This window comes from Dermacentor albipictus, chromosome 2 (genome assembly GCF_038994185.2).
Source record: "Dermacentor albipictus isolate Rhodes 1998 colony chromosome 2, USDA_Dalb.pri_finalv2, whole genome shotgun sequence".
Taxonomy (NCBI): Eukaryota; Metazoa; Arthropoda; class Arachnida; order Ixodida; family Ixodidae; genus Dermacentor; species Dermacentor albipictus.
This window is the reverse complement of record NC_091822.1, coordinates 166,785,950-166,930,128: the sequence shown is the minus strand read 5'-3', so window position 1 is coordinate 166,930,128 and position 144,179 is coordinate 166,785,950. Positions and strand designations below refer to the sequence as shown.

The window sequence follows — 144,179 nt, the reverse complement described above, 5'->3', positions numbered from 1 at the left end:
GAGCCGGCCTTCTTCCCTTTGGCGCCGGCCTTCTTCCCCTTGGCTTCGGGCGTCGGGGTTGCCGGGGAGCCGCCCTCCTTCCCTTTGGTGTCGGCCTCGTTGGTCGCGTCCTTAGCCTCAGCTCGCTGGGCTTCCTCCTCCTCCTCGGTCAGAGGCGGGCCGACGCTCACCTCGAGGCGTCCGTTCGGGTGGAGCTTCCATTCCAGTCGCGTCCCCCGCAGCGGGGCTTGACCGCCGCTTTCGGCCGCCGCGATACTCCGATTCTCGGGCATGTGGCAGTAGACGTTCGTCACCGAGCATCGGCTCGCGCTGGACTTTGGAAAGCGGAAGCGGGAAGGAAGCCGCGGCAGCGATCGCCGGTGGGACGTACACGGTTCGGCGGGGAGCACCTCGACCTCGACGAGATCCGCTGCCCGAGCCGGCATGGATGGCTCCACAGATTCCTCGTCTGCGGATTCGTCGTCTGCGCAGACCACGCGAACTTCGCGTACCTTTGTCAAGTCGGCACCCATTCTGCTTGCGGGCACGTTTCGCGTCGACTGGCGCCTGCTCACGTGCGTCAATTGGTCTCACCGCCCGGAGAGATGTTGCGGGCCGTCGGTTCTCGCTGCCGCGGCTGCGCTGGAAGCAAGCCGCCATGTTGGGAACATGCTGACGCGCGTGCCGAGGCAAGCATTTCTGGTTAACACCGAGGAAGGTGCACGCTTTGCTAACAACATTACGGTGTAGAAACACTTACGACACCATGTTAAGTAAGCATTGGTGGAAATAATTCCCACTTAGTGTAGCGTATTTTAGATTCCAGAACGAGATTCTTTAAAAATTGAAAGCCAGAGGGCGCCTTCGTCGAGGCCACCCTTTCCGTCATTTCTGCTAACAAGACGAGCCGAGCACAGATCGGGTACAGTAAAATCACAGAAACAACGGTACGCATACAGTACTTTTGTATGGTGAAATGGCATATCACTATCAAGAACATCAAACTAGGCTCGAACTGGTTGTACATTGCCACCAGAAGGCACACAAAGTGCAGCTGTTCCTAGTACATGGCGCCTGTAGGGGACCATATATTGGCACTCTTGTCCTGCTCTCCAGGGACCAGGCAACAGGAAGAGGGCACAAAGAAAATTGCCTGCATCTCATTAAGGATTTCAGAGAACTAGGAAGATTACCAAATTAAAAAGCCCGAGACGGGGTCTACACAACTCTGCACATGAAATGTTGGTGCTACCTTCCGATTAGCCAGGAGCTCTATAATGAAATTGCTCAAGCGCACTGCTAAGATGAAGTGTGCAGGGATAACATTTTGCCAGATTTAGTCTATGAAACAAAGGCACCTAAAATGACAACAGCACTGCCTCTGAACAAAGTGATGAGGTGCAGAAACCGTTTACTAATCTAAGTGCTCAAAAACTTTATCCGCTTGGCCACGCTCATCTGTGCAATGCTTGAACGGTACTGTGTTTGCCTATGCTTAATCCACAAATGCACACATGCAAAAAGAGAAGAAAAAGAAAGCTTTGCTTGCAAGCTTTATTTCAAAGCCATTTTTAATTGCACTGCAGCATTTAAATCACAAATCCAGTCCATAATACTATACCTTTTTTCTGTCTTTTCTTCAACGCATCTGACTGAAAATACAGTTGTTAAATGTGCATGAGCTAAAAACAAGGTGTGAATCTTTGACAAATGCTCTGCTTGGATCTGCCTATGTACATGGGCCATGGACACCACCCGCATCCCTGCTGTCCAGGTTGAAACTAGCCTTAATAATCACTTGAGCCACCACAGGTCAGATTCTTACCTCTGCAAAACGTATGCTCACAAAAGTTTTGCATCAGCCAACTGAACCCATTTATTCAACAAACAAGATAAAAATTACGCCATATCTTCAACTTTAAAACGTCAGCAGCAGACGGTCAGTCAGCATGCACAAACACACATTATATAAAAAAAATGTGGGAAAACAAAACAAAACAAAAAGAACCCTGCCAGCAAGGGCCCTTTCTCTCTCTCTCTCTCTGCTGGTATGTAAATATAGGTTAAGTATGAGCGTTTCAATTGCAACAAAACTCATTGTGTGATGATGATGCATACATATCTCTCATGCCTACACAACTGCCTCGTGCAGCAAACAAAAGAAAGAACATCAGAAAGAGGGGCTAGCTGTTAAAATAAACTGCACAATAATCACAAATGTACAGGAAAAGAAGACACACCAACAGTGTGTAAAAGAAAACTGGAAAAACAGACAGAATGAATGTTACTTGGGCCCAGACTACTTGTGCTCAACATTATCCTTGTACACTTGCAGTGCAACCAACAGATTTTCTACAGCTCTTCGAATTGGCACTTTGACAAATGAACAATAATACTAGATCACAGGCCTGGCAAAGTACACCTAAGCCTCTTTTTGTCACACTACTTATCTAATCAAGTATAAAGAATGGAGAGAGAGAGACAGAAAAACAAAATGAATGGGAAAAATGGCAGGGTTGAGCCAGAACACTGCTCTTCAGGTTGTTGGTGCATCAGGAAGGTCTCTGCGAGACCTGTGACATATTTCACACCTATGTACAAAGTCGAACTTTTAAATACAGCTGTAGAGAAGTGAGTGAGCATTCAAAAGTGACCCACACAAGCATAGCAAAAACTGTCCGTCCAACAAGTAAACCAGCTTGTTCCTTTCAAGACGTCAACTGTACACTAGCTTAGCCTAGCTGTATGCTTCGAACCCACGGGAAAAAAAAAGAGGAGGCTAAGGACAGAGGTGGCTTGTTCTGCTGCTCAGCGTTCGAGACACAGGAAGTCTCTATATTAATAAATAACAGTCCTAATTGGCAAAAAATATTACAGCAAAGGAGGAATTCATTTTTGAAGTTACACAAGACAAAGCAGGGGAGTGTGGGCCAGTGCTACAACGGCAATGAGAACGCAGGGGACATGGCACACAAATGCTGACTCTCTCCGCAGATGTGCCTTGGCAAACACATAGAACAACAAACACAGACTATACCAACCAACAAAACAAGAGTGTATCCACAGCTGCACTTAATGTACATAACAGCCCCGTGTTTCCATGCAGCAGAGGGCACCAGAGCTGACCAGCATCACAGTGGGACCCAGTGCCCCTCGCACAAACTTTGCTTGTGAGTGGGGGCCAGGCCCTGGCAGTTCATTCTATGCCCTTGTTTCAATGCCGCCCGCCTTCCGACACTGGAAATGCCATCCTCGGGTGCTTGGCAACGTGCTTCAGAGTTTACACTAACAATCCTGCTGATGGCAGGAGAGTGCTTCGCGAACGTTCCACACAGGCCGGGAACAAACAGAACACAGCAGGTGCTCCAAAAACGAACATTCAGCACAGTAGCCAGCACACCAAAGGACTTTGGTTCTTCCACCCTATCTGCGGTACCCTGATGGCGGCGAAGGCCTCGAGAGAGCCGCAAGCTCTTACAAACACTCCGCCTGCGCACACGACTACGGCAGGCAACGCGAGACTAACACCCAGCCGGCTAGACCGAAATCTCATAGTTCATGTCGTACACCGAGCGACGCTCGCCCGACGCGGGCACCGTGCCGTCGGCGTTGCGCTGCGGCCGCGCCCCCGACGAGCCCTTCTCCAGAGAGTCCGTCATCTCCAACGCCTTCACGAACGACATGGGCCGCCGCGGTGCGGCCCGCCCCGGGTAGTGGGTTCCTTCGAGGCCCGAGCCCTTGCTGCCCGGCCCCTGAGGCGGGGTCCCCCCGCCGGGAACGCCGCCGCCTCCGCTCAACCGCCGCGCCGACACACTACTGCCTCCGGGAGTCGGCGTCGCCCTGACGTCGCCGCGCGATCCGGGCCGCGGTGGCGGTTGCCGCGCCTCCCATCCCAGCAGCGTCCGATTCGCGGAGAGGTCCGACGGCGCCGTCGGTGCGCACGGCGGGTAGTTGCCGTTCGCCTGGTCGAGCTCGCTCTCGGAGGCGAAGCGCCGGCCCGACGGGCTCGCGCCGCCGCCGCCCACCAGCCGGCGCGGTGCCGCCCCGGGCGACGGCAGCGGCGGACGGCGCAGCGGCGAGCCGACCGTCGGACTAGTCAGGCTGCGCGGCGGCGTGCGGCACGGGCTCTGCGGCCAGCGCAGGGGCTGCAGCGGGATGCTGTTGGAAGGGGCGCCGCCCAGGCTACTGGGGGGCACCGGGTGCTGCCGGGCCGCGGCGTCACCCGGCAGGAAGCCGCTGCCCGTCGGGCTGAAGAAGTTGGTCTTGGAGCCGTGGTGCGGCGGCTGCGGTGGCGAGGGTTCGCAGTCCCGCGACTGCGTCGCCTCGAACGCGTCGATGTCGGACGGCTCGACCAAGCCCTGCGACATCTGCAAACCACAAAGCCCCAGAGAGAAAGTACATTACGGATCACCCTAATTGCACCGCCTCAACTTTATTGGGAAAGTAAATGGATGGGATGGAGAGAGAGAAAGATCTAATCAAACAAACAAACAAGAACAGTACGCAGGTGTTCATGCTGTACCTCAGGCAGTGATAAATCTCGGAATACTAACTCGTGTTCCCTTCAAGAGGAAGCCTTAGCTTGAGGGCTCTTATCTAAATACATGGGAACGGAGAAATCGCTTTTCTCAGCAACGACTGCACCAAATTTGATGAGGCTTGTTGCATAAAAAGAAAATAAATCTAGTGACTGCTGGAAGCGAATTTCTTTTATTTAGGCCAATTACATTTTCATAAAAGCAATTAAAATTACACAATTTTAGAAAACCGCCCTACTAAGTTCTCAGCTTAATAGTGTCAACTCGGCAATGAACAAGATCATCGCCGACTGCCACACTCCCTAATGCGAAGTTCGGCCGTCGCTGTTTAGGTGTTTTGAATCCCCGATGATATATTGTGGCAAATCATTTTATTCTGAACGACAGGGTCCTCTGGGCCGCGGCGCTTAGCCTCTGCTCGGGCAGCTCGTTTAGCAGCAGCGGCAGACGAAGCATTTCCAATCGCTCATTGTTCAGAGAGAAGGCGTGAACACGGGAGCGCATGGACCGCGTAGAGCGCATTCTCTAGCAGCAGCGGTGCTGGCGAAGTGGCGCATGCGCAGAGGGTCCGAAGCCCACGGTAGTGCTTTTTCATATGTGGTATCAGTTGATGCGGTTGCCGCATGCCTGGTCGCCGCCGTCGTCTGGTGCAGCACTTCGCTTTCCTCCTCACCATTTCGCCATACTCTCCTTCGTTGTCCTCCTCGCTCTCTTTTCGCTATCAGTCTTTCATCCCCGCTGCGCTTCGCGTTCGCTCTTTCATCCTTCGCTATGCTCGTTCGCTCGGTTACGCCGAAGGACGTCAATGCTCAACGCAGGTACGGGTGCATAAGAGCTGCGATCTAAAACGATATCACAATTCTGTAAACCCCACCTAATAGTACATTTAAAGTCGCCAAATCTGTCACGATAATTTATATCCTACATGAATTAGTTATGTTTGTCAGACTTGCATGTTGGTGGTGTGCTTGAAAGCAACAGCAATACATAATGTAGGTAAATTTTGACTGCTTTTGATGCTCCTACTGGTGCAGTTTACAGAACTGTGATATCTGTTTTTGGCACAGAGCTGCAGATTTGTAAACTTTGTGCTTCTATATTTTTAAAACATACAATGTAAAAAATTAAATTTAGGGCCTAGATCGAAATTCTGCTTTTTACAGTCACTAGACTAAGTTTTTATCTCAAATACAACAAATTTCATCTAAGCTAGTGAAGAAATTGCCTCATAAAAGCATTTCTGCAATTTACATGTATTTGAATAGGCGGCATCAGAGTTGGCCGAGAGCTAAAGCTTCCTCTTAAGAGTCCTGCACATGCCCTGGACAAAACAGCAGCTTTGCTGTTTATGAGACTAACAGGCCCGGCAATGTCTGGACACTACCAATTCCCCTACACTGGAATGAAAAGACCACCATCCCCAGAAGAACCGCTAAGTCTGTTTTGTTGACCATCCGTGTATCATTCCTATCAGGGTTGCTGTTCTTGATTCTGACTTCCCTCCACTTTGCTACATCTATTGGCCATTCCTTCGTTAGCTCCTTTATTTGCATTTTAAGATCATTTTACTCTCAGTTACAACAGCATTGAGTAGGCAGAATCAAACCATAACTAAGGTGACAAGATATCCCGATTTAGGCAGGGCAAGTCCTGCTTTTAGCGCAGTGGTCGCACTGTCCCACGGTTTACGTCCGGTATGGTGTTGTGTCTCGCTTTGGCCTCTCCAGGCCCCGAGTTATCCCGAAATGCCTGCCCTGTGGTGCTGAATTGGCTAGTCACTATCTTGTATGTGGTGTCACAGCCGAAAGTGAGACAGCAGCACCTGCAATCTTATAACTGTTTGGAAAGTGAAACCATGCACTCGCCCTCGCATGATTGGTCTGAATGGCATTTTTGCTGATAAGAGCGATTCTGATCAATCATGTGAGGGTAAGTGAATGGTACATTTTGTGAACCGTTGGAAGATCGCAAGCCTCCTACAACACATGACCACAAACGGCTTGTATGTTATCTTGATCCAACTACCATGCAATTCTCAGTCCGTTGGCTAATGATCCGTAGCCAAGCCAAAGCACACTGACCATGCCATCTTCATGTCATGCCATTTTGCTTATCATGCGTGTAGTGCTTGGAGCACATGAAATAATGAAAAAAAATGCAAGTGTAAGCTTACGTAATAGCTAGAAAAAGATTTTCCCTTCACATAACCAAACTTCAAAAAATATTCAAGCTCACTTCTATCTCAGACCCCGCACCCCTCTTGTCCCACCTTAGTGCCTGGGGAATATGGCTACATCTCATACCCCGCACCCCTCTTGTCCCACCTTAGTGCCTGGGGAATATGGCTACATTAACCATAACTAACTCATGCCTGCCTGTAGATGCAATCTTTCACATGATGACTGCAACAAGGACACAGGGATCATTGATCAATACACACCTTGCACTAAACAACACTACAGTATAACACCAGGCTCAAGAAATTATGAAGGTCACAATCTGAAGTATTGACCTAAGAAAGCAAAAAAAAAAGAAAGGATAATCTAGTGGTAACCTTCGACAGAATGCATCACTGGCCATGCAGCCACCAGCCATGCACATAAACAAGTGTTTATTTTTTCATGAACAATTAATGTTGCTAATATGCAGATCTGCAGCAGCAATTTTTTAGCAATGCTCACATTTCTAAGTATGCAATACAATGCATGCTACAAGAAACCACTAGAAGTGTATCAGTGCAAGCAAGGCCAGATAACTTAGGCACCAAGATCTCCACCTCAAACTTCCAAGATTCTAGCTCTTCAGCTAAAGCTGCACAGTTAGCCTTTATAAGGGGCATACAAAAAGTCTGTTTTGGTGGCAGAGGGCTGGAATAAGGACAAATAACAGGCATTAATGCAAACAGGCATCTCTATGGCTTCAGGGCACTACAGATATACAAAAGCCACAAAGCTTCCCTAAACTGTAATGCTAACAGTGCGCGTGGTCAGAGATGAATCGCAGCCCTATAAGAAATACCCATGTGCCTCATAACCACTACATGCTACAATCAAGTATGAAACATACAGGAATCTACATAAAATCTTGTAAATTTCCCATATGTCATGCAGGATTATTCAATATGGGAGTTATGGGACATACGTGCTTTTTAGCCAGAGAGGCAGTGAATTGTTATCTGTGTTTGAAAGAAAAAGATGCACAAGAGGTTCAAATTAAGCTCTTGAGAGTGTACTAAGTGGCCCTGGAACGTGAATCTAGTGGCAACACAGCTCAGCAGAATAAGTGGATACTCAGTCATACCTATCCTCCAATATTTTCACAGGCTACACGCTCACTCACACTCATGTGCCCTCATACTTAGCGGCGCTCACTCACTAACACTCGCGCACATTCATAGTCACATTCACACTTACCTGCACCCACTTACGCTGAAGCTCATGCACGCTCCCACCTACCGGCATTCACACACATACATGCAAACCCATGCCCACTCTCACTCACCAACAGTCTAGCCATGTTCATATAGTGCCCCCACAAAATCAGTCAATTATTTTTGTACGTACTCACATCAACTGGCACACACTCTCATTCACACACATGTCCACTCACATCTTTTGTCACTCACTAACGCTTGTATCTCGCGCCTGTGAGATGAGTGCGAAATGAGTACGCGAACCTATGAGTGGCAAACTGTCTCTCAGCGAGACCAGTAGTTGCAGTGCATGCGAAAGCACTGATGCAGTGGGCGGCTGTCAAAACAATAGCAATGAGCCTGTGCCAGCCATCGGTCAGTACACAAAACAACACACAACTGCCTGAACATTATGAACACTGCCAACCACTAGGGCTCCAGAGGTCCATTTATGCTCGTGCAAAGGACTTATGGAAGCCAGCAACATACAAAATGCTGTGGCCACATTCTCAAAGACTTCATCAGCCGCCTCAGTGCTACAATCAGGTGTTGGGTGCAACACTGTTGCCTACATTAGAAATTATGAGAGAACCAGCGGCAGCATGTGAATTTTGTTGCTCTAAGAAAGCAGTGCTGTCATGAGGGAAGGTCATGACAAGCACATTCCATAATTGAAGTGTACTCCCACAGAGTATGCGTGCAAGGGTAAAATTTTACAGGGAAATATCTTCATTTTCCAATAAAGTTACGAAAACTTATCGAAGTGAAGTGTTGAGAGAAGTTCCCAACAAAAAGTGCATGCATGGCTCATGACAATGCACTGGTTCATTTCACGCAGGTGATGGTGATGTACACTGCCTCTATGTGTTGTTAAAACTTACTTTATCCTTCACATTCAGTTGAAGCTGCACCTAGCCACCTCTTTCCCTTTCCTCTCAAGACAAGAATTTCCACTGAAATTGTCTCCACAGTAACTACAAAGTAATTCCTGAAATAAGTTACTCCCAGTCGTTTGAAATAAGATATAACTGCTTTTGGGCATGCTGATGAGAAGGAGGTGGCCTAAAGTGCTGAGCAGAGACAGAAGAATACATGATCCAACTCTTATGCATGAATCTTTGCTCATTCTTGACAGTAATACAAACTTCATGCATACCTTTCACACCATGCAGTCTCCTATGGCAACCTAAAGTGCTAAGAGCGTAAAATAACAAAGCATGATTCTATATGCTACTTACAGTTTCAGTTTACTACACTACTGACTGTTATGTCAATGCCAAGAAACTTCGCATGAAAATCAATTTAAGCCAACCTGGCTTCATTGAGAGCAAGCCGTTAAAACTTGAATATCCAACACAATTTGAACTAAATTACTATAGCTGTCCCTAACTGAAGCAAAGAAGTTTGGAAGCCTTTGATTAGATCTAGTGGCTCACACAGGCATGGTTGCCAGCACATCACACATCTGTCTGCTCTGTAATCAAGAATTGCAAAGGCAATCTTTGTAGTGCAATAAGCAAATGCATGAATCGGCGACTAATGTGAAAGGTATTTTCAGAAATTTTAATAATGACCAGCCATTTTAAAGGATGGATATGCAAATAACTTAAAACTTGCAATTACTGCACATATTTAACAAGTGCCAGCTTTTCCTTTCCCCACTGCAAGATGCTTGGCCCCATAATGAGGTACTTCAATACTTCTTATCAAAGTTGTAATATGCACATAATGTACATTGTACATAATGCAACCATAACCACCACTGACAGCCCCACAACTAGTAGTAGTAGTACCAAATTTAGTGTCTGAAGAAACCTAAAGCAGCAAGCACATGGAACACATTTTCAATGAATTTAGAATGTGGGGTTGCCTGGCATCAATGAATCCATTTCCCATTGACTGATAGCCATGCTTTCATTGTGGCTGAACTGCATCCCACAAGTTGCCTGCATTAATGGGGTGACCTTCTAAAACCTATTTTGACAGAGGGTTGCAGCATGGTCATTGAACAGCTGAAACAAACACACTGACTGCAGGCAACACTATGACAAAAACATGTTGAAACTACACATCATGTGGCTTCAGCTTAACAGACACACAATGTGTAAAGGGTAACATAAACAAAGGAATATCTTCAACGTTAGTTGCAGCCTTGTAGCATGACAAGGACAAAAGCCAAGCACATCCAAGCATGGCACAAAAATCACAGCCTACGCGTCAGGTTAGAAGCCAGGCAAAAAAAGAAATAAGCTTTGAACTAACATCGCCAGCAACAATGCATTAAAAAAAAAGAAGTATGTGCTAAGTGAAATGCCATACACTGTTAATAAGAAAGACTAACAGAAAGATAAGCAATGGCATCTACAGTGAGTTCTGACCTGGGAAAAAGTGTCCAATCAGACAGGAGTGACATTATATATCTTAAAGAGAAGAGAGAGAGAGAGGAAAGAGAAGAAAATGTCAGCAGGCTGTAGCTGAAGCTCACATAAAACAAAGACAAAAAAAAGGAGTGCTGCAAGAGTGGCATTCCCTGCTTCTTTTGTCTCACATTCTGTGTTAGTAAAGAGAAAAAGATCCTTTCCAGATATATATATATATATATATAAGTACTGCAGTTCTATTTGCTGGCTGTAATTACCGACGCCCTGGTCTTAAGCCACTTTGGGGCTCCCACACAAGGCTGCATTACTGGAATATGCTGTCTCTACAAACTCCTAGTTGACAACCAAAGTGGAGCCAGTAAAATGCGACATAAGCAGCAAAAATTATGGATTACCAGGTAAAAACCATGCAAAGAAGTTGTTGCCTATTTGAGGTATACACAAACTAGCCTTTATTTTACAATTACACATAATAACATCTCAAAGAGAAAATTTAAGTCTCTGACACTGATTTTGTTGCTGGGTGTTTGACACCAAGCATGCAGCTGCACGCCAGCTTTCACCACTGTGCAAAAGCAGTTGCGAAACTCCCATCAACAGTACAATTACATTATATAATAAGCTTTTGCTACTAGCTGAACAATGTTTTGATTTTTGCCACTTGTTAGAACAAAGAACTCCACCTACTGTTGAATCCCATGTAACATATGTGCAATAAACAAACGTTTCAGTTCTTGAATCAATAGAAAACTGCAAAAACTGCTTAGTATCCTCAAGCTACAGCATACTTCCACATATGGAGGTTATGCATGATGCTCTCTGGTTTTCCGCTTCCTAGACAAGCCTAATATCATAATTGGGGCCTAATGACTCACAGCATTACAAGCTTCACATTCAGGATTAACAGTCACACTTCTAGAGCTTTCCATTTCCCCCCCCAGGACATTTATGGGGTTAACTGTTTAATTTGTTTCTTTTTTTTAAACCCAAGCAGCGAAATATGTCAATGGGAGCAGGTGACCTACTTTTCATTACATACATACACATGTGCAGCAAGCCAGACTTGACCGTCACACTTCAAGGGAAATTTTATCTACATTTATATAATAGAGGTCTTGCCCGGGACCACGTGGCAGTGGGTACAAAAACAAAGGGAAGCTAGTGCAATATCAAATCATGATCACTTGTAATGACTTGCATGATGTGTACAATTAAAATGCTACCATGTTTAGGTGTTAATATAAGTAGACTCTCGCAGGTATACTACCATAAGAACATAAAAACATTCCATATAGTACAACTGTGAAGAAAGCTCAAAATTTTCAATGTACTGTTGAAACAATTTTATAGACGAGTTTGCAGTGCTAATGTGCATCCTATTCCCAATACTATAGAAGAAAAGACTGTAGACGAATTATGTAGTAGACTGGGTGCTGAATTGCTCCCCTGTGATTTGCTCAAGCAAACATTCTTTAGAGTCCCTTGATAGAACATTCACAAGACAATGAAAGAATGTTCATTATAAGGGGCACAGAGAAGTTTTTGTGTCAACATTATTCTGCACCGCACCGATGCTTGCTAATCTGACCTGTAAGAATAACTAGGCAAGTTTGAGAAAGGCAAATAAGAGGAGGGGGGGGGGAGAAAAAAAAAGCAAATGTTTCAGCTGAACAATTTCCTTTGCTTAGACTGAAGAGAGCCCCACAATTCAGGGCCAATGCTGGTCTTTAAATCAATGCTTCCCTATCTTTACCCCTTGACGCAGTATTCTGGATAGATTGTTTTCGATGTCTATCAATGTTAGCACGCACTGGCTGGCTCAAAGCCAGTAGAGGAAGGTGCTAAAGAAGAATGACACACCTCTTTGACTAGCTTTATTTTCACTAATGGAGGGCAAATACTCAAAACTTCAAATATTCTATTCGAAAGGCACATTTAGTATTCAAGATATTCGAACCCGCAAAAATTGCTGTTGTCGGTGCTTTAAGCAAGCTTCGCCGCAGTACAGACAAGTTAAGCGGCGAAGCATATTTTCTGTGCAGTGAAGCATATCAAAAGTAAGAAGTGAGCACTGTCACAGAGGCCCCTGCTGGGGCTTATGTCTACCCAACACTATCAGCTCAAGTACTCGCACACTATGCTGCCTCTTCATGCATCTGCATAACACCTGCCTTCAGGTGGAAACCCACATGTCTGCTACTAATCTGGCTAAATGGCTAAAAACAGTTTCCAAACTACAAATTTGAGTGAGTAGCAATAACGTGTGACACGCATTTAGGAAACACAGATCAACAGAAATAGCCCTACTGTCAATAAAGGAAAATGTAATAAATAACACGGAACGGAATATCCATACTCTTGCGCTATTTATAGACTTTAGTGAGGCATTTGACTGCCTCAGCCATAACATCGTTTTATATAAACTGGAGTGTTACAGAATATGTGGTAGCTGTTTATCTTCATTTAAATCTTATCTAATTGAGAGATTCCAAAGTGTGTACGCGAACAGTTGCATGTCTTTCGTAATGAACAGATTTGGCGTATCACAAGAAAGCGCACTAGGATCGCTTTTATTTAATGTCTACATCAATGATATTGTAAAACTTGTTACTAAAGCTCAATTCACTACATATATGCTGATGGCAGCACTGTCATGATATATGGAAACGATATGCACAATTTAACAGTAGAATGTAATGAACTGCTAGAAAGATTGCCTATCTGGTCTCAGCTAAATCAAATTAAAATTAATGTGACTAATAATTACTTTTTGTTCCAAGAATAAGCTGCTCCAGTTAAACAACATCACATTTGAAGGTAAAAAAATAGATACAGTTGAAAGTCATAATATTCTTGGAGTTTATTTCTCTTTGCACTCATCTTGCGACATGCACATAAATTATCTGTGTAAAAAGCTTCTGTGACGGGTCGTATCACAATGTCGCAATACACTTATTATAAGAGCCAAAGTGCTGATTTATAATGCATTATTTAATGCACAGTTATATTACTGAGCTTTAGTGTGGTGTACAATGACCAAAACTAACATACACACAGTTCTTATGTTACAGAAGATAATTTGATATGTTGGAAATATAAGTTACTATTCAAGCATCACAAAGGCGTTCCCCTAGGTAGTATAACATATTCGAATTGATAACCTATACACTTTTTGTTTATTACATACTGCACAATATTCTTCAGGATGTGCTAGGAGCTATATAAAACAATAAGCCTCCTTAGAGCATTGTCGCATTAATGCGAACACGAGGAATCCTGAGATATGGTCAATTTCATACTTCAGAACACTATAAACATCAGTCGCTAATATATAACCTACCATTCACTTTTAACAAATACAAGCGTATTGAGAATTTTAGTAGGAAAAAACTCCGTTCATACTTTGTTCACTTGTAATGTATCCAATGTGACTATTATTTTGCCTTTGTCTATTTTTATGAGTGTATACTATACAACTTGTTCAGTTTTCTCAGCAAATGTTAACCTTCTAAAATCATTCTCTGCATTGTCTAGCTGGTGTTAGATTCTCTGGTATATATAGAATTGCTACGGTAGTGTTGTGTGAAATTCATTGTGCTAAGGCTATTTCAAATGCTGGTAACTCACCATGATGGAAATAATGTTTCAGCATTTCCGTTCATGAAGAATTCCAGCCGTCGCTGGAATTATATGTTAATTATTGTATATGCACACACACTGTTTGCCTTGTCTGGTCTTTTGGGTCACGTCAAGATACCTATGTAGCGTTTAGCCCAAAATGACCATCTAGTATGTAAACTGGAGAAAAAAATTGATTTGATTTGTTGTTCTGTGTGACATATGGGTGATTTCAGTTAATGTACGCCCTGTTCGCTTCACTTTGCTGAGCGCTTGTAGCCTCAGCTTTACGGGGGTATGAACCATCGCTTATGGAGGTATGACTAGACGGCACGTTTCTGTGCGTTGTATGTGATTCCAATGAATGCATGCACTGTACGCTTCACTTTGATGAGTGCTTGTAGATTCCGCATTATGAGGGATGAGCCATTGCACATTTTGCTTGCTTAGGTTAGGTTATTTTGCTTGCATGAACCATTGCTGATGATGTTAGTTTTTGTACCATTGGACCTGATGACACGTCTTTTTCAAGGCCATCGGGGTATGAGCGATTCCGCCTTAAAATTAGAAATTGTTTGCTTTTATTTGCGATAATGGAGAGTACATTCATACAGAGAATGCAATAAAATGTAGAGTAAAAACTTAATTGGTAAATGTTTGCAGAAGCATCCACAATTGAAATCTCGGCCCAGCGTATCGCAATGCTAATACAGTCGATCCCGGATATATTGAACCCGGATATATCGAATTATTGCCTATATCGAACACTTGAAGAATACCCTTGAGAACCCCATGCAAAAGTATAGCGCTATTGTTCGCGTATATAGAACTCCCATGCAGCGGCATATCGATGTATCGAACTCCGTGCTGAGCTGCGCCCCGGCAAGTGCGCTTCTCCCACCATACCTCACCCCTGCAAGTGCGCTTCTCCCATCACATCACACCCCCGCAAGTGCGCTTCTTCCATCGCATCCCATCCCCGCAAGTGCGCCTCTCCTCACGAAGCTCTCGCGATGTTCCCACGATCTCACGCGCGCCACCCCGCACACTGTTAAAGGGGCGTGTGGGTAAAAGGCACGTGACGAGGAGCACTTGGAGTGCGATTGGGTGTGGAAGGAAAGCGGGAGGAAGAAACCACGCTGACCACACGCACCCGTTTCCTGTGTTTTGTGGCTGACACCGCTGGCACAGCGAGAGCAACGATGTCAGTGCAGCTTGGCTTTGTGGTAGTGCAGAGACGCAGAGCAGTGCATCTTTCAATTCGCTTTGTTCGTTTTATTCATGAGGCTAACGCGAAGGCTTGAGACTCGTGTGGAGCAGCGCATTTTTCTTTCAGCTTTTGACCCGTGTTCTGGAGCCATGGCCGCGAAAAAACGCAAGAATTTGGATTTTTCAACAAAGGCGAACATCATTTGACGGGCGGAGGCTGGAGAGAAAAAGGCGTTGGTCGCCGCGGCGTTCGGAATTCCTCGCAACACCCCGAGTACGATCCTCAAGAACAAAGCCGATGTTAAGCTGAAGGCAGTGCAGTGCAGTCGCCCAGGAGCATGTCGTGTGCGCGTCCCAACCTTCGACAATGTCGAGAAGGGATTGTACGCCTGGTTTTTGGAGATGATGATGCTGGATACCTGGACAGCGAATTTCACGAGCTATCGGCATTCCCAGGCGGCGTCACAGCACGCGATTTCGTCAGCGCTGACGACAGCGTGCAAGCTGTAGCGGATCGCGCTGATATGGAGATTGCGGCTGACATCATGGGTGATGAGGACGCAGACTCGAGCAGCGGCGAAGGTTCCGACGAAGAGGACCAACCACCAAGCACTACAGCTGAACTTGCATCAGCTTTAAGCGTCATTCGCCGCTGTTGTGGCACAATGGAAGGAGCTGGCCTTTCTCGTTTGGACACTGTCAAGAAGCTTGAGGACAGCTTAATGAACTTGATGGTGCAAAAGAAAAAGCAGGCAAAGGTCACAAATTTTTTCCGCCGAAATAAAGTGCTCTAGTCATCGTGCTGTGTTCTTGTGCACAATTCGGATGTTCCTACTATCCGTTGGTCAAGCTGGTGCAGGAAAAAGTCAGTCCACACCACATAGCATGCGGTGTAAAGGGCAATCTTTGATCGCTAATAACTCCACTTCTGCTGAACACATTGAAGTACTTACTGCTGCAAAGTACTTCTGAAATAGTATATTCAACTTGCATTTCTCAACCTCGATAAAAAGCGGTTCAGGACTCTTTTAAGGAACGCTGCAACCATGTTTGTTCAAATATGAGAGCCCTCTGATAGTATGTCCTACAGATTCCAAATGTTTTTTCAGCGTGTTAAGAAAGTGCTGCAGCAATCCTTTAAAGGATAATTAGGACATAAGCGCTTAGCAGCGAAGACAACATTTGCCAGAGGAGAGTTAGATAGGTAAAACGTTACAAAGATAAAGAAAGCATGCTTTCTTCCAATATAAGTCAAACAGTAGCTCCTGCCATGGTATGCTATTTAGTCCTCGACACAACTGACAATTATTCAGATTTGTAAGGCATGTTGGTACATGTCAGGACGCGCGGTAGCACATAGGTGCCACAGCATGAACGGCACTTTAGTAAAGGCCAATGGCAACAAAATTTGGGAGCTTGTAGAAAAGGCTGCGTACGGACATGGAGTAGCCTTTATACCAAATTTAATGTTTGTAGTACGAGAGGACATGTTGTGAAAAGCTTGCAAAATTGAGACGTTTAGACAAGACAAGACAATGAGACAAGTAAACAATGCTGCTACCACATGCCAGAAATTACTGAGAATCCAGAAAGCTGTGAATCCGTATGGCGTGTGGGCATAACCTCCTACATTATGTGAAGCTTGTAGCAATCTGAAAATCTAGGGAGCCATGTTCTGGTATTTGCATCATATCTCTAACCATCAGGTGCCCGCGTCATCTGCTTGGGTTAGTAATAAAACTACACAATTATCAGCCCTGTAGCTTTTGCCAAGATTTCTTCAATAGTATATACTGCTCATTTACAGCCGATTTAGCAAAAGTGAAATTTTGTTGCAGTTGGCCCTTAAACTTTGGCTTCTGCACAGATGGCTGAAAATGAGAAAAACTATAAAGACACCGAGAAAAAGGCTAATGTTCTTAGCAATTTTTCTGAATAAGAACAAGTTGAACGACGATGCTTGCACTGGCTGAAAAATGTTCATTGCAGCTAGCTTGGCAGCGCTGCAGTGAAGTTTTCACTTCTGCTTACGTCACAGCCAAGCTGGAAAACAAGAACATGACATGTTTGTAATGCTACTTTGTTACGAGTTAAGATTTGTAAATTCATAAAGCTGAGCTTACGAGGCTGACAATTTCATAAGCATTGACAAATTCCGAGCATACGTCCATAAGTTCCCAGAAATTGTTTTTAAGATGGAACATGTGTTTTTAATGTGCATGTTAAAGAGCTCCATATAGTAGAGGCTATAGCAAAGGCCCCCATCACAGTGGCACTCAACCCACAAGTTGCATCTGGGTATTAAACCTCATCACTAAATTCTCGATCTCTACTCCCGACATGCTGTACCCCATAATTAAACTTTCAATAACTAGCCTTCATGTGCTGCTAATAGCATGTTTTATTTTCCAGGTCATTGGTTGAGTGCAACTGTTCGAGAACAGATGACTGTTAGGAAAGCCAAGAGGCATAAATAAGCAATGCACACCGACTAGCATCATACTTATTCTAGGAGCTATCAATGTGACACACCCATTCACAACAGTCTGTTGTTTCACCTAGAAGTTCTCCAGAAATCAACACTGTATGCAGGTAGCAGCATGATGGGAACATGCCCTCACTGAGTACATAGGTGCGGTAGCCAAGGGTAGCCCAATGACAAACAGCAACGTCATAAGAAGACCAGCTAGTCACGAATTCTCTATAGCAAGGCAGTTTTAAAAAGTCACCAATAAAACAATATGAGGCATAGCCTAAACTGCACCAATACCACATAATAGAGATGATGGAGCTTGCCTCATGGTCCAAATGCGCTGCAAACCATGCTAAACGTGCAACCAAAACTACCAAGATTCCTTACAATATAAGCCATATTTTCTCCAATAAAGAGAGTTGGCCGAACTGCTACTAGTGTCAATAAATCTACTAACAAATGAACGCACAGCTTCCCCATGAAGTCACATCCAGTTCAGAAACCTTAAAAACAGTAACTACAAAGAACAAACTTTAGCAGGAATTTCCACGTAGACACTGCCCTGTGTGAGCGCATATTTCTGGCCTCACTAAGAAAAAAAGAAAGCCACACTGGATCACGGCTGCCTGATGGCATCTCTTCATGTGTGGTTCTAGCTCCAAAACAAAACACCATAAGGATTGAGGTAATCAGTTCTGCTCATCCTCTCCACTACAACCAGAAAAATAGATGGTGTTCTTTTGCTAAATAGCAAGGGTTAGGAGTACTTGAGATAATAAGGCAAGCACTTAAGGCAAATAAGTACCTCTCATGTTGTACAAGGTGAACAAAAGAGAAAAGCGACAGCTTACAGAATATTCAGTCAAGCATGAATGCTGTAAGTGGGATAAAAAAAAAACTGAATTTTGTCTTACATGGACAGGACTTGACTCAAACAGTGCTCGTGCATGCTTCCAGATTGGAAAGTGCAGCAACTGCCAATTCACATAGTGGTGGGTCTGTTGCCTGTTTGGTGTGAGGTGTCCATGCCAAAGGGCCAACCAAAATACTTTCTGTGTACCAGTTATTAGACAAAAAACAAACACACAAACCAGATAGAATGAGACCAATGGACACAGTGGGTGGCCCACCACTGACCTTGTTGTATGCATTGCCCATGGGGCTACGCATGTTGGCAGCGTTGTTGTCCGTGTATATTTTCACCTGGTTGTCATTCTTCTTGAGGAGGTTGGAACAGGGAGGAGTGGCTGCTGTCTTTTTGGCCTTCTTGCGGTGGCTGGCATAACTGAAACATGGAAAACGAGGTGCCAATTGTTAGGAATGACGTACCGACAACCTTAGCAACACAGATGGCCTTGCAGTGTTATCTTTAAGGACATCTTGCAAAGCCTTTTATAAGAAGTGTGGAATGTGCCTGGCGTGGATGGCAAAACCTCACAAATCTGTGTGCAAAAAGTATTGTAATGCTCCTTGTATAGGTGGAGTCAATGCTAATTACATTTTGCAGCCTTCCGCTTCTTTTCAGTGCTCCCAGTGTGCTTGAACCAGTGCAGTTGTGTTAAAGAAAAGCAATGCCCGTGTTGCTCTGTGCTTTGGTACATGCGTGGCCTTCAAATAACTAATGCATAATTAGGACAGTCTTGCTAACCAATGAGTGGAAACAATACCACTGTGCTGATACTTCAGCCTTCAAGATCAGTCATTCCAGTGTTCTTGGAGGCCAGAGTACTGGCACAATGGTATTGTTCCCCACCATCAGCCAGTGCCTTATTATTAGTAAATTACTCAACCACTTTTGCTTCCTTTTCAAAGTGAAGATAGCAGACAAGATGAAAAGCTGGAACCGCTTGACAAAGGTCCTGCCCACAAGAATTATTGATGTTTAGTTGGGTGGGAGGCAATGCTTGGCAGTGATATGTGATTAAATCCTGTCGATAGTATATGCATGCATTAATGTATCACACAGTTACAAATGCAAACACAGTTGAAGATGGCAGAGAATTGGGTAGTGTGATTGTGAAATTTGGGAACTTGCAGTTGTCAGGCAAGACAGGAGGAACTGAATATTGCTTGGAGGGGCCTTCATGAATAAGGCTGCTGCTGCTGATGCTACTATTGCACAACAAAAGCGTAAAAAGTGATGAGAATTTCAAGACATCGAAGGAAAGAGTACACATACAGCCTTATGAGTGCAATTAAAGGTCCCCTGCTCAATGTATAGGACTAATACTTGGCTCAGGCGTGTGCGGGAGCACTGCCTAGCTAGGCAGGTTTGTCTGCCATGCTCAAAAGTGTTGCGAGGCCTCTTTTGATTTGAATTTCTTTATATGAAAATAAAATTTGGACAGCACTTCAATGTGTTTGCCACAATGCCATAGAATGACACCTGTAGGCTTGTTGCGAAAAACCAGCAGATGATGAAGAAAAAAAAAAAAATCCTTACTCTCTAATTTCGTCCAACTTGGAAAGCAGAACATTTCATGCATTGCGGAAAATTGCGACTTATGTTAAATTTACACACATGAACTATATTCTCAAGACCCAACTCCCCTCTTGCTTAAGCGTTCCAGTTCTATCTATGAGCAATACGTCTGTATGTCACTAATTCATGAAGAGCAACCAGGAAAAATTGTATGGACAGTAGCAAGACATGGATAGAGAAGAAACAAGAAGTTCACCAATCACTGGATCACTGCAGCTTCAGCACTATTGAAGCGGTATGAGCCTTCGAATAGAAGATGAAGAAGCGCGAGAACCGGGAGACAGGAGAAGAGAAGAATGAAGTGGGAATAAAAATGTAGACAAGATGGACGCCAGTTCCACAGCAATGCTTTACGTCTACTGTGTCATTTAAATAGGAACGCTACATTATTTTGGCGCAGCCGACAGCGAACTCCAACATGTGGGTGAGATTTTTCCTTGAGGAGACCTCCGCGGACAAGATCATCTTTTCGAGATACCAAGCTGAAGATGAACCAGCGGTGGAACTACCTCGCGAACTCAACTCGGCAGAACTCATGAACCTGGTTTTAGAGAAGGCTTCCATGGACCCTGATGAACTACGTCGGAAGGGTGCTGTGAACGTGAACTTGCCTCTGGTGATCTTCGACGAATTAGTTCTTCAACCGATGCGTCGACAGGACTCTGGATCACAGTCGTCGACGGAAGAGGTGAGCCTCGTTTTGAAAGCACTTCGGCTACAACAAGAACAGATTTCGCAACAAAACCAGCTGGTGACATCGCTTATAAGCTCTTTAAACGCTGAGAAGTCAGTGACTAAATTTGTAGAACCCGATGCATTCGACGGCATGTCATCAAGTCCAGAAGGCTGGCTTGAATTCTATGACTACGCTGCTGGGAAGAACAACTGGCACTCTAATGAGGACAAGATTACTAACATGCGTAGTTACTTAAGCGGTGTTGCACGGAAGTGGTATGATTTGCACATTATTGAAGAGGCTGGCAACTCTTGGAATCAGTGGAAAGAAAAATTCTTGACGACATTCCGAAGCAACCCAGTGCAAAGGTGGGACGCCGCGCTTAATTTCAAATTCAAGCAAGGCTCCCTCGTCGAGTATTTCTTTGACAAATGCCGCCTTTTAAAGCTGGCCGAGCCTCTGCTTCCTCCGTCTGCCGTAGTAGCACTAATAATGCACGGTCTGCACGCGCAAGTCCTGAAGCAAGTGCAAATACGGTCACCTAAAACTATGGACGGGCTCCTGGAGTGCCTTCACGACATATCATTTACTTCAGAAGAAAATATAAACGCTAGCTCAAGCGGTCGCTTCACACGGTCCGGCGCGGATTGGTCAAGCCGTAATCAGCGAGAACCGCGCCGCCTTGCAGGCGGCACAGAGAACTTGGGTTGGCGCGCTCCCAGAGGTCGGGTGCATAACGTCGACAGCGACCCCGTTCCCCTTCTTTCGGACGCTGAAGAGGCTCCGACGACAACAAAACTGATAAACAAGGGTGATCAGTCCGACCCGATGACCACAACTGAGACTGTTTATTTAACTTGCTCTAGCCTACTTCACATCCCTGTCAAAGTGGGAAACAGACATATGATGGCTTTGGTTGACAGCGGTGCCTCTGTGTCTATAATTAATGCCAAGCTGGTAGATGCAAGTCACCTGCATAGTGGAAGAGTACTACGGGTGCAAGGCTACGACGGAAAAGTGACAATGCATAATCAATGGGCCTCAGTAAACATCGAGTTCCAAGGTCATCAAATAGAGAGTGAAGTACTGGTGATTGAGGGGGTGACGTATGACTTTCTGCTATCCAGACCAGATATAAAGAAACTAAAAATCAACGTTTACTGGGACGATGCTGTTTTAGTGGAAGGACTATCAAGGCAAGAGACACAGCCTGATAGAAAAGATAACCTGCGAGTTGTCAAGTGCGCGAGGGATATTGCAACGACCTATCCTGAACTGGTATGCATAGGAAGCTACCCACCAGCGATGACGTCACACAAGGTGCCTTTCGAACTAACCGACAAGACTGTCATCCGAAAATCGCCTTATAACATGTCAAGAGAGCGCAAGATATGGTTGAAGAAGGAATTGCAGGAGATGCTAGACGCGAATATAATCCGGCCTTCGGTGTCACCCTTCGCCTCTCCCATAACTATTGCGCCGAAAGAAGATGGAACTTTCAGACTGTGCACAGATTACAGGGTTCTCAACCGCCAGACAGAGCTTATACCATTTCCCATGCCGAAGATAGACACGATTATAGATGAGACAGGTGGTTGCCGATGTTTTTCACGTATTGACTTGTGCAAAGGTTTCTGGCAGATCCCGCTAACCGAAGAAACAAAAATGTACACTGCTTTTATCACGCCCTTCGACCTGTACGAGTATAACCGGCTTCCTTTCGGCTGGAAAAACTCACCAGCATGGTTCCAGAAGATAATGAACGAAGTCCTGAAGCCTTTCCTAGGTGTCTTTTGTAACGTGTACATCGACGATATTATCGTCTTCTCCAAAACAGAGGCAGAGCATCAGGAACACCTGTCCCAGGTATTAAATGCCTTGAGCTTGGCACACCTCAAGGTTAATTTTAAGAAAAGTGCGTTCTTTCAAAAAAAAGTTGTGTTTCTTGGAAGAGTCTTTGATGGGACTACCAAAAGCACGAAACAAGAGTCCGTTGAGAGGATATCCCAACTGGTAAAACCATATGACGTCCACTCATTGCGTGTGTTTTTGGGATTAGCAGGACATTTCAGACCTTTCATAAAAGACTTTGCCATAAAAACAAGATGCCTCACGCGCCTAACGCAGAAAGCAGTTCCATTTGTGTGGGATGAGGAATGTGAGAGAGTCTATCGTGATCTGGTGCACAGAATCTCTGCTGACCCTATTCTACGCATACCAGATTTCACTTTACCCTTTGAACTGAATACCGACGCCTCACATTATGGAACAGGTGCAGTCTTGTACCAGAAATGTCCAGAAGCATCCGGCCGAGAAAAGCGACACGTAGTAGGCTACTACAGCTACACCCTCAAGCCACCTGAAGTCAACTACACCACTACTGAAAAGGAAGCGCTTGCAGTCCTTAAAGCAATTCAGTACTTCCGTACGTACCTAGAAGGTGCGAAGTTTACTTTGTTCACCGATCACCAGGCCCTCACTCATCTCTTGAATATGACCCAACCTAAGGGACGTATCGCCAGATGGGTGAACTATTTGCAGCAATTTGATTTCACCATCTCCCACAGACCTGGACCCCTTTTGACTGATGCAGATGCATTGTCTAGACTGATGATACAGGCCGAACAATCTGAAGAAATCAATGAAGTAAAATTGTGGGAAGGCACTGAACAATTGATGTTTATGGAAGGTCGCTATCAAGTCCCGCCAACGCTGATTTCAAAGGTTCTTTATTTGTACCACGATAGCCCAGAATCTGGAGGACACGACGGATTTTGGCGCACCTACAACAAGCTAGTCAAGAGATTTACGTGGCCTCACATGAAAGAAGACGTCAAGCAATACGTTCGTTCATGCCACCTTTGTCAAGTCAACAAAGTGAAATATAAGCAGCCTACGGACGCCATGATAATACCTTGCCACTCGAACGTGCCTTTTGAAGTTATACACCTTGATTTTGCCGAGCTGAATAAGAAACGAGAAGGAGTCCGAAAAACGCAAGCTTTTCTTCTGGCCATAGATGAATGCACCAGGATGGTCGCGGCACGGGCAGGAAAAGAAGATGCGAATAGTGTCATCGCCCTTCTCGAACGGGATATGTTTAGGACAACCAGGACGATTGTATGTGACAACGGTCCAGCGTTCAAGAGTGAAAAGCTAGCAAGATGGGCTCGAGACCATAATATATCAATCAAATTCTGTGCGCCATACCATCCCGCAGCGAATGGGCTTGCAGAGCGTGCTATACGAGATGTAAAACAATACATCAGGATGTACGATAGTTTCCCTGGTGGTTGGAAATGCTCTTTAGAAGCAGCTGTACGACATCACAATCGCTCCTACACCAGTGGCTTGGGATGTAGCCCGCAGTTCGCTTCTTCAGGAGAGACCCCTATTCTTCAGGCGGACCGTGAATTGGGGCTGTTAGAAAATCTCAAGATCGTCGAGGAGAGGAAACAAAAATCGCAGGAGGAGAGGTACCGTAAACGAATGAAACAAAATTTTGACAAGAGACATTGCTTAGATATCCCAGACATTCAAGTCACCGACCTCATTCTAGTTAGGAAAGGAGTAAGAGGATCCAGTGCCAAATTTTATGGTCCTTACTCTGTGACAAAGACAGCCACTCAGAAAGGAATATTGAAGACAGTGTGGTACATTGGTGAACGGGGCGCAGTTGAATGTGCTTCGATTGGAAACGTTTTCAAGTATTACCCCAGGAGGGGTTAGCAAAAGAAACCTGGAAGGGTGAAGCGGTATGAGCCTTCGAATAGAAGATGAAGAAGCGCGAGAACCGGGAGACAGGAGAAGAGAAGAATGAAGTGGGAATAAAAATGTAGACAAGATGGACGCCAGTTCCACAGCAATGCTTTACGTCTACTGTGTCATTTAAATAGGAACGCTACATGTTAAATTCACACACATGAACTATATTCTCAAGACCCAACTCCCCTCTTGCTTAAGCGTTCCAGTTCTATCTATGAGCAATACGTCTGTATGTCACTAATTCATGAAGAGCAACCAGGAAAAATTGTATGGACAGTAGCAAGACATGGATAGAGAAGAAACAAGAAGTTCACCAATCACTGGATCACTGCAGCTTCAGCACTATTAAACAACTTATCTAATGAACTCACCTAGGATACTGAGGCCCGCATATGGTGTAGCAAATATTGTTCCAGCAACCCCTTGAGAATGGATTGTAGCCACCCCGGAACTTTCCTGTGACCTAGTGGGAGAGATGACCACAGGAGTGAAATTCGGTTACACTGATCTCACTATGTCACTATACATGTAACCAAGTCACTCCGCAGATCATACTTAAACTACATAAGCATAAAAAAACAAGAGAAAAAGGAAAAGAAAAAAAAAATGTTGAGTGAACAGCTGGAGGTAATTTTTGCAGTGCCAAATGACAGCGGGGCACGAACATATCTGCCAACTCTCACGACTTTACAGTAAAATACCTGATTTTTAGACATTAGTGTCATACAATAGTTGTATGACACTAATGATTTTACAATTTTATCATTTGTGACTAGTTTAATGAAAAACTTATTCTCAAAAATACAAACACAGCTGCTGATCAATTTTTCACAGCGTAATTTTTCAACCCGTCCATTAATACGGGCCTACCCACAAAGCAGCAAAGCCAACTTATGGAACCAGTGCATAATGCAACCAATATATCGGACACAGTTAAATTAATATTTCACAAGTACTATCGGCATCAAATAAAACACGAACAGTGGAGCGCATGGCTGAAGCATAACTGAACTAAAGATATTATGCATGCTGTTCAGTGGCCAACACTGACCGGTGTGCACATCTGGTGTGACAACACTGTGCGATGGTGCTCCCCCTAAACTGTGATATTTTTCTTTCTTTTTTGGTCTTGTTTTATGTTAAAGCAAAAAACGAAAAACCAAAGAAAACAGAAGTTAATATATTGCAGTTTAGGGTCAGTATTATCGCACAGTGCGGTGAGCCCGTATCTGCCATCGGCGTCAAATGAAAAGCGAGAAGCAGTGATGGTACAGTTTGCGCCATCATCTTTTCTCAGTTTCAAATGAAATCGAACCACAACAGAAACTAAAATATTGCAGTACAGGGGAAGTACCATCGTGGCAGCGCAGTCAAACCAGATGCGTGCGCCTGTCAATTAAAATTTAAAATTAAATTATGAAGTTTTAGGTGTGAAAACCACCATTTGATTGTTAGGCACGCCGTAGTGGGGTACCTCAGATTAATTTTGACCACCCGGGATTCTCTAACGTGCACCTAAATCTAAGCACACGGGTGTTTTTGCATTTCGCCCCCATCATAATACGGCCACCATGGCCGGGATTTGATTCCGTGACCTTGTGCTTAGCAGTGCAACAACAAAGCCACTAAGCAACCGCGGCAAGTGCGCCTGTCAGTGGTGATGACTGAATGACGCGCACCATACATTCAATCAGGCTTTGCCCGGACACTTTGCTGTTTGCATTTTATTTGATGCTGACAGTACATTTCATGAACACTTGTGGCTCCTGTCATTCGAGCTGCAAATATACAGTGTAGTGTGCCTGCCGATGGCGTCCCTTCAGGGCAAGGCCTGCGAATATTTAATGAACAGTCAGCATATTGTATTGAGTGGCGAAATAACTTTTAGTACTTTTCGACTCACGGCAGTCACGCAGTGGTTACTGTGTTCTGCTGCCGGGTGTGAGGTCATGGGTCTGAGTCCCAGCCAAGGCATCCGCATTTTGAGGGGGGAAGAAAGTAATAACGCTTGTGTACTTAGACTAGGCTACACATTAAAGAACCCTGGGTGGTCAAAATTAATCCGGAACCCTACACTATGGCATCTCTCAGAGTTGAAGTGTTGCTTTCAGATGATAAACACCATGAATTAATGAATGAATCAATCAATATATGTAGCACTATATATATATATTTACATAACAGTACAATTTTAAAAAATACCTTTGTATTTTTGGCTAAGACTGTTCCATGTTCTAGGGATGGCAGGCCTGCGCAGCCTGCAGGATCATTAATGATGTACCCTTTCCATTCTTCCTTTCACCCTACTGAGGCTTCGGGCCATACTGTACGATTAAAGATGTATTCCTTCCTTCCTTCAATAACTCTATAAATAAACAAGAGGCAGCTCTTGTCTTTGAAATTTGCGCACGACAAACTAAGTTTTTCAGACAAGTTAAACCAAACACGAATGGACAAACGCTCACCTGCTCATTTGTGGTCCGGCCTCGAGAGACTAGAACTATGTGAAACCCCGTGAGGCCCAAGATGGGGATGAAGAGTACAGTGCAGATCACTATAATGGCCATTCTGGTGGTGCAGAGAGTGTTGAGTCAAGGCCAGTTCATACGCGAGTGTTCACTTGGCACAAAACTTTGCACCTCGCAAAAACCAGGGTATCGCTCTGATCAGGCAAAATTTCTTCACAATGATTGTACATAACCAAAGAGCAACTTCAGAACAAAAGACATTTTTGACAGCTAAAATAAATACAATTTGAAATCAGATTATTTGAACAGCAAAATAGCTAAATGGAGCAACAGCCCACAAGACAAACAAAATGAACGGTCAATGCACATTGACTCATTCTCTTTGTCCTGTCCTATGCACTTACTCCATTTACCAACCTCCTTTACTCCTTACCAACCAGCCCAAATTAGCAGCCATTTGAAAAAGCAAAGCTCAGTGATTATTTGGGCACTGCTATTAAATCAGCATACATACAGCCTTTTTCCGAGGCATACAATTCCACTCAAGTAGCCAGTGTTAGTAATATGCATTTCCTCCTACATTGTAAAGCTTGAAGCTATTCAGCGAAAAGCACACCCCGACCTCAAAAAATACATTTTTTTATGTTGACTGGCTGGATAATAAGAAGACAATAAAGAGAAATACATTAGACTCCGGCTAATTCAATCCTGAGTGAAGGTCTTGGCACCACTCATAAATTTCTTAAGGGCCAAAACTTCTGTTAAACAAATTTGGAAATTTGCCATCATGAGATAATTTGAAATTTGCTGGTCGGCACAAGAATTGTGAAGAATGTTGTTTCTGCCCGTAATTTATCACGCTTCACCAATGAAGGCGGCTACAGAGCACACGACGGAGAGGGACACAGTGCAGCACGCAGTGGTGTACACGTCAAGGATACGTGATGATGCTGTGGTGACTGTTGAGGCGATGGCGGTTATCCAGGATGTACACGAGGCACATGGCAAAGATGGAAATCATGTGGGTGCTGAGAAAGATCAGGAAGAGGAAGAAGTAGCGGTAGTTGCGCCGCCCTATGCAGTTGTTCACCCACGGGCAATGGTGGTCAAACGTCTGCACGACAAGAAGCAAAAGGGAGATTGAGAATTGCGTATATACTGCTGGAGTGGTTCGATAAAGAAATAAATGGCTTAAAAGAAAACACACACACACTTTGTCACTTAAAAGAAAACACACACACACTTTGTCACTTCCCTGCATTAGCAATAGCCTACCAGGTACATCAAAGGGACAGTAAAGGCAAAGTATTACTCCTCACAAGAATGATAGATTAAGGTAAAGAAAACCTCTGAGCCCTTGTTTTGCATAAAAGGTGACGTAGCAACTGAGGAAATTGCGGGTGGAGGCAGCATGTCTATTGAACAACAGACCACCAGGAAAAAAGGGGGTGAAGATACAATATGCACATTTAACCTCACACAGAATGCCAACACTACATTGGCAACACTGAAACCATGCTCAGCCAGGCAACATACCACTGTGGTCAGTCAGGGCACTGCACACTCGTGCAAACATTGCCGACAAGTTAATGCAGAAAGGTAATATCAGTGAGTGGTTCTGCGCAAAAATATAAGCTTCACTCAGCTGTGCTTTCTACTGTCTTTATTACATCAATTAACTAATGTTTACCTGCTTTGAAGGGGGCACAAGAAGTGCCACTGGGAGCTGGTTCCACACTTCCCCGATGGTGGCACCGAAAGATTATAATATGCAAGGTCCTCCAAGTACGCTTCTTCAGGCACACCTTGCTTGGCCTAACCAAGATCGTAGACCTCAAACTAGAGTCATAAATAATGCATTGGCATGCAGACTGGTACAGCCATGCCTGCTGCTCTTCGATCTTTGCACCATGCAAGCTTTCAAAACGCATCTCTCATATTCAACAGCAATATTAGTGGGAAGCTGGCCAGCCTAGCAAGTTGGATGCATTGAAAAGGCTCCTTAACGTTATTTCACGTATTGTCTATGCGGTCTCACATTTGCATCACGTTACCACTTACATAAACTGCACACAGAATGGCGTCTCTGGCATTTTGTAGACCTAAAAATGACACTTTAGCTCAACTTGTCAAGAAACGAGTTTTCTTTACACTGTCGCTCGAATGCCTTTGAGATTTCAATAGAGTACTGCACAACTTCGTCGACTCGATAAGACTATTGACTCGACGGCCGTTGAAGCTGCCTGTAGAGCAGCGCCTACTACACAGTTTAGATGAAAGACTATCAGTTCAAATGCCTTTAAAATGCCCACTTGCACCGGCATTAGTGTTATTTTAAAGATGATGAATGTGCCTCACGTTCTCTACTACGAATCCCCACAGCAAACAAGGAATAATAGGCAGCCATTTTCCCATTCCTATTATGACAAATGATTCAGCAGGCAAGGAAGCCAATCCAAGCCAAAGCCTGACCTCTATGCAGCTGTTGCACACACTGCAGTGGGAGCAGCGCGGAGGACGGTAGAACTGGCATGTTGTGCACCACTTCATGCGAACCGTGATGCCGTTGATTTCCACATTCTTGTACAGTGGAAACCGGAAGTCGTCGTCCTTCTCGTGATACGGCTTGTCTGAAAAGGCAAGGAAACGGCAGACGCGCAAGCCCCAATGTTTTGTTACTCACTAGACAAAAGACTGCACTTCTGTGATGATTCCTCAGAAGGTTCTATATGCAAGCAATATCACAGAGCAGAGAACGGCTTTGTAGCCTGGTGCAGTGAAAAAGCGCACATAAAGAATGTATCAACACATCAAGTAGGCTGTGATCTCTGCCAACAGTGGAGTAATGATATTTACTTGCACACACACCAAGTGCCTGCGCACACATGTCGCTTTTCTTCTCATTCTGGTTTGAATAAATATGAATTGCAAGAATTTTACAAGTGACTATAAATAAACAGCATTTTCTAGAATCACTTGGACCATGGCACCATTTCTCCAAGATTAAGTTCGGGTGGAATGATCTATAATAATAACAATTTAAAAAAAAGTGGGGGACTACAGTACAGGGCAAAGACAGGACACAGAGAAAAAGAATGCATGCGTGCAGTACTACACTCTTCTGCTCTGTGTCATGTCTTCGAGCTGCTTTCTCATAGCTCATTCCACTTTTACAATGAACCACTAATATCAGTTGGCACAGCAGTGAGTTTAAAGAGAGCAACAAAGAAACACATTGCACATAAACCACAAGTCACAGCAAGTAAGGTGAACCACAAACAAGATCACAAAAGCACACAAAGAGCACAGAACTGACACCCAAATAAGCAGTGGCACAAAAGCTAGAAAATGTGTCGATATTAGCAGGCATAGCCTGCGTTACTGGCTCAGTATGAGCACAACCAATTTGCTGGCTGTGAGCTAACATGCACATATATCCACAACTGTGAACCAGAAGATGCGTCAAGACTTCCTCAGGTGTTCCGCACTTCCACCAAGATAGTGTAATTTTGTTCAGCATAGTTCCAAGTAGTAGTTAATTAAATTAGGGTAATTATAGTGTAGCAATTCCTATCACCCTATTCTCTTCTTTTCTCATATGCCACTCACAACCATCCAATCTCGGTGAATGCGTAGGCACAGCACCGTTGAGATCACTGACAAAGCCCAAAAAGGAAAAGAATCCGAATAGTATTGTTACATTATCTCGCCTGAGCATCAACTAGGATGGCTTTGTGAAAATTCATTCTAAGCATATCAATTATGAGTAGGGAGGAGGAGTACAGTTCTAGACACTTATCGGAAACTGTCAAAAATGATAACTTAGGCATTCTGCAGTATATACAGTTAGGCACTAGTAAGTGGCTATCCTTCCGCAAACGAGCAAAACATCACCACCACCACCAGAGACACGACGGAGAGAGACGTGACACGAGCTACGAACGAATCCAAAGTAAAGAAAAACCCACATTCACGAGCAATATCCTCGATCACTTTCACAGCATATGAGGGCTGACGTGTGCCTCTCTTTTCTATGTCAGAAAAAAAAGAAACAAACAACAGGAAACAGGCAATCAAAAGCAGAATAGTGTGAATGGGCAAGTTCAACAACATAACTCAGGACAAGAAATTAGAGTTCCTTTCATAGTGGCCGTGGTCAGCGTGGTAATAAAAACATTGCGAAATCAGCCTGTGAAAACTTCTGAATTGAGAAAACAGGTTTTGTCTGTCATTGACTAATTGCCGCTTTCTTGTCTCTAGCTAATCTTTCTTCACAAAATTCTGACAAAAGAAATTCTACATTTTCTATCTGCTAATAGCACCCATTTTGCAGCTCTTAACCAAATTCACTTGATCACGCATGTAGCTTGATGAAGTTGTGCGCGTTACTGATCAATACTAAATGCTATGTAAGAATGGAAAACTCAGCTGACTTTTTTTTTTCATTTCTTTTTTTGCCAGCAAATATCAGTGACAGTTGAAAGTAACATAAAGCATGTATCCTTTTTTTTTTTTTGCGTAGCTGCAGCAGCAACTGGCCTGTGAGACTTTTGAGAAGACGATTGTGAATTGATGTCCCACAACGAAATTTCCAAGCATCACTCAAATCACTAATAAAAAATCTAAACAAAACTCAACTAACTTGCAACGCCAGCAACAAAAGGAAAAAAGAGTTGAGTAAAAAAAGCAGAGTTGCTTGCGCATAAGCTAAAAAAAGAAAAAAAGTAAGTTCTACGTGCGAGTGCAGGCTAATCACAAGTTTTGCCTCGAAGTGTGGCTTCATGGCGCACTGCTGTGAAGCCACACCGAAAACAAGGATTGTGTACTTATTGCCATGCAGCCTCGCCGACTTTCAGCAGCAAGCAGAAGTGAAAGCACACGATATCCGAGCACAAATAATTAAGGAAAATTTTTTCTTCATTCTTTTACCCTACAGCACAAAAAAGCAAAGAAAACAAAACTGGCTTTCCTGAAATGCAGAATTGCCCGAAATACGGCAGCCAGCATGTTTTAATATTGCCATAGCTGAGCAGCTGGTGTGCTGTTATTGTTTTGGTTTGTTAAATGTGACGATAACCAGTGCACAAAAGTATGAACAATATACTAGCTATGCAATAATTACCTTCCAGCTATGCCTGCACCGTCATATTATGGAAAATGCGTGCTGCATAAAAGCCATCTTAGGAGTTTCCTAAGGGGTCAGCAGTGCCAGATTGCTCTTATAACATTGGGGTGCTGTCGTGCACAGTTATGTGCATGCATTAAACAAGCAGATTGCCCTTCCCATTTCTACGAGGGCCTGCAATTGGCGATGTGGGGTGATGTCAAGTCGAGCAAGTGTCTGACAATTTGTAGGCTAACCTTTTTAAGTTGCTTCGTTTTTGACTTCCACTACTTTGGGACATAGCTAGTGACAAGCAGCCATGAGTTCGGTGCGAGACACGCAGCCTCAATGAATGACTCAAGCAGGGAGTGCAGCAACGCTAGTACGCCATTGACTGCTTGGCAGAGAGCCAGACAGTCGCAGCTAGCTGTTACAGTTTTGGTTCTGGGAACTTGTATTGGGTGTCTCCAGCTTCGGCGTCTCTGCTCTCAACACGTACCTCACTGCACACATCTTTCTCCGGTCTTTACTGCTGTCCTCTGTGGTACAACTTCTCCTAGCACTTCAGCACACTTCCCACTATTTCGTAACGAATTAGAAATTATGAGATCTACATTACAAGCTTTCCTTCATATTACAGGCTTTTTTTCCCCCTCTCTTTTCTTTCAAAGTAGGTCTGTTAAGAAACAATGAAGTACTCTCAACAAGGAACATTGAGTAGTTATGATCAAGTGATAAAGCCAAGGACTCATAAAATTAACAGACAAATAAATGTTCACATGTGTTACAATTCACAAAGGCCGCAAAGGGCTTTCCGGCAGTTAAATTCATTTGGTTAAAGACAAATGTGGTTCAATGTTCTATCAAAATTCAATAAGAAAAAAGATAGAGAGAAAGTTGTGACAAATGAAATGAAAGTGCAAATGACAAAAGTGACAATGATTTCTTTTTGTTCTTGGATTGTAGCGCCAAGTGACATACACACAGACTAGAAGAAGACAGGACAAGCGCTAACTAGCAACTAAATTTTTATTGAAACTATCAACATGCATATAAATGATTGCAAGTACCACAGCATACGAACATGACAAGGTTTAAAGACTATCGGTTAATCATATCAAGCCAAAAAAACAACAACAAAAAAGGCACTACTTGAGATTGACACACATGCTGAGAAGATATTGAAATTCACTTTCTAACAGAGATATAGATGCGTGGCTAACACAAATCTCTCCAGGCACTAAAGGGGACATATGCCTAACCCCGCAATCATTTTTTCTTTTACTATAATAGTGCCTTGTTACACTGGTGTAGTTTATAAAATTCCACTCAAGTGCGGGAAAGCCTACATTGGACAAAGCAGCAGGTGTATCAATATCAGACTAAAAGAACACAGACAATCACTTAACAACCCTAATGCTTCACATTTAACGTCGCATTGTTTCAGTTGTGGTTGCAAACTTTTGTTTGAAGACACAAAAGTCATTTCACATGGAAAGATTGGGGGAGACTTGTGTTAGCCAGACATCAATATCTCTGTTAGAAAGCGAATTTCAATATCTGCTAAGCACATGTGTCAATCTCAAGTAGTGCCTTTCGTTGTTTTTTTTCCTTCCCTAGCTTTTGATACGTTCAAAGGATAGTCTTTAGACCTTGTCATGTTTGTATGCTGCGGTATTTGCAATCACTTATATATATGGTGATAGTTTCAATAAAGATTTAGTTGAGTTAGCGCTCACTCTGTCTTTATCTCGTTTGCGAGTTTGTCCCTTCACACTACAATCCGAGAATATGTTATTGTACCAACTAGCCCTTTTCTATCCTTTTGCATTATATTTCTTTATGTCATATAGCCCGAAAATATGGTAATACTATATATGGGCACCCACCAGCATTTAGTACATAGCCACAATTTTATTCAGAGATCACATTAAAACTTCTTTCGAGTAAAAACAAAATCACACAAATAAATAATTCAATGACAGGCCAAAGTTTCAAGAAAGTCCCATAACATCAAAAGGAGAAGGTAAACCTACTTCTTCTCGTCCACATGAACTTGTGTTCTCGATAATTCGTGTCCCAATTCTCTAGAACGACATTTTCCCTGTTTCGAAACACTTGGCAACTATTGCATTGGCACCATCATGGTAAGCACTTATCACACTAGGAAGCTTCTGCCACACAATGAAAAGATAACAAATGGACACAACACGGAGCTGTTAATCACCTTTTGGGATGATGCCAGGATCCATAAATGTGGCCAGAGAGAAATTCACAAGCACGAAAAACGTCACAAAACCCTGCACAATGGGGATGCTGTAGTGGTACCGACCAGTCAACTCTGGGCAGCTGCAAACGTAGGAGAGGATGCCACAACTATTAACATGAGCATTAAACACAACATGCTGTCATTTAAAATAAAAATGGTGTCATCTGTACACGGTGAGGTACTTTACATGTTACATTAAAAGAGAGAGAGAGGTTCACAGGAATGTGGAGGCTTGGAAGCGATTAACCGTGGTAAAACAAGGATTGTCGAAATGCTGGCCTCAGCGACATTCTTTCTTTGATCAATGTTGATGCCTTTATTGTTATCAGAATTTTTAAATGTTGCCTGTGGCACATATTCCAACTCTACTCATTGGGCTGGATTACTCAAAGACGTAGAGACCCCTTGAACATGAAATTGAAATGCATTATTGACTAATAAATAAAATTTTGCTAACTGACTTTCGGGCACATATTGCAATTTAAGAATTGGGGCAAGGCATATCCACTTGGAATGACATACGAGGATAACCCCGCTTAGACATATGCAATCCTAGATAAAGTGACGAAATGCATTACTGTGCTTTTACTGAATGTATGGCGGCAATGATCTTAAAGAAAAAGAAACTGGTGCTAACATCAAATTTGTTAGAAGTGGATGTACCTTGAGAACTCACTGGCTTCAATTCATAAATTGCAATGTTGCACAACCTAATTATTTTTTAAAAGTTCATTAGTGAAACTGTTATTTAGTCACTTAACACATTTTAATTCCATCTGGTAGTAATCTCCACCTCTTTGAGTAATCTAAATTAAGGATTAGAATTGTGCTATATGGCCACAGGCAACTTTCATAATTTCTAGACCTGGTATAACAAACACAACCAAAGATACACCTTGTTTTTGTGCTAATATGCATTAAAATTACCATTTCGCCTGCAAATTATATTCACAACATAAACATCAGAATGCAAATGACAAGTAAGTGCTTCCACCAAAATTTTCAGTGCAACTAGCAATGCATAATTAATCCCTGTAATGCCCAAATGCTACACTAAGTTTAATAGCACAAAATTCTGATTTACGCTTAGGAAACAATACATAGCCTATAGCTGCGTTGTTGATGTGCCAGAGTGAGCCTTCAGTTGTAGCTAGTTAAGCAAACAAATTACTATAACAATGAAGCTTCACTCAGGTAATAATATATCACTTATTTTTTACACGAAAGTACTCTCCATGGCCACAAATAGACGTGAGCAAGTTTTACTATTTTCCCTGATGCGTAACTCAGTTTGGACATTACAGGGTTCATGTGCGTCTTGATGATAAGGACATCGCCATTAATCCTTTTAAGGTCAGATTAGCAAGCTAAAGTGAGACGGAAAGTGCCATTTCAAACTTGAGGCGGGAATAGTGTACAGGTAGAAATGTCATCCGCAGCATCCCGGCACAACAGGGAGGACGTGCAGCAGGCAGATAGCACCTGTTCCTGGATAGCCAAACGACTAACGCAAACATATGCTCTCTAGCAGGTCAGCCAACAATGCACGCAACATTTCTCTGTGAATGCGACCTGGCAAACTTTAATGCCGGGCAAAATGGCTATTATTGCTATTTGAAATGGCATTTGCAAGTGCTCTGGATCATGAACCTCGTTCTGCAGTTTCTGTGGGTGAGAGGGCACCGCTAGACATTTCCACTGAAGCTGCTGGGCCATTTATTCCATCTTTCAGAACTTGATAGACATCCAACTATTATTAGCGGATTTTGTCGTGTAGTCGTTCAATGTGTCCTTCTGAAGTTCTTTCGCAACTTGTCATGGGTTTATGATGTTTAAAGCTTTCGATTCAACTGGTTATACTAAAAATGGCAATTTCGTTGACATTTCTTTCATGTGTTCAAATTGACACATGGCTTGGGCTGGATCATTCATTTACAAACTGTAATTCTTGCTCTAAGTGAGAATTGGAACTGAATGCTAACATGGAATAGCTGAATGCATTGTTGTGGTACATAATGATAAACAGCTTTTAACTGTTTTCTCTAGTAAAACTTGCCATTTCGTAAAATGCAATTTAAGATATATTAATATACAAAACGCATTTTCAGTTCGCTCAATGTGGTTTTGTATGCAGACTCGCTGTATAGCGAGACATTCAATTTTTTTTTTCCAAGTATTTTTTTAACAAACCTATCCACCTGTTGGGTCAAGATTGTGAGAAAGGCTTGGGAGCATAACAGAATGCACCATTGAATAAACGTCAAAGCACAATGCTGTGACGAACAGCCAGAATAATGGAACCTGCTGTCACTGAGCTCCGTTCACAACAGCAGATCAATAACACCTGACATTTCATTCATTTGTTTATTTGTTTTGCAATTCCGATTTCCCAAGAGACCCTATAGAACTGCGTGTTATTCAAGCAGGCGTTCTTTGTGAACAATGGTGAAAACATGTGTCGTTCATAGCCTGATGCTGTTGACAGACACTCTCAAACGGCCAATGCAACAGTTTTGAGGGTGCAACGTTCCAGCTGGCCGTGCTGCTGGCTGAAACACCATCACGGCAGAAATGTTGTCTAGCAAGTACTGCGAGCGGCTTATCTTGGAGAATAATGGCGCGTACAATAGCCGCTGCTAACGGTCCAAGCTGCCACAAACAGCATTCCTCAGGCATTTCGCCTGTTATCAGTGGTCAGGCGTGTGCGCGCTGTGGCCACCGCAACCGTGCCCGTCTGCAAATAGTCTACGTGAAAAGAGAAACGTCTGGTAACTCTCTTTCATACGAAGGAAACGCATGAAATGAACACGTGCGTCAATCTTCATTACACTGCCATCGTTTTTCCACATAGTGAGCACGGGAAGGCGCCTCGGAGTTGTATTAAATGAAAACGAGACGCAAATCGGTTAACACCGCCGCTCACGAATTCCCACCAGCGAAGCTGAGCAGACCGAGGAGGCATGACGAACGATCACTCATTCGACACCACTTGAACAGCGGGAGGAGCAAACCGATCCGCAGCGCACACGGCCCCCAGCGTGCGAGCTGTCAAAATTGCTCATGCGTGCCAGGTCAAAAGAGCAGTGAACCTAGATCACCCGGTGATCCAGCCGACGAAGCATAGCGTAAGCAACCAACGGAACAAACAGCAGATCAGCGAAGGCGAGCGGCAAATTTCAAACTTTCTTCGGCTATGCCATTGCGGGTAACCCCGGGCTGTGGCGCAGACCACAAAGAATGACCGGGCCCGTCTTGCAACGCCACATGAACACGTGGGGAGGCTCACGCACGCGCCCCGCGAATTCTAACGAGCCCGTCCCTGATGTATCCTTGCCGGGCGTTTCTTACTCGCCTGACACACTTATTATTGCGACAAACATCAAAATTAGGCTTAATGAGCCTACACGCAGGGGTGAGAAGCCGTACTCACGGAAACACGAAAAACAACGTTGTCGCTGTGATCAACAGCGTCCAAGCACACGTCGCCGGTAGAAACCTCGTCTTCGACTTGCATTTGGGCATTTTTGTCGACAGTTTAGCCGCCCGATCGGAGTTTTTACGAGTCAATCATGGGTTAAACGCTTGTCACTGAGCAGCTTCAGGTTAACATGGCTGATGACCCTTCGCGTCCACTTGGAGTTGGAGCTCCTCGATGTTCCGTCGGAGAGCGACCATGATAGTCTCCTCAGGATCGGACACATTGAGTATGGCTAGAGATGGACGAAGTCGCCGTACACGAAACCATCCAACCCGACCGTACTTCTGCTACCCCACAAATTTGTCGCATCCACTCCCATCTCGATACATCTCCGGCAGAAATCTCGCGTCACTGTGGCCAGGCTGGTTCTGCGTAACCAGCTTATTCCGCTACCTTCTTGCACGGCAGCGGTGCCGGTCACCTCTCATAAGTATCCTTCATCAAAAACACAATTATATTAATTTCTGAGTGGTAAACGATCAAGTACCTAATCATTTTGCTATCAACAAATGGATTTTTTGATCACATATGCTACCCCACATCACCCGCATTACGCATTACTAATTAAACAAAACGAACAAAACTAAAAGTAATAAGGTTCAGTTAAGTCATGTAACAACATACTTTTTATAAGAGAATTAAAATAAATTCTTAGAGCTCCAAAACACGTTTTTTAATCTATTTTTTTGCAGCTCTGGAGGCTTGTTATTGTCCATCGGCGTTAAATAGAGCCAATCCAATCCTGCAATCGTCAAATGCGAACAGTGGCGGTGCGTCGACCGCTCTTCTCGCCGTACCCTCCCAGTTTCTGATTCGCGATCCCCTGATGTCTTCTCCCTCGGCGCCTTCAGTTAGCTCACTGAAACATGCTGAAAATAAAGGTAAGAACTGTGTTAAAGTAGTGGGCGTAACAACTAAAAGCTAGCTCACGTTCTTCTTGCTGCCGGGAAATTAGTCGCCGGTGCTCGACGGGCAACTTGAATTGAACATTGTGTGTATTTGATTTGCGATCTGTAGAATTGAGAGTCGTTTTGCTACGACAACCGGTATTGCAGTTGTTCAGTAATGAGTGTCATTGATAAATAGAAGTTTTCCTCTTAGAAACTACGTGCGAAAGCGCAACGATCTCGAAGGAGTAACATAAACATGCAGCTGCAGCTAGGTGTGCATACGGGTAACTCTCTTGCCGACTTTGTTTCTCAGGGCTGGCACATGTCAGCGCGAGTTTATCTTTCATCCTCATCTTTGTCTTCGTGGGCTTGCCCGTGTGGTGGAAAACGACAACAGTCTACCGGGTGAACCTGCCGTACGATGAAATTGAGGCACTGAGCACCGTGACGGTACGTGTTGCTGTGTTATCCAAGCATCCCGAATACAGTACTGCTGCATGCGAGAAGCGAAAGAAAATAGAGAGCAGGGTCGATCTCATTGACATAACGTTTGCCTCACCGACTATCTGAAAAACGTTTCATCAATGAGGCAAGCTGCAAGCTGTGTTGAATGATACATGTGAAACATGCGTCTGACGTACAAAAAAAAAAAAAGAAAAACTTGAGTAGTCACACACACACGCTTTGTCTCAGTTTGTGTACATTGCGCAATTTCACATTTGATCAGCACGCATTATGAAAAGCAATCTGAAAACATTGCATGTATTAGTTTTCTTTTTATTTGCTACAGGTTTTGTTATATCTGCGAGCAAGTATTAAAGGCCCACCTTTGTTGTTGGCATGCTTGCATACATAGATTATAATTGGGCACAGGAATGTTTTATACAAGCTGCAAATGATGAAGCTGTGCAATGCTAGCTGTGAATAGTGCAAAGCTTTGAGGTGCTGCAGAATCCACTGCACACATGAAAAAAAAAAGGTAGGTGTACGTATTTGTCATATGGCAGATGCTTAATACTGTGCATGATGCTTACTGTCATTAATTTTTCAATTCCCGTAATCGCACACAGCATGGAATTGCGCTAGACTGTCATGTTCGTACTTGGATAGTCGTAGGTACTGTATTCGTGGACCATGTGTATTTCAACTCTTAGCAAGTACATTATAAAAAGAAATGTCTGACATATGAGTGTGTTCAATGTTTTGGCAGTTGGTATCCATTTCAGTGGGAATTCTACTTCTGTAACGAAGTACATCTTCTGCATTCAACTCTGACAAGCTGGTCGCACTCTCTCTATTGTGCAGGCCGTACACCGTATAAGGGTGGAAGTGGTGTCATGTGACGCTAGTGTGCCAGTTCGCAAAGGATTTATTCAACGTCTCGAGGAGGCCAGCAGACGAGATGCAGCAAACATTGCTGAGGTTAGCTTTGCCTACGAATGGACCGTGCGAGAAGCCCATCAGAATGAAACGACACTTTTTACAAAACAGCTGTCCGGTAAGCCTTGTGATTACCCCTTGCTGGTATTTAATTTTTCTTGAAAATAATTCCTAAAGCCTGGTGTGGTGGCAATGGCAGCAGGCGCTAGAAGTTTTGTACCTCAAACTCTGTACTGTGGCTGCGCAGCCGATATGATGGGGAGGCGCACATAAGTGAAGCCGTTCGTGCATTACTTTTTCGTGCCAATTTTGTTACTCTCTGTCAGAATACACCTGCACTCTGCATATTTCCCACATTTCTTCTTTATTTGGTTGCCACGTTAGTTTTCTGATTTGCCATGTAAACCATGTGTCAACATGTAAAACAGAGTCGGGACCTTAGCGAAGCTGCTACAGCTTTTAGTACCGGCCTCTCCTGTCAAAGAAGAAAATTATCATTTCAGAGGTGTACTCATTTGATGAGATATTAATTTAATATGAAACCAAATGTGGAACAATGATTGTTTGGGTTAAGTGAATGAGTTGTAGGTTTCAGATCTGCAGTGGCCTGTGAGACATTCGGTAGTGTAGGGCTCCAGAATAAATTTGACTAGCTGGGGTTCTTTAATGTGTGCTTTAGTCGGAGCTCTCGTGTGTTTTCTGCATTCTGCCCCTATCTCAGTGTAGCCGTTGCCATCAGGAATCGAACCTGCAACCTCAGCAGCAGAATGCCGTAGCCACGGGGCTATCAATGTGGGTGCAAATGCAAAAAAGACTGTCAAGTAGGCTAGTTTATATAGTCTATATAGGTTATACATAGTTATATAGGCTAATTTTATAGCAATCTTGTAGCACAACTCTGATGCAGGTAAAATACTCTGAGACAAGCTTTATTACAGTGAACAATTGTCCACTAAAACACTGTTAACTTAGCCACTCTTATGGCTTAAACGTCTTCAAAAGTCCCAAAAAGCACCTATTCTTTTTAAGCATGTCTTTTAATTTAAACATCAGACAATTTAGGTCGGTTCTAGGTCTCCTGTTAGATTCAAGTTATAGACGTTAAGTGTAACGTAGTGTATATTGCGGTGCAAATGTTAATGCTAGCAATTTTAAAGAGTATGTACTGACATGATATTTTCAACATTTCATTTTATTTATTTTTTTATTTTTTGCATTAAGTGAAGGCTCTGTACCTCTAAACTCTAGGGAAGAAAATTGTGAAAAGCCTAGGAGCACTGTAAATAATTTAGTGTAATAGCTTGTACATAGCCATTTTTGGTTTTGTTTCCCAGAAGGATACTGTACTGTGACGTCATGACACAGTATGTAATTACGTGGTAACAAGACATTGCAGTGTTCTGTCGCTTGGTCACCTCGTGCACTGCTACTCATCGGGAGAGCTGATGTAGCAGCATAGCAGACGACTGAGCAAGCCGGACCAAGTGTCAAAACATCGCAATGTCTTGATTTCATGTGACCACATGCTGTATCGTGATGTCACTACACAGTGTGCTACTGGGAAGTTAAACCGAAACTGGCTGCAGAAAAGCCATACACTAAATTATTTAGGGCGCTCTGAGGCTTGCGAGTATTTTTTTTCCTTGTGTTTTGAGGTCTTGGACCTTCAAATAACGGAAAAAAAGGAACACTAAAAAATATTGTGTCTGTACTCCTTTAAGGATAACATGAGAAAAAGAGAAACATATGAATCCGATATCACCAGCTAGCTTAATTTTATCAGTGCATTCGGTTTCTAGAAGTATGGCTTGTAAATTAGGACTGACTGCATGACGACATTTCTTAACATTTGTTTTGATGATGACTTATCCGCATAAAAATTAAAGCAGGTATGGTGTACCTGAAAGCAAAAAATAATAATAGTTTTTGACTTGCAGATGTTGATGAAGTTCTCCACAAGACAGACCTCTTCAAATCTCGGAACCAGCTGTATGTTGTTATAGCTCCAGAAGGAAGCACTGATGAGTCTGTGACTGTTGGACTACACCAGATTGTATATGTGAAGGTCAATAATGGTGAGTTATTCAAGTAATGTCAGTGAGCAAAAGTATAATATAGTATTTCTTGTTTTGTTTGTAAGGTTTGTAGGAGGGCTAGTTGGCCTATCCATGTTTACATGAAAGTTAGGTATTGTTCCATATTTTGCCTCTGTTGTATGCTTGCTTGTTTGTACTGTAAGCCCTCAATAAAGGGCCATTACAAGAGCAGAAATTGAGGTCATATAAGGTAGCAGAAATAATTTCGTGTGCACCATTCTGTGACATCCAACAAATGGTTGCACTGGTCCCATTACACACATCGCTGTCTACTATAGGTAGAAGTTTAATGGAAAATAATTGTTGCAAGCATCGTGCAGCCTAACAGAGTAATTAAATCAAAGCACTGCTTTATCAGATTAAGTAAATGTAGCCCATTAAAATATGTATTAAGATTGGCGGAACTAACCAAAGAATCTGGAAGCATGTTCCATTCTACAATTGCACTAGGAAAACAGCGGTATACTTATAAGCATAATTTTGTGTTAGTTGTGGAAAAATACACATCCTTGTATATTGCGAAGTACAGTTTAATCTTGTAACCTTCGTAGTGTAACTTTCACTCGAACTTGTTTTGTTAGTCATTGGTCATTGCAGTTTCGCTCAGTGTAGTGGCACAAGTAGCGTGCAAACCAAGACCAGCTGTGCGCTGCCTCTAAAGCCTGGCCACCATCTTCATTTCCAGATGTTGGCATCCTGTGCAACAACATTGTCAGTGCTGTGAGGCAGTATGCCATCAGAGAGAGCACACTGAAGAGATTGCACACTTCGCACAAGGCCACAGAGCGAGCAAAGGCAAGCATGTATTGACTCTTGAAATCTTAAGGGACACAGATATTGCAGCAGAGCAGCTTGTCATTACTTAGCATTGCATTTCTGCACTTTGTGATAATGGTACAAGCATCAGGATTGTATCACTTTTTATATTCTTTCAAGTGCTTTTCATGCTTTTATCTATTCCAGTCGGGCAAGTTGTTTCAAGTTCATCATTATGGCTAAGCAAGAGGGACAGTGTGAAACCACGAAAGCTCTCCATATAAAGAAAAACCATGGATTTTACATCTCGGATACTTCTATCAATCCGCTTGAACTCGAAATCAGTCTTAGAAAGATTTGGTCTGGGCTAGTAGTATGAGGGTGCACATACAGGTGGACTTTTTGTATTTCTCCCTCACAGTTTGCAATAAACTGTCAGGTGTTAGTTCAGCGCTTCTCCTGTCTACTTATTTTTATGTGTCACCCTCCATTTTGCAATGTCGTAATAATGAATGTATGCATGATGTAAAAAAAAACAGTCACTGCCAGTGCACTTGTGGAGTCTCTAATTATGATATTGACTTGGACAAGGCTTCGGTGATCACTGAAGAAAGAAACTGGATTGCATGGGATTATCTCGAGTCCCTTGCAATCCAGACTACAAGATAAACACTGAATTGCAATGATTGCAATCTTCTGGCCGCATATGTAAAATGCTTAGGTTCAGTACTGTGATGTCCTCATTGTTTCAAGCAGTTGGTGTCCGTGGACGAGGCTTCTGTGTGTCTGTTTGTCTTATAGCTATCAACACATGCTTGGTCGGTGTCTTTCCAATATTTTTATCATGAATTTACTACCCAACCGGGCAAGATGTCGTGTAACCATCTAGTATTTCAGCCCAAACGCAGTAGCTACAGAGTAACTGTAGCTACTGTAAACATGAAAGCACCCACTGCTAAGCACATCATTTGGGAATGCTACTTTTGTTCTTGCTGTACTCTGACATTACTACTATGAGCACTCCTGCCATGAGTCGCTCATGGTTGCAGAAGATAACAACAACATTGAGACTAGTGGAAGACGGAGGCACAGTCTAACTGGGGTTATTCAGACTTGCTGGTTGAAGTTTGAAGTTTCAGGGCTATAACATGCCCACACTACAAAGTTAAACATTACTGCTATTGGAAGAGCCCATCTACAACAAAACTTTCACACCATTTTTCTGAGAGAACGGATAGTTGTCATCTTGTGGACTTTGTGCAGGTTTCCCCATGAGCATGTTGAGGCTTGCCTAGATAGAATTGAATTGGGAATGCATCCTGGGGTAAGTGTGACAGTGCAGGAAAGGCATATTTTTGTATGAAGGAAAAAAGCTATCATCCACCCTTACTACTTATCTTTTTCATAATGCCTCCTCTACTTTGCAGATTTTCGCAGAACTCACTTGCTGTAAGCCTGTTTTTCACAGCATAGATGCATATAATTTGTTGCATCTGCTTATTTGCGCAGCTTGACAAGGAACGCATGAGACCCTTGAGCGCAGCCACAGAGTTTGACGTGACATTCACGCTTGTTGTTCCCGAACCGCAAACCCTGGACGTCTCATGGCGAATAGAGGATGCAGTTGAAGGTGAGCAAACCCTTTTTTCTTTTCTTTCTTTTCCTTTTTTTCCCCCACATTTACCGACAGGTTGTCAGTTGTTTAAACAGAAACTGAATTTTGTCATAAACCGCATTGTCTTGTTCGTTTGTTTTAAGGCAGGCTGGTTTTTATGACTGGAAATGTAAACTCTATTGTGCAGTGTATTTGAAGCCGTTTCTGGAGAAGATCTCACTGGTTGCCAAGGTGCACGTCAAGAGCCAGGTATTTGTAACCATTTGGAGGTGTGCTTCTTATGAAGCAGTTGTGTAATTGTTGAACTGGTGAGTTTATTCCGCTCTGCCAGAAACTGCTTTCCACTGCTAGTTTTACATAACGTAACGAAACCACAGTAGTGATACTTCATAAGAAGCCAACAAGCACTGGCACCAAGGACAACATAGGGGAAATTACTTGTGTTTAATAAATGAAATAAAGAATAAATTAATGGAAATGAAAGTGGACGAAAAAACAACTTGTTGCAAGTAGGGAACGATCCCACAGCCTTCGCATTACGTGTGCAATGCTCTACCAATTGAGCTACCGTGGTGCCATTTCCCCATCCGCTTTCTCGGTTATTTGTGTTTCCTAGTAGAAACCTGGGAGTGTTAGCCAGCACCACCACTCACAAACCATGGTGGCGGATGTGGAACATCCTTTCTACCGCAGGCATCACGAGAATGTGTTCTTTTTGGGTGAAGGCAACCGGTCCATAAACCCACACATGCTACCTGAAGGCATCAGTGTTGCTGGATTGCACATGTCCTATGTTGTCCTTGATGTCAGTGTTTCTTGGCTTCTTATGATATGACTAATAAAAATCGGGTACCTCGATTAACCCCTTTTCTTCTCGTTTAGTTGTAATACTTGTACTTTGTGCAAATCCGTTCTTCCCACAGAAATAGTTTCTATAGTGTTTGTCTACTAGGTTCTTTAACTAGAGCTTAGTAGCTAATTGTTTATATTTGTATGTTTCAGCCACAGTATGACAAGGCAACAAGAAACGTTGGCTACGTTTGCAATGAATATCGCTCAGATAATGGGTGTCATAGGAAAAACAATAGTAATTTTTAATGGGGATAGCACTATGTCAGTTGCACTATCCAGTGTCAGTAACTGCGACAATTCCAAAAGCAAGCTCATTCGTGTGTGGGAAATTGTTTTGCGCATGCTGCATTAATTTCTTTCAGTCGAGGGTCATGTACTTGCATGCCTAGCATGGCGTGGCACGCTTTTCTGATTGCTTCACGCTGCGTGTCACCACGATTTGCGCTGTATTTTCATGCACATATCCTGCCCCTGTATATTATCTGAACCCTGAATTACAACAGTTGGAATAAGAAGATTAGAGGGGGTGAATCTGCGTCTGTAACCCGGCACAAAGGAAAGCCCATAAAACATAGCACCTTGTATGTCCAATCATCATACTGAAAAGTGCAGAGCGGTTTCACTGCAATGAGCAATGCATTGCTGTGAAGCCACACTCGAAGGTAAAATTGGTGGATAATATGGACCATGCTTTCTACTTGGGCTTCTTGCATTCTTGGCATGGATTGTATGAATGAAATATAATTTACAGAATGCAGCAAGAGACAGTAATAATAAAAATGTAACCCACTTATGCTTGCTATGCAGTTTGCAAAGTAACATGTGGAGTTAATCACTATTCTTTTGCCGTTTCTATGTCTGTGGTAAACGAGAAGAAAGGGGGCTAACTGAGGGGCCCGATTTTTTATTAGGATGAGCAGTTAAAGTAACAGTTTGATACAAGTTCCAACTTTCTATGCCTTTATGTTGTGTGCTTTTGCTGTATGCCATGTGGGATTACTGATTGCAGAACAAAATTATTAACCTTAACACCTTATCAAGTTTAGGTAATAAATATCTGCCTGATATGCTCTTAGCAGCTTGAAGACCTGCTTGCAGCTTACCGGATAAACTTCCATTAATCAAGGTGTCATATACACACTGGAAAAAATCCCAAGAAAGTGCCAGCCCGTTGCGGTTGATTTCAGAGAGAGCTATACACTTCAAGCCCTTGCAAAGTTAATGATTGAGCCACATGGTACCCTTAAATGAGTTCTGATGTGCATGCCTGTTTCCAGTCGAAATGTTAATTCAAGGCACATTTTCATCATCTGAATGATTTAAACCAGAGCTGAATGGAGGCAGATAATTTAACATTAGACACGATGCTGATCTTTCCTAATCTTTGTTCGGTCTTTGTAATGGCTGGCAAATACTCTTTCTGCAAAAATGCAGGTGTTATTTCTCACTCCACTGAAATTAAGGCGGCGCTTCAACCAAACCCGCGGTGCATACATAGCAACGGCTGACCAACTTTCGTTGATCATAAACCCAATCGAAGGAAGCACTGGTGAGTGAATCTCTCTTGTGTTATTCTTTGAAACTGTCATCACAGAATTAAAAAAAACATGTTTCGCTCGAAGCGTGAAGCAATGACAGTGATTGCAAGTGCAACTTTGGAGACTGCTGCTTCTGTTTCCTCCTTGTTCTTATTTTTTGCTTTTCTTTCTTTCTGTCTTCTTCATTGATTTCACTTCGGGTGTTGAGAGGCATTGTTTGAATAGTGCATGGCGTCCTGTCTGATTCTTGTTTAGTTATTTTTTTCTTTAAGTCTTGTTTCTCTTGCAGTTATATTTATGTAGCAAGCCCTGCGTACCAGTGTCGGTAACTTTTCTTGGACAAAGCTGCCGGGACACGGCCCAAAACACTCAACTTTTAGAAAAAAATCACTATGATGATGATAATGAATCACACGAATTTTTTCATTTCTGTTGCTCTAGGCATCTTGTTCATTACTTTTTAAAACTACAACTTTAAGTTATCTCCTGCGGTGTGCAAGTCAATAATGGGAATGTGAAAAGGGGAAAACACTCCCCAATTTTGATACTATGCTTTGCCCAGGAAAATAGCTTTAAAGCATGCAAGTGGCCCTCTAGTAAGCCCTTCAGTCTGTTTCAAGGAGCAGCAACAATTAGATGTGCACATATCTTCCTTGAAGTGAAATAGGGGTGATGCTCAAGTTCCTTGCGGAATTCTATAGGGGCAAAGTCACTGACTATAATTGACATCATTAAACTATTGTCAAGTCTTCAAAAAGACAATTCTACCAAGGGGCCTAAAAACTCATTAAATTTAGTGACTTTCTCACTAAGTTAATAACATTGCTTTGCTCTAGATCATCCCAAAATGAAGGTACATCTGATGCGTGGACATACGTCATGCAATAAGTTTAGTGAAGAAACTATCACGGCTGTTGACATCATAAGAAAGAAGGCATAGAACTCACACGTAGGCCCGTAGTTGGCAGAAAGTTACGCGAACGCTTGGTTCCAAGTAGGCTATGCCATCTTGTTGACAGGAATGAAAAGTTTGTCAATGAGAAGAAGGAGTGCCATCCACCCGAAGGTAGTTTTGGTGCATGAATGCCTGAAATTTCGAATCGGGATCGAATACTTTTTTCTTCATTTATTTATTTCCTGTTAGCATAAACTGTGTGATTTGCACATCTCACTGTTCATGCTTTTTGCTCCTCTCTCCACCAGGATTTCAAGCGTCAATTCGTCCCGTTCTCAACTTTGTTGTCTACGTGGTGCCGCAAACTCATTATCCGCTCTACATATATGACGACCAAGGTATGCATGAGTGCTCTGCACAACGAACCCAATATTCCTGCCGGAAGTTATTTCGAGGCTTGTAAAAAGGCTAGCACAATGTACTTTGTTTTATGGTTGTTGTAGCATGAAGCATATTTTATTTTGTTTATATTTACTTCAGGTTCATACAGGATAAGAGGAGGGAGTGGTTACGAAGCAGCAGAATAATAGCAAAATGTACTGTGAGTTGTGCTAATACCATGAAGATCTCCAGTGATGCTGGAAGAGCGGGTTAACGGTGTCGCGGCCACGTGCCCTCCATGCTGGCTTCTCCGCCAGGGTCTCAATAAGTAATATGCCTGTGATAAAGTTTACTTCTCTCTCTCCGGATAGTACAATGTCAGCTAGCATTTCACAAAAGAGCTTGTTATTGGTGATGGCTGCTACACTTGGGAGAAGCACTGGGGAGTGAATACCTTTTGTGCTGCTGTCTGAAACTGTGAAACTGTTACATATTGGCTGCTAGTGATCGGCAGTGCTATACCACAAACACTGTTCGAATTGTTCACTGCTCATATACCTAGACTTTTCCAGCTTGCTAGCTGGTGGTTACAGCCATACTTACCCAAGTCTAATGTACTGTGGTAGCTCATTATATGGCACCTCGCTGTTTAGCGCTAGTTTAAACATTTCTGTACTGCAGACAAGCTATATGCATCTTGCTGATTCATACGATAACACTGCTAGTGATGAGCCCAGCTGTTCATTAATACATACTGTATGAAAGCTCCCACTAATAAATGAGAACCGTATATGTTTAATCTCGTGTGACTGCAGAAAGACTCGATGGCATGAGTGCTCCATTTAAGGTAATTGTGTGTTTCATTCCATTAAAGAATATTTAAATAAAATGCAAGGATGGCCCCGGTAGGGGACCATGTGTGGTAGTGTAGTAACTTGGATTAGCATTAAATTCTCACATATTGCTCATCACGGGCAAGAACACTGTCAGGAATATGGCCCATTATATTGGTATTTCTTGTTTTGTTTTGTCATTCCTCATGGTGGAGAAGGGTCAGAACCAGTGAATGACTAATAGTAATTATGACAATAATATTTCTTAGCTATACTGTTGAGTCCAGAAGTGATTGCAATAGTGATAAGCCTGCCCAATAGAAGCTAACTGGGTGCTGCATAGGTTCTTTCTTGCAGAAGGCAAAGGAACATGAAGTCTGTTGATGTGTTGATTGAGCAGTGGCATGCAAGCATATTGCACCAATAATTTGGCAGACATAATATGTGTTCCAAAAATTTTGGAACTTTAGTGATAAAGTAGAGGTGCAGACTATACGCTTATGCACAATCACACCCCTTGGTGTAGCTTCACAGCATAGCATTCTCATTTCTGTGAAGCCATGGCATGCTTTGCGAGCCATGAGAGCAATGATGAGAGTAGTGATAACTGAACATATGCAACAAGACTGTTTATGGAGCTACCCTATATGTGCAGGATTGTTTCTATAAAGAATTGAGCTTTAGCATGGCCACAATATTTCTCCCCCTTTTTAATTAAGGTCTGTAATTGGGCATTCAGGAGGAGGAGGAGGAGTAGATTTTAATGAAGAGAAAGGAGGAGAGGTCGGCCTGGAGAGCGTGTCTCTAGCCTGCTACTCCTCATTGGGGAATGGGGAAATGGGAAATACAGGGAAAGGTAGGTGGCGGATGATTATGATATGGTACAATGAGATACTATATAGACGTTGTCCAATATGCGGATGCGCGCTGGAGATGCAATACACTAAGAGTAATCTTGTCCATACAAAAAGTAATCTTGCCACAAAAAGTTTTTGCGCAAACACATTTCGCATTGACTACATGTCTCACAGCTTCTAGAGGCAATCGTCTAAACCAGTCTCACTTAAAAAGTTCAAAAGTGCTTTTATGGCACGTTGGGCACAGTCAACACTCCTCCACACGCCCAAAAGTTTTTATTCTGAAAAGGGGCAGGAGTCCAAGCTGTCAACAGTAGATTTGAGTTTTCTTCGTTCGGCCGCATATTGAGGGCACACGCAAAGTAGGTGAGCTTCAGGATTTCTGTCTGTATGTGGGGGGTGGCGAGGGTGCACATGGCTACACTCACAAAAGCCTGGCAATCCTCTTTTAGGCGAGGTTTGCGAGTCTGCCTTTATTGTGGAGGCAGCCGTTCACGCTACGTGACCATACGACAGGGCCAGCGTATGTTCATCTCTGCCTGCTATCGCAAAAGCACTCTTAATTTGCATTAATGCTGCCTTGAAAGTTCAGAACTGATGGGGGTGTAAAAATGTATGAGCTGCACAAGCTTGTTGACAAGGTCTAGTTTTACACTTGTCATGGTAACTTTTGATCTTTGCTGATCTAACAACGGAAAAAAAATTGAAAGCTTCATTTCACTCGACCCCTGGTCAGTCACACAGTGCTCTTCTTCCACCAGGCAACCAGCTGCAGACCAACTCATTTCTATCACCCAAGTGGGGTGGCGTCCTGTTCTACAATGTCGCCAAGTTTCCAGGTCCTGGTGAAACTTTGCCACAGCCCGTAGAGATTGACATGCGCTCTGTATTTCAAGTGTTCCTGGCCCAGCTCCGTCTTCTGGTTGGTCTGCCTGATAAGAGCTATGATCGTGCAGTGCACTACTTGGAGAGCCCAATGCCTTCATATTTGGTGAGCAGCTGTTGTATTTTATTTCTGATGATAGACGTTTGCCATAAATTTGCCCTTTCTGAAACAAATGTAATTCTATGTGCTGAAAATAATGTTTTATGAATTCTTTTGTGTCTTTAGCATCAGGCAGAATTAACAAGTAGCACCAAAATAAGTTGAAAATTTTGAAGTTTTCAGTGAGTTTTACGGTCTCCACAAGTGAACGCCACACCTCAACTCCAAACACTATTTCAGTTACACAAGCAAAATAGAATGTTTCATGTGCAGTGCTACATCTTAAGAAAAAATACAGCAAGCCCAGAAGTTTGCCTGATGTAAATTATGCTGCTGGCAAGCACTGAGAACCAGATCTTTCATTGCCCTTTTTCAAACACACTTGATGCATAATAACCAATATTGCAGCACAGGTCTGATTAGTAATGTCCTGAGATGTGTGCAGTTCATTTCAAATGTCATTCTTTTGGTTAGTTATTGTGGTATATATGTGATATACATTACCTTGGCGTGTACAATTAGACACATTTCCACAGAGTGATAGCCTGTTGGAAGGCTGATGTTGTGTGCAATATGAAATATGCACTTTGTACATTTTCAGAAGCAGAAGCATTTGAGTACAATCGAATCCTGGCCACAGCAGCCACATTTAGATGGAGGCGAAATGCGAAAACACCTGTGTACTTAGATTTAGGTGCACATTAAAAAACCCCAAGTGGCCCAAATTTCCCGAGTGCCCTGCTACGGCGTGCCTTAATCAGATTGTGGTTTTGGTGCATAAAGCCCCATTGTTTAACTTTAATTTTTTTAAGCATTTGAGTTGTGATCTTGTGGCTTGTGACAATATGAATGGAAGCAAAATAAATACACTGTCTTTCAATTTGTATTGGTCATCTGTTCCTTTTGTCATTTGCAATCGGAGGTAGAAAATTCTTTCAGGTCATTCAAAACAGATTATAAGGCTAGGTACTTCCACGTCACAAATGATATCTGTGTAGTGTTCGCCCATGCACCAAGCACTCCATTTCTTCACAATAGAATCCTGTCATAAGCCTTCATCCTGATTGCATTATAATGCTTTGTCTCGGTAGAAAGCCTAGCATATTAACATAACCTGACAAAATCGTTAATATTCAAACGCCAGCAATCTTGCATATTAAATTGGACATGCACAACTTCAGAGTGGCGAAGCTCTTGGCTTTAGTCCCAGACGTACTACAACATATTGTGATGCATATTTAGGGAGAATCTTTAGTTCAGACCTCCCTGCGTCTTGGAAGTTATCGGATGAACTAATTTATGGCATATTCAGTTGGTCGTTTCAGAGTGTTCTAGCAGCACTACAACGGTGTATAAGAGCAACTAAGTGTTATTGCTAGCATAAGCGGTCTCCAGCAATGAAGCTAGATTATCACTACCATACCTGCTTACGCTTGCAATACAGCTTTAAAGCAATTTTTCACAACCTGTGTAGCAGTAACAGAGTGCTCTCAAACAACCAGCCAAATATGCCATTAGTCTTGTTTAAATGTTGAGAAATACAGTTCCCATTCAATCTTGTTGGCTGCAAGTCTATCTCAGCTAGCTTGCTCTGACAGTTTTATTGTGGCTGTTTGTTTGATTTTGCTTAACTTTATGCGTATTGTCTTTCCTTGCAACCGCAAACAGCCCTCAACTCCAATCTCATTGCCATTTCCACTGTGTGGAGTGTAATGCTGCCCCCCAACAGAACTGAAGTAGTCACTGCAATTCAGTGGTGTTCCTTGGCAATTCCTGAAGTAAGCAGTTGCTTGAGAAACATGCCCCCTTCTGCCACTTCAGTGCCTTCAACTAGATTCTCATAGTGCTTGATATGAAAATGATAGCTTAGGAATTGTAAAGCTGCAGTACTGATGTGCAGTGACTCATTCAGTAGAGGAGGTATAGCGCAACATTCCACACAGCAAAGTCAAGAAAGAAATTGGTGTCGAATCGCATTTGGGAGCTGGCGCTTAGTCTTGAATAGACATCATTGTAGCACTTCTTTGGTTGCACTCAGTGCAGCACTTATGTGGAGGCACCTGTGCTCACCTGAGACAGTTGTTACTAGTACTGGAGCTTAAATGTCAAATCTTGTCTTTTCCTTGCTGTATTGCTGAACCCTAGATTACAGTGCCCATTTTTTTTTTTTTTTCCTTTCAGGATGTTGCATTCCTCCTTAGGCGTAGGACTCAGGACTATTTGTCCACGTCTAGCTCTTCACTGAGCTCTCTCTCGGAATTGCTTAGCAAGATCTCCAATATCGTAGTCAAGGATGAAATCGGGGAACTTGTAAGTGTTCTTTTGCTGGATGTCAGGGCAAGTTTTTTTTTTGTGGTAGCATTCAGCGCAACAAAGACAAAGATGACAATGACGAGCCAACTGTGTTGTCGTCTTTGTTGCGCTGAAAGCTAACGTGTACAACTCACCCAGAAATGTGTACTAGCTGTCAAGCGGTGTTTTTCTTACAATAGCTGTTAGCCACGTCATGCTGAATGTGCCGTTATTGTCGCACCAGCAAAGCTAAGCAGCATTAAGCTCAATCACTCATAAGAAACGGGAGCCCTGGGAATGCCAAGTGCTGGTGGCTCCCCTGCTGCTGTGGTATCTGCATTGAGCGGTACACTTATGGCACCTCTGACAGGAGGCGCCCCTTCCTTCTCGCCAATACCGAATGAGCACCAGCTATCATCTGCAGGGCAGAGTGCAACATTTATTTTTAATGCCAATAGCGTATCAGCACAAAATCGATGTGGCTCTTTTCAGCTCAGGAGTGCACTCGACGCGTTAGATGAACAACTGTGCTGTGAGTATTATAATGGGGCATCTTTCTGCACATGCACCAGTCCCAATGTGAGCGTACACCTTAGTTACGGATTGGCCATCATGCTACGGTGGAACATTGCACCGAGGGGCAAAGCGTGTGTGTGCCAGGGCAGCCATGTTTGCACAGCGATGCAGTGCATATGCACGTCACTGTAGTGTATCGAAATGTTGGACCTAAAGCCCCAACACAGAGCATTCTAAATGCATCGACACTTCCCTGTCGCCTCCATTGCACTGCAATGCGTGGAGTTAACACTCACTATTCGCAGACCCCCGCCTCCCATCATTGAAGGAGGTTGGCTTTTCCATTAAGTGTAATCGCCCGATGGCCGAGCTCCCTGCATTTTTCGAACTCCAAATATAATGAGCCCCCTTGATACATTCAAAGCGTCGTTACATTCGTAGGCTGGCAATCCTGGAAAAAATGGATCTCATTATGATCATGCGGACGCAGTATCTTATTGTAAGCAGGCTTCCCCACACTCATAGGGGTGCAAAGTGGTAGAACTTGGCACCTTCCTGGAAGGCAACTATTAATCTTTCATCATTTAGAACTGCTTAGGGGCATCTCTGTACAGTCACCTAAAAGGCGACTGTACACCTTTTAGGCGACTGTACACCGTTTAGGTGAGTGTACAGAGATGACAGATGGATTGAATCAGCACCTCAAAGGTGCCTGTTTTACACGTTTTCTCATCTTTTTCTTGACCCCGATACCTTGGTCATTGCTGCTGCATGTAGCGTCATTTTGCACTTGTGCTAATTTATCGTACCACCTTTGCGACCTAAGAAAAAGTAAGCTCTGGCACCCTTTTTCTGGCGTTATGTACTGATGCAGCTATGGTAATCTTCAGGTTGTGTTCGCTGAATTAGTACATATGTTTGAAACATGGTGTGCAGAGGTAGCTAAAAAAAAAGGGGTACCTATCACCTGTGTAATATCCAGGCTGCTATATTGCCTTTGTAGACTGCTGTCTGAGGCATAGCGTATTTGTGACAGTGATTTATGTTCCTTGATCACTGCAATTTTTTTGAAGGCTTGATTTTCCTTATAGATTTACTCGTCTGTATCATACGCAAAACAAAGCTTCGATCTTTTGAACAGAGGAGATTTGGAGAACGCTTTCCGAAATGCCGAGGCTGCATTTTTGGCCTCTGGTAAGCCTTCTTTTTTTCTTTAGTGTTTAATGTTCGTACGCCTGATTTAACATTGTTCCTAGGTCTCGTTGACTTTATTTCCTTCTTGCAGAGAAAGCCTTCTTCGATCCCTCATTGCTGGCGCTTCTATATTTTCCCGATGATCAAAAGTAAGTTGCTACTTAGCACTTAACACATCTTCCTAATTAATGCAATGGGTACTGGCCAAAAGACCTGCCTTAAAGACTGTTTAAAGTCATTGGCTTTTGAAGGTTATCCGAGAAGGGTGCTGTCTTGTTGATTTTTTAGAAGGTGTTAGCTGCAGTGCTTCTGAGTTAAACAATTGTCATTGTTCAGACATAATGAATTTATGCCAGTGCTATGCTCCCACTGTTTCTTTAGTATTATTTCTTTTGTCGTCCGAGCTCTGGTCATTATATCTTGTATATTAAATTTTCTCTTTATTTTATTTTCCTCTTCTTATCATTTCAAACATCTTATATGAATGCAAACTTCGCTTATAGCAAGGCTGGCCCACCTTCAGCTTTCATTAAACTCTTTCTCTTGCTTTCTTTCACTGTTTTTACAGATACATTGTAAAATAACTGTTGTTAATGTTGTTGTTTTTTTGTTCTTGAGGAGATTCAGCAAAACAAAATTGTCAAGAAGTCTGCTAGAATCTGATAGTAACTTTAGTGAATCTGCTAAGAACATTTTCATCAAGGAGGATTATATAACAAACATACATATTGGACTATTATCACACACACACAAAAAAAACAAAGGCACAGAAAATTAAATGTTGCCATCTATTCTTTACCATTTGTAACCTCATCAGTTGGTACTTGCAGCAAGTTCGTGTATTGTGGCCAGCCAGTCGAAAATGTTTTTGCACATGATAGAAAAAAAGAAAATGTCTAAACCATGACTTTCTCAAGCCCCAGAGTAGTATGAATCTTGTAAAGAAGCTCTAGCTTGGCTCTGTTATTAATTCCATCGGAACAAGTGGAGTAATTTTGTTCAGCACCCACTGCACCAGCTTGGGTGAGGTTTGTTGTATTAGTTAGTCTGCCAGCCGTTGAGAGTATTTTTTTTTTGACAATTGGGGCAAGTAAAAAAAAATTAAGAATGAGCATAACATTTACTACTTCCCGAGCAAAAGAAGGGACATTGCAATTCTGTAAACTGTGTCTAGTATTAGGACATACAATGTGGACAAAATTGATGCAGTGTACTGATGACTTGACTGGGACTTTTGCATAAGTTGTAACTAATACTGACAGCATATTTGCTTGCCTTTAGATGATCTGACAGGTGTAGTGAACAGAGCTGCTGTATCTATTTTCAGGTTTAAATTTCGTGCTTTCTTTCATTTGCGATTTCTTTTTGTAAACATCGTAAAAAAAAAAATTTGAGGTCCTAGATTTTGCTTACAACTGTTGATAGAATAAAACTTTCTCTACAAGTGCCACAAATTTAATTGAAATCATGTCAGTTGCCAAATGAAAGCATTTCTGTATTTCACCTTTATTCAAATAGGGGAATCAAAGTTGGCCCTAAGTTAAAGCTTCTTTTTTAACAGGGTGCCAACCTTTTCCCCAGCACTAATAGCTAGCAAAAGCTCAGTTACCAAGCACGTTGGTCCTGTTGTCATTGTCATAATAGTCCAACATTCAACACTGCATTGGTTTGACTTGCAGTAAGCTGGTCTTGTCCCGTAGTGTGGAAAGTGCCAAACTTCATGTTACATAGTTTAAATGTTGTAAAAAAAAATTGCATGCTCTCATTAAAGCTCCCGCTTTTTCAATTGCAGATACGCCATCTACATTCCTCTATTCCTGCCCATCAGTCTGCCTGTCGTGCTGTCGATACGTGGCCTTTGGTGTTACTACAAGAACAGAAAAACGCCAAAAACACACAAGCAAGACTAAGCAGTATTGTTTCAGAGCACATAGCTTAAGTTATATTGACAACTGTAAAATAATGTAAAATATATATACGACCAACGCTTTTGTATAGATCGTGGTTTCATGTGAATGCTTGCAGGTTTTCCTGCCGATTTGGTGTACGTTTTAATTTCTGCCAAAATGTGAAAACTTGGCCGAGCTTTCAAGGACTTCAGCTTTCAAAGACAAGTCCAACATTGCTATGGCAGCCCGGTCAAGCCGCAGGTGAAATTGTTAGGACACATTAGATTATGTGTCAACAGTCGTTGCTTGCAGTGTGGCAGGGTCAAGAAGTGAACCCCACTGCAATGATACTGCATAACAAGACCGTAACATTGTCTGGCAGGCACTTTCCTTTATTTTTTCCGTGCTTCTGTTATTTGCATTATTGTTTATACAGTGATATGCTTAAGTGCCACTAACAGCCAGTGAAAGGCAGAACAAGCATTGAAGTTCGGATTGTTTTGTCAGTGCACTGATATATCTTGTCTGGCCTGGGACATGGGAAACAAGGCATGGCTGACACCACTCACTCTTCAGCCATGTGTAATCTTGCACTGTGTGTAGGGGCCAAGGGGAACTCTAAGTGAATGCCCTCCACTTATTGTGAAAGTTGCCGCACTGGAAAAGACAAAAGCAAGCTGCACAGCATAGGCTTATGTTCATGCCATTTTACCCAGCACAGTAACCATGTTTAGAAATGCCAGTAGCCAGCCAGCCCAGCTTTCAACATTGGTAACAGCACTTTTGCCCCCATCCTAGGCGTGTTCCACTTGGCGCCTAAGGCAGCGCGATTAACCCATAGCAACTAGCTCGAATGTCGGTTAATTCACCGTAAGTGTCCCATTCTTTGACCTGCGCGTGCTGCAACAGTGTAATCAGTCTCAAAGTTGCAAGAAGTCAGAACAGCCGGCTAATGTTAGCCACCAATACTTCAATGTGTTTTATTTTTATTTTTTTTTTTTACAGTCAACTTCCACACTTTCGCTCGTCTTTTCATAACACCTGGCAAAGGCCAACAACTGAATGTGCTGCATAACTGTCACGACGCAGTTAGAAACGTGAAAAATGAACCAACGTCAACCGGGCTCTTCTTAGTTTTCTGAACATGAGTAACATCCGGCTTCGTTCTCTTACACAGTAATCACACAAACGTATCGCCACAAAATGAAAAAATTATTCACAAGGGTGTTCCACAGACTAAACTACACGTGCACGCACATGCCAATGCATTCTGCGCTTCACGACAGCATTGCGACATGTTCATGCACATATATATATATATATATATTTCTTTTTTTTTTCCTCGAAGTAAAAGCTTAGCATAAAAGTACAACCACTGTTACAGCAGTAGAAACAAAAACTTGCTTACAGTTTATACAGTTTTGAGGAAATGGAAATAGGGTTAGCTTTTTTCTTTTGTTTCACTGTTGGTGTCATCGTAAGACCCGACAAAGTAAACTCACTACTTCAAACAGCATTTTCACCGTGACACACTTTGTACAAAATAAACTACGCAATCTTAAATTTTGCTGCATGCTGCAGGCGTGTTTCTCGCACGGTGAAATTGGGGCACTCGCAACATCCTTAACGGTATGGTGCCAAGTAAAAAAAAATACATATGAATGACAATGCTTGAAACAGCTGAATGTTTTCACATGCCCATAACTAAGACACCAAAGTGCAACACGGTAAGTCCGAGCATTTTGGCAGGTGTAGCTCGTTGGGTTTAGCTCTCAGTACAGTCAAGTACTCGTTGGCGGTCGTAGAAAGCGGCCTGCTTCGACGACTCATCCTCGTTTCCAGACATTCTCATTTCAACAGCCTTTGCTCGGCAAAGAGACATCCCCCAGTTGACAACACTTGAAGAGGCTTAACAAGAAGTTCGTCCACAATGAAAAGCACTATGTCAAAAAAGTCTAGGAAAGACCCAAGTCCCGCAAACCTCTCCTCGTCTCTGACAGTTTAGACGGCAAACGCATCTACACACCTACTAGCATCATGCCAGCTGCGCACAGTTGTGCTTACATATATCCGCTAAAGGCGCTTGCATTGTTGTCACACAAAATGTAGATTGGCCCCCTTATTCACAAACGGGCTTTGACTCAATGCACTTTCCTAGACTTGTCTTCGTAGGAAGGCGTTGTCCATCAAATAAACTCTACTGATCCAACAGTTCCCCAGTTGATTTCTGCAGCGAGGGCTTCCAGAGAAAAAATGCACTTCCACTAGTGTTCTTAAAACTACATCGCGTGCCTGGTTACAAAATTTTAGCTTGGGAATCGCAGAGGAGAGTTACTGAAGGTGTGTCCACCATTTAAGTTGAGGTCGGCACCACTGTCCACTTTTGTAGCCAAGGCAGCATTGAGTCGAGGAACATTTAAGAATGTGGGGGGCAAAGCTCCATTAGCGTGGTTGACACCGCAGTTCCGGCTTTGAACCACCATGAATCTACTGAATTCGAGCGGCAGCTTTAGAAATGTGTTGTATCGTGTTAACAAAAGAAATGGCACAAAAAACTAATTTCTGTGTTATCACTAGTATGACAAACAACCATTCTTTTCTTGCTCTGTGCCAGGATTTCGCAAAGCGGCATTACATTCTTTTTGTTTTTGCTCTTAGTGGAGATTGCACCCATGCCAAGTGGTTTTTAAGTGGCTATGCCTTCGGCCTCAAAGCATGGTGCGCGACTCCTCGACAGATGGGCAAAATGCGACGAAAGACTTGGCAACAAAAATAAATGTCCGACTACAGAGCTCGTGATGCACACCTTTTACTAGCTAATAAACACATAGGGCTTTGATGCTTCGCTTGCTCTTCCAACACAAAACATTCATATTCACACACATCCAATCGAAGATGAGCTGAAGAAAAGCCTAAGACGTTTTTGATAGTGGAAGAATAAAATATAAAGAGCAATGCAGCAGCCAGTGAGTAAAGAAGGGCCTTTAAGTTTCAACTATACACTACGATCCAAAGTGACGGTTGGGTCGGGAATGTCCAGTACACGAAATGAAGAGACAAACTTACAAAAAAAATTTTGACAGCTCTACACGCGAATCAGATGCCAACCAAGCACGCTAAGTCTGCAGTCCTTTCACACAGACGCAGTGACATAACTTAGGAATGTTGCACTTATGCTTTGCATACATGCCACAAAAGAAAAAAAAAAGGCAGGTCAGAGACAACTGCATCAAGAAAAAAAAGGGGGGGGGGGGGCATTGAGAAACATTCCCGTTCAGTCTTCTCAGCTGTGTAGGATGATTTCATATATCTGATGCACCCCTTGTGCCACTTCCAGCGCTCTCGTCTTCAAGGACAACTGCAATGAAGAAAACCCACAATGTGAAACTGTAAACAGCAGTTCCCAATGGCAAAAATCAAAACTAATGGCCATATTCACGGTACTGCCTTAGCTTGACGCTCCTCCCCAACCCCAACAAAACGGGGCGCAGTGGCTGCCCTCAAACAAAGCAGCCATTTCAGTAACGAATGTCTACTATCTATGTAAAGAGTAGTTGCCGAAGAAACGTTTCTGCATTTTAGCAGCTTTACTATTTAGACAATACTGTATTCGCTCGAATAATGATTCAATTTTTTTTTTGTCAAAAAATGTAACGCAAATTCAGAGGTGCGATCAGTACGCGGGTTCGATTTTCCACGAAAAGAAAAAATTTTTTTTTTCATCCCACGTTTGCTGCGGGATGACAACACAATTACAACACTGCCGCTGTAACAGTGCAAGACAAAAACAAAAATGGCAGCCGGCGGAGCAAGCCCAATGCATTTTTTTTCTCTTCTAGTGAGTACATTACGAGCATTGAAACAGTTTGTTCCGTATCAATAACGAACAATACCGTTAATATCGGCAAGTTTTCGGCAATGACGTAGCCATGTCCACTTTGAGGGGACAGAAACAGATCGGGGCACTTAGCTGCCAGTGACATGGAAACACATGGTGGGCATGCTGCGGAAACTGCGGCATTTGTCTTCACTACTATCCTAATACGGCACGTCTCCGCTAAGGGCGGGCGAATATCTTAGCTGTGTTACAAGCGTCGGCGTATGAATAGAGTACACTTCTAACGTATCAGTGCAAACGTGGCTACTATTGTTTCCGCTCGCGATTTGTTGCATGCCCATGAGTGCAGGCGAGAAGAATCGAAAGGTGCCTTTTTTGTCGTTGTTGACCACAACCATTATAAAACCTACAAATAATAAAGCTAAGGCAAGTTTGGTTGTAGCTTTTGTTTCATAGAAGTGCGGGAAGTGATGAAAGGATGAAATGGGGCATCTGCTTAAGAATCTGGTGCATGCAGACCGCTTGGTATGTCTTGAGTCGTTCGCGCAGCATTCGACAGACGGTAAGCGCGATCATTAGGTAGACTTGGCACAGGACATATCAATGCGGCAAGTCCGGAGTGCTATCATTATGCGGAAAAGAAAAATCTAATTTGGACGACAAAATTCAGGGGCGTGATCATTATGCAAGTGCAATCATTATGCAAGTAAATACGGTAAATGTAAATCCACCTAATTACAAAACTATCTCGAGAATTGCTGAGGAATGCCAGAGAATCAACGGGCAGCACTGTCATTGATTGTCCACAATGGTTTAAGGAAGAGCGAACCACAAAAAGCAACTAGCAGGAGCCATGTCAAGGTAAGCAGGCACACTCGACCCTTGTATTACCATCATACTGGCTATCTCGTGTTGACAATACAAATTGGCCCTCTCTTTCAGCTGCATTTTCTGATTGCCAAAGACAAGCAGGCAATGGCGCCGCAATCTCTGTCACAGAAGGTGCACCTTGTACAGGGATGGCATAGTGAACTAGTTTTGAAATAGCTGCACTGCACACTTCAACATTTTATTAGTTACAATGTGTGTGCCCCTTCTGCACTTGTTCCACTGAACAAAAATAAATGCCACTCACAGTGATCCTGGGGTTCCCCGGTTGAACCTTCAGCTCGGCCAGCACCCAGATGCCGTTGGTGAGTTTCAGCGACTGGTACAGCATGTCCTGGCCGTCAACGTTGCGCTTGGCGATGGTGAAGATGTTGTTCTGCTGCAGCCGCTGGGCCAGTTGGTCAGCGGACAGGGACCCCGCATCCAGCGAGAACTGAAGCTCGTTCTGGGCTGGAATATCCTTCCAGGTGGCTAGGAACACGCGTTTGTCCATCAGTCCGTCTTCCACAAACAACACGTGCAATGGAACCACACAACTGAAATAGAAGACGTCCACGTTGTTCTTGACGGCCACCTGCAACGACAGCACAAGCCAGACGCAATCTGACACACTGGAATTTTGTTCTTTGAAGCAGTGCCTCGGCCACATGAGGTGACGTCACAGGCTTCCAGATTACAGCGCTGGCGCACAAATGTACTGCTACGTCCTTTTACCCTCAAATATTCAACGGGGTCAACGACCAGACACTTGTGCTGGGCATTAGGGCATATATGAAGGCATTTTACTTTTTAACTTAGTACTTCGTCGGCAGAAGTGACAGCGAAGGCGGCACATGGCTGCTCTGGGGCATGCTCAGTGGAAAGTAAGTGAATAACCCGAGATGCAAGCGAGCAAGTGGGTTGGAAGGTGAACACTCGGAAAGCCACAAAAGAACGCTCTGTGGGCGACATGCTGGATACACCTGTTGTAGGAAAGAATGCAGATACGTGTGCACATAGCAGCACATGTCTTCAAGGAAGTATGCGGAACAAGGACATACACAAAGGTGCACATCAGTGTGAAGGCTAGAGTACACTTTACCACAACAGCAACGTGTGTGAGGCCTCAATGCACAGCTAGGGCATTTTTGCGCATATAACCTGCACAAAAAATTCAAAAGAAAAATTGAACAGTAAAGACGGGGTGTGGGTTATATGCACATTTTGCCTTTTAGGGAGAGGGGAGCATGTGGGTCGTAGACAAAAATTTGAAAAATATATTCTTCAAGGTATAGTGCTGAAAGCTTATACATAGTTGTAATGTTATATGCTTATTTTCGAATACTATAAGGTCCGTTTTTCGTATACCTCCTTTGGTTCAAACATTATGCAAGCTTTCTTTAATTATCTTCCACAAGGATTTGCAAAATATCTGTTCATTAGATTTCACTAAATAGGGTGTCAATGGCTTCTGTATAATTCAAGGAATGCAATAAGATCAACCTTATTGCTCTGCCTTACCTAAAGTACAAGTTGCGAGATATTGAATTTTAAACTTGAAAAAGCTTTTTCTGGTGACTAAATTTGAAATCTCGTAACTCTTGTTCTAGGTAAGGCAAGAGCAATAAGGTTGGTCTTACTGCATTCTTTGAATCATACTGAAGTCATTTAATACCGTTCACGAGTGACCAATCTAGTGTATGTTATCGTGCATTTTTGCCATGTTGTACATCATTTTCATAAACGGTATTCCTTTGCTCTGTTAACAGTAACAAGTGTTCGTGTGCCTTCAGATATTGCTTTGTATTCCTAGTGCCTTCAATATTGTGTAACATGGTAATCTTTTTATAGCTTTGTTCCTATTAGAAATTTGTACTTTTTATACCTTTTACTGTTTAATGTGCCCCCCTTACTTTATGCCCTTCCATAGGGCCTGTAAGGTTCTTTTGAATAAATAAATAAATAAATACCCTGTTCAGAAAAATTTCAAGGAGTGATTTTTTTTTAAGTCTTTGCACAAAATTATTTAACGGAAGCTCACATATTAGAACCAGAAGTCAAACAAAAATGGACTGCGCATTCAAAATAAAAACATAACATTACACGTAAGTAGAAGTTTTCAGCACCGTATCTCAAAGAAAATGATTTTTTCTAAGACCCACCTCCCTATTAAGTGTAGCTTCACAGCAGGATGCTGTCGTGAAGCCAGAACTCAAGGTAAGGTTCTCCACCATTCAGTTTCGTTACCTCCTAGGGTACCGCACTCTCTTCACCCCTGTGTGCTGAAGCACTTCTTGCCTCTTTCATACTCGCTCATTCTCCTCCTCTTTACAGTCTGCCATCTTGCATTCATTAGTTAGTGAATCTTTATTCTACGAGTGCACCCAGTGCTGGCAAACTCATACGTCACCCATTCCCACGGCACTCCCTCGGTCCACGTGAAGCACTTCGTGGTACGGTGGTGAGCTAAATCACCGTAGGCATTTTCGGCTTGGTCATGTTTGCTCCATCACCGGTGCCCATGCAAGAACTGCTCCTGATTTGCGACCAATTTGCCCACAATAACGTCCGGCGTGTGAATCCAGCTTTGTCAGCATCGCCATAGGATGGGGAACTGGCTGAAGATACGGCATGAACGAGTTGTGCATCCGAAAATGGAGACTGTCTTTTGCAAATATATGCGTGTTGTATGCAGTTATTTACGTGGATGACACAAGCAGATATTTTTTTTTCTTTCCAGGCTGTTGTAATTGGGGGTGCATGTTATATGTGGTGGCAGGTTATATGCAGAAAAACACGGTAAGCGTTAGACAGTCGAATGCACATCTCCCACGCAAGGCTGGTGGCAATTATGCCTTCTCTTATTGGACAGTGGTACCTAACCTGCAAGTTCGTGAGGGGGTCCATCTTCTGGACAGGGCCAGTAGTGGAAAGTGGTAGGCTTGCGTCCGCTGGGAAGTTTGGCTGCAAGGGAGCCTGCACCTGTAGCGGCTGCGCGGGGGCCAGCCCAAAGCTGCACAGATAAGGGGCACATTCTGTCTCAGCACCGTGCAAAGATTGAAAAAAAAAAAAAAAAAACACACACACACACACATTGTGAAGAAAGCAGCATGAAAGATGAAAACCAACTAGCAAAGTTATCTTTCCTTTCGCTTCAAAAACCCACATGACTGCTTCTAGCAGCATGCACACATTCCACAGAGGAAGGTGCACCAAGTATGGCTACTATACAGGCCTATACCACCACCATGAAAATTGCCCATTTAAGTGGTTGTAAGAGGTGCCGAACTGTGTGCGCCTCCCCTCCCAATCCCATTCTAAGATCAATCTAGCACAGAGCCATGACCTCTCATTTTGCACCCAGCCCTTGTGACGAATGGCCACTGCAGCCGCACAGCAGGGACTGCAATATTGCTGACTGCAAGCAAGAATGTCAGGACTTCTTGCAATAATGTGAGAAGCAGCAACTGGTGTTCACTCACCTGTTTTTGTTGAACTGGATAGCAAAGGCAGTCATAGCCTGCATTGCTTTATTGCTGAAGGTCATGTCCATGAAGATTTGGCCATTTCTTCGTGTGAAGGAGCCTGCAATCTCCAAACCTTTTCCTCGTGCTGCAGGCAGCCAGATCTGCAAGATGGATTTCGCAAGTTGAGTTGTGGGACTCTGAAGACATTTATGAATGTGCACGCAGGAGGGTGCCCACTGCTTTCAATACAGTTGAACCCACTTATAACGATTTATCGGTTATGACGACCACATTTCCCTCCATTTATGATCTTCCGACTCTGCCTACTGAAACTGCATCTGCAAATAATGAAAATTTTAAAAAGAGCCGTACTATTACAACGAACACTTCAAACGCGGTCATGGTAAAATGGGGTACCGCTCGCGATGTTACGAAGCATGGAAGTGAGATTGAACTGGACGCAGAGCAGCGCGGCTCCCACTACAGTTTAAGCCCGATGAAGATACAACTGCTGCAGCGAACGAGCACCGCACACGGATTTCAGAAGCCACGAGGAAAGTCACTCGCTTTCGACCATGCTAGGGCATCCAATGCTTCCAAAGCATGTCTCCAGCATGCTTCAGGGCGAAGCAGTACAGTGGCTATGACTTCTGAGATAGCACTGGCGTGCGTGACAGTGGCACTGTGCTGCGAAAATGCGGCACAACGTGCCACTCTCATGCAAAGTTACAGAGAGTTGGCAGTTACTATGCCGTTACCTTGAGATTATGGCACGTTGACGTTCTGTTGACATTGTTGCTGTTAACGGTTTGCGATGGAATCTAACCTTTCGAACTTAGTACTCTTTCGGCCAAAGTGACAGAGAAAGTAACTTTACAGATCTCAGCGCACATGTGGCTAATGATGCATTCGTAAGGGCAGGACCTTAGCAAAATGCTGGCATGTCACTATAGTTTCCACTCCCAGCAAACTATAACGCTTTGCTATTGTATGCAGAATCCACTCGTGGCCCGCCAATAGTAAAGCTTATTGCAAGCTTGATGTAATAGTTCTGCGGAAACCTGCAAGGTGGAGAGAAGCAATTAATAAAGGGAAAATGAAACATCCACCCAAAGGTAACTAAGTGCTACAAAGGAAACTCATACGGGTTCCTCAAAAGAAAAGCTTCGCAGTTGAAGAAAAACTCGTCTGGTCCGGGACTTCGCGGTGGTCCCGGGTTCGAGTCCCGGAAAGCTAGCAACAAAGGAAGCCATAAGGTTAAAGAACTCCAAAGGTCGAGGGGACATTTGTTGCCAACATAAGAGCGGGGGTCTATTTAAAACTCTGAAGGCCTGCCAGTAAACTTATTAGGTGTCTCAGTGCTCGTACTGTGACTGGAGATGGCACATGTGGTTGTCTTAATTAAGGAACACGTGTTATGCCTACCAACAGTGGCACCTCCCCCCCCTTGGTATACTTCACTGCATAATTCGGATGGATTATGCTGAAGCTAAATTTAAAGGCAAATACTGCAGTGCCAAGTCAATCGACAGCAAGTTTCGGCATTATTTCTGTCTTGTTAATTCGACTTGCTGGATAATTCGACCAGTTTCGTCGGTCCCGTAGGGTCAAATTAACGAAGTCGACTGTACTACTAGTTTGCCAAATTTTATGGCTGAATGTTACACCTATGCCTCAAGATTCCTAGATGAGGATGGGACGTGAGGCAGCTCTGGAATCATTCTAGCCACCAGAGGTCTTCTAGCATGTGAAGTCTAGATAAACAGTCATTTCAGCATCCATTTCACCCCCACTGGTATGTCAAATTGCCATATCATTCACATAGAACGAAAAGCACGGACAGATAACAGCAAATACAATAATCTTTGTTCAACTAACTGATTTAGTTTGCCATTCCAAAGCAACATACTATGAAACACCCAGTATTAGAGTCTTCATACTTTGATCAAACTGTGTTCTGGTACCTAGGGCTTATCACAAATCGTAGCTATATGGTGGAAGTTGTGAAGCCCCATCCAGGAAGCGTTCTGGTGCAGCAACTTTCACGAACGGTTTAGTAACAGCTTAGATAGAGGCAAATAAGATGTCGCGAGGAAATGGAATGAAGAGGCAAGCTATCTTTGCCTGCCCTCTCCCGTATGGCGAGTCAAATTCACTTGCCTGCTTTGGTGGCGTGTAGAAGGTGCTAGTGGAGCCCAGGCCGAATATGTCACCCAGCAGGCCTGTCGTGTTGGTGGATGCCAATGGCGCCGGTGCTGCTGCTGGGATAGGAGCAGCTCCAGCGCCACCAAGGGTGTCACCCAACTGCAGGAAGCAGTTCATTCATAAATGTGCGAGTCCTTATAATTTGCAAGTCAGCTGCCCAATAGCACTTTGTAGCATGCTGCAGGAGTGAGAGTTCGGACACGGCCATATAACAAGGGCAACAGTAATGAATCGCTAAGAATTGCCAGCAAACGAACCTCTAGTGCTTTCAACGAAGGGTGTGCGAAGGCGCATATACAGCTTCACTGTCTTTGATGTATCAGTTGGTTAGATTGGCATACATCTGCGAAGAACTTTAACCAAGTGACTAGGGAGAAGGCATTAAGCTGCATATGTGTTTGCGTATTGGGCATTAAATACCAACAGATGTGAAATCAGAGTGTCAACAAGCTAGTGGCTCAGTCACAAGAGCCCTTTATACCTGGCTCCCTTACACAGGCACCGTTATGCACTAAATACTTGCAATTTTGTAGCTAGAGCAGTGCACCTTACCAAGCTGTCCAGACCGCCACCAAAGATGTCCATGGCTGCCGATGGAGGGGCAGCCGGTGGCACCGGCACGGCCGCAGCGGGTGGCACAGGGGGCGGGGCTCCAATGTCCATGCTCAGGAGGTCTCCAATCAGCGTGTCAGCACTCGGGATGACCGTCGACTGGTCTCCAGCTCCCGATGCTCCAGCTTCGTCTGCCGAGCCCACGCTATCAAAAGAACCGAAAAATGCCAGCTATACAGAGTATCTTGGACCAGCGGCCACAAAAAAAAAAAAAAAACCTTTTTAATGCAGTGTCCCAGTAAAGTATGGTACAACTTCGTGGCAACACAGTATTGCAAAAAGCTGAATCACAGAAGAATGCTTCACAACCACGCATTACATTGCAGTGAAGAGTCACGAACAGGCAAAAGTTGTGGATGACCCAGATGCACACACACACTTCGCAATTCTGTTTCCCAGACTTGTGCAAATAATTTGTGCAGAAATGATGCAGTGTGCACTTTTACCTTCCCTTCCACCTGCCACTTCCACTAGTGGTCAAGGGACGTCCAACATATTTAAGATAGTCTAGGCAACCACGCCACAACTACCCTTAAACATTCTCTCCCATTTACCGAAAACAAGAAACACGATTAAAAATGTTATGCAAGAATCATGCCCTAACGAAACACTATCACTCCAAGAACTTTTAAAAAAAGGTAAAAAGACAAGGGGGCAGTATAAGCAAATTGGTCGCAGCTGATGAGCCGTCTCATACAGAGAGTGGGAGAGTACAACAACCAGTAATCTATCTACACCATCCCCACTTGAAGGCAGCCTGCTTACGAGTTGTGCCTGAGGGGTAGGGCACGGCGGAGACCAACGCGCGATCCCTCGACGAAGGCTGACGGTGGCTTGTGGTAGACAGACGCAAGGCTGCCAATGTGGCAAATGAGCTCATCGAGTAGGCTGGGCTCAAGCAGGTCTGTCTCTTCGGAGATGAGTGGCTTCTCAGCCAGCACCACCTCCTTGGCAGCCGCAGGATCCGTCGAGAGCAGCCGCCAGTAGATGAAACCCCGGTCTCTGAGGTCGGGATTGTCGCTATCTTGGGTGGCCAAACTCAAAACCTGCAAGGTAAAGGTCGCATAACTATAAGGCACAGTCATTAACCAAAGGCCACAGCGGAGGTCAGCCTGCCACTGACATCAGCCGAGTTCATGACCCCACATGTCCTTTCAAAACAGGAAATGGCTGGTAACAACCGCTGCTGTAAAATGAGACAGTTTAACTCAGCAAGTATGTCGGTATTAAACTGGGATGCAACTCGGAAATGATGGTGATGGTGATACAGACCATTAAAAAAAAAAAAAAAACCTTGACGGACATTAGTCAAGCGGTGTAGCTAAGCAATAAACCACGGCCATCATTGCGCATTTTAGATCAGGTGGCAGTAACTGCAAGAATCTGAGAATGTGGCATGCATTGTGGGCGATCCGACAATGACAGGCTTGCCACTGTAGAAGGAACTACAATAATTGAGTTTAAAGAGTTGGCACATCCAATGTCGAAGCATGGCGCAACAGGAAACTGGACGAAATCAGAATGTCCCATGTCTAAAGAAGCAAGAAAAACACAATTTGTGTCAAAATAAGTTCCAATTATTACCTGCTGTACAAGCTCTTGGGTCTCTGTGGGTCGTTTCAAAAACAACTTGACTATGGCTGTAAGCAATTGAAGTTGAACCTGTCGGAGAAAGAAGGAAAAGGTAAAGGTTTGAAACTTGCGATACTGTTGAAACAGGCTGGGCACATCAATGCTGCTATTGCACATTATGTGTATTGTGTCAAAATATGACAGGAACATGGGCTTACCTGAGTATTCTCATCATGAAATCCTTCCAGAAAGCTTTCCAGCAGCTCATCCGCATTGTCAATGCGTTCTGCATACTCTCCAATGATCCAGATCATTGAGGCTCTAAGCAAGGCAAAATGTAAAATACTGTACCGGCACTGCCGAAGGACTATCACGGTCAAAGCACTGGGAGCTCTTACAAGTACAAAGAAAACGAGAGAACACAAGCTGCAACAACAAGGCGCGACTTCTCGCTTGATAAATGCACGGCGGCGAGGCACGGTCATCGTTTTTGATACCCAAATCTGCAGAAATTGCATTGCCACCACTTTCAGTCTAACCAGAAAAAAATGCCTCATGTTGCACCGCCATGTGTTTCCACCAATTATGGTGGAAAGCTCCATCATGTGACGCAAAGCACAGTTCCTTTACAAAACCACCAGATGTTAGCCCATCATGGATGCGGGAACCCACCAATGGCATCTAGTCTTGTGCACACCACAAACATGTTTTATTGCCACGGCGCAGACATACCGTGCCACTTCCTTACATTTGCAGCAGCACGGGCATATGCCACTAAGTCGCACAATTCACGAGGCATTTTTCCTCGTGAAATATAAAGCATGCAGCTGCAGCCTTAGAAGTCATGGACGGCATACCAACTATGTGGGCTGCATACATGGACCTGCAAAGTTTTGCGTTGTGTGTGACTGCTTGAAATTTAAGCATCTCTCTGCAGTTAAAGTTAATTCTTTTTTACTGTGCAAGATTAGAGAATGATAGCGCGTTCACTCTTACACAACACAAGTCCCTTACTTGTGGAATCCCACACTAGAACACAGTGGGCTATAAAATGATTAAACATCAGTATTTTGATAGTCAGGTGCATAATGAAATTAGTGGTTCAATGAGAATCGGCTAGAATAAGTTGAAGCAAGCATGCAACACAGTTGGGATGTGGTGCACTCACAAGGAAAGCTTTTCCTCCTATTCTTTCGTATTAACAATGATGCAGTTATGGTTAGCTGTAGATTAAGAATAAGTGCAAGCTAAAATTAAGCATTTATGTAGTCACTTTACTTGTAAAAATAAGGCACGCAACTTGCCTTGCTTCTGGTTCATCCAGCGTGTCCAGGTTTTCACACAGAGTGGATATAATGCTTTCGTACTTGTTTGGGTACTTCCTAAAGATGTCCTGCATTAAAAGTCACGACAAACAAAGTCGTGAGAACTTCTTCCAGAAAAAAAAAATATAACACTGGATGAAAATGTTTGAAGGCTGCTGTTACAATACAGTGAACAGCGCGGCAAAAAACTTTGACACAAGCAGTAATTCGATAAAAGTAGATACGCTATAAGACCTGCGACAATAACATCTCAGCTGTTTGGCAACACCGCAGAAGTAAAGGGAAAAATTACCAAGTACAGCTGCCAAGGGAATTTTGGGACTCCGAAAATTCGGACTTGATGGATATTCCAGATTTTATAAATGCATCATCCGGGTTAATACATGCAGAGCTAATGGATTTTCACAGCCGATTTGTCACCCAACGTTCAATTTTCCGGACTAAATTGCTCATTCTGAGCAAAGCTACTAATGCTACCTTATCTAGGGGGCCCGCATGTTGAATTTCCGTTTGCTTGGCTTCCAGTGGCCCACCCTGTAGCCTCCAAGATTGAGAGAGCGCGCAACATCTTGTCTCGGAGGCCATGCCGCTCTTCCTTGGCTGACAATGCTCCAGGGGACGGCACTCTTTCTTGTTTCTTTGTTTTTGCTCAGCACTTAATGCAGGATTCATTGTTTTCTTTCTTTGTTTCGATTTCTATTTTGTATGTGTTGTGTCTACAGAACAGTTGTATCTCGGAGACATTGTCGCATCTCTGTGTGTGTTTGTGCGGCTTCGCATTTGTGTGATTGGCTCCATATCATGTGCCTTCGTGAGAGCGAAGTGGTGCGAAGAAACGTGGCTTGTTACTTTAACCTCCGCTTATGGAGATAACGAAAGCGGTGACGCTTTCAGACTGTATACAGAGAGGACGTCACTCTTGTGCAAATTCAAGCAAATCTGATCACCTCCAAGCATATCATGAGGCAGGGCATTATTATAGTTTTTTTTAAGCTGCTCTAAGCTTAATAAATTGCAGTTTTCTCAATTAAGTTTTTTGGACAGATTTTTCTTACTATTTCTCAGTCCCCAAGAGGTCTGAAAAATCGCTCGACGACTGTAATTCCACCTCATTGATGGCCATCCTTGCCTCATTATGTTGCAGAGAAAAAGGAGGTCAGCTTAGTCTGACGCAAGTTTCTGCGTGCATCTTTTTGGTCAGGATTGCATGACACTTGGGTTAAAGCGATAATTCGAATAAGCCGACTTCGTTGTAATGAGGGTTTACTGTACTCTTTCGGTAGCTTATTCAAGCACCTAAGTTCCTGTGAGCTGTTAGCACATGGTCTTCAGAAGCGAAGTCCCTTTGGCCGACTCAATTTATGTCCTCTACAGTCAAATCTCGATATCACGAATCACGCGGGACCGCCGAAAATCTTTCGTTCTTTTGAAATATTGTAATGAAAAACTTGCGGTTATGAGCCAGTGGACAAACCTAGTAATGAAAACGACGTACCTTGGCAGAAAACACATGTGCAGACAAGCATACTCTCAAATGAAAATGTCTCACTCACTTCAAAGCTACTTTATTGGAAGAAAGTGATTTTCTTCTGGCACATACAGCACGCACGACCAATTAGGAATGTGTCTACATCTTCCACTTTGCGCAACACCTCATCGAATACATCATTGCACAGAGCGATGAAAGTGCGGACTTTGTTCATGTGCACTAAAACATCAATGTTCGACACAATCTCATCTTTTGCATTCAGTGACCCACAGTCGTCTTCCTTTGGGTTGTTATCACTGGAGACGTTGCGAATGGAGTTAACAATTTCTTTGGTTGTCAGGTGCGCTGCCACTAGTGCTACGCTGTCACTCTCCATGTAGTCGTCGAAGGAAGAGACGGCAGGCAGTAGTTCTGCAACCTCGGTCCACAGGTCTCCTGGGTTGTTGTCGGTCACCTCCAGGTTATCTTCAAGCTACACAGGCACTTTGATAAGCCCTGCTTTTTGCCAGCAGTTGCTAAAGGTGAACACTTTCAAGTTCCACCATGCTCCTGTGGGCATTTCTGCTGCCTGACGAATATTGATTGCAGTCTGCTGCTTTAGGCGGAGGTTGATAATGAACTGCTACACCAGGCGCTTACGAAATCCTGCTTTCACACTCTTTAATGCCCTGGTATAGGAGTTGCAGCAAGGACGTGTTTTTTGTGGCTGAATCTCCAAGCAAACGTGCATCAAGCGAACATTCACAATGTGAGCAGAGCAGTTGTCGACAACCAGTAGAATTCTTCGGTCAACCCTCCCCATTCGGTCGTTGAGTTTGATGAGCCACTCAGAAAAGAGTTCTCTGGTCATCCAGACTCGTTTGTTGGTGCGGTAGTTGTACGGTAATGACATGACATTTTTCATGCAGCGAGGCTTCGCATACTTGCCAATGATGAGTGGTTTAATTTTCTTCGTGCCTGTTGCATTGCAGCAGAGCAGGACTGTCATGCGATGTGACTGCTTCCCTTCTTTGCACTGCTGCCCTTTGAAGTGCATTGTCTGATCTGGCAAGAGCTGATAAAAACATGCGGTCTCCTCCGCGCTGAAAATATAGTCTTCAGAGTATGATCCAGCCACCTCTAGCAAACGATTATTGCACCACGAATCCATGCCTTCTCTGTCAGCAGCCTTTTCCTCGCCCGAGACTACCTGCCAAGTTATTCCGTTCCTTTGGCGGAAACGAAAAAGCAAACCCGCACTGGCGCCGAACCCAGTTATTTCAAGTGGATCGGCAAATTCGCGGGCTTTTCCTTAGAGCATTGGGCCAGACAGGGGAAGTTTTTACAGTCTGGCATCTTTGAAACACGTGAGAACAGCTCGGTCCACATTTTGAAAGTTTCCTAGTTGCAACCTGCAACCTGAGCGAGTTCCTGCAATACGTCCAATTTGTCCTGCAGCGAAAACTACTTTCGCTTCTTGGCGCAGTCTCTGGCTTCATTCATCGTTGAATCTCGTGTGAACAACCTTTGTCAAACCTTTGTCGTGAAGTTCCTGAAGTTTGTGGTGAAGCAGTTGGCACTCGACGCGGTGATGATGATAGCTGCTGCACTTGCAGTATGTCTCACGCGAGAATTGCAGCGCTGTTACTTTTAGCCGAATTCGTAATACCGATGTTCCTCCATTATAAAGTGGAAAATAAACTATGCACGTTATTCTGAAATACGCGCTGTATTGAAATTCGTAGTTCTGAAATATATTTACATTGAAAATATAGGCAATCTGGCGGGAATTTTAAAATATTCATAAATTTGAGAAATTCATTAATGTTCGTTCGTAGTAACGAGATTTGATTGTATATCCGGCATGCTCTGTCGTCTCGTGGAAGCCGTAGGAAGTGCACCATGGGGAACTCACCTTGATGACAACAATAGCTTCTTGGACAACATAGTTGACCTTGGTCTGGATGAGGTCTAACAGGGTGCTGACACACCGCTCGGCTGACGGCTCCACCTTGATGGCACAGCGACCAATGGCACGCACAGCCTTGCGCACAAAGTCCACGTCCACTTCTGTTGCGTACCTTCGCGGGAGAACGTGCGGAAGGTTGAACCTCAGCATGAACATGTAAACGACACTTGCGACATCTAAATGGTAAGTAAATGCAACCATTATCAACTAAAATTAATTAAATTCTGGGATTTGACGTTCCAAAACCACAACATGACTATGAGGCACACCGTAGTGGAGGACCCCGGATTAATTCCAACCACCTGGGATTCTTTAACTCGCACTGAATGCATGGTACGAGGGCATTTTTGCCTTTCGTCCCCACCGAAATGCGGCAGCCGTCGCCAGGATTTGATCCCGTGCACTCGGGCTTGGCAGCACAGCAGCAAGGCCACTACACCAACGGGTTATCAACCGAGTCAAGATATAGATGAGAAGCAAATAATCACAACTCATATTGCAATACCAGCTCTAGAAAAAAAAAATTGATGGATTTCACTTACTGCTCATAATGATGAATCATGCATTCATAAAGCGTATTTGCTCAGGAGTGCACAGCCCAACAAGAATTAACCTCAAAAATGAACTTCTATGGGGATATTAAATAGCACATCCCACTTTGTAAAACTACTAGACAAGCAAGCCATAATTGAGCATTGCTTCTGTCCCTCACTCTTACCCATGACATTAACCCTTTGAGGGTCAATGACGCAAATATACGGCGCTACGAACGAACTCCAAAATGGTCGATGCCGCAAATTTACGGCGCCATCCGTACGTTTAAAAACCGCACCAATTTTCTAACTTTATTTTCTGTCATGTGCTGCCACTATGTGGGAATACAGGGAATTTTTTTCGCACACCTCCCTCTCTCACTTTTCGTTGCATGGTTTGTTTTAGCGCTAGTTCACTCCCCTGCATCTATATACTACAGCTCACGCATTGGCGCGCGCGAGGGCGGATGGCGGTTTGGGCTTTGTTCCACGGGCGGTTTCGGCTTCCTGTGCTTGAAAAACTGATGGCTATCTCATTACTAATCGCTCAAAGGGCAACCGCTTGTTTCTCGCTCGTTTAGAGCTATCGGGGGTGCGCATAGGTACAATGCCGCCGTGCATGCTATTTCTGTTGCCTTTTTCTTGAGACTCGCGAAAACTAATAGCCTCTGGTTGGCTATAAGATTATTATAGGAAGTTTGTCGCATGTTTTGCTTTTTGACGGGCACACAACCACACAGTTTTCTAGAGTGCGCGCACCTATGCAGTTCAATTACGCTATGGATGTAGATATCAGTGTAAGAGCAGGAACATTTGAGTCTTGCGAATTATTCTCGTGTGCACATTTTCAAAGTCTTGAACGCATGAAATATTCAATTCATATAAGTTTATTTCCCTTTTTACTCTTGTTATTCATGAATGAAGAGTACATATATACCAACGGAAAATATTTTTTTCACTTTACAGTCACCGTAGAAAAATTACGGTAAATTTTTTTCGATATAACTCCCTAAGAAGAATTGGAATCTGCAATTTAAAAAATCGACCCTGGGCGGTCGCATACGGCAAAAAAAAAAAATCTACCCTCAAAGGGTTAACTGTTCCGGGCCTTCTCACTCAACAATACATAGCAAACTGATAGTTTCCAAGGGAACGAATAACTACACGACCTGGTCAGATCGCAACTATCGTATTTACTCTAACTTAAGTCGACCTTTATTCCTTTCTTTTGAAAATATTACCCAAATCAAGCCATCAGCCTATCCATATTTAGTCGAATATAACGTGCACTTTTTTCCCAATAAAACGGGTCCAAAAATAGCCAGCGCGTTAGAATCGAGTATGACCCTAAATCTGCATTACCATATCGCCTTCGCCATTTCAATATGGCCGCCTCGCACGCGCTTCGAGCCTAGCTGCCGTAGCTTTCTCCATGTGCTGTAGTAAGGGTGCTTAGGTACAGTGTAGCTTAGGTTAGTGCACCGTCCGTCTTCCCGGTCTTCACGTTTTCTGCATTTGCTCTACAGCATGGAAGTGCCGACTGCAAAGACATGCAGAGTTCATCATGATGCTGCAATTAAAAAGAAAGTGATCACGTGTGCGGAGACTAACGGAAATCAGGCCGCATCACGGGCGTTCAAAATTCCCGAAACTTGCGTGTGGGACTGGGGCAAAGAGGAGAAGTTTTCTACTCTGGCGGCTGCTACATACGGCGCGGCCGCGCGGCACCTATCTTGAAAGCAATCTGCGATGGAGACAAGAGTCTATGCATCTAGGCACACCACGCTCTGTTCTCACTTAGTGCGCATTGAAGCGAGAGACCGCACAAAGGTCAATTCTCTCGCTCCTGCTACTGCACTTTCCCACTCCAGCATTTTGATAAAGAGTTTCCGCGGTCACTGCGTGATACATGTTCATGCTTGCTTGCACGCGCGTGACACCATGCTTGTTAATTTATTTTATTTTATTTATTTCAAAGTACCTTACAGGCCCCAAGGGGAGCATTGAGTAAGGGGGGCGTCATTGAACAAATGACAAGAGAAAACATATATATGAGCGCTAAAAAATGTGAGCTAAAAATGTTTGTAATGATCACATGCTTCCAAACAGTGTTAAAAAAAACGCTAAATCAATACAAAGCGTTATCGGAAAAGGAATGAAAAGGGCAATTCACTCAAACATAAAAGGCAATGTAACACTTGCGCGAAATAACGTACATTGCGCGAGTACATAAAGCAAACAAAATTGAAACCACAATAACAAGAAAGTCACGTATTATATGACATGACATATGTACAGATGAATATATTTGTTATGATGAAGACTGTAGGTTTAGTAGTTGTCTGAATTTATCATTGCTCATTTGAGCGACAGTGCTATTAGGAAGCGAATTCCATAACCGAATCGCGCGTGGTAAAGCCGAGAAGTTAAATGCGTTAGTGTTGCCATAAATGCGAGTGAGGCTTAAGGGGGGATGAGGGTCTTGAAAACTTTTTTTTTATTTCGTAACATATCTTCCTGAAAATTGGCATGCAGATATATCTTTGAATGCTGATCCCAAATATATATTCAGATTTTATATATCTCATCTATAAATGAAGATATTGCAAAATAATTCATCCCACATAGGTCTTTTCTTACGGGCCGTTATGATAATTTCTTAATTAGAAAAACTAGTTTCAAAGAATGGCTGTCATTTCCAAGGGCCCATTGCACATCCTAAAGCTAAAGAAATTTTTAAAAAGTGATCATATAGGTCATGAATGAATAACAAAGTAGGAAGAAAAAAACAATGCGGGAGTAATTAGCTTACATCTGACCTAATTGCTAGTCTAATGGGTTTAATGAAAAATGGAAAGCTTTAGGATGTAGTTGAGGTTTTACTGAAAAAAATGATACCTAATTCAATAAAATCAGTTGATGCAAACATTATGAAAAGTTCCGTAAGGCAAAGGCATTTGATCGAAAAAGCAAAGCTGAGAAAATTGCATTCAAAGTTTTGCTTACTCTGCCACTTTCGTTTACCTATCACATGGAAAAATTTAATGCTTTAGCATGCAGCCCAGTCATTACTGAACACAATAACACCAAACTCAAAGAAATCTGTTCATGTAAAGATTGTGAAAACCTCTGTATTGCATTGGTACTTGGCAAAAAAAAAAAAAAAAAAAAAGCTCAGAAAGTCGTCTTTACTTGCTGCGCCGACGTTCATTAGCTCGAACTTGCGGGAAGTCGCGGACTTCTTCGCCAATGAAGTTTTATTGTCTGCGTACTTTTCACGCCCCGCGCACTCCGCGCAAAACACCGCGTCGAAGCGTTGAGCACGCGAGCTCGGTTCAGCCGCGTCCGTCGGCACCGAAGCGGCGTTCGGAAACGCCGAAGTCGACGTTAGGCTTAGGTCAGCCGGCTCGGCCGCTTCCGACGACACGGAATCCGAAGCGACTTGCAGCGTTTCAAAAGTTAGCATTTTCGACGGGCTTAGTCCAGGCGCATCCACCGGCACTGCAGAGACTTGCGGTAACACCGAAGTTGACACCGATCGGGACTGTCCGGCCGCGTCCACCGGCGAAGCTGTTGTTGGCGAGCTCACTCCAGCCGCATCCACCAAGGCCACAGCCATATCTCTATGCCACAGCAGCTTGCGGCATCACCGAAGCTGTAGTTCTCGACGATGTAGCGCTCTTATTCCATGCGCGCCTCTTTTTGCTGACTGCTTTTCGCGTGCTTGCTTTCAAGCGCGCGTCTCGCGCCATCGTGACACGCGGAACAAAGACACCAGGCACGCAAAAGCAAGAAATTCGTGGTTAAAAGAGGCGACTCAATAGCCAAAATATCTACAAGAACGATAAAGAAAAAGGCAGAACGAAAAATACAAGAGGAATGCGAAAAATGACGTGCGCGCCGGCGAAAGCAGACGACGCGAAGGAGTCGAACAACGCGGCCGCGGGGCCGCGGCAGGCGAAGCATGCGTCACGGCCAATCAGAGGGCTGCGCCTCGGGGAGGCGCCCGCTTCACCCAATCAGCGGCTGTCTCGCGACGATTTCGCTCTTGAGAACGGGTGCTTGGGGTGCCGATCGCTCCGCTGCACGAGGGTCTACAGCGTGCCGACGGGCGCCAGAATAGAGAGCGGGAAACCAGCTTTCAAACGAGACCAAGATGGCGCCGATCGGTTCGCGTCGCGCGGAGCTACGGCAGCTTGAAAATGAAGCAAATCTTCGCGCTTGGCGTTCAATTTCGGCTCACCGACGTTTCTAAATTGCCGTTTTTTTTATACTTCGAGTAGGAATTGAGCCATAATATTTTGTAGAGGCATAGTTGGGACATTAAAGACTTCAAAAACGCAATTTTTGAAAATTGCCATTTTTGACCATTTTTCGCGATTTCAAGACCCGCGTCCCCCCTTAAATCATTATAAAGTCGTCGTGATGTGCAAGACGCGCGTTCCAGTGGCAAGTTTGATGGCTTGACTTGGTGAACATATCTATGGAGCAGGGACAGGAGGGCTATGTCACGTCGGCTACTCAGTGATTGAAGTGAAAGGTCGAGTTTTATTTGAGTAATGCTTGACTGGTAGCTGTAATTTCGGGAAATAAATCGACTAGCTCGGTTTTGGATGGCTTCTAACATGTGGATTAGGTATTCATGGTAGGGAGACCATATAGGGGACGCGAATTCGAGCTGAGGGCGTACAAATGATACGAATGCTAATTTACGGATGTTAGATGGGCAATTACGCAAGTTGCGGCGAATATACCCAAGAGATTTGGAAGCGTTTGCGCATATAGTTGCAATGTGAAAGGCCCAGGAAAGGCTCGGTGTAAGATTTACGCCTAGATATTTATATGCTGCTAGATATTTATAGCTAGTAAGTGAATGTTTAAAAGTTTATACAGCCGATAAAACTGCTATCCATACTTTTCGTATAGCTGTCTACTAATTTGCTATCGTAATTTATGTTTTGCCTTTTGGCCTAAACTGCGATTTCTTTCAAAATTTGTCGCAACGTTAGTGTATTGGGAGTAAAGCTTTGTTTTTACAAGCGAGAGAAAGTTGTATTCGTGTATGAAAGAATGAGGTGTGTGTACTGTAAAGGACTTTTTTTTAAATTTGTGACAAACGGGTGCGTGTTAAAATTGAGGGCGTGTTCCCCCCCCCCCCTTTCTTTTAGTCACGGAAAACGGATGCGCGTTACAATCAAGGACGTGTTAGAATCTAGTAAATACGGTATTCATCACCAAACAATCTCTACCCATATTCGTGAACAAAGCTAGCAAAAGCACCGAGCTTCCATAAAGCCATTCTGGAGGTTATCCAGGCTGCATAAGAAATCCTGCATAACCAACGCACTCGATGGAACCAAGGATGACGTTTGGAGTGCCAAGGATGCCTGTGAAGCATTTCACGAGGACTTCTCTGGCAGTTCCAACGAAGATGCAGCTTACAGCATCAACTAGCGAGATTTAGTAGCCAAGCTTACAGTAAATAAATGTGTGTCATGTTCAAAGTTTCTCATTTGTCTGAAAAGGTCTGGGTACACAATCGAAACTCGTGATAACGAAATCCCGCAACAACGAAATTCTCATGATGAAATACTTTCGCATCCTTGGCTTGATTGCATTTCGTACCTCTCGACAATGAAATGTCACTGTACAACAATCCTGCACTCAATGAAATTTGCTTGAACGTAACCCCACATATTACCTACTCGCGCAAGGCTAGCAGGCTGCAAAACATGCTAAATGCGATTGCTTTGCAATAAAATTGCATAAAATATCCTGATATTACACTTGAGTGAGCGACGCCATTTTTGTTCACAAAAACAACCAAGCGCCAGAAGCTGTGCTGGAAACACATCATGGCTGCCATCTTGTTTGTTGATTACTCATTTGAAGCAGCACGCATGTTGCTACTGACATGTGACAACAGTTTTTGCACCCCTGGTGTAGTATATAATGTGTGCCTTGGGGAGAAAAAATGCAGCAAGAACAAGGAAATCCACATCCCACCGACGTGGAATTGCTTATGGCACATGAGATGGCGGTCACAGCACAGAGTGCCGCGCATCGGTTCGTGACTGAGTGATTGCAAGGGAATATCCATCCCTTGCTTCAAGAATGCTGGTTTTTGGTGCCACCTGACAGGCTTTGCGTGCAGATTTGGCGCCGGACATGGATTTGCGCTAAGGGCCCGTAATCTAGATTGATTGCCTTCGAGTATATGAGATACGATCACTTTTGCGCTCGGCACCGGATGTTCCGGCACCTACAGGCGTGCGCTGGAGAAATGCTGCTGCACGCGTGGAGCACTGTTGCTATGCGTCCAGTGTTGCGTTACGCAAAATCTCAGAAAAATTATCGTATCTCCGAAAGCAATTGACTGAGAATACTGTTCCATGGCAATGCTGCCACTGCCGATTGACACATGTGGTGCGTTTTGTACTGTCAGCAATGCACTTCTATACCCTCGAGCAGAGCTTGCCAAAGTGGGCCAATGGAATTTGGGCAGCAAAGTTTCGTTCTGCAATGCATTACCTATCTGTGCTGTCTCATTTCGCAACAAGGAAATTCTCACGAAAGCGAATTTTTTTCGCGTTTCCCTCCAATTTCATTATTGTGAGGTTTACCTGTATATTCATTTGTTTTTTTTTTTCCGCTAGTTCAATGTATAGGGGTCGATCATTCTTATTTGACCTATCTTCGAGTAATACGGTAGTAGACGTTGCCGAAGGTCTCATTTTTATTTGACACCTTCAGGTTTTAGCAGAACCGAGCACTACAGCCCTGCCCTTCAGGATAAGTCATTCTATTCACTGAGCAAACTATCTTCACCTTGTGGATTCCCACAACACAGTTTTGCTTATACAAATTATATTATGTCAAACTAAAGCGAAATGCATAAACTACACGGAGGTCCAAGCGCCACAATGGTGACATTGTAATCTCAGAAGTGGTGATGTAAAGTAATAAACACTTGACACTCACTCTTTCAGTTCAGCCAGGACTTGAGCAATGTTTGCTTGGGATGCAAGGCGGATCATTATGTCCAATTTCTCCAACTTCACGTATATTGGGTCGTTGTACTTGACAAAGAACACCTTCATTTCATGTTTCAGGATGTCAGGCCTGCAAAGGAAGAGAGAAGCATGTGTGTGTCACCTACTCTGCCTACATGCCAATACGTTCCCACAATGCAAAGGTAATCGCACCACGATTTGAAGTGACTGCACCTGTACACACACACACGCACAGGAATTAAGCCTTACCTTTTTTGCACAATAAGGTTGATGTTCCTGAGTGCCACATACTGCACTTCTGGTTCACTGGACAGCAGAGTGACCAGAGGAGGGGCCAGTTTCTTTGTCAGGGTGGTGATAAAGTCGGAGTCGCTGCTCATCATCTCCATGAACTTCATCAGCACCTGAAGCAGCGAACGCATTCATGAGCATTAAAAAAATTAAATCTGTAGTTTCACGTGCCAAAATCGTGATCTGTTAATGAGGCACACTGTAGTGGGGTACTCTGGATTCATTTTGACCACCTGGGGTTTTTTCAACGTGCATCTAAATCAAGTACACAAGCATTTTTCTTGCATTCCTCCCCTCTACCCCCCATCGAGTGTTCGAGTTATTCATGCCCGTCATAGCTCATAATATAGGCAGGCATCGAATATCACTGTGCCCTGCATGAAAAGGCCCTTTGCATGGATATCAAATAGTAGGGAGAAGGGTATGCAATGCAAATATACAAGGAGGTTACAGGTAGTGGTGAAATATGTTGCTACAACCTAGCAAGTCAACATTTACATTAAAAGAACTTTGTACTGCCCAGCAGGACACAAGGAAAAGCCATTCAAAAATAAAAGGAATGAAGCTGAAAAGAAGAATGGGGTTTGATGTCCTGAAACTGCACAGTATATTATGAGCGACACCATGTGGTGAGAGGACGGGGGCAGTGGGGCTGTGGATTAATTTCAAACACCTGGGATTCCCTAACATGCACACAAAACTAAAATAAACAAGCATTTCTGCACTGTCCCTTCATCGGAATGCAGCCGCTGCAGCCCAAAGTTTTGAGCCCGTGACACTGCGCACAGCCGCAAAACCACTGCGTAGCCACTGCGGTGTGTCGGTTTATCAAGTGAACTAGTGCTCCAATCTCGCACGAGATACCGTCATCTCGAGTTTGAAAAATCACTCGGGCAACACGGCCAAGGCAACAACCACTGCATAGGAGAGTGGGATAAGCTCGCACCGACCTTGACTGCTGACAGCACCACGGCCGCGTTGGCGTGTGCCAGGCGCGGAGTGACCCGCTCGCAGATGCTTTGGGCCTCGCGTTCGTCCTTGGGCGAGTAGTTGGACAGCGAGTCGAGGATGAACACTTGACCCCACTCGGTGCACTCGTTCAGTGCCGTCAGCAGCTTGTTGATGGTTGGCCCACTCATCTCGGACAGTGGCTGGCCACTGCTCGACGCCTCGTTCATCTCGGAAAGCGCTGCCACAGCATTGGCCACTACCTGTGTCACGCCCGCAGCATCACAGGATCAGCGAGAACTCTGAAACAGCTGCGCTGGCGCAAAGCGTTATACTATCCAACCAATAGTGCAAACTGTTTCACCACTTGACAAATGGACAAGTATGCTTTAACACTAATCGTATATGCTTGGCTGTTTGGCACCGCGAAGGTCCGATTTAAACACGGGAAACTTAATGCATAGCCTACAGCGGCATTTTGATACGCTGGAAAGAGTTTTCAATTATGGATCGTTCAGCAAACCGATTACTAATCAGCTACTATACTATTAGGTTATAACTAGAAAAAAAAATTGACATATTTACTCTACATATCCAGAAAAAAAGGTGATCAAGTTGTTCTAATTTTCTTTGATGTGGAAGTGTGTTTTGGCATTACATAGTTAATGTGGCATATCAGAACTAAAGCACACCTTGCTCCTTCTTAAAGTTAAAGATATTCCTCAGCACAGTGTTTCCTAAAGAAATTTTTATTTGCTCTTAAATTCGGTGACATCTACATTACATTAGAAAATATAGAGCAGATCCTGAAGGCAACGGCACACCTGCAATGGCGTGAATATCATTAAACTTTCTTGCAATTATGCCTGTGCTATGAGGTGTTGGCAAATTGTCTTTCAGCTGGTGTTTACCTGGGCACACACAGGCCACAGGGTAATAAGGGTGCACACATTTTGTGCAACAGTAATATTTAACAGTCATACACTAGAGCAGGCTAAACTCCTCAAATTCGCAATGCTGGTTGCAAACCGTTCTGTAATTTTCGAGTAGCAATTATGCCATTGCAAACAAAATTACAAGGACTTCTGCGATCCTTGTGACTACCAAAAAGACACATAAGAAATGTTGCAAATACAGTGTTACTATCAAATGATGGGCTTTCTGCAAGTGCCATTCATGAAGACATGCTGCAATGTCAAGCAGCGGTTGTTTCACTGTAACATCAAAAGGTAGGCCATAGGAAACAGAGTGGAAGACTGCAAATTAAATTTCTATCACATGGTCCATTTCACACTTTGCCTGTGCCATAAAGTGGCCACAGCACAGTCAGGTAATTATGATTTCATCATTAGCCACAAGACACTGTACCCATTAAGCCACTGCAGCAGATACTGATTGCACACATTATGCATTCAAAATTGTAGCTCACATTTTTCATGAAAATTTTGTTTCTTTTTATAAGTTTAGGAGAAGACGTCACATCGTTAGCTATCAAGTGCTAGTACTCGCACATGACACTACTCTGAATGTCGCAATTCAGAACCACAAAATTTACAGACAGTAGCAAAGTCAAAAAGCCAAATGTGTCCTGTTGACATGTCTACACGAAATGCTGAAGCCAGGTACACAACCCTGTAGCCTGCATAAAGCTACTCCTACAATTTCATTTCACCTAAGGATCAAGAAAACGCACCATGGGGTTGGAATCAGAGAGAAGGTCTCGCAGCTGATCCAAAAAGCCCTGGTCCTCCACGAGGGGGGCATTGATGTCATGCAACTTGGCGACGCACACGGCAGCCGTCTTTCGCACGTAGGGGTCCTCGTCTTTCAAGCACTTCCGCAGGGGTTCGCATAGGTACTCCGTTATCTTGTCCACGCGGATGCAACCCATGGTGCGTACCGCCAGCGCCCGGATGAGGGGGTTGCCGTCCTCACAGTCCTGAGGGAACACAAGACCGTAAGACTCGGGACATGAGTATCATTATTTCTTGTTTCTGGGAAGAAACAGTTATGTTTTAGGCAACAGCCAATCTTTAAATATCAAAGGCGTCAGTAAACATGTGGAAGTAAGAATGATGACGAGTGATAAGGCTTACATTCTCAAGCAGCACCTGTGTTGTGAGGGGTGTCGCTCTGAAGTTTGACCATGAGGGGTTCTCAAATGTGCAGCCTAATCTATTAATACATTGGCATTTTTGCATCTGTCACAATGTGGTCATGTGAACTGAAATGGAGACAGACCCTAGGAGACAGATAAAATGAAGCTTTGGATTTTAAGATTTATGTAGGTACTCTTCATCCCCATGACTCGTAAGTGAAAATGAGCAGCAACACCTTACATATTACAGCCACACATTGTACAGCCACGGTGTCTACACTCCCTCCACCTTGCGGACTTTGCAGACATGATTTGACATATTCAACAATGATGAGTTCACTGCCTACCAGGGTGTCCATATGGTGCCGTGTGATGAATAAGAATGAGGTATCCATTGCCTGTGCTGCTATCACAGAACACACAAGGCAATCAAACGCATATGCAGACTGCTGCCATAGAACTTTCCAATCCACTCTTGCTGCCTTCAAGTGATCAATGCATACGCAGGGTGAACGACCAGTACAAAAATGTCAGTGCTAAGTTTCCAAAGTGTATGAATCATTCACAACTTAAAGAAGCAGAAAATATGAAGAGCATCGGCTACTCACTTTTACAAATGTATTCACAGCCATTATAGCCATATCAGGTTGACTCTTAGCATAATTCATCAGGTAGAGGTAGACAAGTTTCTTCAGTTCTAAGTTGTCCGTCTGCATGCAGTTTACCACATCTGGAAACAGGGCACTGCAAGAAAATGCAACGTCTTAGTTGTCGAATTTGCACCATTCAATGCAAAGCAGGTATATAACAGAACCGCAGCACAGGCCAGCAAGCTCCAGGTCATGTAATGATAGTACAGAAGTTGCAGCACTCATTTCATGCCTGGAATTATTTCTTGCCACAACTCCTGAGATGCAAATCCTGTACAAGGCCACATGAACTACGTTCAGAACACCCCAAATCTCTTTCTTTAGCTTAAATAGGCTGCCTCTAGATTGCTGAGCATGGGCTTTATTTAAGCACGCTTGATCAATCAGAGGTATTAAATTTCGCATAACGTGCCCTAGCAGAAGCCACAGCCCACTTGTAACACTAAACTTCAGGCATTGAGCTAATGCCCTAGCGAGCCAGTTAACAAAACCAGGCTTCGCGCAGCTTGCGCAAAGGAATCAATCGCGACCGAGAAATTCAATCCGGATCAGGCTTGATCTCGATCAAAAGTACGCCGTGAGACACCCATACAATGTACCATTTCCGTGTGCTTCAGTACAAGCGTGATTACCGAATGCCCCATTTCTGAACTCATAGACATCGTTCCCATTTACCGGATTGCCCAAGTTGAACGGAACGGGCCAGTTGCCGCAGGAATCGCTGAACGACGAAATTATGACAGAAGGCGGACTTATTTTCAGCATTGGACATACGCGCTATATCGGTGGTAATATTGGCAGATCACGACTACGGCCAGTCAAATTTTTACGTACTGAGCACTCCATGATCATGCCGAAATGCGCGATCTCGATGGCACGAGTTTTGGATATTTTTAAAGGCACAGACAAGATAGCCAACAGGCGCGCCATAGCTAAGGAAACAGCAGGTCGGTGGTTTTTAGCAATTTTTCTGCGCAACAAGATCGTTACGCTGTACTAACTTTACTAGGAACTGCAACAGTCGCTTATGTGCGGCTGCTGCAACGCGCCGGTTGCTTGCGCAAGAACGGCTAAATCCAAGGGACCGCGGGCTGAAAATTTGCAACCCTTCGATCCACTACTGCCGTTTTCCACAAGCGTTAAGCGAATGCAAAGTTCATCAGCAGCAACGAAACCAAACTGGGGAAAGTGTAAACACGCAATGCAGTGTTGGAAAGGCGGCCGCGCTACGGAGAGAAGTCCCACCTGACATCCTTGCCGACTGTCATCGAGGCGATTACTTTCTTCACTGCTTCGCGTTTCTTCTCTTTTTTGTCGCTGTTGAGTTCGCTCTTCAGCTCGAATATTTCACCTGGAATCGGACAGCAACGGTCAGCTGACGGCCACGCACGCAAAAAATTCGGTCGTCTCGAGCAAACGACCGAGAACATGAGCCGGTCGGCGTTGCCGCCCCCCTCAGAGTGAGAGCTGCAGAGCAAAGGTTTCGCCGCCGGTAAAGAATCAGACTGAGTTTAAGGTGTTAAGCGGGGCCGTCTGCAGAACACATGTTCATTATCTGTGGGCTACCTTCACATATGGTACAGGAAAAAGAACAGAAAAGCGTGCTTAAACTAACCTTTCTTGGTTGTCGTGAAGTACTTCGCGTCAGTCATGATTGGCTAAAGTAGCGGTGCACGGTATTCTGTTGAGGCGAAGAGAAGAATGAACAACACTGGCAGACGACACGCGAGCGTGTCGCACCTCTCTAAACAACATGTAGTAGCCGTGATAGCAGGGAGAAAGCCCATCTAACACGCCGAGACTCACCGAAAAGAACGTGATTTAGGCGTAGTTCAGCTCCCCTCTCTGAACGGTTCGCGTGTGAATGGGCGCTGTGTTCACTGAGCCGGAGGCACCATATCCAACCAGCCTCGATACTTGATAACTAGCGGGGCTGCTTTGGCAAAGAAGCGGCTCTTCAATGCACGGAATCGCTTGGACACTTTCCTGGCATAAAGTGCATATACGCCCCTGAAGGAAACACTCCCGATTATTGCTTGTGCTGTGCGCTGCGCAAGCACCGACGAAACTCGCACTTGATCCGGAGCGTGGCGCTGCTATCCGGCAATTTTTGTTCCCTCCACTCGTGCATCGTAGCATGCTCGTATGGAGACACCGTCGCGAGGTTACTGCGATTCACGATTTAAGGAAGAAGTTGGAATAGTCTAGGTCTTCGCTTATTCAACACATTAACGTGTAGTAAAGCTTTTATTTCTGTCGCTGTGAAATGATGACGCCTACATAAAAATTACAGCAGTCTCGCGCATTGGCTGCACCACGACTGCGCTAGTGTTGCGCAAGGGACGCACATATTGTAGTTCAAGATATGCCAATTACAACGTAGTGAAACCGAAATGATGGCGGAAACTCCCCCAATTTTTTTTTGATGGCGGCGTTTAGTAGATGCCGCACCATTCGCTGCGTCGTAGTACGATCATTTACCACCGCCCAATCCAGCAATTCTAGATGGCCCAACCAACGTGCGCTTATTTACTACCAAGATAAAAAAGAAAGCATAAGCTAGTGTAAGCTGGCATGTAATTAAAAGGTTGTCCTGCAGGCTATGCAATTTCTCCTGTGTTTGGAAAATTAAACTTAATTTGTGCAAATAATTAAGCTTAACCCATACTACTATGGTTAATTCATAATGCAGAAACTGTGCATGTTTATGTTCTGCGACATGCGTAGAAATGACAAATGAATACAGGGACAGCAGCTCTGCTTTATGCAAAAAAAGTTGAAGACACATGACTCGAACATCAGAATATGCTTAGTCACACTCCAGACTTGAAGGCTGTCTTCGGTCAGTCTTCTCCTATGTGTACACGCTCCCAACGACAGTGATGATGGCTGAAGGCAACTCATTTGTAGAGCAGATGAGGCGACACATGGTATGGAGTAAACAAAGCACAAGTGACTCGCACGCAATGGTTGATGCGTCTATATAAAATATGCACGTCTCGCACATTACAGCAGTAGTTGCAACACCAAGCTTCACAGGATGAAGAACACAATGCTTTGAGAAGAGAAAAAAAAAAGTAATACGGAAGAGAAAGCTTCGCACTTGCGTATACAAATAGCTCTGGAGCCACTACATGCAAGTGTTTGTTGCGTGACCACATGCTCATCGGCTCTGACACAACAGACAACATGTGACAACCGCGCACGCTACTTTACTGCCTCAGTCTGCTGGATGTACCGCAGTTTAATTGCAACGGCTCCTACAATTAACAAGCCATTTCTAAAAACCAGTTACAGATAATGTTCCCCATGCAATGGAGACTTTAGTACAACTGTCTTCATTCCCCAAGGAATGTATGCATCTCCGGCAAATTGGCAACTCGTGCTCAGTCGCAAACAGCACTCCTTTCCTCCCTGGTAAGAAAAATCTGGAACTCGTGCTGTTGCTTTACAAAGAACGAGTTTTGTTGTTCTAGGGTGCCAATTTGAAGCACGGAGAAGACCGGCTGGGTTCTCATGTCCCAAGATGATGCACCCTTCCGTGCACACACAAGGAAGCGGCACTCCATAAAATTTCGACCTATTGAAGTGTACTTTGCCGAAATAGCACTTTGAAAATGTTTCACCTTTAGAAACGCATTTCTGTATCTAAGCAATGCCACCTTTTGAAGAGCACTATACCAAGATAGCGCTCCCGAAATACTGGACAAATTATTTTGTCACATAACAGCAAACGTAGTCATTCTTGCGAAAGTCCCTTTCCTTAATGCTGTGTGCCCAGTGATTATCCTGTCAACAAACATAAAGTGCACCTGAAGTTATCGACAGTAATGCAGTTGGTCTGCACAACAGTGGAGGGAGGTGTTGTGTGAAATGATGGTTATAGCACAGCTTTAAAAATGCTACGACCTTTTCATGCCGCATAACATTAACTGTTGTCAAGGGCAAGAAATGCACGAGATTAGCGACAATCATTGCAGAGTAACGAATAAACTGCACTGTAAATGACATACAATTTTCTGTGGTACAATGGGACAAATGTACACCTCAAGAGGTGCCATGTTTCCAATAGCAAGGAGTGCAGTGGTGGGGAGATTCAGCATTCCTTTGGGGACTCAATGTGTGATAAAAGACAGCACACTGCATTTTCACCGAACATGTGAAAAAAAAAAAAAAGGAAAGAACAAAAGCAACTGCAAAAAATAAATAACTTAGGCTCATCAACTTGCATCTCCCCATGGCATTAAACAAGGCCACTTGTTAATCTCTTAGTTCCAACACGTCAGGTCCCTGTTGAGACCCAACAATGACATGCCCAGCAGCATAACGCGTCGGAGAAACAAATAAAGGAAACCGGCACATAATGAAGGAAATAAATACAGTGCTATTCCCTCAATACAAGTTATATAAAGGCTTTATGTGACTAAAGTGCGTTGCACTGGCAGAGAACAAATGTCGGCGCAATCGTCTCGGTGGGGGAGACAACAGCTGAAGTGCACCGACAGGCTCAATGTGGAGCAAGATGGTCGATTCAACCAAGGATATTTCACCGCAATATGAACACTGCCAAAGGCAAGGTTCTCTGCTATTATATGCTATACATCTATGGCTGTTAACAAAATACCTGTAGATACACCGACAGTAATGCAGCAATTATTCATCATCAAAAAAAAAAAAATTCGTGCCCACAGTGCCTGGTAGCCAGTATGTTGGGCTCTTCCGTGTTTAGTCATTCTGTCTGAAAGCTATAGGCATCCTTAACATGTGAAGGTTTGGCTTAAATAGACAGCAGTAACAGTAGATAATTATTTGATGCAGACAACCACAAATTTCATCAACAAACAGTAATCATCACAAACTTCAGCCAACTAGAGTTCCAACATAATGGGTAAACGGTCAGTGTGGCGCAAGAACCAAGAGTGTAGTGAAGGTGTTTGGACTGTAAAGGAAAGAACGTCTTACGGAGTTTGGACAGACAATTGCACTGACAGCAAAAGGACCAGAACACCAAGTCAGTGAAAGTTTAAAAAGATTTAAAAAGACCATGACAACAACTTGCAATAAGCAATGCATGGAGACAAGGCTAGCAGAAACTCTTTGTTAAGCTCAGAATCGAAAAAAATATAGCCACAACTGTGTACAAAATGAAATCGTAGCAAGGCTCCCGAACCTGGCCACGTAGTGAAAAGAAAGCCCAGTAAATCTCCTCACACAAGGAATCTTCGCCTCAAGGTTTGTGCAGATAACCGTCTGTACAAGCTAGTGGTTTTTGTACCACGATACCAAGAAGAGGGACGGAAACATAACATGGGCAAAAATCCAGGCAGGTGGAAGTCACAAGTCTGCTTTGAAATTGGGCAATCACTGCACGTGCTTAAGTGGAAACATGCAGAAGAAAAGCAGTGCAAAGACAAGATGCAACACAAAGACAAATACAGTGCTGTACTTGTGTGTTGCATGATGTTTTCACAAAGTTGTTCATTATATTCCTGCCCCAACCAGCCCATATGAGCATCACTCTCCATTTCCGTGACAGCAATTACGAGGTTGGTAGAATATATTGAAAGCAAACTAACATTACACAGCATAAAAAAACAAGGTTTTTGTCCAATCTTGGGAGACAGACTAAGAAAAACAAAAGCTAGATGTGCCACCTGTTAGTGCAAATTTCATGGAATGTCTTGTCAACTGCAAGTACCTATCAGGTATCTCATAGGGGTCACCATGCCAAATTGCAATCCTCCTCCTTTGATTCTGGGCCCTTGATGAGCGACTGAGAAAGGAAGTAACATTATTTCTAACCTATCACATAAGTGTTTTCAGGCATTCTTGAGCCAATGCAAATAGAATTCTCACAGATCAAATGCTGATGCACATCACTTTCAAGTGCATTTTACTTCAGTTATGGTCTGTCCTGTTCATACTTCCTTCGTGCTTTGGCAGCACTTGAACGGTTCAGGGAAAACAGACTTCAGCGTGGATCGACACTGCCCATGCACAGCGACACTAAGTCCTCATTGTCTGTCTAAACTTATTCTATAAATGTAGACGACCCCAACATTTTTCATTCATTGGCATAGTCCGACCAACATTAGGAAGCACTTATAAAGCAAGTAATGATACTTCACAGGCATGGAACAATTGCAGTAAGCAAACCTGCTGAAAAATCATAAGAGGTTTGCCAGAACAAGCCCCTATGCACCAGCCAGCATAGTCTCCTGACATACACCGCTGCAAGTGTTTTGGCAATTCTCAAATAGTTTTCTGCAGTTAACAAGGTGACCTACACTAGCTAAAATGCTCGCACGTACATGCCATCAGCATTGTCCACGAATCCACTGTAACTGAAGCAACATGAGATCTGGCCAAAAGACCAAGATGTCATTATTGCCTTGCATTGCATGCTACTCTTCACTGTGAATGATGAGTAACACTGCAGTGATTCAGATCACAAAATGTTCAGAACTGGAAACAAGTTAGTAGCTGGTTAAATAGGTAGCACAAAAAACATTAGGGAAAAAATTTCACGAGGAAAAGGTTCACGTCTCTAGCTAATAAGAACTTTAGCCAAAAAATATGTCGCGAGGCTTCAATCGAGCAATGCCTGGCTCAGCCAAGAATGAGCTGGTGCAAACTCTCTTTCGGTAGAAATCAACGCCACCAACAGCAGAATCCTAATTTGTTGGGCATACCGATGAAAGAATTTAACGTCAACGCTGAAAACTGAACGTGGCTGGCATCTAGAAAAGCCACAGACTGCACGATATACAAGTAGACAATTTCTGCATTTGGCGGTGCCCATAAAGGTAATTGTGAATAAAGTATGGTCTGTTCTCACAATATGTAAGGGAAAAAAAAGATGCCTCGGTGCTACACGAGAGATCACCTCTCCATATTCGACAGTAGTACTACTTATTAATGAACAAGGATCTGCCTTGTTATAAAGAATGAGCACTCATTAAGAACAAAGATGCACAAATACTATACCCTGTTTGTGCTACAGATAAGTACATGTCTTCCAGCATCGCCCAAATAATCCCAATTTCTGCCCCTTCATCCGATTCTGCCTTATGAAAGGATCTGCTCTCAACAACGTTGCTAATTTTACTTTTACGACGAATCGACTAATGAACATTCCTTCCAAAAGTATTTGGCATTATTGTGAATGGACTTGGCCGTAAATGACCATTCCCATATACCGAGATTCCCTCCGGCTGCGTGTGTCCATACCCAGTTAGTCCCTGCAGTGATACTGAAGAACATGAACTGAGCACATGTAAAACGAAGACTCTGCTTTGGCTGGATATTCTTATTTGACCTTCCAGGCAATCACTCTGCCATCATATCCATGTGGCAAAGATCAAGTAATGAAACTGATGTGCATTACGGTCAAGAGTACAAGTTCTGAACCAGGCACGAGTGCTTCGAACAATGCCAGTGTCTTTTTGCTGTTCAATGTAAAGTGCTTGTTACGCAACCATGTGTTCCCCAATGTTTACCCAAAAAAGCTTTAGGGGCACCACCCACAAGATAAGAAACACTTAAAATAAAACAGGTCTAGTCTTTGTGCACAGTGGTGTGTATAAACACCAGTGCTTTTTACAATGTACACTTGGAACACCGGTGCCTGTAATTGAAGAGGCTTCAAGAATGCATGGCAGAGCCGCCGTATACCAAGAACTGCAGAATTAAGCACAGTTACAATTACTGGTATTTATTAAACCAATGTTTTGCATGTCAGAGCCACCACATAGTTTTGGAGCTCTTTTGACCGCGCGCACCAGTGTTGAGGCTCACACTGAACGTGACTGTACATGCTTTGATGCACACAAGGTGACAAGTGCGCAAACATCTTAAACTCCATCCTTGCAGATTTTTTCGATGAATTGAGTTGCATAACAAACATTTCATGGTAGCTGCGGGGATTTGAAACCAGAGGACTGGCAACAACAAAGAAAGACATTGATGTACCCACAAGCATGGCAATGAACAATACGCACTTCCAGATTCTGTTTAGAATCCTTTCGTTCCCTAGTCCATATGAGCAAGCTTTATAAACCTCAAGTGAATTTATTGGCTTTATAAAACTGAGTTGCTAATATCTTGGCCACTATTAAAAAAGTAAAAACAACGATAAGCTGGTAGCTAGTTGGTTGGACAAAGTTAAGTTTACGTAAGGTACAGGGCATGCACAAACTGCAAAGAACATTGACCTAAACCTTTGTTTGTAGTGCATGCATGCTGTATAGCCCACATAAATAATGACGAGATGGGCAAACTGTACAAACTACAAAAACATATGCATGGAGCCAGCATGAGGGAACACCTCATTTAAGAGGAAGCTTTAGCTCGGGTGCTCCTATCTAAATACATGTAAAAGAAAAATTCGTTTTTCTTGGCAACCACAGCACCAAATTTGACGAGGCTTGTTGCATTTAAAGGTAAAACTTAAAATCTGGTGACTGTTGGTTTCGAATTTTTGATTTAGGTCCTCAATTTTTTAACAAAAATTGGCAAAAATTGAAAATTTGCAATAAACGAGACTATCAAGTTTACAACTCTAACTCGGCAACGAAACATGATAATACAATTCTGTGAATTGCGTCTAATAGTACATCTAAAGCGGACAAAATTGATATGGTGCACATGAATCTCAAAAACATTTGTAATAAGGGAATACAGCTTTTGCAGAGCCCTTGTAAACAACGTAACAAATTCACGTAAGATATGAAATGACATATCGAATTTGTCCCCTTTCAATGGTCTAATGATTGCCATTTACAGAACCGCGATGTCTGTTTTTGATGCAGAGCTATTAATTTGTAAACTTCGTGCTTCCATTATTTTCAAACTTGCGAATTCTAAAAAATCATTTTAACAAAATTTAGGCCCTAAATCGAAATTCCGTTTCCAACAGTAGAATTTAACTTTATCTCTCACATGCAACAAATTTCATGAAAATTGGTCCAGGAGTTATCTCAGATTTTGCGTTTTACATGTATTTGAATAGGCCTCGTCGGAGTTGGGCCCATCTAAACATTCCTCTGATGTTCAAGGCTTTAATTTAAATTAAGAAAATTCTCAGGAGTCAGTTCATTGATGGTGACCTAGCAGTTGCCCATTGACATGTTTCTGAAGCAATTGACCCTTTAGATAAGTTCCAAGCTGGCTTGCAATGCAGAATGCCTAAAATAGGGTAGCTTAACTGCATAGCTAAAATGTCCATCAATGCATAGTGCATTGTTTGTTTTCGTGCGCACTTTCCCGTCATGTTTAATGCACGAAAATAACAGTGCACCAATTGTCCAGTAATCCCCATTTTATTTATGCGCCAGTCGCATAGAGCAATTGTGCATAGTGAAAAAGCTAGCTTAGCGCTTTCCTAAAAGGGTCTATTGTTGCACTAGTACCATTGAGCCATCGCCTTTCTTAACAGCTTGCCCTGTAAGCAACATCAAGGAAATCCCAAAAACCTTGTACAAGCTACCTTGCAAACAAAGGTACCATACAGAGCACAATAAGGCCAAATGTCACCGGCTTCCTACAGTTGTGTGTAGCTAGACAAGCAATTCTTGTGACATCATTTATTTCTACCCTGACTATCCAAGATGGCCAAAATGGAGAAATATCTCTTGCAGTTCTGAAATAACACAAGGCTTTGAATACTGTTGGTATAGCGTGCCCCTACAAGTGAAATTTCACTGCAGCTTATAAACGTTGTGTGCCAGCCAATTAACTGGAGGAATTATAACAGCATGCACGTGCGAGTGCTCAAGGATTGTCTAAAACTACCCTCGCTACAACTGCTAATGATTTCGGTAAACTGGTGAAGCAATGCGCTTATTGAGGCCTCGTCTCGCACAGTTGTGTCCAATGGCAGATGCCAACAACTGCCTGTTAAAATTGGATGAGCATGCCTGTGGTGCAAATTAAGTAGAACAAAAGACAGAGAGATAAAATAAAACTAGAATTCACACTGTGGCAAGATTAGTCCCAGTCACTGATAAATTGAGACAAGCGAAACGTGTGACGAGACACACTTTGTCAAAAATCAACTCCTCTAATGCTATGTTCAGTGTTCCACGTGCACAGACCGCACATTCCGCGCGGCCTGATCTCACATGTTGCAATCATGCTCATATTAAAGAAGGAAAAGTGCTAAAGAAATATAATCACAGATAAAACTTTGTTGTCATTGCAAGAAGCACTCGCAGCAAGTGTCGAGACAAACAAACAAACAAACAAACAAGAACAACGGCAGACTAGAAGATGCAGAGAGAGAAAACATTAACTTTAGAGAAACGCACATAAACACACGAAATAGTGCTGGCGAAGCTTTCAAAGAAAAACACGTCAAACTCTCCACTTGTGATCGTTCAGGCAGACAGATGTCACACGTGCTTCACATGCATCTTGTGACCCAGATGAAACCCCACTCAGCCCATGTAAACAGAGTCCATCACACTTCACAGCAGCATTCAAAGCAAACACACACCGCATTTTCATACATTCAAAGGTAATGATTTAAATTATTTGCAGGCACACACGCATACACGCAGACAAGCATAACATTATCTATTTCTCTCGTAACCCTCACTCTCAAAAACTTTGCACACAAACGCACACACATTCTAAAATCCTCAAGTATATTGAGTAAAAAAAATCTTCGACAACAACAAGCCCTAGGTCCCGTGGTACCTGACCATGCCTAGATGACAATACAATGGCATATTTGTCCTTGCAGCTGGCTTCGCTGCGTCATCACGGTGTCACCACCCCACAAATTACCGGGTGACGGGGGGGAAAAAAAAAACTTCCGTGCTTGTTCACCACGTCTTGTAGTGATCACACGACAACACAGTCCCCCACAGAGTCCTCTCGTGGCGAGTTTGTCACCGAGACAGAAGGGCCAACTTGACGTCATAAACACAGCACTACTCGTTTTGAAGTGGAGTTTCTTGCCCTGCACAACGTTTTCGCAGAACTTCTGCCTGTCCCCGACAGATCGCCACACCGGAATGGTACAGTAACCACCCCTGCTTTGCAGTGGGGTACATCGAAAACAAGTCTCCAAGTCAACTACACTTTCAGACAAAGAGTCAATTCCATTTTTAGCCGGTTGTCTGATGACCTACCATGTGTGAAGCTAAGGAAACACCCCTCACAGCAACAGACTATATATGCTATGGTTCAAATGGCTTGAAAGGAGAACCTTGTTTAGGCTCCTAGGTCAAAACAATTATTTTCATCACCGAGTTAGTCTTGAGCACAAAAAACATAGTTCTACTAAGATCTGCCTCAAGAAGTGCAGAATTTCTTTTAAAGAATTAATCTGAAGGTCAGCACCATTGTTCTATATTAAAACACTTCCCTAAAGAGCGCTGTACTTCTTTTTTTCCACCAAGCTAGCCTGAAGTACAGAAAATCCTTCCTACATAAAACGTTTTCCTCAAAGAGTGCTGTATATATTTTTTACCACCGAACTAACCTGAAAGACAGAAATAAAACATTCACCTCAAGAAGAGCGAGATGGAAAACATGCTATTTCTTGGCCTTTGCCTTAAAGCCTAGGGTGTTGTGCCAGTCTTGTCACCAGTCAGGTATGCGAATGCATCAATTGTGATTTAAGTTTTTGTGCCATTTTGTTTAGGTCTCATAAATAGTGAAGTCTCAAATAATACCATGAGCAACAACTGCCGTGCATTACGACCTCCCCAATTACCCACGTTGATGACTTCGTCTAGAAAGTTGAGCATGCGGCTTTGAGCAATAATGATTAACCGTGATTCCCCCCAGTACACCTTCGTTACAAGCCCCAGAACAATGACAGAAAAACGTAATGGCACCTTAACCCTCGCTAAAGAAACGAACACCGGAACAAGTGAAATTCAATTTGGCCTCAATGAAACAGGCACTTGCGAACGAGCACCTCACCGAGTTTATCAAGCTATCCTGTTTCTTTTACACTCGTCTCCCCTCAGCTTCACTGAAAACGGTCGTGCAAATGGAAGGAAGTGCGCTGGAGAAACGCGGCTTTTCAGAGACAGAAAAACAACAACAAAGGAACGACCAGTCGGGGAACAGGCAGGACCTGCTACGCTAGCAACCGGGCAGACTTGACTCTCCTAGGGTCAGGGACAGCCGGTCTGTCTGAAGGCCATCCCACTTTGGCTGTGCAGCTCCACCCCTCAGAATGGTGGGAAGTACTGTGGCGGTGGGTGGCCATTGCGAAATAGGGCCACCACGGGGGAGGAAGGGGCCGACGACGATGAGGGTAGCGGCGGCACGTCCTCTTCCTCCACCGGGGCGTGTTGTCAATCCCAGCCATTCTCCTTGATCATGTGAGCCAGCTCGATGATGTATTTGCCCTCCTTGTACTTCTGGCTCGACTCAAAGGCATGCTCCTGCATTTGAGAAGGAGAGACAGGCCAGCACAGAGTGTCACATAGGTGTAATTTAAAGATGGGAGTTATTTGCACCTCCACATTACAGGATGGAGATGTGACTCTCCCATTCAGCAAAACATACGCAAGCAATATGGTAATGCAATAGCACATTGATTCGCTGTAGTTGGAGCAGTAAGGAATAGAAAACATATTCAAATTGATTGCTTCCTAGCAGGAGTTCAAGGTAAGTGAGCGACTTGAGATTCCACATGCAGAGGCGATACAGAACGACGATCAAGCCAAGGGAAATGTAGTTGGTGGCAGTGAAGACTTGGGTGGTGGAACAAGGTTAAGAAAGTTTCAGAGATGTGTGGATAGCACCAGACACAGATATGTGAATAGTATAAGGAGGAGACTTTTTACGATCTGCAGTGGGCTCAGTTAAGCTGGGGATGGTGATGAGAGCTTTGGTGACAGGGAACCTGGAGAGGGTGGGGGGGTGTCACTGTGACAGTCCAAAGGTTTTGTTCAGAGTTGCAGAGGCCAGTCACTGTCAGGTATGGTCCAATTAGAGAGTTGGGCATATACGAGATGTATTAATTAATTAATTTATTCAAAAGAACCTTACAGGCCCTATGGCAGGGCATAAAGTAAGGGGGGCTTATTAAACAGTAAAGGTATAAAAAGTACAAATTTCCAGCAGGAGCAGTGCTATAAAGAGATTACCGTATTACACAATATTGAAGACACAGGGAATACAAAGCAATATCTGAAGGCGCACGAACACTTGTTACTATTTACAGAGCAAATGGAATACTGTTTATGAAAATAATATACAATATTGCAGAAATGCACGTTCAAATACACTAGATTGGGCACTCGTGAACGATATTAAATGGGAAAAGCGTAAGTAACTGAGAGCGGAACGTGTCGGGATTAGATATGGAGGCTGTGTTATCAGGCAGGTCATTCCAGAGACGAATGGCACGAGGTAGCGCAGATGAATAAGGTGCATTTGTTTTACTGCATATGTACATGAAACTGAACTGATTATGTAATCTGCATGAAAAAGAGCGGGGTATTTGCAGTTGTAACCTGGTTCGTTTGTTAGTGTAAATATATTTGTGGAATAAGCACAGAAGAGCGATGCTGCGGCGAATACCTCATGGCGGCAACAGAAGGTCTAGTTTAATTTGTGTAACGCTTGAGTTTATACCGTAGTTATGTGATATAAACCGGGCTGGTCTATTTTGTATCATTTCAGTCATATTTATTAGGTAATTTTGATGAGGGGACCAAATCTAGGAGGCGAATTCTAACTGTGGCAAAATGAATGTTTGGAAAGTGAGTTTTCGAATGTTTGGCGGGGCATTTCTCAAGTTGCGTCATAGATTGCCAAGAGAATGTGATGCTTTGGTGCATGTAGAAGTGATGTGTGGGACCCATGAAAGATTCTCTGTAAGAAGAACACCAAGGTACTTGTATGATGAAGTGCGGGAAAGCATAGTGTTATTAAGATGATAAAAAAATTTAGAATTTACACATTTTCGGCTGAAGCACATCACCTCGCACTTTGTAAAGTTTAGTGTCGTGAGCCATTTGTTACACGAGTTAGCGATAAGGTTAAGATCTGCTTGAAGTGCCAAGTGATCGTCAGTCATGTGAATAGGACGGTAGATTATGCAGTCATCGGCAAAAAGGCGCATACAGGAAGTAATCTGGGTGAGTAGGTTGTTAATTTAGATTAAGAGTAAGGGGCCAAGGACGCTGCCTTATGGCACACCAGAGCTAACAGAAGAAGGCGGGGAAGAGAAATTGTTAACAACAGTAAACTGTTCTCGAAAAGAAATAAAATTATGAATCTAGAATCCAGGATAATGTTAAAGAGTCAATTCGTTGGGCAGATAATTTAGAAATTAGGTGACAGTGGGGTATGCGGTCAAAAGCTTTAGAAAAGTCGAGAAAAACACAGTCAGTTTGAAGGTTGCAGTCCATGTTAAAGTGCAAGTCAGCCGTTATTTCAAATAATTGTGTGTCACAGGAAAATCCGTTCCTAAAACCGTGCTGATTAGAAAAAATGAAATTGTGAGCTTCTAGGTGGCTGTACACATGTGAAGTGATTATGTGCTCGAGAATTTGGCAACATATGCAGGTTAAAGATATGGGCCGATAGTTGTCAGGTGTATGAACATCTCCAGATTTCTGAATTAGTATTATTTTTTTCTATTAACCAATCGGTGGGTAACTTTTCAGATGCTAGGGATTGTTGAAAAATATGGCATAAAATCTTGCTTGAGGCACCAACGGTGTTCTTTAAAATCTTGGAATTAATGTTGTAAATACCAGCTGAAGTAGATATTTTGAGGTTACCAATGAGTAATATAACGCCTTCAACAGTGATAACAATTGGTTCCCTGTATGTGACGTCAAGTTCGAGAAAAGTTGGAACATCAGCTTTGCAACAGATGTTGCAAAGTTGATCCACTGCTTGGCCAAGCTTCTGCGTGTAAATGTGAATACTCCCACAAATGCATCAAAATGCAGGGAGTAGTCATACTGCAGCATTTAAGCACACTTATGCTTTGTCATGCTAAGCACATGCGACTCTGCATTCAGCAGCCAATGGAGACATGCGAGACAAAATAAGATTGATCATATTTTATGTCCTAAAGCAATAGCTATACCATGATAAGATGCTGCACAGCAGAGGACTTCTGACCTTTGGTGTTCTTTGAAGTGCATCATGTCCAAGAAAATGAGTATTTTGTATTCTGCAGAACAAGCTGCCTATAGGGAAGTGCCTGACTTGTGACCTTGGCAATGTGCTCCCCCCCCCTCCTCCCCCTCCCCCCCCCCAAAAAAGGAAGCAGTACACAAATTTCTAAAGTGCAAAAAATTACTGAGTGTAAGACATAGCAAACCAAGTGCTTACGAGAATAGCAACATAGCAACCATGAAGAACAGGAGGCAGCCTGGAGAACTAAAGGCATGACTGCAACACTGATGACAAGTGGAGAGCGTTCGTTCAATAAGAAATTCTGCATGGTCTTACACGGCGAAGAAATGTAGAATTAGAAGGATTAGAATTAGAAAGCACTGGTTCCCAAGTTCACCGATTAGGTGGTTAAAAGCTCATTGACTGTGCACCAGGCCATGGATGTCTTCTGCATGACAGGGTGCCTACAGTGCCTCCTGGTGACAAGTTACTTCAACCTCAAAGTTAGATTAGAACTCTCCATTCGCAGTTCAAAGCCTTGTGCTAGAAGTATGCTTCTTGCCTTTGCTTAGAGTAATGCACGGGGATCGAATAGCACGTCTGCTATCGCTGTGGTTGCTTCACAAGTCCCAAAGCATATCTAGCACTTATTTTGTGCTTTCCGATACCAATTTATCACCAAGTTAATCCACATATGGAAGCCATATGTGCTGTTCATAGTGGCAAATAAAAATGCACACTGACCACATATCTTAATGTTTTAGAAAGCACAAAACGGTTTCACCCCATGTTCAAAACTGCTTCGCACTCAAAATACAAGTCAATGTTTGCTCAGATTACTCAATGTTTTCTATATACTGATACTGTCTACATAAAGAAAAAAATATACTGAAGCCTCCGGAGGTGCACTTAAATTTGTTTATTTCTGGCTTGTCCGTCATACAGACAGCAAGCTTCTTGTTAATGAAGCATAAATGCATAGAAAGAGTCCAATCCTTGATAGCACTGTTTGTAGGTCATGAATATCACATTTAAATGAAGACTAACAAAAAGACACGACCGTACATGTACTTTTGCATGGTAGTTCAAGGCCATTCAGTTGCAATGATAAACAGTTATAGAAGCAGTGTTTTCTGGTCTCATAAATGTAGCTAATAAGTAGATTATACTGTACTTGCAACATTATATTATCCACCAAAACACTCAAACCATATATATTGATGCGACTTGATGAGACAAATGTGAACATAAAAACACACACACAAGCGCTGAACTGAAACTAAGTTCCAATGAATAGATAATGTCCTACCAACTAGCACACCGATACCTCCTGGACAAAATCAACAAGTAATTTGAGCCATTACTAAACTACACCAATAAACAGCCCTAACCTCAAACATTAGGTTTGAACATGAGATGTGAGAGGGTAGGAAGCAACCAATAAGTTATCAACCCTAGAGAACTTTGAATCTTTTCAGCAGCAAGTCACGATAACACAAGGACAAACAAAGAATATGGAGGCCCTTTTCCATCAACAAAAAGGAATGAAGGCATTCTTTAGCTTATTACGAAAACAGCCAACATGAAAGCAAACCAGAGGCAATATATCATAGTGATTCATTTTATCACAGTCTATGTTACCTTATTATCCAATGCACAGTGTGGCGAGGCTGGTGCAATTGAGGCAGTGCAATTGAGTATGAGCCAATAACACAAAGGAGGTGGTTTACATACTTTAGGTACCCATTTCCGGAATCCAATGACCAATCACAGTGCAGTCGCTATGGCGATCTACTGCCAAGCATGAACTCACAGGTTCAATTCATGGCTGTGGAGGACAAATTTTAATGGTGGCGATATACAAAAACTCTTGAGTAATTGGATTTAGGTGTGTATTAACCCTTTCTGTACCGCTGACGAGTATAGTCATCACCGATATTTGTACCAATATAGCCAATGACGAGTACAGTTGTCACGAAGCCATGTTTCTGGAAATATCTGGGACATTTGGCAGACTTTAGATCTTACAGTACAAGAAGAATTTAAAAAACAGAAGCATGCAGTTAAAAATCCAGCCCCTCATAGTCCAAATGTTGCTTTGGGAAGTTAAACCACACAAATCAATAAATCAATCTAATACAATGGATTAAGGGAGCAAAAAGGAATCGCAACACAGCCACGACATAAATAATATGCAACATCACAGTGCTAGCTAGTAACTCACATATTTCCAACCAAGTGTGGTTTTGCAGCATTCACAGTAGATGTCGGCCACCGCATGGAGACCTGTGAGTAAGTAGCGCTCCTCTGCCGGTCCGCACCCGACATTCACCCTGCAACGGGATTAGGCACATTATTGCAGAGGCAGCAGTACATTGAAACATGTATGGCACTAGCAGTTCTTAAAGGGGATCCTCCAGTGGAATTTGGCTAGCAATTACAGCTAGATTTCGGTACAAAGGCAGACGGGTTCTTTTTAATGCACAAACATCAGCCAAAGTGGCACTATCACGCAGCTATTAAAGGGAACTCGGCATTCCCTTTAAGAGCGCACTGTAGTGTGCATTAAACTATACTGCTGCATGCAGCAACAGCAAGTGTTTTTTTTTTTTAACCCTCTCACCCACAGGCTTGTCAGTGTGGAAACAGTGCATGGCCTGAAAATGGAAACCAGAGCATGACCGTAGGATCCCCTTATTGCAAGACCATCGTTACGACAGCAAATTAAAGCATAACTGTAGATTTAAGTTGCTTCCATCAGTAAACTGAGCAAAATGTAATGGTATACCGTATTTACTTGCATAATGATCGCACTTGTGTAATGATCACACCCTGAACTTGCCACAGCGATTTCTTGTGTGCCAAGTCTAGCTAATGATGATCGTGCTTACCATCTGTCGAATGCTACGCGAACGACTCTTCCGAGACATACCAAGCAGTCTGCACGCACTGAACATTCTTAAGCAGATGCCCCATTTCATTCCTTTCATCACTTTCTCCACTTCCATGAAAAAAAAGCTACAACCAAACTTGCCCTGGCTTTATAATGGTTGTGGTCAACAACAACAAAAGAGGTGCTTTTTTATTCTTCTCGTCTGCACTCGTGGGCATGCAACAAATCGTGAGCGGAAACGATAGTAGCCACGTTTACACTGATACGCTAAAGGCGTACCCTATTCATACGCTGACGCTTGTAACAGAGCTAAGATATTCACCCACCCATAGCGGAAGCGTGCTGTATTAAGACAGTAGCGAAGACAAATGCCGCAGTTTCCGCAGCGTGCCCACCATGGGTTTCTTTCACTGGCACCTAAGCACGCCCATCTCTGTTTCTGTCCCCTCAAAGTGGTCATGGCTACATTATCGCCGCAAACTTGCCGATAGTAACAATAATATTCCTTACTGATATGGAATAAACTGTTTCAATGCGCGTAACGTACTCATGAGAAGAAAAAAATTGCGTTCGACGCGTTCAGCTTGCTCTGCTGGCCGCCATTTTTGTTTTGGTGTCCCGCACTGTTACAGCCATAAGAGTTTCATACAATAATTACTAGAGGGAACTCTGGCGCTGCAGTCGTTGTACCACCATGGGAATGATGGGAAGTACATGGATTTGTCTGATCTTCGTGATTGTGGATTCAGACGTTCTTGTGGCTTTTTATATTATGCTATATAAATATTACTGTCATACATTTCCACGCAATCTATACTTTTCTATGTGCAGAAGGTGCCGCAAACATGCACAATTGCTATTAGTTGCAATGATTGAGCTGGTCCAGGTGGCTAAATCGAAACGCGCCAAGCGTCTCAAGGCACTGGCATGCCTGCGATAAATTCATAAGGGCGTTTCATTCGCTTGTCGATACATGCCTCCGTGGCTTAATGGTTTCAATATCAGGCTTCTGTGCTAGAGTTTCTGTGTTCGAATCCTGCCGTCGGACAATTTTAATGATGTTTATTTAATTATTTATTACATAGTACATTGTTGAAAATGACCAGTTTACAAAGTCACAAAGCCGTTTCAAGCCAAATGGACGAAGTTTAGGCAAATCCATGTACTTCCCATAATTCCCATGCTGGCACAACCACTCTCACTGCAGCTCCCGTAAGCACTAGTGCCAGAATTCCCCACTAGTAATTATTGTAGGAAATTCTATCGTTACAGCGGCATCTGCCTACTTGTTACCTGTTGTCGTCTCGCAGCAAATGCGGGATGAAAAAAAAAGAGGTTTCTTTTCACAGGAAATTTAACCCACGTAATGATCGCACTTCTGAATTTGTGTCCATTCTTTTTACAAAAAAGTGCGATCATTATGTGAGTAAATATGGTATATGCTCACTTCAAGAAAAGCAGCTTGGGTGTTTAAACATTCAACATGTTATGGACACTTTGTAAAACATGGCAACAGAACTCTAGCCAAGTTCAAGGAATGCAGGTGCATTACTTAATATAATAACGTTGATGATGATGATGATACACTTGTGCTGACTGAGATCAGTTTGAAGCCGCACAGCGTTGTTTTAAAAGATTGCCATAAAACTACCACCAAGAAAATTTCACTGCCACCTGTTCCTTTACAGCTTTCATTCTGTGAAAGTTGCACTACCGTGTTAGGTCTTATATGAGAAGCTTGCAGATTTAGCTAACCCAGGCAGGCAGTCGTCGAACTGCAAGAAGAGAGAGTCCCAATAGCTGCCCACTCCAAATGAAGATTAGCTAGCACACAAATCAAGCGGGAGTACATCTAAACAGAATGACCTATTTCCAGGAACATTGAACAATGAAACTCACACTGAGTTAAAGAGGTAAGCCCTTCCTTGGCTTCCTTGGAATGACTGCAGAGGGAAACAAATCAAACAAACAAATTAGAGCAACAAAACACAGCCCCACACCAGTCTCTTACCCAACATCAGCAAACAAGCAAGCCTTCTCACAAACTGCAGTCTAAGGGTTGTGAAGGTCAATGGTACTGTCAGCATTCTTCCATGTCTCATGGCACTGGTACAGGTGAGCAGCTCTTTGCTTCCAACTATACTGTAGTGTCAATTAAGTCAGTCAAGTCAGCCACAAAAGTTTGAAGCTGTTACGAGTAACTGCTAGCTCATTATTACACGCTGTCTACACTTTTTCAAGCTGTGCCAGTAGCTTGAAACATTTGCAGCAGCATGTGACCAGTCTGCTTTGAGAATGCACCCCAAGTAGCAATGTAAGTAATGGCAATGCTGGACCAACACTGCCCAATGTAGGACCAACATGGCTCAACAGTGATCTAGCATTGGCTCTACTTCCTGTGTCACTAAGGACAGCTTCTGCTTTCTCATCTTTCCTACCCTTGCTGCTGGTTTTACTTCATTCACCTCAGTGCTGGCTCATTGTCTTGTACACTACCACATGCTGTAATCTACCTACTGAAGGAATACTGCTCTTAGCAATTGCGGATTGTCGGTGTCCTCACATCAAAGTTGGCTGAAGTATCAATTATCATAAAAGATGGCTCCATGCTAGATCGATAATAGCCAAGGTGCACCTCTTCTTTCAACTGTATGAATATTTCATTTATCATTGGCCTGATGACATGACAATCATTGTTACCCGGGTGACATTGCAACATTAGCCCAGCAGCGACCCCTTTTATGCAGTTCTCTATAATTGTTATCACAGCAAAGGAAAGAAGCTCCTGAACTGCAACAGCAAACACTTAAGGGGAAAGCTCCCCTTTTGGAATATAAACAACACAGATGATAGATTGCTGTCATGCCAGATAACTGTAAACCTACATACAGCTGACTGGAATTCTTGTTCTAAAATAAATAACACCAGACCAGAATCAAGCTGTCTAGCTGCACATACTGCTAATGTCACATTTTAAGTAAAGCCATACTTAATTTTCATTCTCTGCAACTGCGAATCAATCTACGGAAGGCCAGGAATAAACATTCAACAAAGGCTACATAGGAATGTGCCATAAAACTAGAGCTAATGCTCTGTAACTGCAAATCTTGTTTCTGTCACACCATATTTAATTCAATGCATTTCCCAAGAATGGCACTGCTCACAAAAACCTTTTTATTTCTCCTTTTTGTAGTAATTAAGCTAGGTAAGCCTACCTATACTGACTCCATCTTACCTAACACAGCAAGTTGGATATTTTTTAACAGAAATCAATCTTACAAGTGATATACTCTATCATTTTACACCGACATACATCAACTTCAGTAAATATTTCATCTCTAAGCACTAAAGCGCCATTCATTAACACAGCAAGCAACTTGCTTACTACAACTCCTGCTTATTCTTTAAAAGGACACTAAAGGCAAATAATAAGTCAAGCTGAAGCGATAGATTAGTGCTTGAGAATCTTTAAGGCATCAATATTATCGCAAACAGAGCCTTAATAATCGAGAAATTGAGGTAAACGCAGGACATGATTAGAGACTGCCCTGGGACATTCAAGTACTTGCCCAATGACGAAACCACTCCTCAGTTAATTTCTGTTATTAGTACTCAACCATTCATTGCAACAAAAAAACATCCTTGTATTTTGTTCTTCACAGCAAACAAACACTCGCCAAAGTTAAAAAAAGAAAACAGAGTTTATGACGTTTCCGAGTCGCCTACAGGTCTCTTGTTTCCATAAAAGCAAGACAAGTCCTTGTATTGTATTATAAAATGAAATGAAATGCTACTTGTCCAGTTCGATTTCATTTTTAGAAAAGAAGAACTCATTGAAATTACTGTTGATAATGACGAGGGTGGTCAAAAGGTTGTTTTCACTCGACTCTGCGCAACCCACGCTTTCGCGTTTCAGTAGTTCAGTTATCCCGTAGTGCAGTGCTGATTTTGCTGGCTACCAAAAGTCGCTTAAATTGCAACTAGCACAGAACTTCCATGTCATTTTGTCGGATGCCCGAACGGTCTACACCACTTGAACAAAAAGCAGCTGCAACGGCGAACCCGCCACTTTGATACCATAGCTCTATCTTGGCTCAGTACCGCCGTCTACCGGGCATCGTTTTACTCACCAACAGAAGCAAAGGGCGGTGATGGCGTATGCAACGCCATCACTCCCCGGTTGGGTGGCGGAAGATTTGAATTCCGAAAAAGGTATTCAAGCCCTTCAGATGCAATTTTCTCATAAACGAAGTCTCTCCTTGTCCCGAAACAAGCACTGCGAGGTTTTTTTTAATAGTATTTAAACAGTCTGTGTCCACTTAGTAGCTGCCTTTGGTGTCCCTTTAAGGTTTTTGAGTTCTTTGAACACATCAAGATGCAGATGCTAATTTTGTGCAGTACTTAGACATTACAATTAGCACACACTTACTGAAAATAAAAGGACACAGGAGAGGTTGATTGCAAAAGAAAAAGAAATACATTATGCCCACAGTGATGCCATGACATTGTGTTCACCTTATCACCTACTAACTCATCTGGCAAACCACAATAACAAAACAACGAAGCTTGACATATGCACAAATGCACGCAAAGGTAACCCCTGTCGTCCCAGGCACATACATCAGTTCCAACCACACATTATATGTCTCCTGGCTAACCTTACTGAAATACCCAACTCTATGAAATCATCAGTGTCACCATTTATATTTTAAGTTCACTGCACAACAAAGGCCTCTCCTTGAGATCTCCAATTTGCAGTTGTTCTATGTCTACTCCACCTTCAGCAACCCCTTTTGTCTGCAAGTAGCTCACAACTCCATCCAACTAATAACATTACTGAAAGCCCAAACAATGTGAAATCATCATCATCATACTTTACTCTAAGACATTATACATACTCATACATACTAATCATCATCATCATACATACTCTAAGAAATTTCTAATTACCTCAGTACTCCACCCGATGAGCCCACCTTACGCCTGGTAATTACATGGTAATTGCCTGGTCTCACAACCCTAATCTGCTAACCCTCAACTGCGATTCCCTTCGCACTAGACCATTCCGTTACTTCAACAAACCATCATTTATCCGTTCTATGCACTGCACAACCCGTGAAATCATGCGTCTCCAATTTAACTCTGGCGAGCGAATTAATTTCCAAGAGTTGGCACGCCTTCCTAAATGTTGCACGGCTCATCCCCCTCCTCCCCTCCCATCTGTGAGACATGGGAGGAGGCCTCCTCCTCTGTGACCATCCTAAAGTGGCACTTGGCCTTAATTGAAGCTCTAGCTCACAGCCTCTCACACTTGACCTTAATTCAGGATCATGGCTCAAGAACACGATATGCGAAGGATAACACAAGCCAATAAGTACCCTTGAAAAAGACAGTATAACATGTGTGCTCATTCCAACAACAATAGCATACTTCATTTAGTGAGCAAACACAACAAAAAGACCAGACCAGAGCAAGTACGCGAGCACAGGACTAAATTAAGTATGCTCGACCAACTGGCGCACAGTAGAATTTTCCTTAAAATAATAGAGCACAGAAGAATTGAGGGGGAAAGAAAAATTTCACAACAGTTCTAAAGCAATGTGAAAAAAGGTACCTTGCACTGAGCAACATCAAAGTGCGACTTCATATAAGGACATAAACTGAATCGTGCACTTTGCTCACATCACAGCCTAGTGTCTGCATGTTCAAGAAATATATAGTAACTCTGGCATGTTTATAGTGTTTTTAATGATAAATTGATAGAGGAAGTCGGGTTCCTGAAAGAAAATATCTTCATCTACCTGTGAGGAGCACGAGGTCACAAAATGAAACCCTCACGCATTCGTCAAAAAAAGAGCTTGGTAGAGCTAAATAAAGCTTGTCGTTGGGTTAGTTCGGTTCATTAAGCTTATAGAAAAATACAATGCAATACATAGACATTGGGGCAAGAAGAGAGAGACGTAGACTAGCGCAAACTTCCAGCCAATTTTCAGCTTGCAACTAGTCAGCAAAGACTGTAGTCGTGCTTTCATCACTAGACCAGGATAACTTTTTCTTCAATTATGAAGATTGCTTTCCGAGGAACCCATTTTTGTGTGCTTACAATTGGATGCTAACTTTCTCTTTTCTTTGGCTTGCGGCTTCCAAAACTATGTCAATGAAGAAGTGCAACAAAGCAAGCAATGAAAATGTGTGTGCCCCGACTGTCAGAACTAACACTCAAGCTAAGCTCCAAAAGTGAATGACACAAAAAGTAACACAGATTCCAACATTTCAAATATTTCAAGCATTATAACTCTACTGCATACAAGTAGAGACCCAAAAGGCCTTTCCAAGGGAATGAGTATACTAGTAAAACTAATACAATAAAATAATTGCACTCTGCCTGTTGGCTCACCATAAGCTGTCAGGAGAGTTACACGACTATCATATCCTCATCCTACTTTACTGGGAACGTAAACCGCAAATTTCCGGAAAAGCTAGTAAAGGGAAGGACCGTTATTTTACAGGGAAGCTGTTAGGTGGAGTTTCGCATCAGTTTTAACGCAGCAGTGAAGATCGGTGTGGTCGATATCAAAAGTAAATGCAATGCATCACGTGCCGGAGTTCCGATTTTGCTTTGAAACACAATGATCAATGATTATAAAATAAAAGTTAACTTGCTTATATTTCACTTGAATATACAAGAACTTATACGCCTGGATTTTTTAAGCAGTAATGCATAATTTTTGTTTCTCACGTCATGTTGTACTTGCTCCAAGTTGTAGGTGAGCTAGGAGCCTTTACAGCTGCAGCAGTGAATGAAGCCAGCATAAAAGCTGTCACTAGGAACAGCAAGCAAACAAATGCCTCATAGTTCATAAAGGAATAAAAACTCAGTTCTTCCCGGTCTTTCATACATCAGATGTCAGATCGGCATACAGCTGTGAACAAATTTTTTCTTTTTCAACTCTACATCTCGTTATGCAAGTTCCCCGCAGTACCGTAGAATTACTAGCTTCAGGTAGTGTGAAGGAGCACAAGAACATGTATTCCAAACCTGAGCACAAAAGTAAAGCAAAAGAGCTCTCAAGCACTGACCAGATATTATTGACTACATTAAATAAGGCAGCTGCTCTTCTTCCTTGGTGAATATTAATGTTCCTGCAGGAATAAAATGAATACAAACATGACTTCTATAACCCCTTGACTTTAATGAGGCAGCCATTCCACCGTCATTATGTAACGGCACACAAAATGCGACCAGGAAGAGCTCTGGCGGGATTAATTATGGACCCCTATTCTCCGCCCTAATTGGCTCACAGATCGTAACGACTGGGCAAACAAAAGGAAAGGAGAAGTAAAACAATGCGAAACAATAAAACAACCATCCACCATTATCCCACACTGTTTTTTCCTCCCAGGTATCACACCACAATCTCTATAATCTCCAACTTCCTCCAATGTTAAAGAGCATGCAGAAGAGCTCCGTGCATGCGGCTGCGATTAGGAGAGCAGGAAGCCAGTCCCCTCGGAAACCAGTGACCCATTAAGAAACCTGTTTTAGTTTTAATTAAAGGCCACTGCCACAGCAAACGCAGGCTTTTTCTTTTGGCCCTTTTGTGAGTGGGCATACCAAAACGTCTGAAATAAACACCTTCTCAAGTGCACTTTTGGTTAATCTCACTGTCAGATTTACATAACGGTTGCAACAATGTACGGAACTCCCTTTTCTTACACATGTGAGAGCTTAAAACAAGTATTCTTAGATAACAAATGAACTGGCTATCTTCTGTTTATCCAGCAGAATTTACATATGACTTACAATTAATTGTTAAGAATAGTTTCCAGCACTACTTTCAAAGACAGCATTGACTACTGCCCCCACTGTTAAAATGAAGCTGTTGTGTGCTAGTGTTGCAGAGAGCACAGAGCAGTATGACACATGTTGAAATGCACTTCTGTCGGGAGCTCTTAAATGGCCAGAACCTATTCCCTTCTTCAATTAATCAAAGACAGCCTTCTTAAACTGAACAGGAGAGGAGGCACCTTTTTACATCAAGTGGTTCGATCAAGGGTCCCAAGTACCTGAGGTATGGGGCAATTGAAATTATGAGCAGGGGAGACCGCATACTGGCTCCAGTTCCTAGACTAATGTTCACATGGTTGTGCTGAACATTATGGACTTATTGTGGCAGACACAGGCTCCACAAGATGTTACACGGGTGACAAGACACATAAGCGAGACAACTTGCATTCAAAGTGATTGCGCAAGACCCTCAGTAGTGGTGCATTTAGCAAACGCTGAGCAGAAAGATGCTTATTATTGCGAGAGCAATTATACAGACACTCCAGGTGTATTTCTGCAGGCACCGCCGTCGTCGCTGTCGTGAGGTTCCATGTAAAGTCCAAGGGTGATTAAATTGTCGCCGCGTGCCGTACGCTGCAAGTACGAGTGAAAGTGTGCAAGGTGGAGCCTGTGTTCGGAGCTCAATCTTGCGCATGTGAGGGATGGAAGCGGGAAGGAAGCACGATGTCAAGGGGGGGGGGGGGGGGGGCATTGTGCTCTGGCAGCAACTGCGTATTTTGCGACTAGGCGCAAGGGGAACTGACAATCGCGGCTCTATATTGCGCACGCGCAAAAGGAAGCAATGTGGGGAGGCAGTGTGGAAAGGAGGGAAGGCGGCTTCGACTCCGCTAACAAGTGCGCACTTTGTACGACCGCGCACACCACATCATACCTTGAAAGGGATCTGCAGGTGGCTCATACCTTTGCGCGCACTGTGTTAACGCTGCTTTTGCGCTGAAGCGATGGACGGCATGAAGGCCACTTCGCTCGCTGCTGCTGCCATACTGGTGTTCACACCAGCATATTGGCAGCAAGCGTCCGCGCTCATCGAGTGTGATGTGTTCATCTTGGCTTGTGCATGCTTACACCAGTTAGTGTTAGTAGGGGAATGTTTCCAAGCTTATACGGATAATAAAACTGCTATCTTTACTTTGTATAGCTGTCTACTAATTTGCTATCGCAATCGACGCTTCGCCTTTTGGGTGAAACTGCGACATTTACTTTTTTTCTAATAGACATAGACTCCGGATGACGTAATGCGGGTGACAGAAGACGATGCATAAGCTAGATATCATCATCTGGCTATTTCATGCCTACTGCAGGATAAAGGATTCCTGTTATTGCTCCGGCTGCCACACAGAAATGCAGCCAGAAAAGATGTGTGCAGTGCTACTGTTAATATTTCTATGCACAATGTCATCACATCCAGTGTTGCTGCTACCTGATGTTGGCATAGCTTGCTTTGTGTTATGACACTGTGATAATGTCAGTGATACCAGGTCTGGCATTTCGAGCCTAACTGTATTTAACAACTTATATCATATCTATATTAATTTATATCAACACACATTTTCCAAACTTCCTAGTTGCCAAGTTTTATCTCTTTTCATGCAAGAAGTGTGTGCTAGTTTTTAAAACTTCGAAAATATTTGCCAGTACTCCTTCATGCAGTGCTGCGTACAAGAGGTCAGACAAACCACGACTCAAAAAAATTCACTTAAAAACTGCAGTGGTAAAAAAAAAGGAAGAAAGAATAAAAGCTGAGTGGAAAGAGGCGAGTACCTTGGAGATGAGCTCGTCGTGGTTGGCCAGGTGAGCCCTGCAGTGAATGCAGCTGTAGGTGCGGTGGCAGGTCGGCAAGTATGCCTGGAAAGTCTTCACCATGCTGCTCTAGTCAGCTGCACGGCACCGCTGCTGCTACAAGCCTCTCCCACCGCCGCCTTCCCTGCCTGCCAGTGGGCTTCGCGTTGGTGCTGCACTGATGCTTTGGGCCGACGCTGCTGCTGCTAGCGGCGCACTTTCCCACGGCCAGGGCTCCAGAGAACCGCGGCGGGGGCACCACCAGGGCTAGTGTATCTACGATGGATTGCGATTGTGACAACCAGACATTATGACCTTGTCGAACTAGTCAGCATGAGCTTTCCCTTTCCCTTTATATACCCTGCCTAACCCAGTTTCACACTAAACACACAAGAGTGAAATCCCCGATGCATGAAGGTAAAGCATTCTCCATCCAGCACGGTAATTATTGGCAGCACATAGGTCTGTCTGAACTTTATTCCTTCAGTTTCACACAACCTTCCGGTTTCTCAAGTTTGCTGCAAGGTAATGATTAGCTAAATTTGCCCTATAAATTTCTATCAATGTGTTGTTTTTGGAATGTTACAAACAAAAGGAACTCTTTGAAATATCAACAAAATTCATGACAAGGATCGCTAACCAAATGCGATCTAGAACCAGCAACACATATAGCGTATCTGTCGAGACTTAATTATGCAAAAAAATATTACGACAAAATGAAATAGTTATCAATGTAAAATGCACCACTACTCTAAAAAAATGCGTGACTAGCATGCAATGCACATAAACCACTATGACAAATAAAACGAAATTCCAGTTTGTTTTCTCGACAAGGTCATGTGAAAGTATAAAAAATTCAATGTACACTGCACATAATTTCCATGGTGGCCAAACGATTGCAGCAGCAGGGACGGTATATAATGTAGCAATTTCTTGCGCATGATTATATGCTACGATTCTATGCACTTTTACCATCCGTGCGGCACCACATTAATAACGTGGGCACAGTGCTGCTCGCCACTGATGAAGCGTGACAAGAAAAGGAATTCGAATAGAATAATTAGAATATCACGACCCAGACTTTCGTTTAGTAGGCATAGCAGGAAATTATAACCTACAATGCACAGCAGAGCAGCAGAACCTATAGCCCATGTCTACCAAAAGCGGGGCCTATCCGAAGTCTGCAACCGATATGCTTGCATATCATGCCAGCTGAAAGAAAGAAGCAACTTTATTGACAACTAACTGACATGTAATCATCAGTTATATTTCGTACAACTATTCTAGTATGAATACAATCGCTCATACTTCAAACGTATCACTTCATACTATTATATAATTTTTTTGATAATATTTCACTGCTTACTATTGTATAAACCATTCGGTATGTGTGTTCAAATGTTCGTTTTGTTTTTCTTTTTTGGCTTTCTCTTTTCCTTTTTGACTACCATGTTTGTTATCACGTGAAAAACATATCATAGCTTATATTCTTGAACTCAGTGTTTAGTTTTCTCTATTCCTGTTTCTGGACGATCACTCTTACTTTTTTGCTTGCCCTTTTTCCCATTAATTGTTTTGTCTAGATTTTTTTTAATCGTTTTACACTTAAATGCCATATGCTGATATATATATATACTGCCTTGCTCTCAAACGAAAGTAGCAGTATTGTAAATAAATAAATAGATAAATAAAATTTTGTTCAATTTCCCAAAGTGCCAAAGGGATAAAAGACATCACCATTCCTTAATGCACACCCAAAGCTCAGTAACTGAGCACTTTTATCGAGGAAAAAATAGTGGCACGCAATAAGCAAAGCCCTCCTTGTTTCTCGGAGACACGCTGACTATTCTCGTGCCTTGTTGACTGACAAGACTCGGCTTTTGCTACTCTGCACATAACTGGCAAGCTGAAATCTCAGACTCTACATTTCACCAAAACACGTTGGAACAAAGTCATAGTGGCAAAGTCATAGTTAGAGGCACAGTAAGGTCCACCGTAACCTGCACACAAGCTACCAAACTAACCCCTTCAGGTGCTATGTGCACAATTGTGTACACTAAGATAGCATATCAAAAGAAAAAGCAGTCGTCAAAACAATTGTAATTAAAATTTGTTGCATACAAATCGGAACACTTCTGATTGTTCCCGACCTGAAAGTTTGAATACTATGTGTAAATGTTTTTATTAAAACGAGTTGTAAGGTAGGCTAGGTGTTGGCACTCAGTGTCAGCAAGTCACGATGCAACTAGTTCATTCCTTTCATTGTCTCTCACAATGTTTTACTTCAGCCATATATTTTGCGTGGCTGGATAGGTTTCTTATCAGTATGCTAGACATGAAACAGTTAAATTTCTCATATCCGATGTTCCAGTAGAGAGTTTTCGCATGGAGTCCACAGTTTGAAAACATGACAGAACTCACTAAATAATTGGAAACTTTTAATTCATTATTCAGTTGTGCAATTTTCATGATGGTGAAGATGTAAGAAATGTGCTGAAACTAAACTTTCATTGGACAGAATTAATTTGCGCCTGAAGGATTCAATTTTAAACCCCCCTCTCGCTTCAATCACTGAGCACAGTGCTCCCTGGTTTGCAAGAGTTTTATCTCAAAAGATTTTGTCTGCCTCTGCTATCTAAAAACAGAGCTGCGAGATGATTCTCAAGCATATCCCTTGCACAAGCTATGAGACAGATGGCTAGTCTAGTTATGTGTAAGTGACAAATACGATGGCTGTTTCACAGTCTCTTCAAATCACTGTCTGCAGGCTCAATTAAGAGCGGTTCTTCTCTCGCTTTTAGAACTACTTTTGATATGTCAGCCTGCATTCACTACCCAGCCTAGCCTTCACCGAGTCAAAAGCAGATGAAGCTTGCAGGGTGAAGAAAATGCAGAAGTGCCTAATGAACATCGGATAATAATAATGGGGTAAAGGCTCCAAGAAATGAGAGAGAGCACCGGAACATTCTTTAAAGCCTGCATTCGTGACGATGGAAAGCAAAGTCTCAGAGAGCTAGGAGTGCTCACTCGTGCCTTTTGGTGCGCGACGTCGTAAAGGGCCGATAAATATGCATACTTACAATGGAGTTGTAAACATGTCCTGCATCAGCTAGACCTCCTGGGAACAAACAAGGGCCTTCTTCGTCTGCACAAACGCAGCAGCACCTTTAGCTAGCCACATCCCACGACCGATTCTCGCTCAATTGTGAACAGGCCTCGTCCGATAGACGCAAGGCCTCAGCATCACTGCCAAACATTGCCTGGTACACAAGGAAGAGATAAAAGAGGACCAATCAGCTGTCCCAGATTAAGAAGTTCCAAGGGCCACCAGAAAATCAGAGGCGTGCTTCTCTACCTCCTGATGGAGCATGTCACAGGACAAAGATGGCAGAGGCAGTACGTGAGAAGCATGGCGCGTGCTGCACAGAGCTGATGAGATCTTTGGAACTCTCGAAAACCGAGTCTTCTGATTCAGTGCCCCCAGCAAAAGCATGCCGAGGTCAAAGTTAGACATTTCAAGCAACTTTCAGCTGCAACTAGATTGTAGTGCAGATCCAACACAGAATGAATGAGGAATGCAGAATTGGAGCAGGATAAATGCCTCACCTATGCTATAAATATCAGCTTCAGAGGCTACTTGCATTATTGTACACTCTAAGAAAACACCTACAAATAAAAAGCCCCAGTGAAAATCCTGATGTCTTAAATGTGTCACAAAGAGCTTAGGACACTTCGATTGGCCCTGCACTGTAATAGTGACTAATATGGGTGTGCAACGATTTCAAACTTTCAAATAACAAATTAAATAGTCATAATTTTGAAGAATGAATAGTTTTCACATAGTATTTGAATATTTTCAGATGTCAACATTAAGCATCCGAACATAAAACTGGAGCATGGGTACAATAAACATTATCCCCGCTGGCATATTATATAGGCATAAAACATGTGAACTTACATGGCAGAGCAAGCTACATTGCTCAGAGAGCCATACATTACTGGCTATACGGTGGCCATTCCCACTCTCTAAAGAGTCCAGTCTATGGAAACAAACTGCTTATTTGTTCCTAATGATCCATTTGAGCTTTAAACACTTCATAATTAATGTACAATGTAATGACAGAAACTTGCTGATGTTGTGTGAACGTAGCCAGAATATTAAAGCAACGAGTTGGTGTTGGAGTCGTATTATCTGCTCTTTGATCAAGTCTGCAAATACTGTTTTGCATAAGCACCACGGATGTAGAAAGAAGCACTGCAACACATTTCTGTAATGCATGGAAAAAGTATTTTATTCCATTATCATGCAGGAAAGAATACACAGGACAGACAGACCGATGCCTTCGCAGTTATGTGAACACCACATTATGAAACATTATGCTGAGGTGTGAACATAGTTTTACATCAATTGTTAATCCAATTTGATTCACTTCTGGCACTGCCGCCTTCGTATTCAATCTAAAGAATTACTATTTGCACATCAATTAATAAGACCCAAGCATGTTCGTCAAGACAGCTAGATGACTATGTATTTGTGGTAATGTTGGTACGTCGTCATGAAGCAGTTTTTCTTGATTTTGCCAGTACCAATCATTTGCACTATGCAGATTTCAGAGGTGGCACTCTCACACAGTTCCGCAGGAACCTGACCCTCATATCCAGGATGAATATTTTACATAAGCATTTCTGAGTTAATCTTGAAAAGGACTGAAGGCAATGTGCATTGTGTTGTCTCACAAAAATATCACAACAACCTTCCGAGGTGGCTGCCAAGGGGTTGTTGTCCTGCCATGAGGGAGGCGTTAACCCCTGCGAAAGAATTTTCTGACTACAACACTGATCTTAGCATAAGCTGCTAGAGCTCTGTATTTGAGTGTTTCAGTTACTTATTAAAATGATCTAGCATGTGTGACTAAAGTTAACCGAACAGACGAATTGTGGTGAATGCGATGTGGAAGGTGAAACAACACATGTTCTGCTAATAATAATAATAAAGCTTATCAAATGCAGGTGTTGCACAGCGGTAGCCTTCTAAGACAACTCATTTTCATTTATCAAGGCATAAAGAGAGACCACTGCAATTTACCTTTGTAGAGAGAGAGATATCTGATGGCAGATGATGATGATGATGTATAGGGGTTGGTGGCAAAAGGGCCAGTCATGGGCCAAAGAGCACCAAGCAATATTGTTATGTACTCGGTGATGAAAACAACAACAAAGGGTAAAGTGGCGGTCTATGACGATATAGCGTGGCTGTATAGAGGCATAAGACAATTAAGAAGTAAGATATGAACATGTTAACATAATGACAATGGCTTGTGAAGTGTGCCGTGAACATAAAAGGTATATCATGAAGGAGTGAAATTCTAAAAAGTTATATATGCCAGTAGCACTACTGCCTCAACGAGGTCCTTAAGTGAAAGGACCCGGAGGCTAGTGCTATACAAAGCGCTGCTTTCGCAGCAGTGGCCTCTGACGAGAGGCGATGCTATGAAACGTGAGGGCCTAACATTTGTAATGCGTCAACGCGTACGTGTAACGCGTGGCAGCATAGCATAGTCATCTTCGCGAGCAGAGGTAGGTTACTGCAGTGTAGCTAGGAGACTGTCTATAGCTTTCATGATTTTTGCCACTATTAGCGCCACTGGAATATTTAAATCAGACAGCAGCAACTGCATGGCATCGACTATTTGTCGCAGCAGTGCTTTGATGACTTAAGTCCGATGGTGACATCTGAGTGCACTGTCCTTGCTCGTGCTTACAGTCTAAGGCCCGTGTGCGCGGCGGCATGCATAGCCATACATTCAATTCCAGGCTTTCACAGCTGGCTTAAGCAATGGTTTGGAGAGATCTATTGATGCTGATTCCACTACCTTCTGCTGGACTTGCGGAATTGGAGCCCTGGAGCTCTCGTTTGTACCTACAGCTTGCCCACGCTGACGAAGCGTTCCCGTCTCCTCCGATGTTGCACCAACGGTGCCGCCTCCTTGTGGGACATACTTGTCTTGCTCATTTGGGTCAGTATTTTGATCTCCTTTCTCTGTTTAGGACAATCCTTGGAATTGGCATCACGGGGTCCATCACAATTCGAGCACTTCATTTCTTTTATTGTGCACGAAGATACATCATGGCTGCTGGGGCACATAAGGATGCACCGGGTGTCTTGCATATTCCACCTTGACATGATCAGGTAGAGTGCCTCCCTCGAAAAGAAACTTGACGCTCGTCGAGTGACCGAAGCGGTGAAAATCGATGACCTTCACTGCTGAGGACAGAATCCTTTGTAGCTCTTCGTTGCTGATGTCAATTGTGACATCGGAAATAACACGTGCCCTAGTGCAACCACCATCCACGATGAACGACCAGACCTCTGTGTGTCCTAATATGCGCACAGTTTACATTTTTCTAAGGCGGCCTGCGTCGTTACTTCCACTGTGACTATCTTTTTCTTGGTGTTGAAACGTACTTCGTTAATTCCTTCCAGAGCCACATTACCAAGGTAGATGTTAAGAATCTGTCTGTGTACAGAACTTAAATTCTTCGAGACGTCAAGAGGCACAAAGGCAATCCTGTAAATCGGAGTAGGAAATCCGTTGGGACCCCGCTCACTCATATTTTTGGTTGTATTGTGGTATTTTGTCTTTAGTCACTTGCCCTACGCAGCGGTGTAGTCGTTGTCCATTGGCTCGTTGTTGAAGAAACGGGAAACGGACATCTCCCTGTCTACGTGGCAAGCCTTACACTATATCCCTGCGGGATACAGTGCGAAGAGGCATGCTGTCTGTCATTGCCTGGAACGGCTTCTCGCCCAAGAAGCACAATTAAGCCTCCACTAGGACAACTATCGCAGCAAGGCAAGAAGCTACGCTTGCTCACTTTTGTAAATCTTTAGTAGAGTAATGCCAACTCAGATCAGTTATCACTAAGTAGACCAACAATGTATACACAAAGAAATAAAATATATAGAGCGAACAGCATGAAAAACTAACCTAGATAACTGGATCAAATATGTGAACAGCATGAAATAAAGAGGTGGACAAGCGGTTGCTATATAACGAAAAATGCAAAACGACCGACTAATCGGCTACCTGGCATTGCATTATGTGATGTGTAGTGCCTCATAGCAGTTTATCAGTTGTGGCCAGCAGCATGCTAAAGAAACATGACGAGAACAGTCGTGACTTTACTGATCAATAGAATAGAGAAAAAGAAATTGTTGGTACACCACACAGTCATCAGACTAGCCATATGTGAAAACAATAAGGAAATGAGTTGGTGGTGAAGCCATGTTCTCTGCTCCTTTAAAAACTTTCAAGCCTGCGAATTCTGTTTTGCAGAAGCCCCATGGATGTGGTAAGCACTGCAACCCATTTCTGTAATGCATGGAAAAAAATTTACTCCATTCCTTCATCATGCAGAAAAAATATAAACTGGACAGACAGACAGGTGCCTTCACGGATATGGGAATGCTGCAAAAATGGTAGCAAACTGGCCCTAACTGGCAATCTTGCTGAACATTGTGTGAGCTGGCCAACTATTTTGCTTGGCAGAAACAGAAATGGTTTCTCAATGGTGACCTGTCACATGGTTTAGCTGGGATGTAATCTGTGTAATGATGGTATTTGTTCCTTCTGTATGATGGCACATAAGCATTCATCACAGGCCATAAACCACCTGTTGCTAGTAAGTGGTGTGTCTTCCCCCCATCTTCTGTGCCCCATTTGTGCACAGAGATGCAAGGGTCTAGAAAAAATGCTGGAAAGTTGGGCGAACTAATGGGTTCTTTTTTTTGTTTGTTTCTTTTATTCAGCACAAAGAAATTGAAAGAAATGAAGAATTAAAATTACCACATACAGTTATACTTGCCATTCTCTGCTGTGCAGCACACAATTCTAGAAGCGACGACTACGCAAGAAAATGGTAGCACAGCTTTAAATGTCTTCATTATATGCTTCGAGTTGCATTTTTAAAGCGTAGTGTAGCTTTCAAGCATAGCAGACTACAGGGCGCCCTGCGGGCTTTGGTCCAGAACTGGCATCTAGGACTCCGGGAAGCAGGTGGAACCGTTAACCTGGTGACAAGGTCCTTGCACTAACCAACCACTGACACCTTAGAGCTCTAAGGCTGCCGCAGATACCTTTGCCATCTGCCAGTTCTTAACGAAACTGATTTTCGTTTGGATATGCTGATAACAAACAAGCTTTGCAACAAGCTCACAAGCAAACATGTTTGAAAACTTATCTACAATCAAATTTGAATGCAGAAGCAGCAGCAATCGATTCTAATGAAAGTGTGTCCAGCGAGTGACTCGGACAATGGTCGCAGATGTCAGATTGGCAATCTTTCGTAAAAGAGAACAAGATGTTCATTTTATTGGAATTATCACATGCATTTAACGATAAGAATTTTTTACTGCAGAAATTATAAATATAAGCTATCTTTAGTGGAGTTCCAACTTTCCTCAAAATTTCCTTGAAAAACACGGGAAAAAGCTTCCTTTCCTCCTACTCAAAATTTTCTGAAATTTTGCATCCCTGTAATTGCGCACCACATTACAAAAAAAAGGGGGCATCTAAAGTCTGGTGCGCATCTGTCTCCTGGCGGGACGAGCGTCCATTACGGTGCTCTTAGGAAGCGGTCGTCGATGGGAAACCGATCCAGGAAACAGCAAACGTCCCTCAGAAAGAGAAAAGTGAAGGAGAGGAAGCGTGTTGGTTGGTGGTGAGAAAAAAATTACCGACGATTACGTTACTTCCTAATGCGAAATTTGAGCGCAGCAAATAAGCTGTTTCACCTTTTCGATAGATTGAGGCAAAGAAATCGAGCAACACATGTATGCGCTATCACAGAATTTTTTTTTAATTTTTCACACGTATTTCTTTAACAAAGACTCCACTAACAGTTCTTGACAGTCATGAAGGAAGCTTTGTGGTCGGAGAAATAGACTGATATATGTTCGACTTGGTACACCAATGCTTGATTCTCAAAGACGAGATCTATACAAGTGCCTCGCGAGGTTGTCACAGCCGTGGGACGCGTTACGAGCGAGAGGAACGGGATGTTCTCCCGCATAAGTGTTAGGAAATTGCTGTTTGTCTTTATGTCAACATTAAAGTCCCCCACTACTAACATCGGTGTGGATCGATGGACGGTTAATGCGAGTTCCAGGAAGTGCACGACGTCTTTCGTGAGTGCGGTAGCGGACTCACGAAAGCGGTACCAGTCGGTCGCTGCTAGCGCTGGGGGGATGAAAGGGGGGCGGAGCTGGTTGCGAGGCCGACGATAACGCCGACGACGACGCGAAACCCAGGAACGGACGCCAAAGAGCCATTTGTGTAGCCAGCCCTCCTCCACAGTCTCTCCTCCTCCCTTCCATCATCCTCCCTCGCCCGGAGAGCCGACAGCGCGCATGCGCGGCGGCGGAGCAGCAGATTCGTCGGCGAGCTGGTTACGAGGCCGACGACAACGCCGACAACGCCGACGACAACGCCGACGACGACGCGAAACCCAGGAACGGACGCCAAAGAGCTGCGCTCTAAAATGCAACCTGAGATAATACTCAGCTACCCAAGAATAGGTAGAGCAAGATGACTGGTGGCATAGCCCGAAGGGAGGGGGGGGGGGAGAGGGGCTTCCCACTCGGCAGTGTCCCCCTCTCCCTCACCTGTAAATTCATGTGTTCGTATGCAGCTTGCCCATCACACCCTCCCCCACCCTCCTCTCTCTCTCTCCGTCCCCAGTCGAGTGCGTGCACCCTCCCCCATCCCCCTCCTAAAAAAAGAAATAAAAGAAAATCTCGCTATGCCATTGAGGAGGACTAAAGACACCCTCCCCCAGAAAACTCCGGAGGGGGCTCGGGCCCCGGAACCCCCCGTAGTCGGCGCCTACGCATTCATGATTTCATTGTTGCCCCTACGTTGTGCACAGTTGTAACCATGCTCATGGGCGATCTTGTCAAATTAACAAAGTGAGCTGATACTGGAGACGGTGTATGTAGCACATAGCCGAAGCAATGAGTCTCAAAATGGCTACTGCACATTTTAAATGAATGTGCCTTCACTAATAGGGTGTTTGGCTAAGTTGCTTGAACAACAATCGTACTATTGTCGACAGTCATCATGCGATGGTTTCGGCCGTAATTTCTAAATGCTCACAACTGAAAGGTAACAAGCAGAAGTGAAAATGAAAGTGTTGATTCTGCAGAACAATGCAAAATCAGCACGAAGGTGTGCACAATGGTGTGAAATTCACCAAGAAAGAATTCTACATTCGGGGCGGAAATAACCCGACGTACTACACTAGAGAACAGAGTGTGTGCATACTGTAAGCGCAGCCCTGTGCTAGGAACGTCAACCCAAAAGGGATCAACAAAATTTGAGATTGGTCACAGACACGTGAGGGAAAACAACTGCTAACATTCCAGACAACCAGTGTCATATTCTGAAGTGCCCGTTTTGGGCCAATACAAACAAATTTTGTTTACACAGCTAAGCTCGCCGATTCAAGGCCTTTCTTTTGGCATGTTTTTCTGAGCCTATGACGAAGACCAGCTGGCATGAAAAATGGCCAAATAGGAAGCACTGAAACTTTCCTCGAGATCTACCAAGGCCAGCCTCCAATGCAGGAAGCGCTGTTTGTTGGGCAGTGACATTATCTGCTCGCTTGTCTCCACGACCTTGATTGATGTATCGATGGGACGAAAAGACACCGACATATAGCAAGTGAGCTATGCATATATCGGGTAAAATAGTGCGCACTGCAATATCAGCCTCCCAATAAAGAGGAGACACAATGGCTTGCTTGCGCCCATTTCTTATTTTAAAAAGAAGAATACTAATTAAAGTGCCGATCTGTGTCACGTGACTGTTCATCGATGGCAAGATCGATCGACGCCACCGTCACGCTGTGCGCGAAGCTGAAACGCACTGCCGTGACAACGACCTATAATGAGAATGTATTTTACAATGCGGTCTCCTGTTATTTTCACTTGAGCAGGTGGCTTGCTACCTGACGAAACGCAACAGAAATGTTCCCACGTGGCGTAGCATAGATACAATCACCCCTGCGAAATGTTGCAATGATGAGAAGTAATATGACCACCGTCGCGGTACCACGAGCAGTTTTGCAACCACCTGAACGAGACAAAGAAAAAAAAAAAGTGCAGACTACAGAAGACCGAGCTAGCGCACCGCTAATGCACTGTCGAAGTAAACGACAGGTACGTAGCAGCTCAATGATAGGTTTGCGTTCTCGACACTGTACATGTAGGTGCCAGCGCCGTTGGGCCTTTCAGGTGCAGAGCTGCCATGGGAACCGCAGGCCTAGGCCCGACATGCGCGATGCAAGCGTTCTGCATGACCTCATCGCGTGCAGATCCGTTGACAGTAACGGGTTTCCGGGCGCGACGCAGGCGACGTCCCTAAAGTAAACACGAGGCAACCTCGCCGCTTCCCAGGAAACGGCGCCGGGACACGCTGCAACACGCCACGACTCGCGAGCCCACAGCACACGTGCCCAGTAACGCGCGCGCGTCTACACCACCAACCCCGATGTTGCACAAGATTTTTGTTGCTACGAGCCTCTTCCCCCCCTCCGTCACCATGCCCCCTTGTGCTGCTGAGGGCCACGTGCACGACTACGTGCAACCGTTGGGAGGAGCGTCCGCGCTACCGTCTTGGGTTTTCGAGACAACAAAGACGTGCGGGGGGGGGGGGGGGAGGCGCCTGGTGGTCTGCCTTCCCCACATGTCTGCGCGCATCAGCTGTGTACGTCTGCAGCAAAATCTGCGCCTTTGTGCGTGTCGCGCGGCAAGCCGCAGGTCTGCGCACGAGAGCAGACGTCTCGCTGCAAACACCAGCAATGAAACGCGGTAACGCAGCAGTTAACGATAATACGGTTTCTCCCTCGGCCGAGCTGATTCGTCAGAGGTTACATCACGGACACCAAGTTCGCAACAGCAGTAGTAGAGGGAGTTGGCGCGCCATGCACGTTGGCGGGCGACGCTTGCAAACCAGCGAGGGCAAACTAAGAAAGAAAAAGAAATCTCGTCTCGGCCGAGTCTGCACAGAAATGCGCGCAGGCCTCATGTGTCACGACGCACGCAGTGAAAGTGCCGCAATATGCAGCCACTCGCCATGTCACAACCTCTGGCCAGGTGCACCCGATTCTAGGTAGAACAGGCACGAAACGAAAACCACACGCGCGCAAAATACGCGTTGCAAGCTACGACCGAAACCATTAGGCCTAGACAACAGTTGACTCTAAAATAAATACGGGAGGCGAAGAATAGCAAGCGTTGTCTTTATTTTTCGTCTCTTGTAGCACAGCTGCATAGACGCCTTTCGAAACTGCCAAGAACAGACATCGCGGCAGCCACCTTTGTCGAACGGCAACTGCGACGCGCACAGTTATCGTCCGCCAAGCGGGAAGCGATGCTCAGCATCGGCCGATAACGATACGCGTATCCAAACTTCACGCTACATCGCTCGGCTCAGCGAGTCGTTACGGCGGCTTCCCGTGTTTATTCTGTCACCACTGAACGCCCGACCCGTACAGGTAGCATTGGCAGGCAACACAATGAGAACGCCTTCACAAAGAACGCACGCACACCAGCAGCAGGCGAGCCTGCTTCTCTCGCCGCGAGCGTCAGCTGATGGGGGGACGCGGGCACACTTGCCTGTTCGTTTCCGCCTCTACACGAATGATCGTAAATGAGCACACCTTCAACACCGTGCCACTGACGGCGCGAGCCTGAACCACGAGACGCTCAGCTGCGTCGTTATTCTCCGACATCGCCACAAATGGGCAGTGTGAAAAGCAAAGTAGGCACTTAGCAACAAAGGAGAACGCGCTAGAACAGCGCGCCAGCGTTCACGGGAAGGAAACGGTCTCCGAAACGGAGATCGGTGCTTATCGCGGGCAAATGCGCTGCCAGAAAGCACAAACCGCTCGCGCTATTAGCAAAACGTGATACACGAACTGCGTCGCGGATTTGTGGCGGACCGGGATCTCGATCAACCTCGGCAAATTGTGCGTCGTACAAAGGGCGGCGAGCATAGTCTCCGCGAGGCGGTTTCTTGCGCGAGTTCCTTTTTTATATATTTCGCGCCAAGCGAAGACCAAAATTAGACGGGAGTTTCCAACGCGGAAATGTGCCGTTCGAGAGCGGTCAGGAACGGAACCGTACCTCAGACGACCGCCCGAAAATCGGCCAGCTCCATGCAAAGCCTCACGTAGCGGGCGCGTAATTACGTTTGCATAATACGCAGATATCCGGAACCGCAACAAAGCACTGCGCGTTGGGGTGCCGTCGTGAGTTACAGAACCTCGCGGCCTGGCCAAACGGGTTCCCCCCAATCATCGCACGCGGCCTGGACATAAAATACAGTACAGCAGGGCCTACTGCAGATATTACAAAACAAAGAAAACGCGAAATGGCCATCCTCGCAGTGAACGGTCTTTTGTGCCTCCGAGATTCGAACGACCGTGGCCCCGAATGCAGTGCGACTCGGCCGGCAGGTAACCGTAGGCTTCAAGCTCACTCCCTCGATCAAAACGACCACCGAAGATGCAGTTCGAGCCCACGGGACAAAGGTCAGCAGCAAAGCCAAACAAAGACCCCCGCTGGTGGCACCGAGGTTGATCTTCGCATAAACAGTGATCGCTCGGTTCGCCGAGCAACTCTTGCTTACCAGCCACTCGTCCGAGTGTAAATCCATGGGTAGTAGCTCGGCGAAACGGCGTATCCAGACGATTTGGGCACTGACAAGGACCGTTTACTTCGGCGAGACACACTGCGTTGTTTTGGTCGTTTTGGTCGCGAGGCGACAACCAGCTGTTCCTTACGCGAGGAGCGATTGCGCAGATGCGTGTCAAAAGCGAGACCGCTCGGCGCAGGCAACAAACAGCGACCTCGCCGACGCTACGGGCGGGAGCAGCCAATCGGAGCGGCCGCTGGGCGCTCTCGGCCCGTCGCAGAGCAGGGCATTGGCCCTCGGGCGAAAGGGCCGCTTTCGCGGGGCAGCCGCTTTGCCGCGCTCAGCGGGCGCTTGCGCACAGCAGTTGCCCAACGTGGCTTCGTAAATAAAACGCTTCTTCATCTAACGTAAAGACACCAACAAATACAAGCGCCATCTAGGTACAGTAATATAAACTAAAATATGCATTTATTTACAAAGAAGTGGTTTTTATTTAGAAAAATAAAATCTATAGGCTACGCATAAGCTTGTAAATGGTCAGTATTGAAGTTGCAAGCATGTGAAATTTTGAAGCTAGGAGTGTGTGGGCAGTGTTACAACTAGTGTAGTCAAAGGGTTCTGGCGCTCCGAGGGCCACGATCGCTGGTTGGGAGCGCCTTATTTTTCGCAGAATTCAAACAAGTTGTTTTCTATCGAATGCGGTTAGTACGGGGGAACGAACCAGTTGAGGAGTCACGATTCGCTAGAAAGGACCTCCCCTGCGCGAAGGCAGTGGGGAACGCGCAACCGAAAAGCCGCGTGCGTTGTTGGGGGGTTGTATGCGCGTGCCCGTGTGTGAGCGCGCAGTTTCAGGAGGAGGGTTCAATGTTCGCGCCTCCACCAGCACGTTGGTTCGGGCCTCGTAGAAGGAGCTAGGAGTCGAGGGTGGGCTGCCAGTGCCTTTGGTCGGCTTTTCTGTTAGCTCTTGTTTCCTTCTTCGTTTCAGTTGTTTCTATAATCGGTTCGCTTCTTCCCTTTTCTACTTCCTCTCCTGGTTTCCATGCACGGAGAAAAGAGCGGCGCGCTCAACTGCGCCCGAATCCCCGGGCGTGAACTGTACGCACTTCCCTTTCTTCCGTTCTAGCTCCCCCCTTTCCTTTCCCACCTCCTTCTAAGCCCTGACAACCCGCCCGCAGCAGCTTCGCGAACCGTGAATCTCCTTGCGCGCACTTCCTCTTTTGTCGGAGCGCACTCAATACAAGACCAAGTACGGAGGGTAACAAGAAAAGAAACCGCTCTTTTGAAGCGGGTTGCGTTTCCCGCACGGCTTCCAACGCGCGGAGCCATTGACAAAAGCCGCGTGGCCGCTCCCAGGTTATTTTCTTTTGAACACGTTCATGAACGGCGTTCTTTCATTGAGCAGCCAACACGGGAGGTACCTTTTCTTCTACTTCTTTTTTTTTCACGCTCCATTATAATCCTTCTACCACCCCTTCAAGCAATGTGTGCAACAACCGTACGTTGCAACTTTAGTCTACATCGCTTCTGAGTCGAAATAATTGCGTCCGGTGCACATAACGTCTCCCTGTTACAGAAATGTTAAAGTTATATGGCATGAAAGCTCGGCCTTTGTTTCGTATGCACGTGTCCGGCGCTCCGTGGCGAATTGGGAATGAAGCAGCCCTTTGACCTTGCGCACAGTTTGTTCTCAAACTGACGTTTCTTCAGCTGCGCTAACGTTGTGGTTATTCCAAACAAATTTATTCGTGTGATTGTCTTAACGGCATGCACAGGTCTACGGACAAAGCAGCACGACGCAACGTCGTCTGCTGCTTTATTTTCCGAGCACTTAGTATTGTGCTGCCACCTCTCGAATAAAAATAAGACTGCTCTCACGCGTAACAGTCACAAAGCACAGCCTTTGAGAGTTGCTGACGTTACTTCGAGATCACCATCGCCGGGCTTGCGATTTGGACACCACCTATACCGATAAACTTGTTGTATAACCAATACTTTAAACCTTGCAATAAATTAAGATGCTGCTCTACTACTATATGTAGCGTTACTTTGTACTTGAGAGAAATTTTTGTAGCAGTGCTTATGCAATTTGTTTCTGGTTTTGTTTCGGTAGCTCAGAAGGCGGCATATGAGGTTCTAGGGGGGCAAACACATACAATACTTATTTCCGTGTAAGCTCCCTGTACAATCGGGGCCCATTATCGATAAAAGCAGTGAATAATATGCGAAACACAGCGACACAGCTGCCATTGGCTGGCAACACTTCAGTTTGGTAATGCCGTATACCTGTGCCGTAGGGTTATTGCAACTGAAAGCTGAGGCACCGTATCGCAGCATTCCAGGGTATAAAATCTCCCTTCAGTTCAGTGGAAAGGAGGCCCTCATACCAGCAGAGCGCACGCACCCTCATATATATATATATATATATATTGGCGGGCGCGGCGTTTTCAAGAAAGGAAACGCAAGCAAAGCAGATGACGATTACCCTCTAAGAAAAGGTTGCACCCTTTGAGTCGTATCTTGCCACACAACAATAAACGTCCTCTGTCTTGTCGGCATTTCCTTTCTTTAACGCTGCGAGCCCGGTACTTCCCAGCAACGAACGGCATGCGCGTTATCAGCATGACATAGCATTGCCGACAGGAAAGTAGCGGGCGCGGCGTTTTCAAGAAGGGAAACGCAAGCAAGGCAGATGACAATTATTGCTGTGCGGCAGATATACATCCCGAAGGGTGAGGAGGATGTAAAAGTATTTTAGAGTGTACCAGATCCCGGCACACTGGCTCTCTCTCTCTCTCTCTCTCTCTCTCTCTCTATATATATATATATATATATATATATATATATATATATATATATATATATATATATATATATATATATATATATATATTTATATATATGGGATGAGAGGGGTTCTAAGTGCCGCACGCTGCATGGTCCCGACGTAACTGATATATAGGAGAGATGGAGGAGTTGTGGTAAAAGAAAACTGAAATTTTATGTATGTCCGCAGTTTCGAGAGCGGAACTCTTTTCAGCAGTTTCAATGTTTGAAAACTTTGAAACTGCAATTCAGGAGATTCACAGACACTTGCGAATATAAACTCTAAAAAGTAGTTTAGAAGTAGAAAAGAAGTAGCCCGGTACTTCCCAGTAACGAACGGCATGCGCGTTATCAGCATGACATAGCATTCCCGACAGGAAAGTAGCGGGCGCAGCGTTATCAAGAAAGGAAACGCAAGCAAGGCAGATGGCGATTATCGTTGTGTGGCAGATATACACCCCAAAGGGTGTGCCTTTGTCTAAGAGTGTAAGAGTGTACGACTCAAATGGTGTAAACTTTTCTTAGAGTGTATGTGGCAGCGCAGTGACAAATTTAGGCCTTATTAAGTTCAGCACAGAGAAACAGGGAATTATGATCTTTAATAAAGAGACGAGTAATTACGTGGTGTCAATTAATCAGCAAGTTATACCCACACTCAAGCAATATGAGCACTTCAGAACGAAGGAAAGCCTTCAAGCACCCACCAAGATAATCTGAAAGTAAACCGGGGGAGGCGGAATGCAGCAACGATGAAACATAGAGCACTTTGGAGCCGCAATACACTTGAGGTGGTGCGTGGAATCTGGAAAGGAGCAATGGTGACAGCACCAACGTTTTCAAATGCCATCCTATGCTTAAAATCGGATATCTTGTCTGGGTTGGAAGTTAACCAAAGATCGGTAGGCCGGTCGGCTTTTGGAGCCAATGGTAAAGCCACAAATTAAGTGGTGCAGGGTACCATGGGTAGTGCATCTCTTAAAGTCAGATACGTGCAGAGCAAAATTAGTTTTGAAGACTGACTCAGAAACATGGATCAAAATAAATGGGCGGCTAAGGTGTACAAGTATCTGCACGTGAAAGCCATGGACACAGAATGGATGAAGAAGCCAAGAAAGCTGGCAACCAAGTACAGTGTAATTCAAAGTGTAAATAGACATCCAGCAGTCATGAAAAAGAAAGTGAGAGAAACAGAGACAGCGAATTTGATGCAAAGAATTAATGGAAACGAAAAGGACCGCGGATATTTACACGAATGAGAAGAAAGAAATTAGAAGGGAAAATGTGTACGATAGTACAAATGGCAGTGCCTTGTTATTTGAGGCTGCCTAAGGACAAAAACATACCGGAGCAAATATTCGGAACTAGATGAAGCATGTGCATGCTGCTGTAAAAAATCCGGACGCCACTTATTAGCACGTCCTAGTGGAATGCGAAGTGATTCACCCATTTAGACCCGTAGGTGGCGTACACCTTTCAGAAGCGCTTGGATGTAATATGGACGGAAGCATCAATCTGTTAGCAGTCGAGATAAGCGAGTATAGTGCCTAGAATATACTGGCTAGTGTGCCGTGCACCAGCTCTTTTCAATGGACGAGCGTGGCGCCGCCTGCAATGAATGCCCACGATGGCCGGCAGAGGTCGCTGCCACACGGGTGGGTGCAGACTGCGCGTGTCGTCTGCTTCGCATATCAGTTTCGCAGTTGTTGCGTCGGTTTCTGTGTTTGCGTTTTTAGTATTATTACAGAGTTGCGTGTTTGTGCTTGGTGTTGTCAAAGAGTGAGTGCGTGGCTGTTATGTTCGTGTGCCTGTCATTGCGAGAACTATGCGGCGGCGGTGAAAAAATGCCGAAGCATGAGACAGTGCAAGGAGAGGACCTGCTTTGTGCCGTTGTGTGGAAGCGGTTACCGCTCGAACAAAGGGCGTGTATCCTTGTTCACTCTACCATCTGATACGAAGCGGCAGCAGAATGGGCAAGAATGATCAGGAGAACGGACAGAAGGCCGGCACCAACTGCTGCGGTTTGTGAAAAACAGTTCGAAAACAGCTTAGTCGAGCGCGCGTTCTCTATCACCGTGAATGACGTTGTCTACGAGATACCCCGCGATAAAACACGCCCACAGTGGAAGTATTCTTCCATCGTGACCACGCCTGAAACCCTAAGCTATACCCACGATATTTCCTGAGTTTGCTAAGCATTCAGCTTACTTTTCCTGAGTGCCAAGGGGAAAAAAGAAGAAAAAACGAGCAGTAGTGCTTTGATCTACTATACTGCAGGTTATGTTGCACGATAGATTACTGCCCAAAATTCTTGACCACATTGTGCAGGCTTCCTTTGCGTAAGTAAAGCTGAAGCTAGTACAGACGCTGCTTCACTATTGCACTACGCATTTTGACAATGGAGGCCTTGCTTGTCTATCTTAGCCAGACGTCAACCGCTGCGAAGGCCGGGGAAGATGCTTTTACTGTGTTCTTCGGCAAAAACAAGTTACATGTAGCGAGTATAGCTGATTTTTCAGGTTAGCTGCAGACAGCTGGCCTTTCCTCAACCAGGGTGCCCAGAGCATGAAAAACCAGCTTTTGACAGCAGTTGCAAAGTTCTTTGTTTTCTTGAGGTTTCGTTTTTTTTTTTTTTTTGTAAGAGGCATCAACAAAGAGAGGGAAGCGCAAAGGCAACGGCAGAAGCTCCTGAAACTGCGTCACTGCGCGATCTATTCGTGTATGTGTGCATTATCTCATCTAGGGCTGTCTTAATATGCCTGCGATTGACTGTTGTTACGCATGAATAAAATCGTTGTTACGCTTAAATGAAATATCTGTTTCCTATTTTTGTTCACGTATATCAGACATAAAAAGAAATCTGCACGTATTTACCAGGTATAAAAAAAATGTATAGTGTACACGGAACACCACGTACGTGCAGTCAATTTTACAGGCATTTTCCTATCCTCGGGGCCCAATGGGAATTATGAGGAGATGGGTACATGGTTTACAAACCATCAAAAACATTTAAGTCTATGAGGACAACAATAAGATAGTAGGCAGAAATAGCAGCAAATAAAATAAAAAGAAAGAACACAGAAATTCAAGTCATTTCAAAAGATGATCGGTTACAGCGGTTTTGAATGGTTATGCATTAATATAACATCAATAGAACAGTAACGTAACCTTAGAATTCCCTTACTTTATTAGAATGAAAAATGTAACCTGAAACGTACCCTTAAAAAGTTACGCTGCCATCATCGCTAGAATAAAAAAACAAGTGTCCTTAGCTATCGCCGAAGATATACACGTACGAAGGCGAAAGCCTTGTAAAGCCTACTATAATTCACTCTAATCCTTAATTAATACACCTATAATCCCTCTAATTCAGCCTTATCCCCTTAATCCAATCACTATAATGAATAATTAAATTTGCTAATCATTTAGCATCTCCTATAGGCGGCTGGACATGCTTTGGTTCGTTTCTGGCCTTCCTTGGATCGTGTGATATGTTCTGTACCTCGCAACACGGCCTTGGAACATGGAGATCAAGGCATTTGCCTTAGAAATTACGTTTCCTCTTCGCCAGCATAGAAACACATCAGCTTCCCCGCTCGAAGCCCAGCTGAGCTAGCACACGCTTTTCACGCAAGCGACAAGCGCTAGAGAAGCCTGTTGTAATCGAAACAAACCCTGATTTATAAATCAGCTGCCCACATTTGAACTGTGCTGCTGCTACAGCTTAATAAAAATAAAAAGCGCAGCAGCCCGCTTGCCGATGCTGTGGAAACACAGCGGGCTACGAAGACCGGATGGTGCCGCGGCACCCACCTGCACTGCAGCGCCCCTAGTGGCAGCCGCCAGCATTCATTGCATTTGGTGCCAACCGAGAGGCCGCGGACGGCACACTAGCCAGTATATTCCAGGCACTATAAAGCGAGATACGGTTATTGTATTGGGAGAAAAAAAAGAAAGAAAAGCAGAGAAACGAGTGATACGACAGGGTCTGTTACAGGCATAGGTAGCTGTATAAGGTAAGGTCTGAGGAAGAGAAAAAAAAGAAGAGTAAGGAGATGCATACAAATATGCTAGAATGAAAAGTATGTATAGCATACCTCATTAAATCAAGCAAGATAGTTGACTATTTGTCACCGCCCGTTTCAAAGGGGATGCCAATACGAGCGCAAATCGACATCATCACAACGCCCGATGCGCTTCAAAGAAGGAATACAGCTGACAAAGAACAACGAAATAGAACCGCTACATAGCTATCGCAAATATGTCCGCGAGGACATACAGTGACGCCATCTTCCGGGAGCGCGCCGCTGACGTGTTATGAGGGATAACACAGCGCGCTGCTCGTACTTTGGCTGCCGGCGCTCAATACGCGCGGGCGCTGCCCTGGACATTTCCGGAAGTGACTTCAATACAAAGAAATTTGGTAGCTGCCAGATAACTGATCCTGGGCACGCATTGGTCCAGGGCAAACTGAAAAACACAGAACGTTCTACACACAACTTGACGCAAAGCGGAAGAAAAAAAAAAAAAACACGAGGACAAGAGAAGGCAACGAAGACACAACGCTTATACTAACCACCGAATATTTATTACACATGGTTACCACATATATATACCGTCGTACAACTGGAAGAATAGCAGTACCTACTAGTCCACCAGTCTGTTCTCTTGTTCTACGCACGCCGTATCTTCGCAAAGTACGATGCAAGGTTGTTATATACTCGTGCAGTCGTCCCAACGGAGTGCGCCGAGCCGGATGCATGCAGTCGCCGCGAACTGTATACAACGGACGAACGGATTGTAAGTAAGCGTCGCCGTCTGTTGGTTCATTAGGAGATCCGTTAAAAACCTAAAATTGCCAACGATAACGAACAGCGTTGCGTCGTACAAAAAGCAAATGAAGCACGGCGTGCGCATTTCTCTATGGAAAGGACACGTGCTACGGCATGCACCGCTTCGCTTAGTTTCGGGTACTGATATTCTAGCTCTACTTTCTGCCAGAGACTTAATTGGAAGGAGCGCGTACAGTCGAAGGACATGGACATGGACACTTACATTTATTGAGTAACGCATTGGTCTTCACACAATTGCTCTTGCAAAATAATAATAATAATAAATAAAACACGAAGTTGTGATCGCGACTGTTTCTTCTAAATGATTTGTAAATGTTTCTGATGTGGGCTGTGCAGTAATAGCAGGGTTTAAGCAGTTCCACTCTCGCACAGCTCGCGGAAAGAATGAAAAGAATAAAAGTATTGGTGTTACAAAGAAATTCTTCAAGCGTGAAAACGTGCTTATGCCGAGTCGGTCTGGTGTGTTTGTACTTAAGAAAGGCGACGGGATCCACCTTGAGCGCACTGTGCAACACTGAGTATGGGAACTTTAATCGTTGAACTTTAGCTCGAATTTCGAGGGTAGCGAGGCCTGCGCGAAAAAGAAGTTCGGTTGGTGAATCTGTGCGCTTAAAACGTAATAGATACATCCGGCAGCTTTTTTTTTTGTATGTGTTCCAGCGTATGAATGTGGTTTTTGGAATGTGGAAACCATACTATGTTGGTATATTCGAGTGCCGGTCTGATAAGGCTGACGTAAGCAAGCTGCTTTGTCAGGCTGGTGGAATGCGATAAGGTGTGTTTGAGGTAGAACAGTTTGTTCAGGACTTTTTTTAGCTACGTACTCTATGTGCGCATTCCAGCCAGCTGAGGTCGGATGAGATGATCACGCCTATTTATAGTGGGTGACGCTTTGGAGAATAGTGCTGTTGAAACCGTACGGGAACTGCAAACTTGATTTTTTGTTTGTGACCGACATGCATACAGTTTTGTCGGAAATTATCACCTTTTGCCAGTCCGCACACCACTGCACTACCTTATTTAGGGAATTTTTCAGTTTTGCTTGATCGTCGTGGTTACGCACAGTATAATAAAGAATGCAGTCGCCTGCAAAGAGGCGAATGGTGACGTCGACTTGGTTTGTTATATCATCTATGTACAATAAGAATAGAAGTGGGGCCAGAACAGAGCCCTGGGGAACGCCGGACAAAACAGGGACATCATCAGAATTGCGAATTCTTCGGTGAGCACATGTATGAACATGTGCAAAGCAGTCCACACCGCTTCGTTAACAGCTTCTTGCAGTCCAGAGGAGTGACCTCTCTGACAACCGTCCTTCCATAGGTTTTTAAACACAGTCCAATCTATAGTCTTCGTAGTGTGTTATGCGGATGTGTGTTAGAAATCTCGTCGATCTTAAGGTAAGTGGGGATGTGATTGCTCCAATGTGTCTCAATGTCCAAAAAATCACTTAACGCTCGTGGCAAAGCGGCGGGATGTGAAGGTCAAGTCCAGGCAGCTGCTGTACACTGTGCCCCGTAGAAATGTAGGACTAGCGTCATTCAGCAGCAAGAGGTCATGATTAGAGACAAGTGAAGCGATTCTTCCTCCCGCTGCGCCAACTCTTGAGCTTCCCCAAATGGTGTGATGGGCGTTAAAGTCCCCTGTGATAATCCAAGGACCAGGATACGCGTTTATTACATCGTCTAGTCTTGATGTCAAAGGGGCGTGATGGAGATAGGTAAGCACTCGGCCTACCTAGACTGCCCCCAAAGCAGATCGCGTTCAAGGTAAAACCCACGCGACCGCTTGCGGCCGAAGTACAACCCCCCCCCTCTCCGATGCAATGCGCGCGACGGAAGACGGTGCGCTCCCCCCTCCCCCCTTCTCCTCCTTTGCGCACGCGAGATTGAGCCACCATCGTCGGCCCACTGTCGTCAATTCTTCAAGTCAATTTACTTCATTTACCGTTTTGAAGTAAGATATCTGGATGCACCTGGTCATGTTGCCAATTACTCTTCTGGTAAGACGAACTTCTGATAAACCGGACAAATTTGCGTGGTGCCTTCGAGTTGGTCTTAAAGGGAATATATATATATATATATATATATATATATATATATATATATATATACAGGGTGTCCCAACCAAGATATAAAGATATTCAAATGCCATGTAGCTGCCAATAACCAAGGTAGTGTTGTTTGATGTCGCTTGGAGATGCTCAGGTTATTTTTTGCGTTCCGCCTAGTTACATAATTAGTCTTAATTTATTAATCAACTTCCCGAATATTACAATTAGATTAAAAGTGTCAATGAGAAAATTGTAGAGCAGCATGAAAAACTCCCTATACAACTTTCCGTTGCTCAACAGGCGCTACATAAACGTGTCCTTCCGAGCGTGAAATACGCCCGCGAATACGCGCAAAGTGCTTCGAGTGGCCAGTCGCGCGGAATTTTGCTCTGATGGACCGTACCCCAGGACACTCAAATACATAAATAACAAAGGGATAATGTTTATTGTTGACCGCAGTACGTGTATACAGGATGGATGGATGGATGGATGGATGGATGGATGGATGGATGGATGGATGGATGGATGGATGGATGGATGGATGGATGGATGGATGGATGGATGAATGGATGGATGGATGGATGGATGGATGGATGGATGGATGTATGGATGGATGGATGGATGGATGGATGGATAAAACTTTATTGGATCTATTTAACTGTGGTTGGGCCCCCAGACGTCCGGGAGCCCCCTGGCGGACATCTCTAGGTTGGCAAGCACGGTCCACCAGCCAGAGCTGGCCATCCGAGCAAGTAGCCCGAAGAGCGGCCTCCCACGAGGAGAAGGAAGGGTTGGGAATAGGCACCGCCACGGCATGTACGAATGGGACTCGTCTCGAATGGAGGTAATTAGCGCGCAGACATGAACGCGAGAGCCATGCAGACAACCAAAACGCGAGGTACAGAAACACAAACGCCGACTAAGGATAGTCTGTGTTTCTGTTTTCTGGAAGTCTCGTGTAGCCGTCTGCAAACCTTATATACCTTCTTTCACGATGTATCCATACCAACTATAGCTCAACTTTCTGTGGCTCTATGACTTGTCTGTCTGCTGCTGGCACTACACGTTATAGCAGCTGTGACGTCTGTCATAGAGGCTGCAAGCCGCGCGCGACTCCTTGGCAATGTGTTGGCGTGCGTACGATAGTGGCACCCCCCCCCCCTTTCTTTCAACAAAGGTTTATTTATAGTTAGCCATTAATTCGATCGCTCGCGCGAAACGGCGAGTTCGAGTGACGTTCTTCGAGCAATGCGCCGTCCGTACTAGGAATTAACGGCAGTCACGTGACGCGCGCCAGCCGAAATAGCCAGGCAAGCAGTTTACACTTCGAAAGTACAGTTCGCCAGAAAATCGCGCGCAGCCGCCGAGCCCGAAAGAACACCGCGTATACCTGCCGATTCACTAGAGCACGAAAACGACGCCCTTGAATGTGCCGTGGAGGTCGTTAGCTTAATACTGCATATAGGTTGCATACATAAGTGCCCGCACTTAAAGGACGGAAAATCAGCCTCCGAGCAAGGTTAGGTGTGAAAGCCTGGGTAGTGTGAATGGAATTCACGGGGTTTCACCAACCGCAGCGCTTGCATCCTCTCGACCGTCGCTCGAGACCTCACTTGCCTCCAGGCTTCACCCATCGCGAAACAACTTAGCTGTGTATCGAATGTGGTTGGGCGTCGCGTTAACACCAATGCCTATTCATTTCTAATGGACAGCAGTGCCAAGTGCAATTTTTCTGAGGATGTGACGAGACAGTAGAGCGCCCCCTATTTATTTGCCACACTGCTCATCCTTCGACGATTTACTCTGCGAGCTAAAGGCCTCAGCCGCTTGGATGGCAGACCGCGTTTTCGGAGGAGGATATCCTAAAACCTTGGCTTATGCTAAGTACTCCTGCAGGCAGAGGCGTAGCCAGCGGGGGGGGGGCTTATGGGGCTTCAGCCCCCCCCGAAATTTTTTCGTGCTCTCCATGCGCCGCCGGCCAAAACAACCCACGGCGCCGGAAATCATGCTCGATTTTTTCTAGAATGTCCTTTTGACGCTCGAAAAAAACATTTTAGCGCGAACATTGAGAAATCGGGCTGCATTTCGCGGCAACGCCCATGCGCCGGGAGTCACATGTAATGCAAAGAGCTCCATCCGAGCGGAAAGTTCCAAAGGCGCGGCGGAATCGGGAGCGCTTGGATCTCAATTCTGACACTTTATGGGTATATAGTTCTAATAAACTTTTGATGCGAAAGGTGCATTGATATTTCCAAAGTCGTTCTTTAGATTTTCAATTCCAGAACATTGTGGGCTTAATGTTGTTATAAACATTTGACGCCTAAGGTGCATTGACTTTTCTAAAGTCTTAGATCGGAACATACAACGAGACAAGCCCAATCAACACACTTTCAGAGAAGTTGACAAAACACGCAGCGAGATACGATGAGACGAAGCATTTAGGTGGTTGGTTCATTTTTGCCGTCATGTCGCATAAAAAAATAAAAATTAAATTATGTGGTTATACATGCCAAAATTACTTTATGATTATGAGGCACGCCGTAGTGGGGGACTCTGGAAATTTCGACCACCTGGGGTTCTTTAACGTGCACCTAAATATTAATACACCGGTGTTCTCGCATTTCGCCCCCATCGAAATGCGGCCGCCGTGGCCGGGATTCGATCCCACGACATTTTTCTTCAAGTACGCCAAAGCATCCATGTCAAGACACTAAAGCCAGCCAGGGTAACTACGTTCTTATTTATTTTTTCTACTTTGTCCTTTATTCGTGAGGACACATTGAACCTCTTAAAAGCTTACGGTGGAAACATTCGAATTCACCGCCCCCCAAAAAAGCAAAGGCCGTCATTTCCGCCGGAAAGGTGTTGTTTACTATGTTTTTTTCGATCGTCAGGGGCTATTACTGATAGAATTTTCTAAAGCCGGAGAGACTATCAATCGTTTCCGATATTGTGAAACGCCGGATCGGCTGCGCGGGGCAATCAAGAACAAACGACGTGGAAAATTGAAGAATGGGGTCATCTTGTTCCACGACCTGGCTATGGTGTTAGGCTGCTGAGCACGAGGTCGCGGGATCGAATCCCGGCCACGGCGGCCGCATTTCGATGGTGGCGAAATGCAAAAACACCCGTGTACTTAGATTTAGGTGCACGTTAAAGAACCCCAGGTGGTCGAAATTTCCGGAGTGCTGCACTACGGCGTGCCTCATAATCAGAAAGTGGTTTTGACACGTAAAACCCTCTAATTTAATTTTTAATTTTTCCACAGCGCCCGTCCCCACGTCGTTGATGTGGTTAATACAAAACTGGAAAAGTTCAAGTGGGAAACGCTGAAACATACGCCATACAGCTAAAATCTGTCGCCTTGCGACTTCCACCTTTTGAGGCAAATGCAAAAAACAGCTTAAGGGAAACAGATTCGCGTTGGACGATGACGTGAAAGAGTCAGTTGCAGATTTGTTGATGCAGCAACCTAAGGAGTTTTATGAGATGGGAATCACCCGACTCGTTATTCAATGGGATAAATGTCTAAATCCTCATGAAGACTACTTTTAAATAAAGTACCCCGTTTGTCATATATTTGCATTGGCTCACTTTCATTTGACTCGCCCTCGTATATTTTGCAGAACGGCTTTATATAGGTGCTCTCTTCTCTGTTGGGACAATAATTTCGGTGCAATTACTCACGATACACGACCGGTGAATGCTGCTCCTGCGTAATACATTGGAATAAATGACAGCGTCATTGAGATCTTTCACTGGCCGTTGCATGTGTACAAAAATGTAAACAAGGCTGTTGAATGACAAAGTTTCATTAACATATTTGTCCTGAGCTTGTTAATTTCATGGCCTTTACATTTTTCATATCAGTGGCATGAACTGCTTTGCTTGTTTCGAACTAATATAGTTCTAAGGTTCGTGTGATATTTTCTTTACTTATTAAATAGACAAAAAACATGGAAGCATTGATATCAGTTATTTTGAGCACAATTTCTGGCACATACGAGTATATTTTTTTAATCTTAAAAACACATATATTACTTGTTTTGAAAGTGCGTAGCGTTCAAGAATTCGTTTGCAGCATCTTTGGCAATGGCAATGCAGTTTTTATTCATGTATTTGATCTCTCGACAAATTGTTTAAGAGGAAGCTTTAGCTCGGGCCCAACTCCGACGCGGTCTATTCAAATAAATGTAAAACGCAGAAACGCTTTTCTGAGATAACCGCTGGATCATTTTTAATGCACTTTGTTAACTTTGAAAGAGTTAACTTCTAGTATCTGTTGGAAGCAGAAGTTCGATTTAGGGCCTGAATTTCGTTTAAAATATTTTTAAAAATTTGAAAGTGCGAAAAAATAGACGCACTTCGTTTACAAACTAAAAGCTCTTGATCAAAAACAGATATCGCCGTTCTTCAAATGGCATCTATTATAAGAGTCAAAGCGAACAAATTCAATATGTCCATTTGTATCTTACGTGAATTAGTTACGTGGTGCAGAAGGGTTCTGCAAAAGCCGTATTTCGATAGTGCTAAATTGTTTGAGATTCATTTGTAACATATCAATTTTGTCCGCTGTAGATGTACTATTATATGCGATTCACAAAATTGTGATATTATTCATTTTTGAGTTACAGAGTTTTAAACAAGATAGTTTAGTTTCCTGAAAATTTGAGATTTGTGCCAATATTTAATAAAAAGTTGACAAGCTAAATAAAAAAATTCGAAACCAGAAGGCAGTAGAACTTAAGTTTTTCTTTTAAATGCAACAAACCTGATCAAATTTTGTGCAGTGGTTGCCGAGAAAAACTAATTCACCTTCTACATGTATTAAGATAGGAGCATCCGAGATAAAGCTTCCTCTTGAGGAGGAGGCCGAGCTGCAACGTGAGCCTCCCCCGAACGAAATTTCTGGCTACGCCACTGCCTGCAGGCACAGAAGGCAACAAAATAAAAAAAGTCCTATTGTGCTTCTTGAAGGCGACTGTACCGTACGAACGCTTCTCACTGTTACCGAACATTCCTCAGTGACAGTGCTCCCACTTACTACGTCTTTATTATTATTTTATTATTATTTTCTTATTTATCTTTTCTACTCTCCAAGTGTGCAGGGAAGCTAGCTTGAATGAGTAAAGGCAAGGCGCAAAAGACCAGGACTGAAGAAGGACACAAACGACAGGACCGGCGCCGGTCCTGTCGTTTGTGTCCTTCTTCAGTCCTGGTCTTTTGCGCCTTGCCTTTACTACTTCAAGCATGAACCAATTAGACCAATCAAGAGTTTTACTTGAAGCTAACTAACCGGGCACGTTCGTGCCTTTCTTTCTGCACTGCTGGCCGCCGCGTCCGCCAGCACGATTTTGGGTACAAAAAAAAAAATAAAAGATTGCAATTTGATCCGCAAACGACCTAACATAACGACGCTACGATTGCTAACTTGCGAATAATGTTGCAAGCACTTGTCCGTCTGAACGTCGGCTCGGATTTCAGATTCGCGGACCGGCCGATTCTCGGATGTCGCCGAGAAATTTGATGCGCAGCCACGGCGAGGCGGACGTTAGCTGTCGCATCGATTGCTCCATACGCTGCTGCGGTACGAACAACTACGGTACACTGCTGTGTTAGCTCCACAAGATGTCATTCGGGTGGAGGCATGGAGGAAGGAAAGCATGCGAGAGGCCCCGGCCAGCACGGACGTATTGGAGAAAAGTGTGGCAGAAGTCACGCGCTGTTTTTCGCAAAGGGCCACTGGGGCTGGTATCCCCGAACGACATCGTTACCATGGCAACCACGCTCCTTAAGCTCTCGCTGCTGCTCTAGGCCTCTGAAAAGTAAGGTCGTTTTCGGCCCGTGTCCTTCTCGCAGCACATGTTCTGTTCGCGAGACAACCTGACTTCGGAGCCTAGTGTGTAAGCTTGAAAGTTTTGCTTTGGGTCTGCGATTCTTAGTTGTCAGTCAGCAACAGACACACTCCAGTATAATCGTGGCGTGGGTATTTGTCCGTCGTCTTCAACGTGCCACGGAAAAAGCACAGGAGCGCGTCTGCTTCACTAAAACTGTTCCAGAAGTTTCGTATGCCCTCTCCTAGCTGACGAGCGTCGGCAGCACACACGGCTCGTAGCAATGCAAGTTCAAAGCCCCAGCCTATCCGCTCCTGCGAGCTGATTGGAGGCGCAACGGGAGATGGTGCACCAAAATGGCTGCACCGACTTCAAAAACGTAACCTCAAGGCTTCTCCTATTTTGTTTCTTTACTCCATGGGTGGAGGAAACATAATCGTGACGTCATCAGGGGGCGCAAACCAAACGGTGCGCCATTTCGGCGTTATGCAGCGCTGTAAGTGCATCGGCTGGTTCCATATAAATAATTGGTATACGTGTGCTAACTCTATACGTAGTATGCACGTACGTCATTCAATGATACTCCGCGGCTTCCGCTTTACGGTAGCGCCATGTTGGAGAACCTATAGGCCTATGCCAGCCTATACGCGCGCCTGTTGATAAGGTACCCCAAGATGGTGGAAGGTAGTGCGGAAGCTGACGACAGCAGCGGATGTGACGACACGTGCATACTATGTATAGTTGGTGTTTATTCAAATCAGTGGAGGAAGCACGTACCTTGAACGTACACCATTACAGCGTATACCGCGCACTTGCTTTGCGCGCCTTTTACGGAAGCCGCCTGCTTCCTCCTTCTCGCCCGAAGTAATTGAAATCGTCAGATATCGTATTCATTACAAATACGTGCGCCTCATTCAACGTTGATCTAAGAACTCTCGATTGTAACGTGTAAAGCGTATACATACAGGGCGCTTTATTTTTCTTTTTAGCTACACTAACTTTGTTATATTGTAACAATAAAAAATCACGGTGACTATACGCTCACTGTTCCCGTGTGCAGATCGGCAGCCTACTGGTAGAGCAATTTTCGCAGCTACGTGCACGATTAATGAAGTTATGGTAATCAACTTCCTAGATGATCTTAGTTGGCTATAATGCAGTGCCGTCCCCGCCATTATTTAGGGAATTGTAACTTTAAAATTTTGGCGCAGCAAGAAAAAAAACGATAATAATAATAATGAATCACTAATAGTAAACGAAAACAAACATATATTGCTGCGCGGAACACGAGCGCTTTCACGTCAGCTGCGGTTAAACGCAACTATAGGTATAGTTGGAAACGATGCACTTAGGAGGTGAGGGGGGGGGGGGGGAGGTTGTTAGTTAAGGTGACGTGGAGCGTGTAGTAAATTAGGAAGTCACTTGCAGCCGCTTGTCGTCTGCTACAGCGCCCGTCGCGCTCCCGCCGATTCTGCGGAACTTGCTTCTCGCATGCCTTCGCTAACGAATGACTTGGCGGGAGCGCAATATATCTGCGTACACACGGCCTGGCTGAAAGACGTTACCGCGGGCTTAAAAGTTTACGGGCGTTCGACGAAGATTGATGGCGGCTCGATGTGCAT

The 144,179-nt window shown here is 43.9% G+C and overlaps 4 protein-coding genes across 5 annotated transcripts; 1 reads left to right on the top strand and 3 right to left on the bottom strand.

Moving 5' to 3' along the window:
* Positions 1 to 1,830: 1,830 nt before the first annotated feature.
* LOC135910683 (palmitoyltransferase ZDHHC8-like) lies at positions 1,831 to 38,232 on the bottom strand. 2 transcript variants are annotated; one of them, XM_065442723.2, is made up of 9 exons: positions 37,805 to 38,232; positions 34,333 to 34,454; positions 30,970 to 31,032; positions 29,474 to 29,631; positions 27,943 to 28,115; positions 26,999 to 27,101; positions 24,905 to 24,996; positions 18,748 to 18,895; positions 1,831 to 4,346 (listed from the first exon to the last, which is right to left on the bottom strand). In XM_065442723.2, the coding sequence occupies exons 1-9, from the start codon at positions 37,894 to 37,896 to the stop codon at positions 3,516 to 3,518; spliced, it is 1,782 nt and encodes a 593-aa protein (XP_065298795.1). In that variant the 5' UTR covers positions 37,897 to 38,232; the 3' UTR covers positions 1,831 to 3,515. The 2 variants fall into 2 exon arrangements, with proteins under 2 accessions (XP_065298795.1, XP_065298796.1); XM_065442724.2 differs by lacking the exon at positions 30,970 to 31,032 and having other exon boundaries at positions 37,805 to 38,229.
* Positions 38,233 to 38,600: 368 nt separating this feature from the next.
* On the top strand, positions 38,601 to 56,929 carry LOC135910684 (GPI transamidase component PIG-S-like). Its single transcript, XM_065442725.1, has 14 exons — positions 38,601 to 38,733; positions 39,056 to 39,192; positions 40,048 to 40,240; positions 42,060 to 42,197; positions 42,904 to 43,013; positions 44,484 to 44,604; positions 44,777 to 44,838; positions 46,876 to 46,990; positions 48,183 to 48,272; positions 50,707 to 50,936; positions 53,112 to 53,240; positions 54,830 to 54,932; positions 55,024 to 55,081; positions 56,725 to 56,929. The coding sequence occupies exons 1-14, from the start codon at positions 38,679 to 38,681 to the stop codon at positions 56,840 to 56,842; spliced, it is 1,659 nt and encodes a 552-aa protein (XP_065298797.1). The 5' UTR covers positions 38,601 to 38,678; the 3' UTR covers positions 56,843 to 56,929.
* Positions 56,930 to 59,614: 2,685 nt separating this feature from the next.
* LOC135910685 (AP-1 complex subunit beta-1-like) lies at positions 59,615 to 87,784 on the bottom strand. Its single transcript, XM_065442726.2, has 19 exons — positions 87,484 to 87,784; positions 87,293 to 87,358; positions 86,923 to 87,028; positions 85,636 to 85,771; positions 84,623 to 84,868; positions 82,932 to 83,192; positions 81,940 to 82,094; positions 81,659 to 81,799; positions 74,091 to 74,256; positions 70,687 to 70,775; positions 69,601 to 69,703; positions 69,395 to 69,472; positions 68,576 to 68,856; positions 67,751 to 67,955; positions 67,154 to 67,297; positions 65,009 to 65,154; positions 64,410 to 64,539; positions 61,795 to 62,121; positions 59,615 to 60,179 (listed from the first exon to the last, which is right to left on the bottom strand). The coding sequence occupies exons 2-19, from the start codon at positions 87,327 to 87,329 to the stop codon at positions 60,105 to 60,107; spliced, it is 2,826 nt and encodes a 941-aa protein (XP_065298798.1). The 5' UTR covers positions 87,330 to 87,358; positions 87,484 to 87,784; the 3' UTR covers positions 59,615 to 60,104.
* An 857-nt stretch (positions 87,785 to 88,641) lies between these two features.
* On the bottom strand, positions 88,642 to 127,309 carry LOC139056279 (protein yippee-like 2). The gene is made up of 5 exons (XM_070534380.1): positions 126,992 to 127,309; positions 113,283 to 113,576; positions 105,572 to 105,615; positions 103,004 to 103,112; positions 88,642 to 98,081 (listed from the first exon to the last, which is right to left on the bottom strand). Exons 2-5 carry the CDS (start codon positions 113,382 to 113,384, stop codon positions 97,992 to 97,994), a joined length of 345 nt encoding a protein of 114 aa, XP_070390481.1. The 5' UTR covers positions 113,385 to 113,576; positions 126,992 to 127,309; the 3' UTR covers positions 88,642 to 97,991.
* Positions 127,310 to 144,179: the final 16,870 nt, after the last annotated feature.

Coding starts and splice junctions, on each gene's coding strand:
- LOC135910683 (XM_065442723.2), bottom strand. CDS start 37,896: ATGCCCAAATGCAAGTCGAAGACGAGGTTTCTACCGGCGACGTGTGCT. Junction 27,102..27,942: donor AGTCACCACAGCATCATCAC/GTATCCTTGACG, acceptor CTGCACCACCAG/AATGGCCATTATAGTGATCT. Junction 24,997..26,998: donor GCCGGACCACAAATGAGCAG/GTGAGCGTTTGT, acceptor CTCTCCCACTAG/GTCACAGGAAAGTTCCGGGG.
- LOC135910684 (XM_065442725.1), top strand. CDS start 38,679: ATGTCTTCTCCCTCGGCGCCTTCAGTTAGCTCACTGAAACATGCTGAA. Junction 42,198..42,903: donor ATATGTGAAGGTCAATAATG/GTGAGTTATTCA, acceptor CTTCATTTCCAG/ATGTTGGCATCCTGTGCAAC. Junction 44,839..46,875: donor AGGTGCACGTCAAGAGCCAG/GTATTTGTAACC, acceptor GCAAAAATGCAG/GTGTTATTTCTCACTCCACT.
- LOC135910685 (XM_065442726.2), bottom strand. CDS start 87,329: ATGACTGACGCGAAGTACTTCACGACAACCAAGAAAG. Junction 84,869..85,635: donor CTGTGAATACATTTGTAAAA/GTGAGTAGCCGA, acceptor GTGTTCCCTCAG/GACTGTGAGGACGGCAACCC. Junction 64,540..65,008: donor ATCCAGTTCAACAAAAACAG/GTGAGTGAACAC, acceptor TTATCTGTGCAG/CTTTGGGCTGGCCCCCGCGC.
- LOC139056279 (XM_070534380.1), bottom strand. CDS start 113,384: ATGGTGAAGACTTTCCAGGCATACTTGCCGACCTGCCACCGCACCTAC. Junction 105,616..113,282: donor ACGACGAGCTCATCTCCAAG/GTACTCGCCTCT, acceptor TTCCCTCTGCAG/TCATTCCAAGGAAGCCAAGG. Junction 98,082..103,003: donor CCACACTTGGTTGGAAATAT/GTGAGTTACTAG, acceptor TCTCAAATGCAG/GAGCATGCCTTTGAGTCGAG.